General features: G+C 61.1%; 3 protein-coding genes across 14 annotated transcripts; 2 read left to right on the plus strand and 1 right to left on the minus strand.

Moving 5' to 3' along the window:
* Positions 1-14,708: 14,708 nt before the first annotated feature.
* Positions 14,709-27,042, minus strand: TACC3 (transforming acidic coiled-coil containing protein 3). 4 transcript variants are annotated; one of them, XM_042937117.1, is made up of 16 exons: positions 26,938-27,042; positions 24,890-25,052; positions 24,591-24,733; positions 22,941-23,870; positions 21,875-21,950; positions 21,621-21,726; positions 19,908-19,960; positions 19,540-19,643; positions 19,138-19,225; positions 18,817-18,933; positions 18,146-18,222; positions 18,025-18,068; positions 17,328-17,488; positions 15,501-15,607; positions 15,245-15,365; positions 14,709-14,931 (listed from the first exon to the last, which is right to left on the minus strand). In XM_042937117.1, the coding sequence occupies exons 1-16, from the start codon at positions 26,949-26,951 to the stop codon at positions 14,866-14,868; spliced, it is 2,370 nt and encodes a 789-aa protein (XP_042793051.1). In that variant the 5' UTR covers positions 26,952-27,042; the 3' UTR covers positions 14,709-14,865. The 4 variants fall into 4 exon arrangements, with proteins under 4 accessions (XP_042793051.1, XP_042793050.1, XP_042793053.1 ...); XM_042937116.1 differs by having other exon boundaries at positions 21,621-21,774; XM_042937119.1 differs by lacking the exon at positions 22,941-23,870.
* TMEM129 (transmembrane protein 129, E3 ubiquitin ligase) lies at positions 25,059-32,890 on the plus strand. 3 transcript variants are annotated; one of them, XM_042937121.1, is made up of 4 exons: positions 25,059-25,156; positions 29,874-30,348; positions 31,033-31,192; positions 31,323-32,890. In XM_042937121.1, exons 1-4 carry the CDS (start codon positions 25,138-25,140, stop codon positions 31,569-31,571), a joined length of 903 nt encoding a protein of 300 aa, XP_042793055.1. In that variant the 5' UTR covers positions 25,059-25,137; the 3' UTR covers positions 31,572-32,890. The 3 variants fall into 3 exon arrangements, with proteins under 3 accessions (XP_042793055.1, XP_042793054.1, XP_042793056.1); XM_042937120.1 differs by lacking the exon at positions 25,059-25,156 and adding an exon at positions 27,605-27,901; XM_042937122.1 differs by lacking the exons at positions 25,059-25,156; positions 31,323-32,890 and adding an exon at positions 27,605-27,901 and having other exon boundaries at positions 30,963-31,157.
* A 974-nt stretch (positions 32,891-33,864) lies between these two features.
* On the plus strand, positions 33,865-107,501 carry LOC122218696 (stem-loop binding protein). 7 transcript variants are annotated; one of them, XM_042937124.1, is made up of 9 exons: positions 33,866-34,027; positions 34,161-34,277; positions 38,385-38,489; positions 41,175-41,234; positions 41,527-41,664; positions 42,305-42,454; positions 43,774-43,855; positions 84,077-84,201; positions 107,383-107,484. In XM_042937124.1, exons 1-9 carry the CDS (start codon positions 33,969-33,971, stop codon positions 107,432-107,434), a joined length of 888 nt encoding a protein of 295 aa, XP_042793058.1. In that variant the 5' UTR covers positions 33,866-33,968; the 3' UTR covers positions 107,435-107,484. The 7 variants fall into 7 exon arrangements, with proteins under 7 accessions (XP_042793057.1, XP_042793058.1, XP_042793059.1 ...); XM_042937125.1 differs by lacking the exon at positions 107,383-107,484 and adding an exon at positions 100,016-100,070; XM_042937126.1 differs by lacking the exon at positions 107,383-107,484 and adding an exon at positions 95,768-95,839.
* Positions 107,502-137,627: the final 30,126 nt, after the last annotated feature.

Raw genomic sequence — 137,627 nt, forward strand, 5'->3', positions numbered from 1 at the left:
GGGTGGGGGTGCTCTGCCCGGTGCCGGACCGGGTCCCCGCCGTGACCCTGCCAGCCTCGGTTCACTCGGGGTCATCCCAGGGTCGTGGAGTGGGCGGGGCACGAGGAGGAAAATCCTAGTACCGGGCAGGCTTCTGCAGCCTCAGCGCTGACCACCTACTGACCTTTCTCTTCCGTCGCCCGCCCTGGGCGTACCCTCGCCCTCGCCCTCTGGGGCTGGGTCTCCCTGAGCGGGCAGAACCAGGGCCCCCAGCTCCCACTCTGGTCCCGGCCCGGCCCCCAGGTGTCTCTCGAAGCTGGGAACGATGCTGGCCTCTGGGCGCTTCCCTGCGTGGAGGGGCACGGGGAGGCCCGTTCGGCCGGGGAGGGGGCCCAGGCAGCAGCCGGGACACAAGCCGTGGGACGGCACTGTGCTCACTTGGAGACAGGACGGAGCTGCATTCGGCGGTCAGCAAGGCGGTGCCGTCCAGGCCCTCTGCGGACCTGGGGCCCGGGCCAGTGACGGACGTCCCTGACACACTGGTCTCCTGCTGGCTCCTGCTCTGGGGTCTGGGCCTGCCCACTCCAGGGAGGCCGCTGCTCGGAAAGGCCCCCCGGGCCAGGGTACCAGCCGCTCTGCTTCGGGCTGCGCAGCCTAGCAGGTCCGGACCTCAGTTTCCCCATCTATAAGATGGCAATCATGAGCGATAAGAACTACTGCCATCTGGGCAGCGGGCCCCGTGCCCCGGCAGCCACTGTCACCCTGGAGGGAGCCTGGCCCGTCCTCCCTTCTTCCCCTCACCCCAGGGCTGCACAAAGCAGCCATCGCTGGGGTCCCCATCTGGAAACGATTGTGCTCGTGGCCCTCAAAGATATAATTAAAATATATTGGCTTTTTATGCTCTTTCCTTGGCCGGGTGGAATCCAGCCTGGTTATGAAACAGGATCGCGCTGACGGTAGGCACGGGGAGTATCTGACCCCAGCCCCGGCTGCCTGTCTTCATGGCCTCGGGCGAAACTGGGACGGGAGGGGGTGGGGGGTGGTGGTGGTGTCTCTGAGTCCTGCCTGCCCCCCCCCACCTCCCATCTCCGGGTGACCCTGTTCTGGGGGGCGTCCCCGGCCGGCCCTCTGGTCAGGGCTGCTGTCTGTGCGGCAGTGAGTCTGCCCAGCTTCGTCCTGCTCCTCTCCCCGGGAGCTGCCTTCCCTCTCCTGACTCTTCATCCTCCAGGCCTTGCCTCCCCCAGGAAGCCTCCCTAGCTGGCAGCCCCATGGTGGAATGGGGGCCCCCCTTCCCCACACAGCCCCGTCTCTGAGATTCCAGGGTCATCCTGCCCGGGGCGGGGAAGGGTTTGGGGCCTGAGGGGGCCTCAGAGGGGTGCCTGCCGGGTTGAGGCCGGCCCCTCCCCCAGCCCAGGCGCGCACGCCAAACCGCTGGCTCCAGGGGCTGATGAGAACCGCCCCGCGGAAGCCTCGGGAGCTGGCAGCCCAAGGGGCAGGGCCCTGGGCCGGCCGCCTCCTCCTTCAGGGAGCCTTCAGCCTGCAGTGCTGGGCCACTCACCCCACCCTGGACTCTAGTTCCCCTGAGGCCCTGTCCCCCTCCCAACCCCTGGCCCCAGGCTGCTGGCCTCTCCCCTAGTCCAGAGCTGGCATTGGTGGGGGGGGGGGGCGGCAGGGCAGGGGCCACCTGAGAATGTTGGGACAGTTTTACTGGAAGCAGCTGCTGTGTCTTGTCACAGCCCCTCGGGGACTCAGGGAGGGGAGGGGACGTAGAGGGCCCTGTTGAGACGTGGCTCCCACCGGGGCCTTCTGTGCGCCCGGCCCGAGCCCGAGCAGAGAGCTTCAGTGCAGGCCCAGGACAGTCGCTCACTGCCACCCCACCCAGCCTCCCGCGTCAGCTGGGGGACGGGCCCTGGCCTGGCCGCGCACCCTGCTGGCCCCTGGCGGTGGGACTCGAGGGTCTCCCTGGGAGGAGGAAGCCCCGGGGGCTGGCGGAGTGACGTTCACAACCCAGGGCGAGTGCCTGGACAGGGCCCCGAACGACACGCTCCAGCGGTTTCGGGCTGCGGGCCGCCTGCCCGGCCCTGGTGTGGCCCTAGGAGGGGCTCAGGGAGCCACAGTCACTCTGAGGATCCCTCCCCCGGGGCACAGGCGGCTGCCTCCCCTTGGGCCCCTACCATGTCCCCCCCCCCCCGCCCCCGGGGCTGTTGGTGCCCACAACCCACACCCAAGTGGGGGCCAGTTCCCAAAGGTCACAGCCCCGGCCATCCACCCTCTGAGAACCCTCTCGGCCCACACCGTCCCTCCCTGAGGCCAGCTCCTCCTGTGGACTTGGGTCCTGAGGCCAGGGCGCCGCCTCTGCACACCCCCACCCCCAACTCTGCGTCCAAGCCCCTCACCTGCCGGACTCTCCCTGAGCCTCTGGGCTGCTTCGGGGAGCCCGGGGTCTGTAAGCAGAAGTTCTCGGAAGGGCACATTATGTCGGGGTGTTTTTTGGGGAGGGACTTCAAGCAGCCCCCTCCCCCAGACCCCCGTGGGCAAGGCCCTGGCCAAGCTCGCCAAGCAGGGCTTGGTGGGAGAGTGGGCACAGTGCTGTGCGGACAGGCTGGAGACAGGAGCAAGGTGGGAGCTGGCCTGACCGGCAGGAGGATGTGGCCCCATTGCCTATTGTCCCTGTCCGTGCAGGTGGTGGTCAGGAGCCCAAGTTTTAGGGCCCGGGGACTTTAGTGTGAAGACGGCTTCCGGAGCCTGGTGAGAAGACAGCTAGAGGGAGACGCCTCATCACGCGGTCTCTGTCTCCTGCCTCTTCCTTGGCCTGAGCTAACTCTCCGTCCAGAGTCCCTGCCTGCCAGCCTCCCCTCGGGCACCTCCTCCACGGAGGCAGCCTTGCACAGCTGTCCCTGACAGGAGGGAGGGGCATGTCAGCCTGGGCCCCGTGGGGCTCCTGATGCCAGACAAGCCTGGGCTCAGGGCGAAGGCACATTCCTGCTTTCTGAGCATATGGGGAGGGGGTTCCCAGAATCATCGAGAAGGCCTGGCCAGTGGCCCACGGGAGAGCCCGGCTCATCCTGCTGCCGAGAGGAGGGTTGGCCGCCAAAGCCCCGGAGCCTGCCCTCTGCCCAAGACCCGGAAGGCCTGCCCTCCCAGGCGTCCTGACAGGACAAGGCCCAGCCTCTCGTGTCCCGCGCCCCTGGCGCAGCCAGGGTCCTGTCACTGCATTCTCTGGTGCTACGGCGCCCGCCTGTGCTTCTGTCCACCGTGCCCACCGGCCACCTGGCCGTCCTTGGCCCCGGCAGGGCCCCGCTCCGGGTTGTCCCTGTCCAAGTGAAGACACGTCGGCTCAGGAGCCCTGGGGTATTCCAGGGCGGGGCGGGGCGGGTGTGGCCGAGATGGCTGTGGGACCTCAGGCAAGTCACGTCGCCTGTGGGGTACGGTACTGCCCCGGCCCGCCTCACCGAGGGGGAGCGCAGTGAGATCACGCAGCTGGCAGGCCAGCCAGCACCTGGCGAGTAGGGCGCACCCCCAGAGGGAAGCAGCCGCGCGGTGGGCACGTCAGGGCGGGCACAGATCCGGCCCATGCCTGCCCGGCCCAGGTGGCCCTGGGGCTGGGCGGGGCCTCCCCAGGGGACACAGCGACCCCTAGGCGGCCGGGCGCGTGAGGCACTGACCCGCGTTCTAAGCGTCTTCTGGGAGAGAGGCCCTCTGCTGGCAATGCCCACTCCCCCCTGCAGAGCCCAGCTCAGGAGCCCCCTCCTCCAGGAAGCCCTGCAGCGCTGGGCTGGTCCGTAGTGCTGTACCCACAAAGAGCGTGACAGGGTCCCAAGGCCTGGTCGCTGAGCCCACTGCTCCCGAGGCAGCAGCAGGGTCAGTCTGCTGGGGTGGGGGGGTGTCCTCCAGTGCAGGGAGCCCCGTGGTTGCCAGGAAGGCCAGGACTGGTGCTCAGAAGGACTCTCTGAAGCCCAGAGGCCCGGGTCCTGCAGGGGCCAGGCTGCGGGGGCAGGAGGACTGCTCACCGGTGAGCACCCCTGACCTGCAGCTCTGAGGGCCCACCTCAAGCTGACAAGGCCGGGCGTGGAGGCCCCGAGTGTCAGAGCAGGGCACAGAGACTGGATGGCGCGTCCCAGGCGGGGACAGGCGGGTGGGGGCAGGGAGGCTGGCAGAGGCCTGCCTTTAGGTCCCGCCCCGGCTCTGCTCTGTGGGTGAGATGCCCTCAGGCTTGATGCAGAGACGGGGACACCGAGCTGGCTTGGCCGTGTGTTTCTGATTCCTTGGGGCCTCCCGGCGTGGCGCTTGTGCAAGATGCACTCCCCAACTAGGGGCAGGCCCGTGAGCGGCCTGCTCTGGCCACTTGGCCTGGTGCCCGGGGTGGGGGTGGGGGGACACAACCGGCGGCCCCAGCCCGTCTGAGGGGTGTGGGTCTGGATCCCAGCGGGAGGCTGCCTGAGGGCCATTGGCCCAGGACTTCTGTGTCGCACAGAGAGGGTGAAGTGTCCCCCTCCCCCCCCTGCGCTCCCAGAGCAGGGGACCTAGCCGGCCCGCCTCATCTCTGCCCCACCCACCTGCTCATTGGCTGAGCCGCTGGGGGAGGGGGCTGCCGGAGGCTCTTCGTGGGAATGTTCCACCGGCCAGCCACCGGCCAGGGTGCCGGACCAGCCCCTCCGAGACCACCCTGGCCCCTCCCCCGGGCTCCCTGCTGCTCTGCTCCTGAACTCATTGGGTGGGGGCGGGGGGGGGGGGGGGGGGGGGGCGGCGTGGGAGGGGGGCGAGCACCCCAGCCCAGGAAGCTTAACACAAGTGGGTTAGCGTCCGCGGTGTGCGGGAGGGAGGGGTGCTGGGAAGCAGCCGCTGGACCTCGCTGGCCGGAGGGGCACCTGGAGATCCCCCAAGATGCACCTGTACCCCCTCCGCCCCAGTCTGTGCCCCTCACCCCCAGCACGCTCACCTCGGGGACCCTACTCCTTCCCGTCTGTCCCCGGTCCCCACCCTCAGCCTGAAGGCCGGCTCCTCAGGGCGGAGACTCTCCCCCAAGGCCCGGAACAGCGCTGGGAACGGAGAAGGCGCTCTGCGCGCGTCCGTCGTGGGAGCGAACGGGTGACAAAGCCTGTGAAGCCATCTTAGAGTCTGGGGACCCACCTCCTCTCAGGGGCTGCTAGGGGTCAGGGTGGGGGTCTCCCCAGAGCTGCCGGCCCCGCCCCGCCCCCCTAGCGCCAGCCGCTGCCCGCTGGTCATCCGTGCCCACCGGAGAGAGGGTCCCGCGGGGCCCCAGCGGCTGGCTATGCGCCAGGGCCCCATGGCGTCGTGAGACCGGCCCGGCTGCAGCCCTGGGGCGCCTCGGGTCCCCCTCAGCCCCGCCGCCGCCGCCGCCGTCGGTTCGGCACCCCACCTCCCCTCCCCCCTCCCTCCCCGCCCCCCCCCCCCCCCGCGCTCCACGGGGGGGGGGGGGTGGCCCCCTGCAGGCCCGACACACCGGGGAAACACCGCCCCCTGCTGGGGCCCCCGGGGGGGGGGGGGGGGGGGGCGGCCACCGTGTGCGACACCCCCCCCCACCCCTGGCCCCTGCCCCCTGCCCCCGCCCCCGCCCAGCGGGTCCTGCCGGAACAGCCCCTCCGCCAGGCAGGGCCGGGCCTGTCCCGCTAGCGCCGGGCACAGTGCCTTTGGACAGCCGCGGGTGCGGGGAGAGGGCAGCAGCGTCAGTCACTCGCCGGCTGTCGGCCTCTCGGCAGCCCAGCTCGGGAGCCCCCTCCTCCGGGAAGCGGGGCGCCCGCCACACCTCCCCCTGCCTCTCCCGCCCCGCCCCTCCGCACCCTCCCCCCACGCCCCGCGCGCCCCGCGCTGGGTGCGCCGCCAGTCCAGTCTGCATCCGAGGGGGATGGGGGGACAGCGCAGGGCCACCGGGAGGGGGACTCAGGACACGGACGGCCCTGGGGGGGGGGGGCAGGGGTGCAGAGGATGCCGCCTAAGGGAGCCTGGCACCCCTGTGTGAGCGCAGCCCTGGAACTCGCTCACTGCCTCACACACTCGCCCGCACACTCGCCCACACTCCCTCCCTCACACTCGCCCACGCACTCGCTCCCTCACACTCACCCACACTCCCTCCCTCACACTGGCCCCCACACTCCCTCCCTCACACTCGCCCACACACTCCCTCCCTCACACTCGCCCACGCACTCCCTCCCTCACACTCACCCACACTCCCTCTCTCACACTGGCCCCCACACTCCCTCCATCACACTCGCCCACACACTCCCTCCCTCACACTCGCCCACACTCCCTCTCTCACACTGGCCCCCACACTCCCTCCATCACACTCGCCCACACACTCCCTCCCTCACACTCGCCCACACACTCCCTCCCTCACGCTCGCCCACACACTCCCTCCCTCACGCTCGCCCACACACTCCGTCCCTCACACTCGCCCACGCACTCCCTCCCTCACACTCGCCCACACACTCGCTCCCTCACGCTCGCCCACACACTCCGTCCCTCACACTCGCCCACACTCCCTCTCTCACACTGGCCCCCACACTCCCTCCATCACACTCGCCCACACACTCCCTCCCTCACGCTAGCCCACACACTCCCTCCCTCACGCTCGCCCACATACTCCCTCCCTCACGCTCGCCCACACACTCCCTCCCTCACACTCGCCCACACACTCCCTCCCTCACACTCGCCCACGCGCTCCCTCCCTCACACTCGCCCACACTCCCTCCCTCACACTCGCCCACACTCCCTCCCTCACACTCGCCCACGCACTCCCTCTCTCACACTGGCCCACACACTCCCTCCCTCACACTCACCCACACGCTCCCTCCCTCACACTCACCCACACACTCCGTCCATTACACTCACCCACACACTCCCTTCCTCACACTCGCCCACACACTCCCTCCCTCACACTCACCCACACACTCCCTCCCTCACACTCGCCCACGCACTCGCTCCCTCACACTCACCCACACACTCCCTCCCTCACACTCGCCCACACGCTCCCTCCCTCACGCTCGCCCACACACTCCCTCCCTCACGCTCGCCCACACGCTCCCTCCCTCACACTCACCCACACGCTCCCTCCCTCACACTTGCCCACGCACTCCCTCACACTCGCCCACGCACTCGCTCCCTCACACTCGCCCACACGCTCCCTCCCTCACACTCGCCCACACGCTCCCTCCCTCACACTCACCCACACGCTCCCTCCCTCACGCTCACCCACACGCTCCCTCCCTCACGCTCACCCACACGCTCCCTCCCTCACGCTCACCCACACGCTCCCTCCCTCACGCTCACCCACACACTCCCTCCCTCACACTCGCCCACGCACTCCCTCACACTCGCCCACACACTCCCTCACACTGGCCCACACTCCCTCCCACACACTCACCCACACATTCGCTCCCTCCCTCACTCGCCCACACTCCCTCCCTCACACTCGCCCACACACTCCCTCCCTCACGCTCGCCCACGCACTCCCTCACACTCGCCCACACGCTCCCTCCCTCACACTCGCCCACACGCTCCCTCCCTCACACTCGCCCACACACTCCCTCACACTCGCCCACACACTCCCTCCCACACACTCGCCCACACACTCCCTCACACTCGCCCACACACTCCCTCACACTGGCCCACACTCCCTCCCACACACTCACCCACACATTGGCTCCCTCCCTCACTCGCCCACACGCTCCCTCCCACACACTCGCCCACACACTCCCTCAAACTCGCCCACACGCTCCCTCCCTCACACTCGCCCACACACTCCCTCCCTCACGCTCACCCACACGCTCCCTCCCTCACACTCGCCCACGCACTCCCTCACACTCGCCCACACACTCCCTCACACTGGCCCACACTCCCTCCCACACACTCACCCACACATTGGCTCCCTCCCTCACTCGCCCACACGCTCCCTCCCACACACTCGCCCACACACTCCCTCACACTCGCCCACACACTCCCTCCCTCACACTCGCCCACACGCTCCCTCCCTCACACTCGCCCACACGCTCCCTCCCTCACACTCACCCACACACTCCCTCCCTCACGCTCGCCCACACACTCCCTCACACTCGCCCACACACTCCCTCCCACACACTCGCCCACACACTCCCTCACACTCGCCCACACACTCCCTCACACTCGCCCACACACTCCCTCTCTCACTCACCCACACGCCCTCCCTCACACTCACCGACACTCACCCACACACTCCCTCCCTCACACTCACCCACACGCTCCCTCCCTCACGCTCGCCCACACGCTCCCTCCCTCACACTCGCCCACACACTCCCTCCCTCACACTCGCCCACACACTCCCTCCCTCACACTCGCCCACACACTCCCTCCCTCACGCTCGCCCACACACTCCCTCCCTCACGCTCGCCCACACACTCCCTCACACTCGCCCACACTCCCTCCCTCACACTCGCCCACACGCTCCCTCCCTCACACTCGCCCACACGCTCCCTCCCTCACACTCGCCCACACGCTCCCTCCCTCACACTCGCCCACGCACTCCCTCACACTCGCCCACACACTCCCTCACACTGGCCCACACTCCCTCCCACACACTCACCCACACATTGGCTCCCTCCCTCACTCGCCCACACGCTCCCTCCCACACACTCGCCCACACACTCCCTCACACTCGCCCACACACTCCCTCCCTCACACTCGCCCACACGCTCCCTCCCTCACACTCGCCCACACGCTCCCTCCCTCACACTCACCCACACACTCCCTCCCTCACGCTCGCCCACACACTCCCTCACACTCGCCCACACACTCCCTCCCACACACTCGCCCACACACTCCCTCACACTCGCCCACACACTCCCTCCCTCACGCTCGCCCACACACTCCTTCACACTCGCCCACACACTCCCTCCCACACACTCGCCCACACACTCCCTCACACTCGCCCACACACTCCCTCACACTCGCCCACACACTCCCTCTCTCACTCACCCACACGCCCTCCCTCACACTCACCGACACTCACCCACACAGTCCCTCCCTCACACTCACCCACACGCTCCCTCCCTCACGCTCGCCCACACGCTCCCTCCCTCACACTCGCCCACACACTCCCTCCCTCACGCTCGCCCACACACTCCCTCCCTCACGCTCGCCCACACACTCCCTCACACTCGCCCACACACTCCCTCCCACACACTCGCCCACACACTCCCTCACACTCGCCCACACACTCCCTCACACTCGCCCACACACTCCCTCTCTCACTCACCCACACGCCCTCCCTCACACTCACCGACACTCACCCACACACTCCCTCCCTCACACTCACCCACACGCTCCCTCCCTCACACTCACCCACACGCTCCCTCCCTCACACTCGCCCACACACTCCCTCCCTCACACTCGCCCACACACTCCCTCCCTCACGCTCGCCCACACACTCCCTCCCTCACGCTCGCCCACACACTCCCTCACACTCGCCCACACTCCCTCCCTCACAGTCGCCCACGCACTCCCTCACACTCGCCCACACACTCCCTCCCTCACACTCGCCCACACTCCCTCCCTCACACTCGCCCACGCACTCCCTCCCTCACACTCGCCCACGCACTCCCTCCCTCACACTCGCCCACACTCCCTCCCTCACACTCGCCCACGCACTCGCTCCCTCACACTCACCCACACACTCCCTCCCTCACACTCGCCCACACTCCCTCCCTCACACTCGCCCACACACTCCGTCCATTACACTCACCCACACACTCCCCCCCTCACACTCGCCCACACACTCCCTCCCTCACGCTCGCCCACGCACTCCCTCACACTCGCCCACACACTACCTCACACTCGCCCACACGCTCCCTCCCTCACACTCGCCCACACGCTCCCTCCCTCACACTCGCCCACACGCTCCCTCCCTCACACTCGCCCACGCACTACCTCACACTCGCCCACACTCCCTCCCTCACACTCGCCCACGCACTCCCTCTCTCACACTGGCCCACACACTCCCTCCCTCACACTCACCCACACACCCCTTGCACACTCCAACACTCCCCTCACATGCTCACACTCACCACCACACTCACCCACATACCCCCCCACACCCCCATCACCCCCACACTCCCTCACACTCACATTCACTCACCTGCACACATGCTCCCTCACATACCGTCTCCCACACTGACCCTCTTACACACTCACTCACACAGCCCCTCCCTCATTCACACTCCCGTTGCCCCAGGCCTGTGCCCCGGGGGCAGGGCGTCCCCACCTCACCCCTGTGCTAGAGCGAGGGGGGCTGGGTGGCCTCTTAGCGCCCCTCTGTCTACCCTTGTTCACTCTACAGACGCCTGCGAACCGTCTGGCTTGGGGCCCGGGGCCAGGCGGGGGACAGGGGTGTCCCTCTGGGGAGTCCGGCCCGCTCCCAAAGTAGCGCTGAGGTGGCGGGGCGTGAGCCCCCCCCCCCGCCAGGGTGGTGGTTCAAGGGGCCGCCGCGCAAGGCCCACCCTCCCCCCACCCGGAACTGGGGGTGGAGGTGGGGGGTGGAGGGAAGGGGCTGGGCCCCCCCGCGGGTGACAGGCTCCGCCCCCAGGGACCTCTCTGGGCGGCCCTCGCCCGGCACCCCTGCGGCGGCTGGAGTTGCGGGGGCCTAGCCAGGTGGCGCACGGGGGTCCACAGGACAGAGGGGGGACAGGGGACAGGCGGCCCCTGACAGCTGGGCGGGCGGCCCGGGCAGGTGGCGGCCGGATGCCCCCGCCCCCTGCCTGGAGGTGGGGCCGGACCGCTCGGACCGGGTCGCTGCCGAGGCTGGAGGAGGCTCGGGCCGGCCCAATGGCTCCCCCTGCAGGCCGCCTGGCCCCGCGGCGCTCTCGCAGCCTTCACGGCCCCGGGCAGAGAGCGTGAGGGCCCCGTCGTGAGCCGGGGACGGGGCGGCGCAGGGGTCCCGGGAATGGGGCCCTGCAGACGCTGGGGCCAGGGTGCGTGGGGCCGTCCGCACACGTGCAGCCCCCTCCTGGCATGCTCTCCACCGCGCGGACGGTGCCCCCCCGTCTTAAGCACACCCCAGCAGGGTCCCCCAAAGACGGCCTCGGCTGAGTCAGGACCCCCCCCCCCCTCCCTGGTCCCATGCAGCCCCCTCGGCCCCGCTCCCGGTTCCCAAGTGGTGTGGTGGCTTGCTGGCCCCCGCCCGCCAGGACCTCCCAACAGGACACAAGTGACACGAGCCCAGGCCCCCCCACCCCTCGCCCCCGGGCGGCCCGAGGGGCCGGTGAGGGGGCTCGGAGCCTGGGTTTGCACGCCGGTCACACAGGCGCACGTGGCACGTGACCTGGTCTTTCCCAGAGGGCAGGGTGGCACAGGTGGGCGGCCAGCTCAAAGAAGGACCTTTGGGGCCCCCGCTCGGCCACGTGGAAGTCCTCATTCCCTTCGAGGGGCCAAGGAGAGTTTGGGGCTCAGCCTGGGCGGGGGGTGGGGGGGGTGGGGGGGGCAGCCGTGAGGGGAGGCGGCGCTCGACTCCAGGGGGCGGCGGGGACAGTGCCTCCGCTCCTCCCCCTCCCCCTCCCCCATGGGAACCGAGCCACGTGGCGGCCCCTGGCCAGGGCGCCCACATCTGCCTGGCCCGAACGGACCCTCCCGGAGGGGTGTGGACGCGGCAGCTGCGGGGTCACAGGCGGGGCGGTGGGCGGGCCTCGGGCTGGGCAGCCGGTCGGCCGGAGTCTCGCTCGCTCGCTCGCTCGCTCTCTCGGGCCGCCCTCAGTAGAGCCCACGGGCTGCGGCTTACACGACGGACACTTCGTTCTCGCGGTCCTGGAGGCTGGAGCCAAGAAGGTGGCCTGCAGACGGCCGCCTTCTCGCCGCGTCCTCACACGGAGGACAGAGACACCTGTCCCCTCTCCCCCTCTTCCGTGAGGACACTGGCGCCACCCCGGGGCCCCACCCTCATGACCTCATCTAACCTCATCCGCCCCAGAGGGCCCCCTCCTCCACATAGGGGCTTGGGGGACGCAAACAGTTCAAAGGAGTGGGATTCTAGTGCAGGCTGGGGGGTCCGGGCCACCACAGCAGGGGCTCTCACCTCCGTGCCCCGGGAAGCCGGGGCGGCCCTGCGCCCGGGAGGCGGCCCCGGCGGTGCCCGGTCCACGAGACCTCTGTGGCTGCCGCCGCTGCCTTGCTGACACGACTTCCCTCCTGCTCGGCACCGGGGACTTGGAGGCAGCGCCCCAGGACGGCTCCCCATCTGCCCACGTCCCCGTCCCGGCAGGAGGCCCCCGGGGCGCCGTGGGTATCACGCGCGGGGAGCACAGGGGTGCGGAAGCTCAGCCCCGCCGCTGCGTGCCTGGCCCGGCCGCGTTTCCCCGGGCGAGCCCGGTGCCAGGCCTGCCTGGCCTCGCAGCCCAGAGCGAACTCCGGCTCCAGCATAAACACCCATTCAGCCGCACAAGGCCCCTTTGTCCCGAAGAGAGCTTCCTGGCCCAGGATGCTGCCTGGCGGTCCGTGTCCTCAGCACGGCCAGCTGCCCCAAGTGGCCTTCTCTGGGCAGACTCCCGGCCCGGCTCAGAGAGGCCCCGGCAGGGGTCAGGGCCCCCGTGGCGGCGCGCAGAGCGGCCAGAGAGGCCGGGCGGGCTGCGCCGGCCGAGGCCCTGCCACCACAGACCCCTCAGCGGCCCTGAGCCTGCAGAGAGCGACGGGAGCCTCGCGGCCACGTGGCCACCCTGCCCCCTCGGCCGCACGCGCCCGTGGGTGGGTGATGACACTGAGGAGAAGCAGCTGGTGAGCCTAAAGGCGCTCGCCCCCTGCCATCCCTGTCCCCCGCAGAAGAGTGGCGTCTGCCGCCCGTGCCCCGCCTGGCCTCTTCCCTGCCAACGGCCCTTGGTCCCCGTGGCTCTCAGTAGGCTCTTGAAACTCCTCCTGGGAGGGAGAGAAGAGTGGAGTCCTCGTGCAGGGGAGGGGTGGGATGGGGCAGGATCTCGTGCAGGGGCAGGTGGAGGGGGTGGACAGGGTTAGGGCTGACGGGGGTGGGGGACTGTACTCCGAGAGCAGAAGCCTGGGTCATTCGGGGGAAGGGGCCGGTATGACAAGGGGGGCCCAGAGAGCGGCTTCGGGGCTCAGGCGGGCCCCTGATCCTCGCCCACACCTCCTGCAACACCCACGTCTGCTCTTAAGGAGACGCCTTCCAGGGGCCGAGTCCCCCTAAACTGAGCACTGGGCAGGGCCAGCGAGAGGCTCCCAGACGGACCTGGTCGGGGCCAGAGAAGGTGGCTTTGAGGCAGGCGGTGACGGCCACGGGCAGCCTCCTGCCGGCCAGAGCCCGGAGCAGGTTCTGGAGCACAGGAGACTGCGGAAGGAACCCCCGGCGGCCACAGCCAGGTGAGAGCCCTGGAGCCTGGGGCAGAGTGGCCCCTCGGTCCCTGCCCCCAGCCCGGCCTTCGTCCCAGAGCCGGGCACTTTCCTGCACACGCTCTGAGAACAAACGGGTCCTCCGCGTAAGGAGTCCTGGCCCCTCAGTCACCTCCTACCCCAGGCCTCGGGCCCTGGCCCGGGCAGCAACCTCTGGTGGTGGCCGGCAGGTCACTGCTGCCCGCCCTCAGGTCCGTTCCGGGGAGGGTCCTCGCCAGCCTGAGTCGCAGCTGGGTGCGGGGCACAGAGACGCTCAGAGGCCTTCCGGCCGGGCAGGCCTCGGGCTGGGTCTCTGTGTCGGGACGCCCGCTCGCTGTTCACGAGAGAAAATGCCCCTTCGTGGGCAGTTCCTCCAGGCCTGGGCATGAGCGTCTCCTTGCCCGTGTCCGGCTGCGGGTCTCCTCGCCTGGGCCCTGTGCCCGCTTGAGGACGGGGCGTTCTGGGCCTGGCAGCACCGGCGCCAGCTGGGACCAGGTCACGACTGTGGGTCCTCAGCCTGCCCAGACCTACCAAGTCAGGCGCCAAGGAGGCGTTGTGCCGCCGGCTGGTTGTGGGGATCGTGGTGTTAGGGACACGGCTCCGGGGCACTCAAGTCACGTATCAGCGGCCCTGGAGACCGGTGTCCGGCCAGTTCTCCGCCCGTCGACGTCCAGGGACCGGGGTCCCCTGATGCCCCTGCAGGCCCGGCTGCCGCCCGGTTCAGAAAGGCTCCTGGGGGCTGCTTTGAGCCCCACTCTGTGTCCCACCCCGAGAACCCCCCTCTCGGGCCCATCCCCTTGCCATGTGGTCAGCGAGCAGGTAGGGGAAGGACGCGGGGAAGGTCCGTGCTCAGGCCAACGTCCGAGGGTTCAGAGGGCCCTCCCCTGGGACAGCCTGGGGGCCGGAGGGGTGAGGGACTCGGACACCGTGGCTTCGCCAGTTACAAAGGTCTGCTCCGGGGGCGGGGGGGTGGGGGGGGGGTGTCCAGGAGGCGGCGCTCGCAGAACCGGCCCGGGGGGGGCCATGGGCTCCAGCCCAGGAAACCTGCCTTCTAGCAGATGTCTGTCAACTGCACTAGAGTGCCCGTGACCCCCGGCCAGAGTTCCATCGGCAGGGACGGCGGTCTCGCAAGGGACACGGGCTGACCGTCACCCAGGCCGTTGACAGTTTGCTTTTCCACACGAGAACCTTCGTCGTTTGGGCTCTGACCCGTGGTCGTGAGGTGGACACTCAGTCCCCCGTGGGGACCATGGGAACCGAGGGGCCACGTGGAAGAGAAGGCAGGGTCGCGGGGGCAGCAGCGCGGGGTGGGGTCAGCCTCCGGCCGAAGCCAGGAACCTGCAATGTCATCAAAACCAGAGCAACTCCAACACTTGAACTGAAGGGAAACTTTATTAGTCTTCTTGTTAAAGCAATCTAGTTGAAAAACGAGCTGAAGTTAAGAAAAAAGAAAGAACACGACACCTCCCACAGACAGACAGACAGACAGACAGACAAACGGGGCAGGGGTGCTGGGAGGGGGCCTCCTGGTCAGATCTTCTCCATCTTGGAGATGAGGTCATCACAGATTCGGGTCAGTTCCTCGTTTTCCTTAGTCTGAGGGAGAAAAACAAATAAACAGGGGTTTGACTTTTTTAATATAGAGATTTTAGCGTCCACATCTACCGTAGAGCCTGAGCTCGCGGCCCAAGATCAAGAGTCACGCGCTCCACTGCCACTGCCCAAGCTGGCCGGCCGGCCCGGACCCCTGGCTTCTACACGATTCCCGGGAGTAGACCACGGGGCCTAGAACTAGAAGGCCCGGTGCTAGAAGGGACTGGCGACCAGCCCCTGCTACGGGGCAGGTCCCCAAGCCGGGAGGGTCCCTCCCTTCACGTCCCACCCGGGGGCCGGGGCCCCACGTGCTCGCCTTCTGCTCAACCGTCTTCTCCAGTGACTGGACGCGCGTCTGCTCCTTCCTCAGGCTGGCCTGGAAGGCCAAGGCCTCCGCCTGGGCCTTGCTGCGCACCTGGGCGATCTCCTCGTTGGCGCTGGAGACGCAGAGGGCGGGGCTGAGACGGTCAAGGACCGGGGTCCGGGGGAGCTGGAGGGTCTCCCTCCCCAGGCTGGCCGGACTTTTCTCCACCCCTTCCCAGCCCCGCCGGGCCCCTCGCGCCACCACTCACCGCTGGAGTTTGTCCTCCGCGTGGGCCTTCAGGGCCTGGTACCGCCGGGCCTCCTTTTCAATCCTCGCTACGTAATCCTCCACACATCTCTTCAGCGACTCTTCGTTCTTGAAAGAACGAGCAGACGTGAACCGCTAACTCTGTTGGAGCCCGTCAGGCCCGGCTTTTGGGGGATCCCGGGTCAGGCGTGGACGCGCCCACGACCAAGGGGCTCTGGGGTGTTAACACAACAGCTCTGACAAGGCAGGCTGCGTGGACGCAGCAGCGGGCCTCCCCTCCCGGCTTCCGTGGCCGCCCGCAGCCCCCCTACCCACCCCCCTCAGCCTGCCCGGCACGCAGAGCCCACGGGTAGGGCCCCGTCTCTCCGCTGACCACGGGCGGACACCAGGACACGTGGACAGGGCCGTCTACCTAAGGGCCACGTGGGGACAGCCGTGCGGCCAGTCTTCCGCCTGGTTTCGGGCAACGACAGAACCCACAGATGAGGAGCAGGGGTGTGGCCAGGGGGAAGGCTAGAGGCTGAGGCCCCACGCCCCTGGGGTCCCACGCCGTCCCCTGGCCCCATGTTTAAGAACAGCGCTGGCTCCTAAACCGTCTCCCGGTTGTAGAAGGTTCTCTGCCGGCTCCCTCCACGCAAGGAGTATGGCCCGACGGCTCTCGGGTCCCCCCCTGCGTCAGGCCGCCTTCCCCCCCCCCCGCCGGCCCCCCGCCCTGGGGGCTGCAGTCAGGCCCCCACACCCCCTGTGCTGGGGCTTCACGGCAGCCGGGCTCGGCCGTGTCCCCCGAGTCATGCTCTGCCTTAGTCCTGGGCCCGAACCTCCACCCGGTCCTTTCCTGAGGGCTCTGCTGCAAGGACACTCGTCACTACGGGGATCAGGCGCCGTCGGCCTGTGGCAGTGCCTACCTGAGGGCAGTGCGGGGGTGGATGGGCCTGGAGGGGAGGAGGCAGCCGGGGGGGTGGGGGTGGGGGTGGGGGTGGGGGTGGGGGTGGGGGTGGGGGTCGGGGTCCTCCAGCAACGACAGACTGGCCCGGGCGGCTTCCCCCACCACAGCTGAGAGGTGCAGGCACACCCCACCCGGGTCCCTCACCTGCCACCTTGTGGGTCTGTTTCTATGGACTGTGACCCTGGCTCAGGTGTTTCCAGTCTCCTGTGCTAACTAGTCAGCCATCTTTCAAGGAGTTTCAAGCTTTAGGGACTTTCTTCCGCACAGCAGGAACACCACCAGCTGCCCCAGAGTCATGGTGAGACAGCGCGAGCTCGGCCTGGTCCCCGTCCTCCAGGGCCCTTCAAGTCCCCACTCCTCACGGCAACAGGCCCTACCTTTCAGCTCTCTGTGTGGCTGGCTCCCTCCTGCCTGGCAGGTGGCACCTTCCAGGCCCCGTCCGGCCCTCCTCAGGGGCCTCAGGCTACCGCTCCCACCCCCGGCACAGGCCGGTCCCAGCATCTCGCAGTCACCGGGCCGTCCCTCTACCACGCGTGAGACTCCCTCTGCCCTCCTGCAGGCCCACCGTGCCCAACGGGCCAGGACCTCCTCCAGAAGGCAGCCGCTTACTCCTTGGGGCCCGCGGGGCTCTGCCTCCAGTCTGGGCCCCTCGGCGCCCCTGCTCACGTGCCCGCACGTCCCTAGGCACCCGGTGGACTCCCCACACCTGGGCCCACCGGCGAGGAAAGACATAGCCCGGCGCCCAGCTGAGTTATCTTCGTGGAGAGACTGCAGCTTCCTGGACAAGGTCAGGACACAGGACGGGCCTGGTCTGGGGCTGACCACAGCCCCCCAGGGACCCTCTGGGGGAGGACGGGCACATGCCTGCTCGCCGCCACCTACCGTGCGGTACCCCTCGATCACCTCCTTCTGTTTCTCAAACCGCTTGAACAGGTCAGAGAAAGACTTTTCCATGGAGCTCAGGTCTGCAGTCAGCTGCTCTTTCTCCTTTAGAATCTTCTGGATCTCAGCTTTTGCGAGTTCCTTCTGTTTCTGAGCCTCCTCTTGAGAAAAGAGGAAGGGGCACTGGGGATCAGAGGAGCACAGGCGAGGGCAAGCAGGGGTGGAGGGGTGGAGGGGTGGAGGGGTGGAGAGGCGGGCGACCCCACCCATGGTCCTGCTAGTGACTGGGCGACGGGGCCCCTCTCTGGGGTGACCTTGCAAAGCAGGGCCTGGGGGGGGCACAAGTGCCCGGGAACAGCCGTTGCCTCCACAGCAGCCGCGGGTCAGGCGACAGGAACCTAGGGCCCCACGGAGCCTGCAGCCACCGGTCTGTCCCCACTGTCCGTACTGCCGGGGAGTGGGGGGCTCCACGGGGCTCAAGACTCTGCCCCGGGTGAAGACTGGTGCCCCCTCCGAGCCCCGCCTGACACACAGCCCCCTGGGGGTGCAGGGGCAGACCGCAGAGACAGCGCCCAGGGCGGCGTGCTGCCCTGATGCCTGCAGGGGCCCCAGGTACCCGCCCAGGGTCTGGCCCGTTTTGGGGCTGACCAGCACCAGGCCCCTGGCACCGCCGGGGCTGCAAGGTGCCAGCACTCACCCATCGCCTGGTACACGATCCCCTCGAACCCGTCCATTATCTTCCTGCGGGGAGAACAGACGTGGCTGTGGCGGCCCGCGGCGGGTACCCCGAGCTGCGCGGAGCCGGCCACGGGCCTTACCCCATTTCCAGGTTTTTCGCGTGGAGCGTCTCACACCTGCTCCTGAGCAGCACGTTCTCCTGTCGTGTGGCTTCCACCTGCACAGACCACACGGCAGGTGGTGAGGGGTGAGGGGTGAGGGGTGAGGGGGGATGGGTGGTGGAGAGCCCTGCAGGGGCGAGGCCAGCTGGTACCCAGAGAGAGCACAAGTCCCCTGGGGGCATCGTCTGTCAGAGACGGGCGGGTCCCCCTTGGTGGGCAGGCATGTAGCAGGGGTCCTTGCAGCCCCCGGGAAGCATGCCTGTTTGTGGGGGATGCCTCCCGCTATAGGCGAGACTGAGAGAGCAGCCAGCAGAAGGGACGGGGCCAGCGGGCCAGGGGACTGGACAGGACGCTGCTGCTGGCAGAGGATGTCCCCATCTGGGCCCCTCCCAGCAGAGGCCTGGCTAAATACTGCCCAGGGGATGGTGGGGGCAGCGAGGGGACTCGGGGGCTCAAGGTCCAGCGGTCCTGCTTTACGACCCCCGGGGTGGCTCAAAGCAGTGACATCGGAGGACACCCGAGACCCTCCGTGTGCAAACAGGTGTTCCATGAGATGCCGGGTGGGAACACGGGAGCCCCAGCAAGCCGACACCCACGACCCTCCCTGCAGCCGCACGAGGGGAGCCGGCCGCCCCACGCCTCGTCCTCACCGCGGCGTCCATGTCCTTCTGGCTATACTGTGGCACCTCCACGATGGAGCCCACGATGGGGCCCGTGGGCAGCAGGGGACCCCCAGGCCCGAAGATGCACGGAGGGGCGTCCGGCACCTGCGGGGGTGGGGAGAGGGGACACAGCAGCTGGGCCACATGCTCTGACACGCACCTCCAGCTCTACCCTGCCATCGGGGGAGAGGCCCGCAGAGGCCGGGGGCCTCTGGTGCCGCATGGCGATCAAGGGGCCCTCACCGCCCCCCCCCCCGCCCCCCAGCATGAAGTCAGGCCCTTGACAAGACGCATTCGTGCGTCACTTACGGCAGCGCCCGGGGCTCCTAGGAAGTCGAGGTCTAGCAGCTTCGCCGCGGGCAGGCTTCCCGAGGACGGCGCGGCCACGTCCTGTGTGCTGAGACCCCACGAGGGAAGGTAATCGCACCCGTTTCCCCCAAAGCCCAGAGAAGAACCGTCCTCGGGTTGGTGGGTCGCACGGCCTGTTGCAAGTGCTCGGGCTCGGCCTCTTGACGGGCACGGGGACGCGGGCACTGCACAGACACGGGACCGAGAGGGCACCCGAGCGCCCACGGAGCCTCAGGAGCGAGGCCGCCCGGCCGTCCCGCCCGCACCTGGCGGCTCCCGAGGCCGAGCCACGGTGTCCCCACTTGGTCCGGAGACCTCCCCTGCTGCACGGAGCCCACGGCCACGGTGGGGGGCGGGGGCTACCTGCTGGCGTCCGGGGCCGCGGGCACCGGTCTCTGAGGGCTGTCCTTCAGGAGCGGGTCAAACTTGAGGTACAGGGACTGTTTCCTCAGGGCTGACTCCTTAAACTGAAGGGACGGGCACGTCAGCGGGGTCGCAGAGGTCCCCGACAGGGGGACCACAGCACACCAGGAGCCGCCACCCCCCGGGCGGCGTTCACGTCCACGCCGGGGCCCGAGACGGGGCCCCGAGGGGCCCCCGGGAGACCCGCGCGGCCGTCCCCACGCCGGCCCCGCATCCCGGGAAGGTGCGGAGGCCGCCGGTGCCCGAGCACAGGGACCCGCGTGACCTCGGGGGCGCGACAGCGGCACGGGGCGGCGCCGGGGACTCACCGAGGACCTCCCGAACTGCTCCAGGTAGTCCACGTCGGCCCCCGTGCCTAGAACTGAGAGGCGGCGTGTCGGCGCGGCGGGCCGGCCCGGGCCGGGATCCTCCCCCCCCACCCCCGCGGCCGGGAGCGACCACCCTTCACGTCGAAGCGGGGTTCCCGGCCTCTCACGACGCTCGGGGCCACGTCACGCCGTGGGGCTGTCCCGTGCGCCGCAGGGAGCAGAGCGGCGGCTCTCGGGGCGGGACCACCCGGGGTCCCCCGGGGACCGGACCGCCCAGGCCGGGAACCGCTCTCCTGGAGTTCCCGACGACATCCCCCCGTCCTCACCAGGCCTCAGGGCGCCTCACACCACACGGATCGACCCACGTGCATCGAAAAGCCAAACAGAACAACGCGAAAGCCTTAGGAAGCCGGTGGGCAAATCCTCACAGTGCTGGATTTGACCATGGTTTCCTAGACCTCAGGCCCAAAGCACCAGCAACGAAGGAAAAAACAGGTAAATCGGACTTCCAGGTGGACTTCCAGGTCGACGTTTGTGCTTCAAAGGAGCGAGAAAGAAAAGACAACCCCCAGAGAGAACGTTCTCCAGGCCCTAGATCTCACAGGAAACCCTCAGCGGGGACAGGTTTGAAACCCTGACCGGGTAACAAAGAGGAACACTCCAGGAAGACAACGGAGTACCCAGCAGGCCTTCCACAAAACCTGTGGGGGGACGTGAAGAGATGCCGGTCCCCAGGGAGGCGCCGAGGTGGCGCCTCACCGCCGCCAGGACGGTGGGAATCGAAGTCCGAGACGCGCGGGCGCTGACGGGGACCCCCAAACACCGCGGCTGTACGGTCGCCAAGTGGCGCCGCCCCTCCGGGAAGCCACCCGGCGGTGGCCCCGGCACTTTCACACACCGCGACCCCGGACCCGGACCCCTTCCAGGCGTACGCCCAGGAGAGGCGGGAAGCTGACGTCCACGCGAATCCGTGTGCACGGATGTTCGCGGCAGCCTTCTACCAGCCGTCCAGAGCAAACAGCCCCCGCGTCCACCGGCCGTTGAGTGCTTTGCAAGCGTGGTCCGTCCACACAGTGGAACGATCTCGGCCGTGACAAGGGCGCGCTGACACCCACTACGACGTGGACGAACCTTGAGAACGTCACGTTCGGTGAAAGGAACCAGACACGAGACCCCGCGTCACGGGACTCCAGGGTCCCTGTGGGGACGCGGGCCTGCCCCAGCCGAGCCTGTCCGCGGTTTCGGGACCCCCGTACGGTGAGGACCCTCGATCATCCTGCCACAGACGGGCCCTACGTGCCACTGCCAGTCTTCCCTCTGCCCGGACGTTAAGCAACCGAAATGGAGACCCCGGCAGGTTGTGTCACGTCTACTAGGGCAACTCGATCCCACCCGTGTTGAAGCTTCAGAGCTTCCGGTCCGTCAGCCTGGGTGCTCTGTCCTAACAGCAACTCTGCAACCCTGTGAATCTGCACAGAACCTCCTGCGTGACTCCCGCCTACTCCCCTGAGCCTCCGACCTCCGTTCCTAAAAGTCCTTTCGGTTTGCGGCTGTGCCCCGAGAACGGCCACCTTCTGCTCAACCCGAAGCCCCTGCGTGGATCACTTAAAGCCCAGGAAGAGAGCTGCCGGGAAGCCGCCGCCAGGCACAGGCACGGACGGAACGGCAGGCCTCCAGCAGGGACAGACCGGTGACTGGGGACAACGTACGTACCCTCAGCGGGGTCTCGGAAGTGCTCCTCATCCAGGTCCGAGGGGGGCTCTGGCCCGTGCAGAGGAGGGGGTGGCGCTGACGCACTGGCACGGCCCGCGGCTCCCTCCTGGAAGGAGGATGGCTCCGTGGGGGCACCCTGGGGCAGCCGAAGGTCCTGCACGGGACCCCTCCGTCACCCAGTCTTGTCTGGGCACTGTGTCCCACCCGGCCCCCGTATGAACGTGAGGACAGCACACACGTGCACGCGGCCCTACCTCGCCCCCTGCACCTGGGGTCCCTGCCGCGGTCTGCATCATGGGTATGTCATCTGCTGAGGCCGAAGGCACCTGCCTGAAGAGATGGGGTCAGCCGGGCCTGCACCCCTGTGCCCCCACCAGCCAGGTGCAGGGGTGAGGCCTGCAGCCCGGCCCACCTCAACTGCACAAGAACCACAAACCTCAAAGGACACCCGGGCCAGGAGCTCCGGGGCTGTTTCAACTCAAAAAGCAAACCCCAAGCCTTCATTTTTCACTAGGAAACTGGCAAAACACACTGGAGGGAGGGGAAGTGAGTGCTGGGGCCGGGAGGCCCTCCCGGTGTGGTTCCAGTACCGGGCAGGTAGGGTGCACGTGCCAGAGGGGCAGTCCCCGGATGCCCACCAAGGCCGTGTGTACCAGTGTGGGGGCCGGGCACCAGCTAAGCTTCTCTCGGGGACCCAGCACTTGGTGGCCACTCAGCAGCCATCTCCAGAGAGTGCGAGAGAGCATGAAACACCACCCCAAGCGTGGATGGCCACTCCACCGGCTTTGGAAGTAGACAGAACTTGCTAGAAACCTTTCTAGGTTTCCAGGTTCATTACAGATAATGCTCTTAAGAAAGCACAAAGACTTGGGGGGAGAAAAAAGTGCCTGGTTGGCTTTGTCAGTTGAACATCTGACTCTTGACTTCCATTGGGCTCTGCCCTGAGTGTGATGCCTACTTAAGAGTTTCTCTCTGCCCCTCTCCTCCTCTGCTTGTGCACACGCTCTAAAATTAAAAAAAAAATTGAAAAAACAAAATTGAAGAAACAAAAAAAATAGCACAAGAGTTGCCCACACCCCCGTGGAGTGGACGGAACGGGGCACCGCTGTGCACTCCCCTCTGTGATCTTTCACCAGCCATCTAAGGTGGCCGCGAGCCCCCTCCTCAGTCTCAAGACCCACGACCGGCAGCTGCCTTGTGCAGCCTATGTATGCTCCGAGGCCCCTCCTCGGGGGCACGTGTAAGTGGCATCTCTGGCCTGGGGTCCTCTGGTGTGCTGAGTGACCAGCCACCCCACCGCCACCACCACCAAGTACTCACTGGCTCAGGGGGCAGTGCCCTGTGGCCTCCGGGCCGGCCTGCGGCTGCTTGGTCACAGTCCCTGCGGGCCTGCTCTGGGGGCACTCTGGGGATAGGGTCTCTCCTCCACTTTCAAATGGGTTAAAGTTCGGGTCATCCAGCTTGCTCCAATCCAGGTCGTAAGACCCCCGGGGGAGGGGAACGGGCCCCTCACCTGCCTCCTCGGGTGCCTTTTCCTGCCTCGGCTCTGGTATCCTAGAGGGAGGTTTAAGGCTGGGTCCGTTCCCCGCTTTCCCTCTGCTGACGGCATTGGCAGACAAATCAAATTCTAGCCCTGTGGGCCCGCGCCTCCAAGAGGCAGCCTGCTGGCCGTCGGCTTCTTCCTTCTGAGGACTTGGGGATGTGACCCCTCCAGCGTTCAGGGGGCTGTCCAGGATGGTGTTCCCAGGACCAGAAGTGTCTTCAGGGCCAGCGGGGGCCTCGCCAGGCAGGTCTTCGGGGGGCCCTTCTCCACCTGCTCCTTTGAGGACAGTAGCAGGGGGCAAAGTAGCCCCGGCTGAGGAAGCAGGGACCTGGCTGGAGCTTTCTCTGGCAGCCCCACGGGGACCTTCCGTTCTGTCCTGGAGAGCCATCTGGGAAGGGTCTTCTAGGATTTCCGAGGTGGATATACCTTTCTCGAAGAAACAAGAACAAGCATTTTCCTCCAAGGCTTGCTCAGGGCTCCTAGACGTTTGTCCTAGAGATGCCACTTGATTTTCAAGACTTTCTGGCATCTGGGGAGAGCTTGAGGGACCCAGGCTGGCCAGGGGAGCAGAGGTGGGTCCACTGGAAAACGGCCCATCTTCAGAGGCTGGTCTCACATCCCCTGGAGGCAGGTTGGCATTGCCCATCAATGGTTTCTGGACAATTCCATTGGTCATTTTGGTGTCAACTTCCTTGGTGAACTGTTGGCTTTTTAGAAACAAACTTAGTTAACGCTAAGGAACCTGTTAGCTTTTTCACTAGACTTTAGTAACAAAACATGAGCTAAAGACAGAAGAAAAGAATGTTTAGTCGATCTTCTTCCTGGGATTAACTTTCTCAAGCGTTTCCTCATAAGTCAACACTGCTGGGCCAACTAGGTCACGTGGGTTTCCGAGAGACGTAGACAAACGAATAGTCACAGTTAAGGTTTTCTGTACTAGCCTATCTTCCCTGTTCAGCCGGGACCACTAGCTACATAGTCAGGGACAGGGCACAGGTGGATCAAGGTTTTTCACTGCAGAGAAAGGCAAGATCGAGAACTCTGCCCGCAGACACAGCAGGCTTTGACACCGAGAGTGTCCAAGCTGACGTGCAAGGAGAGAGGTGACCAGGGGGGTGTGAAACCAGGAAGAAGCCAGAGTGTCCTTCCTTAAAGATGCGATCAGACCTTTCATGAAAGGTCTGAAACGCCCAGGCCGATTTGCTGGCGAAGGCATAGGAAGGGAGCAGACACGAAACTTAACCTTATTCTAAGCGTTTCATTGTCTGCTTTTCTACTAACAAATGACTCCCGACGCGAGCGCGCTGGGCACCGCACTGCACACCATTAGAGAGGAAACCAGGAGGAACTCGACCAGACAGAATTTTCCTGCCGCGTCTGCTGGAGTGGTTGCGAACGGCAGCACACCAAGCAGCACCGACACTTACTTCTCTTTCTGGGCCCAGTTTTGGTGAGAATTTTCCAGCCCAACAGTGTCCTCCAGAGCAAAAGGAGCCTCGGGCTTGCTGCTCGTGCCAGGACTCAAGATGCGGTGCGTCTGTGGGTCTCGCAGAGGAGTCTGAAAAGTCACCTGTTGGGGAAGGAGGAGACCCGTTCAACAGCTGGCGTCTTCACCACTCTGCTGGCAGTGCCCCCCCCGCCCACCCTGACGTCCCCAGGAGAACGAGTCCCAGGGTGACCTAACATGTGACACACGGTAGATGTGACACAGGCAAAACGTGCTTACTTTCATAGCTTTGACTACGCTCTTGGGTGGCACATTTTCTTTCTGGGACAGACGAAGCACAGATAATCTTCCGGTAGGTTCTGGTGGCGAAAACAGGAACTCACAGTTTTCTGCACTTTTGTCACCAGTGACGTTTTCATCGTTGCAGATCTGCAGACTCATCCTGGAAAAGCAAACAGTGCGTGTCAGCGTGAGGGCTGTGTAGTCCGGATGAACAGACACGACGACGAGCTAGCCCTGCAAGGCAGATGTCCCCTTCCTGCGCAGGTGGGTCACATCTCAGGCAGCACATCTTCTGCCAGGCAGTCCTTGTACTGCATCAGGGGACCTGCCGCCTCCCAAGACAAAGAGCTAGAAGGGCCTTCGGCCTGCAGCGCAAAGAGGAAGAATCGGGTTTTCAAAACAACTTGGGTTTTGTGGGTAAAAGTCAGAAGATGGGTGTGCTGGCCTCTCAGAAACCTGGGTCTCCCCTCAGGCCTCTGCTGAAGGCACCGAGGCCGCAGCACAGCTGGAGCAGGCTGCCAAGCTAGCAGAAGACAGGAAAGCAGAGGGGTGCTGTGACTTCTCTCCCACCACAGGCTGGGAATTGGGGGTACACCAGGGCCAAGGCCCAGAGGAAGAGCGGGACGAGGCAGCGACCAGCAAGGTGAGGAATTACTTGGTAGGGGTTGAGGAGCTTCTACATTGAGACTTGGGAGTCTAGAGACACGCACCAGGGACCTCCACTGAGGCCCAGGGGGCTCTAGAACAGTCCCCCTCCGCCCTCCCAGGGTCCTCATGATGGTTACCAGCATCACACTCCCAACCCAGGAGTCACAGGAGGACCTAGCCAAGGGAACATCACAGGTGTTTTGCTGGAGGCTGCAGCTTGAAGAGCAAGGCCAGGGTGGCTGGAACAGAGGGGGCAAAGGGGGCCTGGAAAGAGGCGAGGTCAGGGCAACAAGATGCCCTGGAAGATGTGGGGATGGGGCCGTGTGTGTGGAGGTTGGGGAATGGGCAGGAGGGAAGCGAGGGGTCAGAAGCTCCTGCAGACGGTCAGGGGTGGAATGACAGGCTCTGGCTTGGCCGGCAGGCCCACGAGGCACTGGGGAGAGGGAGAGAAACAGGAGGCAAGGACCACTCAGGTTTTTGGGGAACAACTGGGGAAAGCAAGAAGGGGGCAGGATGGCTGTGGGGTGGATGAGGGAAGGGTCTAGAGGACACCTTTCTGGCATTCTCTCCCCTGAGGAAGCTGGCGAGACCTTGGCGGGGTCTGTCGGGTTTGGCTTCGGCTGACGATGGCGGCCGGGAGCAGAGGCGGCCAGCCCAGGCGGCCTTGTGAGCTGAAGTGTGGGGCAGGAAACGGGGGGGCGGAGCTGCGTTGAGCAGGTGGGGAGAATCGGCAACACCGGGAGGGCTGGAGCCTAGGTTTCTGCGGCAGGTGTAGCTGCAGTCAGCCGTGGCTCCCAGGTGGGGTGTGGAGAAAGCAGCATGAAGCTGCCCCGCAGAGCCGGGAAGGGCTGGAGATTAGGAGCCCAGTCTCGGACACCACGCAGCGAGCCGGTGGTGTAAGGGTGGGAGGTGCACATTTGCAAGGCACGCCTACCGGTGGTATTTGAGGCTGGACGAGGTCAGGGGGTGATGGGAGGGGAGGCCAGCGGCCCAGGCCGCGAAGGACCCTGACGCATGGACCTCCCAGAGGGCGACGAAGGAAAAGGGAGGCGCCAGTAGGCAGGAGCCCACCAGGCGTCGGGAAGCGGGGAAGAAGTCAGCCAGCTCCACTCCCGGGCTGTGACCGGAGACCGACAGGACACGCGGGCTGCTAGGGGCCCCGGCAGGAAGGTGCCCCTGCAACGGCGGCCGTAAAAGCCGGCGGGCTGGGCTCAAGGGTGAAGGGGTGCCGTGTGGACAGGGGACACGGGAGCCTCCGGAGAAGCCGGAGAGGGAGGAGGTCCTGTCAAGGGCGGGCGTAGCCCTGCTGTCGCGGAGTCGGGAGCCGGGGCGCGGGACCGGGGGAAGAGGCGGGGATGGAGCCCCAAGCCCAGGACCCCGCCGCCGCCGCCGCCTACCTGCCGGCGGCCATACAAAGCCGAAGGAGCGGGAGGCGCCGCCGAGTCCGGAACACCGTCCGCCCGCCGCCGATTCAAATACCGACGGTTGGCGCCCGCGGCCAATCAGCGCGCGGCCGGGGGCGGGACGCACGGGGCGCCGGCGGCTCCACTTCCGGGGGCGGGGCACGCTGGGCGCCGGAAGCCGCCGGAATCGCGGCTCGTCTAGCTTGCGGAGGGGAAGGGAAGGGCTGCTGGCGGGCGGGGAGGTGACCTGGGCTCGCCGTCGCCCGGGGATCTCGGGTTCGGCTACGGACGCGATTGGGTTCCGCGGAGAGGCCAGGGCATGACAGCCATTGGCCCAAGCCGCAGTTTCCCCAGTTGTAAAATGGGGCTAGCTGAAACACCGCCCCCAAGGCGGGTCGTGGGATAGAGCCAAACCCTCGCGAGGACTGTCGCGGACTCGCGACTTCGGGCTGTGCTGTGCAGGGCGCTGCAACTCCACTTCCCAGAGTGCCCCGCGGTAGACCTGGTGGCGGGACTCCATTCCCCAGGGGGCCCCGCGTCGACGTGACGTCTTCTAGAGCGTCCCACGCCGATCTGTGGGTGGGGACCCATGGTCCAGAATGCCCCGCGGGCGGGGACACCATCTCCCAGAGCGCCCCGCGCCGGCCGGCGCCCACCTGCCGGCGCCCATCGGCTCGGAGCTGTCGGGTCTGTTTCCCGTCGGGTGCTGCGGGCCTCTCTCCCTGCCGGCTTCTTGGCGGCCGCGACAGCGCGATGGACAGCCCGGAGGTCACCTTCACGCTGGCCTACCTGGTGTTCGCCGTGTGCTTCGTGTTCACGCCCACTGAGTTCCACTCAGCCGGGCTCACGGTGCAGAACCTGCTGTCGGGCTGGCTGGGCAGCGAGGACGCCGCCTTTGTATCCTACCACTTGCGCCGCACGTCCGCCACGCTGCTGTGCCACTCGCTGCTGCCGCTCGGTGAGCAGGCCGGACCCTCCCCCAGAGAGTCCCCGGGGCGGGGCGCCGACCCGTGTCCCCCTTGGTGGACAGAAGTGGCCCCTCGGGCTCGCGGCCGAGTTCCGGGATCCCAGAGGTGGCTGGGCCGCGGGATTACCTCCGTGTGGAGAAGAGTCGGGGGAGAGTGAGCGGATTCCCGGTCGCCCCGAGCTGGGGAGAAACGACTGACCCCGAGAGCCGAGGCTGTGGGCCGGCCGCCCCGTGCGCTCTGAGCCGGGCCTCTCGCGTCCGCTGCTCCCAGGAGTGGAGAGGAAGGTGCTGGCGGCAGCTGGTCGCTTGCAGGTGGCGGAAGTGTAGGCTTAGAATACTAGCGGGGAGCCTAGTGACGCTTCGCCCAGCCAGGGCAGGTCGTGAGCTATTACGTGAGGCGGTGAGATTCCAACGGAAGGTGGAAGTGAGAAGGAGGCAGAGATGGGTAACCCCATGGGGGTGTCACAGGTGCAAAGGGCTGGGGCAAGACGCTTACACGTTGCCCAGGGGTTGGGCTGGGCGGTGATCCAGGGGCTATCGGGCCTCTCCGAGGCTTGTTTGCCAACTGGGCGGACACGGGAATTGGCTGGAAAGCCGGTTGCTGCCTGTGTGGGGGGGAGTTCTCTGGAGGATACAGAGCAGAAGCAGGTCTGGAAGGGCTGGTGGCTGGCTGGTAGGGGGCTCCGTCTATGGCTCTGTGGACTCGGGAGTTTCTAGCTGCCGGCAGGGCGCAGCAGCCTGGGCTAGGTGTGGAGAGCCACCTGGAAGGGGCTGGGCTGAGGCCAGGCGTGAACAGGAGGGCTGCCTGCCTGATGGGGAAGGTGAGCAGAGGGGAGCCCATGGCAGGATGGAGACTGGGTCTTCGTGGTGAGCTGGTGGTCTCCATGACCAGCTTGGTCTCTCCACCTGTCAGGGTAACCGTATGGCTTTCCCAGCCTGAGACCCCAGTACCCCTTAGTACCCCTTAGTGCCCCTCAGATGAGGAAAGTGCAGTTCAGAACTTGGGCTCCTGGGAGGGTCGTGGGTTGGATTTCTGCCCCAGGAACTAAGGACCCCCCCAGTTTTCTGGAGTCCCTTTATCTACACCTTTCCTATAACCTGTGAGGAGCTGAGCCGTCACCATGCTGCAGACGGACAGAAACCAGAACTTGGGGAGCTGAGTGACTCATGCAAGTGGAGGAGATGATGCAGCCTGACTTGTGGCCAGTCCTGGAGTCTGTCTTTTAGGAACTTGTTTTGAAAAGCTTTGAAACGTTATTGTGTATTACCTGCTGCTACCTAGTAAGTTACCTTAAATGTAGCAACCTGAGCAACAGCAAACAGGTTACCATTATTTCTGGAACCTTAAGCGTGCCCACACAGGCCTTCACTATTTACTTTGTTTTGACATGCACATTGGCCCGGATCTGGCCTGCAGGGGCCCTGGAGCGTCCCCACGACTTTGTGCTGTGCGCCATTATTCTTTGCTTACTGTTTGGCACAGGACATCTGTGCTCCGGGATGGGCCACGCTCTGATTTGCCTCCTCAGAAGGGGTGGGGTTGAGAGGCCAAGGTCCCACCCCTGGGAGGGCCAGTGTGTAGCTCTGCCTTGGGGGGACACAAAATTCTCGTATTCATTTTGGCATTTTTAGTTTTTCCTATTTCAGTAATTGTCTACTACTTATGTAAAACTGAAGATGTAAATTAAAAATGTTTTTTCCTCGTTTATTTTCCCGTTGTCATGGGCAAGGGTTGAACTGGGCCAGCCGTGGAGGCAGGTGAGGCTCGCCTGCCCTGGGGTACCATGGCCTGGCTGTGGGAGCCGACAGGGCAGAGGGCCAGGCCCGGGGCTGGGGATGAGGGGAAGCACCCCTCCCCCCTGGAGGTACAGGGACAGCACTGTGGCCCTTGGTGGGCACTATGAGGGGAGAACAATGGCTTGGCAGTCCCGATTTCTACTGAGACCCTCCCCATCCTTCGTAGGGTACTACGTGGGCATGTGCTTTGCAGCTTCAGAAAAGCAACTCTACTCCCCCAGCCAGGCCCCGGACACCTGGCGGCTCTTCCTCCTGCTGGCAGTGACCCTGCCCACCGTTGCCTGCACCCTGATCTACTACTGGTCCTGGGATCGGTGGGCCTGCCACCCACTGGCCCGCACCCTGGCCCTCTATGCCCTCCCGCAGTCAGGCTGGTGGGCCGTCGCCTCCTCCGTCAACACCGAGTTCCGGCGGATCGACAAGTTTGCCACAGGGGCACCTGGTGCTCGCGTGATTGTGACGGACACGTGGGTGATGAAGGTGACCACATACCGTGTGCACGTGGCTCAGCAGCAGGATGTGCACCTGACCGTGACAGAATCGCAGCAGCACGAGCTCTCACCAGACTCCAACCTGCCTGTGCAGCTCCTTACCATCCACGTGGCCAGCACCAGCCCTGCTGTGCAGGCCTTCGACATCCGGTAGGTGTGCCTGTGGCTGGGGTGAAAGTGAGGCTGGTGCAGCCAGAGGCGGCCGGTGCCCGGGTTCCAGTCTGGCGCCTCTCTGGGAGGCCATGACGGATAGAGCGGGCTCTTCTGGCCACCGCTCCAGCGGGACCCTCCCTCCAGGCGCCTCGCCCCCTCACGCTCCTGGGTGTTCTCTGCTGCTTTTTCCATGTACTCTGAGCCGCCTTCCACAGCTCTTTTCGGGGCAGCACACTGGGGACATTTGGGGGTGGTACAGGACCAAGGCTTGGTGGCTGCCTTAGCTCTGGGGCCCAAGCTGGGGTCTTCCCATCCCATTCAGGCTGCAGCCCTCTGCAGTCTGCTGTCCCTCTCCCGGGACCCACTTTGGGCCTGACCCCGTTGAAGGTCAGGTGTTCTGTGTTTCGGCTGCAACCCCCCCCCTCGGTCCCTCTTTGCCCTTGGCTGCATCCCTTTGGGGCAGGTGGGTGGTGCTGGTTTTGTGGGCTCTGGCTTCAGGGCTGTCTTTGCTGGCTGGTCTTCATCAGGCAGCTGGGCTGTGTCTGAGCCCCCTGGCGTTCTGGGAGGTCGTGGGTGCCGTCACCCTAGAGGCGCCTTGGCATCCTCATTAGGGACGAAGCCCCACCCTGCAGAAGGGCCTTGGTCCGACGGCCCCAGCCCAGCAGTCCCCACCTTGTGCAGGCTGAACTCCACGGAGTATGGTGAGCTGTGTGAGAAACTCCGCGCACCCATCCGCAGTGCGGCCAACGTGGTCATCCGTCAGAGCCTGGGCGACCTGTTCCTGGAGACATTTGCTTCTCTGGTGGAGGTCAATCCGACCTACTCGGTTCCCAGCAGCCAGGTGAGGGCCGGGCGGGGTGGGTGGATTCCCACAGGTCAGGCTCCCTCGGGGGCGGGGGGTCGGGGGGGTGGGGGTGGCCCCACAAGGCTGCGCGGCCACACTGCTGGTGACCCTCTGGGCCCGCCCACAGGAGCTGGAGGCCTGCATTGGTTGCATGCAGACGCGTGCCAGTGTGAAGCTGGTGAAGACCTGCCAGGAGGCGGACGAGGGCGAGTGCCAGCAGTGTTACTGTCGCCCCATGTGGTGTCTCACCTGCATGGGCAAGTGGTTCGCCAGCCGCCAGGACCCGCAGCGCCCTGACACCTGGCTCGCTAGCCGCGTGCCCTGCCCCACCTGCCGTGCTCGCTTCTGCATCCTGGACGTGTGTGCCGTGCGCTGAGCCGGCCGGCTGGGCGAGGGAGTGGCCTTGGGGACCCCACAGCCACCGTGAGGAGCAGCCAGGCCTGCAGGCCCGTTTGTGTTGTCAGCCAAGGGTTCTTTTTCCGGCATGACGTAGGAGGAGGGGAGGTTTTCTGCTGCAGCTCTGGCAGTGACCGTGGGATGGGGCTTCTGTGCCTCTGCTTCCTTTGCTTTCTGTTTCACCAGGTAGGACAGGTGCTGGACACAAAATCCGGTGCGGTGTGGGGCCTGCTTCTGGAGCATTCTGAGGCCACCTGAGCTATCTTCTGGGAGACCGGGAGTCCGCCCCTGTGGCTCTACCCTGAACCACTTGCCTTAATTTTATGCAGCACACTTGCCTCTTAGTTACGTACCGGACCCAGGTTTATCTAAACTGGTTGCAGTCTGTCCTCCAGGCTCCCATCTCCAAGCTGGCTGCTGGCCTTGTGGTGTTGTGTCTCCTCCGCACCCCACCAGGCTGCTCTGATGATCTGGGGGAGAGTCTGACGGTGCAGAGAGAGGCCTGGGGTGCAAGTCCAGGGCGGGAGCACTGTCTGGGGCTTCCTGGTGGCTGTTCCTGGATGGGGTGGCCCCTACCTGCTCCCTGCCTGGGGGAGATCCTGGGCTTCCTGTTAGAGGCTGGGTGAGGGGCTGGCTTCTCTCAACTCCCGCTCTTTAGTTGCATGCTTGTGGGGTTGCCTATCTCTTGGAGAGGCATGCACCTCCCTGCCTACTGCTGCCCCCATGAGTCCAGGGAAAGGCTAAGCTTCAGACTCCTGGTTAGAGGGGGCACTGAGCTGAAGACACACACAGCGACGTCCTACGTCCAGGCAACAAGCTTGTTGGGACACAGCACAGGGCCGGCCAGTAGGGTCCTCCTGTGTCAGAAAGGGATGTGTGCCTCTTCCCAATTTCTGGTGGCACAGTTGAGAGGGCAGTCCCGGGCCCAGCTCTGACAGATGTGGTTGCTGGAGGGGGTCCTCGCTTGGAGCCCTCACATTCGTAGTCCTAAGCCCCCTAAGCCTGGCTGTTTTAAGCAGGGGTGATGGACCCAGCCGTTGGACTTGCCCAAGGCCACACCGGAACCCCAGGGATTTGGCAGTGGAGGTGGCTCAGTTTTGTGGACCCCCAGGGTACTCTGCAAATGAAGGCCAGCCATCAGAGGGGAGGACAAGCCTAGCCTCAGCCCAGTTTCCGGTGCTGCCAAAGGAGGGCTAGGTCAGGTTATTTTTATTACAAAAGAAAGTTACTTAGTTTTATAAAGATAAACGTATTGTAGCTAAGCGATACCGTATTTAATAAAATGATAGTCTGAAAACATACCGACTTAAATGGAATATTTTGTTTTTCTTGATGTTCGAACTGGTAACGGGGAGAAGCCAGCTGAGAAGGAGCAGCACTGTGCCCACTTCAACGTACCCATTTTTGCTTAAAATGAGAAGGGAGGCAGGCGCTGTAGGAACCTTACCCTCCGTTTTAACCGTTGCAGGCCAGGGTCTCAAGAAGTCCGTTTCCAGGGCTCCCAAGGGGGTGGGCCCAGCAGTTCTGGGCCTGCGGTTCTGGGGAGGGGGTTGTGGCCAGGGCCCTTGGGGTCAGCATGCAGGCACTCTAGATGTAGGGGCCCCCGTGGGAACACTGTGGTGGCCCAAGGGCGTGGGTCCTGGGTGAGGCCTCCAAGCGCAGGGGTCGGGGGTCATGGAGGGCCCGTGGAGCACGGACGGGGGGGAGGGGGAGGGTCGGAGAGCCGGCGGCGGCGCTGAAAGCGGCGGAAGTAAACTGCGCAGCGGGGAGGACTGACGGAGGCCAGCGGCGCCCGGCCGGTGCGGCGGCCGTGGGCCGAGACCGCAGCGTCAGCGCAGCCTCCCTTTCCGGGTTCCCGTTTCCCGCCAGCGCAGAGACCGCCCCCGCGGGGCCGACCAATCAGAGACCCGCCGCCTGCCCGCACCCCCTCCCCCCAGGAGCGCCCGCGTCGCGCGCGCGCCCCAATCTCCCGCCAAGACCCCCTTCCCCCGCCCGCGGAGGCGCGGCCGCCCCAATGCTAGGAGGGGGGCGACTTTTCTTCGGGCCTCTCCTCGTCCACTCGGACGGCGTCGGTCCGCCGCCTCCCCGAAGGCAACGTCGGGGCTGCGGGCCGGCGGCGCCCCGCCCAGGGTCGGGCAGCCCGCGGAGCGGGTTCTGCCGTCTGGACTCCCCCGCCCGCCCGGGCCCGATGGTCTCGCCCGACGCGGCGCGCGCGGGAGCTCGGAGGGGCGGGGCCGCCGGCGCATAAAGGCGGTTGGGGGCGGGGCGCGCGCGCAGAGCTTGTCAGCGCCGGCGCGGGAACGGTCGCGGCTGCCGGCCCCCGACCCCCGCCCGAGGACGCAGCCCGGCGCCACAGCACCCCGCCGCTGCGCTCGATATGGCCTGCCGGCCGCGAAGCCCCTCCGGCTGCGGGAGCCGCCGCGACGGCGACGCCAGGTGAGGCGGGCCGCGCGTCCCGGGGCGTTCCGGGCGGGCCGGGGCGGGGGGCGGCGGGCGGCGGGCGGGCGGCGGGGGGGCTCGAGGCCGCTCCCCCCCCCCCCCCCCCACCGACGCGGCCTCTCGTCCGCAGCCCGCCGGCCCCCGCGAGGTGGAGCCTCGGACGGAAGCGCAGAGCCGACGGGAGGCGCAGGAAGCCCGAGGACGCCGAGGGCCCCGCGAAGCCGCCGGGCGACTGCAGACCCGACAGGTGGGCCCGGGCCCCAGCGGGCTGCTTGAGGCTCCTGGGGTCCCCGTCCTGATTGGTTAAGGCGCCTGGGGGGACTCTGTCCTGACTGCCTAAGGTGCCCGGGGTCCCCCCGTCCCGACTGGTTAAGGCTCCTGGGTTCCCCGTCCTGGCTGCTTAGGGCCCCTCGGGGTTACCGCCCTGATCCGCCCGTGGCGTCTGTGCCTCGCATTAGCTGATTATTTAAGGGGCTTGCGGTTTTGGACTCTGATCAATTAGGGTGCCCGGGGGGGTCACAACTTTTTGAGTGGTGGCGCTGCCAAGTCCTACGACACTTGGGTAGCCACGGCGAGTGAGGGTCACTGCACCTGGCTAGTCACGTCACCTCTGGCGTAGCGCCTGACTAGTTCCAGTGAAGGCAGCTGTTTCCCCAAACGTTTGGTTGAGGTGCCCGTATTTTCATTATCTGAGTGTGAAGCACCCTGTGTCACGTGACTGAGGTAGGTGACGTTCCCACAGGACCTCCGGTGATGAGTGTCAACAAAAACGGGTCTCAGCCTCAGCCGGCGAGGCTTCCTCTGTTTCAGGGACACTGGGAAGCTTTTAGCACGTTTCAGTGCAGCTGGTTAGGTGGGGTCTCAGAAGACTCAGCTTAGCGAAGTTGGGCGTCGCACCGCAGTGAAAACGGCGTAGGTGCCAGGCCGCAGACAGAGATTTGAGTTCCAGATCCTTCTTGCTTTTTAAGTTTTACTTATTTGGAAAGTTTTTTTTTCTTTTAGTGTTTGTTTATTTTTGAGACAGAGAGAGACAGAGCATGAATGGGGGAGGGTCAGAGAGAGGGAGACACAGAATCCGAAGCAGGCTCCAGGCTCTGAGCTGTCAGCACAGAACCCGAGGCGGGGCTAGAACTCACGGACCGTGAGATCATGACCTGAGCTAAAGTCGGCCGCTCAACCGACTGAGCCACCCAGGCGCCCCAAGTTTTATTTATTTTTGAGAGAGAGAGAGAGTGCATGTGAGTGCAGGTGGGGGAGGGGCAGAGACAGGGGAGGGGGACAGAGGATCTCTGCACTGACAGCAGAGAGCTCAACTCGGGGCTTGAACTCAAGACCTGCGAGATCATGACCTGAACCAGAGTCTGCACCTCTAGATTCCTCCTCCTCCTCTTCCTCCTCCTCCTCTTTTTCTCGGGCACGTTTTTTATTCTCTGGAACATCAAATTCCTCCCTTCCTTCCTAGACCCTTCTTTTCATTCTGATGACTCCAGGTATTTTCTCTCTGAATGAGCCTTTGCTACAGCGTTCACGTGAGTTGTTTCTAGAGCGCGTTGTGTGCTGGGGAGGTTAGGACACCTCGGAAACCACGCTTTCATTTTCCTTGTGCTTGTACTCTGATGCGGGTGGCTCAGCTGGTCAGGGTATTTCAGAGGGACGGGGTGTGGGTGGAGACAGGGCAGGGACGAGGGCTAGGGTGCTCTTGAGAGGCCACGGGGAAGGAAGGCTTTTGTTGGGTTACCTCTGTGTGGTGACGGGAGAAACCGGCCCACAAGGATCCGTGTGCCAAGCCCCCCCCCCCCCCCCCCCTGGGTGGGGATGCGTTTGGCCTGTTTGAAGCCTGAATGGAGGGGGACAAGGTGGGCGGGCTGTTAGGTTGAGGTGGAAGGGGATGGTGAAAAATAAAGATGGGGAGAAATATGTGGTTGACATTCTACTTTTTAAAATCAAAATTTATTAAAAAAATTTTTTTGATGTTCGTTTTTGAGAGAGAGAGAGACCATGTAAGCAGGGGAGGAGCAGAGAGAGAGGGAGGGAGACATGGAATCCAAAGCAGGCTCCAGGCTCGGAGCTGTCAGCACAGAGCCCGACGTGGGGCTCGAACTCGTGAACTGTGAGATCATGACCTGAGCTGATGTCGGACACTTAACCGACTGAGCCACCCAGGCGCCCCTCACGTTTGACTCTTTAAGGCAGGATTCCTGATGTTTGCTGGTGGGTTGGGTGCAGAGAGGGGTCTAGGATGACTCCAACGTTAGCTGTGAACACCTTTGTTTCTTGTGGAACCATGTGCTGAGGTGAGGAGGTTGTGGGTAGAGCAGAGCTGGCATGGGGGGGAGTCCATAGTCAGGCCGAAGCTTCTCCCGTGAGCAAGAGAAGGTGTCGGGAAGGTATTGAGACCTGAGGGTGTGGATGGGGAGGCCACGCACGTTTTGCATAAGTGTGAGTTCTATGCCTTTTAGAGACTTAGGACTAGAAGAGATACTTGGGAAGTGGTCTTGAGTGTGGGAGAGGCCCTGGACAGGGCCGGAGTGGATGTGAACAGAAGCTGTCAGACATCATTGAGGTCAGGGTCTGAGTCCTCCAGTGGTCTCCCATTTAGCTGAGGACGAAATGTTAAATCCTTGCATTGCCTTAAAAGTCTTTGGTGTCCCTGTGGGTTCCCCTGTAGCTCATTAGCCACGTGGGCCTCCTTATTCATCTAACGTGGCAGAAATGCCCTTGTGTCTGCCGTTGGCAGTGCTTTTCTCCCCAGTCCGCCATGGTGAGGAGTGGGGAGTGCATACAGGTGCCTGCAGTAGATCTGTCGCGGGATGTGAGAAGTTCCTGTGGAGGGAGGTTAGCTTATCGTGTAAAATAGGCTTTGTTTTCTGTTCCAGCACCTTCCCAAAAAACGTTTTTGTTCTGAGATAGGATAGGTTGGTGACTATGATGTACTTAATCTGAAAAATAGGCTTGGGGTGCCTGGGTGGCTGAGTCGGTTAAGCATCCGACTTCGGCTCAGGTCATGATCTTGCCATTCGTGGGTTCGAGCCCCGCGTCGGGCTCTATGCTGACAGCTGGGAGCCTGGAGCCTGCTTTGGAGTCTATGTCTCCTTCTCTGCGCCTCCCCCACTTGTGTTCTGTGTCTCTATCTCAAAAATAAATAAACGTCAAAAAAAATAAAAATAAAAAGAGGCTTCAGTTCTGCAAGAGGCATTTTCTTTTCTACAAAAATATGTGATGTAGCAAAAGGTCATTTGTAAGCACCCTTTAAAAGTTCAGGAAACTGCCGTGGTGGAGACCTGAACCCCTTGATAGACTAGTGAGAAGTCCATGTCCAGCTCTGGACAATCCCCCCATTTGATTCTTCTCTGTGTCTGGTATACGGTTACTGAGTCACATTAACTTTTGGTTCATTAATTTGACTTCAGACACTGCCACCCATTTTTAGATTCTGGAAATTTTCTTTTAGAAATCTAATTTTAGTTTTTCTAGGTGAGGAAACCGTAAGAGAATAAACGATAATTGCGCAAAGAGATTATTCATTTGTTTCCGCAGTTGCGCTTCCAAAGCACGCCGTTTGGTTTGCAGCTCAGGTACTGAAGGCTGCTTAGAGCTGCAGCTGCAGTTCGTGTCCAGCTTGGCTTCGCCCGTGGTGGCCAGTAGAAAAAAATCAGTTTATGTCTAATCTACAGATAATGGACATACCAGCAATTCTGACTGCCAGATTTCAAATTCCCTAATTTGACCAAAGATTTAACTTGGCCGAAGGTTTCCTTGATCTCCAGATAGAACTGAACCCTTAGTTTACGCTTAACCCAACTCTAGGGGGGGCACTGTTATCAGTGCGTTAAGTTCTTGTAGCGGGGACTCAGTTGTAAATTCTTACCCTCTTGTTTTAATTATGTGGTATATTCCGAATCATTACGCGCATCTGAAACTAACTAGTATGCGCTGTGTATTAAGTACCTTTCACGTGCTGGGCACTTTGCTTAGTATGAAGTATTACCTAAGGGTTTTTTAAAATGCTGAAAAGTAGCTTCTCATTTTACAAATAAAGGAAATTGTATTAGGTGCCGTTCTCAGGGCTGAACATGCCTTGTTGACTTTGCCTTCCCCCCAGTAGACTTTTTCCTCCTGATTTAGCCAACACTGGCACATGGTAGGTGCCCAGAAGTTCGATAAATGAAGCCCAGAGAGGCTTTCAGTAAATTGCCTAAACTCAGTGATCTAGTAAGTTATGGAGCAGAGATTGGCCCAGAGCCCTTTCCCTTGGCACCCTCCAAACAGCATGTGAACATTTCCTGACGTACTGTTTGAAAGGAGACGGAAAGTGTGTGCCATGGTTCACATGTACGTCTTTATCTTATTGCAGTTTTACCACTCCCGAGGGCCCCAAACCCCGTTCTAGATGTTCAGACTGGGCAAGTGCAGTCGAAGAGGATGAGATGAGAACCAGAGTTAACAAGGAAATTGCAAGGTATACGTTGCAGACCGTTTGGAATGTTATTTATTGTGCTTTCAATTATGTGTTAAATCTGAGATGTGTCTTAAAATGATGATTTTTAAGAGTTTGGTCCCCATACCACAATGTTAGCAGTACCTGGGAACTTCTTAGGAATGCACATTCTCAGGCCCCACCCCAGGCCTGCTGAATGGCAAACTCTGGGTGGGGTCCGGCCATGTCTTGAAGAAGCCCTCCAGATGAGGCTGCTCGCCAAAGTTTGAGGACCCCTGCCTTAGCGGCCATCCTTCCACCGTGATGTGCCCTGACCCACCACGTTGTGCTCTGCCACCCCAGCAAAGTGTGTTGTCTGACACCTGGCTCAGATACCGGCTTGGAAGTGGGAGAGCGCGGTGAGGGGTCCCCAACTGGGGGCCTCTAAACCCCTTGCAGTTGTACCCAAAATTCTTGTGTGTGTCCCAAGTTCTCACAAAGACCAAGCCACTTCCTGTACTCATATGCACTCTTAAACACCGTTTATCTCTCTTGATTACAAATTCTGTCCCCCCCCCCCCCCCCCCCCATATATGCCATCCACCCCAGCTGAATGAATTTTGAGTTAAAATACTGTGGCTCATAATTAGCTGGGGAATGTTAAACTGAGTCCATTGGTTCTTAATTCTTATGAAAATGTGTTCTCTCTGCAGAGAAGCAGGGCCACATTGCCTGTTGCACGTCTGCAACAGAGAGGGAAACACAGAATCTGCAGCTTGATGGTATTTCTAGCTGCCTCCTTAAGAAAGGCACAGGCAGTGTGGGAGCTGGTTATGACCACACGTGTTGTGTGTGTTGGGGGGGCAATATACCTCTTGGAAAGGTGAGCCGGAAGTTAACAGGTATGGCTCCAGTGTTTTGTTTCAGAAAAAAAAAAAAAAATTTAATGTTTATTTATTTTAGACAGAGAGACAGAGATAGAGCATGAGTGGGGGAGGGGCAGAGAGAGAGGGAGACACAGAATCCGAAGCAGGCTCCAGGCTCCGAGCTGTCAGCCCAGAGCCTGACTTGGGACTCGAACCCATGAACTGAGCCAAAGTCGGACGCTTAATGGATTGAGCCATCCAGGTGCCCCTGCAGTGTTTTGAATTAGTTGTTTTATTGACGTAGATCTCGATTTTCCCAACTGTAGAGCTGGGATGTTTGATTTGGTCTGTGTAGTTTCTGTGCGATGCTCCTGAGGTTTATAACAGCTGTCATGGCCTCACCTGTGTGTCCTGACCCCCCCTTCTCCCCTTGCCAGGGACTGTCCGCGGCTCTTGTGCTATGTGTGGAGATCCTGGTCTGTCTGGACACTCCTTTGGTGGCTCCTTCTCCTCAGTTGTCTCACAGGCCTGCCTCTGAAAGTTGTTCTGCTTTGCAGAACAGGCCTGCTCAGTTTTGGGCCACTCTGTTCCTGGATCACACCTTTCCTGATGGAAGGCTGCTGCTTTAGTAAGGCCTGGGTGGTCTGAGTTGCCGATGGTGGTGGCCCGCTGTACGTTTTACCAGAATTTAACTCACTGTGCTCTCAAGAGGGTAACACATACCACACACCAGCTCTCTGAAAATTGGAAAGTGAGTTTTAGTCCTACCTGAAGCCAGTCTTTTTCAACTAGAGTCACAGAGAGTGAAGCCCTGGGGAAAGTGATCCGAGGGCCTCCTCTCTGTGTTGTCACAGGCTGGCATAGAATTGATGTTTCCTGGGTTCACAGGAAGTCAACTCATTCATTCCTGCCAGTGCCCAAACTGCTGGATGCCTCAGCAAACTTGGGGGTGGGGATTTTGGAAGGAGATGCAGTGATGACCTACTTCAGACAAATGAGCTTCTGGTTTGAGGTGGTTCGTGGTTTCAGTGGCAGATTGTGTACAGTCCTTGGGCCGACATACCTGGGCAGAGCTGGGGTTTGGTAGTTGTTGTGATGATAGAAGTCAAATGCCTGGTGAAGTTTGCAGGGGACACAACGGGGGTGGTGGTGCCATTCTCCTTCCAGGTATAGGAGGAGGTTCGCGGGACTCAGGCACACGCGTCTTGTTAGTAACTAACTAGTTGTGGTATTAGAAGTTAACTTTTTATTTCAACTTTTGTTTATTTTCTTTGAAACTGGGCTTTTACGACTTAACCTGAAACTGTTAGGGACTTTATTTGGTTCAGAGAACCTCTGCCTTATTATATGTGGTGGTGCCCAAGGGCATTGAGGCAGCTGCTCATAGAGCCTGGTTGCCCTAAGCACTTGGTGCGATCTTGGTGTATAACTTATCTTCTTATGAGAGAAGATGACTGAGGCAGATTGAAAATAAGCCACCCAGGGGCTCCTGGGGGGCTCAGTCGGTTGAGCGTCCGACTTCAGCTCAGGTCACCATCTCGCGGTCTGTGAGTTTGAGCCCCGTGTCGGGCTCGTCGGGCTCTGTGCTGACAGCTTGGAGCCTGGAACCTGCTTCGGATTCTGTGTCTCCCCCTCTCTCTGCCCCTCCCCCATTCATGCTCTGTCTCTGTCTCAAAAATAAATAAAACTTCAAAAAAAAAAAAAATAAGCCACCCAACTGTGCTGTTACCTGTACTCATTAATCCAGACTACACTGCTCGGGAAGAAGACCTTATTCTTGGGGGCTGTTTCAGTTCTAAAAGCATTGTATTCAGTTAATTCAGTTATGCCTTAAAATCAGTGATGTTTATTTTGCTTTCAGATATAAAAGAAAACTCCTCATAAATGACTTTGGGAGAGAGAGAAAGTCCTCGTCGGGAAGGTAAATGCCACGTAAAGGTTTCTTTTTTAATTTGATGGGCCTGCAGTCTGTTAGTAGAAACAACTGTGCATGAGGTGCTGGTTGTCTCAGTGGCATGTACTGGGTTAGTCCTTTCCTCACTGCGTTGGAAGCTGTACCGATTGTGTAGTAAATTCCCACACACACAAAGATTTCTAGACTGTTTAAGATTAACATGGTTTGGAATCCAGAGGACAGATGTTCTTTCATGGTTGTGTTTCGCCGTTTTCTTACGTAGTGATCTTAAGGTGTGTTCTGTTCCTTGCCTCTTCAGTTCTGATTCGAAGGAGTCGGGGTCCGCAGCACCAGCTGACTTAGAGACCGATGAAAGCGTGCTCATGAGAAGGCAGAAACAGATCAACTACGGAAAGAATACCATCGCCTATGACCGCTATATTAAAGAAGTCCCAAGGTAGTCCTGTCTCACCGGCACATCCTGAGGGAGCACGGGGCTTTGCAGCCTGGATGGTTACTTCAGGGGTGAATCTGAGTCTGGGCGTAGCTCACGTCTGCTGAGGACCATTGAACAACTGAGGCACTTCACATGAGCGAAGAGGCACGGATGGGATCCCCGGGGACTTGAAGATAAGAAAATACACCGTATAGTTCAGGGTGTTGGCAGACATTTCAGGTCTTACTTCACGTCAGACTTCTAGTGGTCTTATAAACGTAAAGCTATTAACATGCACGATGGGGGAGAAAGTAAAGTTCGGGTTGCAGGTTGTGGAGATGTTACTGGGGGAAAACATGAGCGTTGCCTCGTTTTGTCCAAGCAGCACGCCCTTCCTACCCTGCTCCCTCACACGCAGGTTGCAAAGCTTAGAGCGTCGATTTCTCAGTGGGACTAGGCTTCAGATGTACTTTTTTGGAGCACACGTCGCAGAAGAATAGTAGAATCGAAGGGGCGGTGCTGTCGTATACGTTAGTTTTGCTCATTTTATAGAGTCTCCGTTGATCTGTATTTTTTTGGTAACTCTGAACTCACAGTTGGGCTAATGTTGAAGCTGATGTGGGCAGAGTGTGTGTCGGAATAACCGCCCTGTTTCCTGCAGACACCTTCGCCAACCTGGCATCCATCCCAAGACCCCCAACAAGTTCAAGAAGTATAGTCGGCGATCGTGGGACCAGCAGATCAAACTCTGGAAGGTGGCGCTGCATTTTTGGGATCCTCCACCTGAAGAAGGATGTGGTCTGCAAGAAATGTGTGTCTTTATTGCACTCTTGGCCTCTGTTTCTGCGACGTGTGCGGTGACCGATACCGCTTGATCGCCTGTGTGGCACGCTGGCCTCGTACTAAGTGCCCCTGGAAGTTTTCTGAGAGCAGAGTAGCCCGCTGCCCCGGCCTCGTGTCTGTTTTCCCCACGCACACGTGTGTGCCGTTGCGTGGCTGCACAGGTGGTGGAGGGAAGAGTACGCTTCCTGGATTTACTTTTTGTAGCTAGAGAAAGTAGAGCTTGGTGATAAACCTAGTAATATGTGGGCTGTGGTCTATTAAGTTTTAAACTCAACGTTCTGAAAGGTATTTGAGTAACTTATGTTGAACTATGAAAATAAAAGGTCTCTTTTAGTCCAGGAAACCTTTTATCTTTTTCCTGTTGATTTTCTTTCTTTTTTTCTTTTTAAATGTTTATTTCTGAGACAGACAGAGCACGAGTGGGGAAGGGGCAGAGAGAGAGAGACACACACACAGAATCCGAAGCAGGCTCCAGGCTCTGAGCTGTCAGTACAGAGCCCGATGTGGGGCTCGAACTCAAAAACCGTCACCTGAGCCGAAGTCTGTCGCTCAAGCGACTGAGCCCTGCCCCAGGTGCCCTGTCCCTGTGGATTTTTAAACTGGAGCCTAGTTGGAGAGGCCTGAGGCCTGGGGTTTTGCCCTAGGGTTGTGTCTAGGGTTAGGGTTTTTAAGGTTTTGTTTGTTTAAGTGCTCTCTGGACTCCATGTGGGGCTCAAACTCAGAAGTCTTCCGCTGCTCCGGCTGAGCCAGCCAGGAGTCCCCGAGATAATTTCTAACATGGCTTTACAGAGTTAGTCTCACAGATGTCATCCTGTCATACAATTTTTCCCACTGTGTCGCTGTTGTTCTGTGCTCTTTATGAGTGGAAAATTGGAAACATTAGTGATGGTCAGCTGTATGGTTTGTTCTGGTGTGCACCCGCCCCCACTGCCTCCCCACATTGGGCGTATTATTGCTGCTTCTGCCTGGTAGGATGCCCTTGGGGGTGTAAACAGTTGCACCGTAGTTGAGAGCGGGCAGGTTGTGTGCTCTGAGCCAGGTGGATGTCTCCGCTTGCAGTAACTGTAGCCAGCTCTCCCTGTGCTGGTTGGGCAGTACTGGGGCAGGGAGGGTTCATTGAAAACCGTCTCGATGCTTTCAGGAGCAGAGGAGACAGGAGTGACCATTGTCAGAGGGCAGCATGGTGTTGATTGTGCTTGTGTTTAGTGAGCAGCCTTGGAGCACCTTCCTGCATCATGTGTCTCCTGGCTTTGGTGACTGACTTACCTGTTTGATTTCACTTCGCAGACATCCTGTGGACCTCGGGGAAATGGAGACTGAATCCGCAGAAAGCAGCTCTGAATCCCAGACAAGCTCTCAGGATAACTTTGTAAGTACCTTTTCTTGGTTTCCAGTTAATTGTTGACAATGTGTGCCACTTTGTAAACTGACATTGAGACCAGAGTTTGATTTTGCTGCTTATGAGTAAGGGGCTCCTTATCCCTTTCTCCTGTTGTCATTAGAGTATCAGATTGAGTGGAGTCCCTCTGTATTGGCCTTAATCTAGGTTTTTGGTTTGATCCACCTAGTTAGTCCTACCATTTTCATTTTACTTATTCAATTAATTAATTAATTTGAGGTTTATTGCTTCTCGGCCTTTTGGCTAAGATAAGTGTAAAGTTTATTTTGAGAGAGAGCACACGCATGTGTGGAGAAGCGGCAGAGAGAGAGGGAGACAGAATCCCAAGCAGGCTCCGTGCTGTCATCACAGAGCCCGACACAGGGCTCGATCCCAGGAACTGTGAGATCATGACTTAAACCAAAGCCAAGAGTTGGGTGTTCAACCGACAGAGCCACTCAGGTGCCCCCACCATTTTCAGTTTAAAAGTAAAAAGCCTTGGCCACCCGGGTGGCTTCATTCTCGGTTAAGTGGTTAAGCATCCGGCTCTTGATTTCGGTTCGGGTCATGATCTCACAGTTCCTGGGATCGAGTGCCGCCTTGGGCTCTGTGCTGACAGTGCTGTGCCCGCTTGGGATTCTCTCTGTCTCTTTCTCTCTCAAAATGAAAATAAGCTTTAAGAAGAAAAATGTAAGGCTTTTTTCCCTTTGGTTCCAGTGCTTACGTAGGTCTCATCACAGGCATTAATTTTAAGCTGTATACAGTTTGTGCTGGTGATTTGTTAGTACAAGAACCGTTTGCTAATTGTTATAAAATAAAGGTGTGTTTTGGGCCTAGGGTTTCCCCCATATTTGCCAATTTTTAAAAACGATGTGTTTTTGGAGAAAAAAACTACAAAGATTAAAAGCAATATATAAAATTATCTCAGCTGTCAGTTGGGTAGTATTGATTGGGTAGCTGTTGGTTGGGTACATGTTCTTCCAGACTTTTCTGCGTGTGTACAAGCAGATATATACATGAGCAGTTATGCTTTACGTGAGGTCATCCTGTGTGAGGTCGTCCTGCACTGTGTTTGAACAGTTCAGAAGCCTATAAAATAAACGTGCATAGTACTCTTTTTCCCCTTCATCTGTGTCACCTCCTTGGTAAGCCCAGCATAGGTCCATCCCGTCTTGTGGACCCTCTGTTGACCCACTCTTTGTGACCGTGAGGTGAGCAATAAGACAAATGTCAAACAATAGAAGACTAGCAAAGTTATGTTTCTGTCATAAGGTTTTTGAAGACTAATGATGCGGGAAATTGTTGAGATAAGTAAAAACAGGTTTTTTAATGGTAGAATGATCCCAGTTTTATGGATATTTATTCACACGTATGCAGGACTAAAAAGGAACCCATGAAAATGTCAGCTGGTGGTATCCTTAGTTTGGATGAAGAGGAACCCTTGTCCCAGCTCAAGAAACAGATTCTGAACATGCCACCTGCCAAATCAGAAGTTAGAGGGAGATGGCTCAGGCCCAGGGGACAAGGGGAGGGGGGGCCAGACCACAAAGATCAGAGGCAGGGGTCCTCCTGGTGGGAGGTCCTGGGGGGTCCAGGAGGAGGTGGTTCAGAGATGGCTGGGTTTGCTAAAGGAAGAGAAGCCTGGCTGAGTACCTTATTTCATGCTGTGAACACCCAGAACTGTGTGTATCCCTTACCCGCTCTACCAAGTCTGGACACAGCCACGGTGTCACTGTGCTCAGGAAATGCCATGTTGACAGAACACTGTTTCATCAGCATCCACAGTTGGGTTTTCTGGTTGCCCTGATGATGTCCTTATTGTAAGTTGTTTGTTTTTGTTTTTTTTAAATCCACAGTTGAATCAAGGGCTACTTGTCTGAATTGCCATGTCTTACATGTTCTTTAACTTAGAATAGTCTTCCTGCCTTTTCCCCCATGACCTTGGCTTTTTGGGGTGATTCAGGCTAGTTTTTATAATGCGGAATTCCTCATTGGGGAGTTCTGTTTCTTTAAGAACTAGATTCATATCGAACCCTTTAGGCAAGAATATGACCATGGTGGGGGGTGTACCCAGGCTCCCCCCCAAAATAACTTTTTTTTGTTTTAACTTTCATTTATAACTTTGGTTTAAGTTGGATGAAACATTGGACTTCAGTGGGTTTAAATGCCCTAAACTGTAAACTCTAAGGTTTGATTGTATGACCTTGTAATTAAACTTTTTTAACGAAAAAAGCAACGCCTGTTTATTGAAGCAGTTCAGAAATGCATTACACACCATTACCAAATCCTGCCTTGAGAGCCACTGTTTGCATTTTGTCTAGCTTTTCAGCATCTGTTCTGTGCTTGTAAAAGATGCACGTGGGTGTTCACATCTGGACTTTTTGTTTTACACAGTGCCTCGCGTATGGTACGTAACGGTCCCTTTGGCAGCGCAGTTATTAGAGTGAGCAAAGGCAAAGAGCCTGACGTGCGTTTTCTCGCACTTGATTCCCAAATGTGGGTGTAGGAAGTCGCCCCCGTGTTGGGGGTGAGGTGGGCTGGAGAAGGAGCAGCCAGGACAGATCCTCCTTGGCCGGTGAGCACGTGCCCTGCGGTTTGGTGCGACGGCGTCACAAGGCACGGTGCGTGGGTGATGGTAGGCTGAGTCCACTCTGCGGCCCCCTAGGGGTCAAAGGGCCGGGGCTCGGACGCCTTAAAGGTGTCAGCTTTTAGTCAGCCTCTGGTGGGGGTTGCTTAGCGGGTAGGGATTTGACAAATCCACCTCCAAGAAAGTGTGCTGTTGCCCGTGAATTTGAAGTAGGTGATGGTTCGAATTCTCTCTCCCAAGCATCCTAGCGCGCATGGACTTTCGGCCTCCGGGGCCGTGCGCTCAGGAGGAGGCAGGCACCCCCTGCCTCGGGGCGCACAGCTTTGGGTTTGGGGCCAGCGGCAGCGAGTCCCACGTGTCTTGGGGGCTAGCCGTGACCGTGCTCCTGTTTTCTAGGATGTGTACTCTGGCACACCCACTAAAGTCAGGCACGTGGACTGCGGAGTGGAGGACGAATTTGACTTGGAAGCTTGTTTAACGGAGCCCTTGAAAGATTTCTCAGCCATGAGCTAACTGGTGCCACCTAGAGGCCACTGGGAGCGAGAGTTGCCTCTGCCCGGCAGGTTGGGGACCGGCCAAGCATGTGTCCTGCATTTGTAACCGGATGGCTTCTGTTCATAGTTCATTATCACGTTAGCTCATGGTGAACTGTTATTCTTGCCTTATTTTCTTAAGAAGCGTTAATTTTATGTATAGCGAGTGTATTTTGCATGTTTTAAATTGTAAATGGAACTAAATCCAAGGAAAGTGGAACTTGAAAACTTAATTGCTTAATCTCTGCCATTCTCCAAGTTAACCTGACAAACATACTTTTAACTGGTTCTCCACCAGTAAGTTAGACACCCGGTCTCCACTCGTCAGGTGGCTGGTTTGGGTTTAACCACACGCTCACAGGACCAGTCTCATGGCGGCTCTCTTTTCCGGTAGCTGACTGAGTGTTCTCATAATTCGTTACGGAAACTTAAATTTTGGGTCTTTTGTCAGTATGTCAAGGTGTGTTTTTTTTGCCTCATCCACAGCACTGAATAGTCAAAGTTAGTAAATTGAGCCGTTAAGTTAATGGATTTTATGTAAGTTATATAGTCTTAATTTGGTACTTGTAAATAGCACTAGGGAGGCCTTCCACGCATAACACTCCAAGAGTAAGGCTGCCAGCAGAGGGGCTTAGAATGGATGTTTTTTTACAATCAGTTAATTCACCATGTAAAGTTGCTGTAAATGATAATGTGTACAGATTTTCTGTTCAAATACTCAATTGTAAACTTCTTGTTAAGACTGTTATGTTTCTATTGCTTTTGTATGGAACGATATTGCAAAAATAAAAAGAAAAGAACCTTCTTTAGCTGATTTATTGCCAGCTCGGCGCCTGCTGAGGTAATTCCCACGTTTGGAGGATCTAAGTATCTCCTTGTCACGTGACGCTGGGGGGCGGCACATGGGGGTGAAGGAAGCCTGACCCAGGATCAGGAAACTACCCGGTGAGGAGGGGACCTCATGGGTTTGGAGCTCTTGGGGCATCTCTGTCAGGCTGGAACCATCCAGACCTGACGCGGCAGGGCCCGGCCGCGTTTGGCGTGTGACCGGTGGATGTGCAGAGAAGCTGGGGGACGGACCCAGGTTGGACGCTTACGGGGCATCTGGGGTGTCGCGGCCTTTCCCTCTTTCCGAGACAGACCCAGGCTGCACGTTCTACCCTGGAGCGGAGCGGGCCATGGACCTGGGTTTCGAGGGGTGCCCCCCCACCCCACCGCACGTACTTGGTACCCGTACACTTGAAACCCTGGAAACTCTGTCTACGGACCTTGCTGTTCGGCCACGGCCACGTGCCCTAAGGATGGCCCCTCAGAAGTGATGCTGAACTTGCCTCAGGCCAAGGGGGGGTTTTGGCAACTTTGTTCACGGTCTTTCAAAAGGGCAGGAGGCCCTCTTCGTGCCCTTTGTTGAGCCCGTGCCGTGTGTCAGTCCTGGTAGACACTGGAGATGTGCAGGAGACGGGGTGCTCCACAGTCTGCGCTCACGCTCCCGTGGGGACAGAAGATAGCCAATACGGAGTCGGGTTAAGGGGTGAGTGGAGACGGGCAGGGGGCAGGGGGACGCCCGGGAGGCGGGAGGTTGCCATTTTTTTCAGGCTGGGTGAGAGATGCCCGACAAGGTGGCGTGTGAACAGATATGCTCTCCGGGAAGAACGTCCACCCCAGGAGGCAGCAGACGCAAAGGCCCTGAGGTAGGAGTTTGGTGTACAGACCGTTAGCAAAATCCTCACGTGTGGGACAGAGTTTGTAGCCGGTCAGGAGCTGGCGGGACTTTGGGGAGGAAAGTTCTGGGGGCCGCCTCGGGCTGTGGGGAGACCCAGTGGGGGTGGGTGGGAACATGTGAGAATGTTAGGAACCGGAGCCGAGTGGGTCCTGGCCATGTGGCGGCAGTTCAGCGTGGGGGTGGAAGATGACGGACCGGCTGGTCCGGACAGGATTTCGAGGCGGTGCCGAGGGCACCTCTGCGTCCTGCCACCGAGGCTGGAAGGCAGGGGTGGAGCGGGAAGCCGGTGACGGGGCTCGCGTGCACGGGAGCGGCACCCCTTGGCCGCCTCGCCCTCCGCCTTCCCGGTGGCACGCGGGGCTGACGTTCAGAAGTGGCTTTCGAGCAGACGTCGGCGCGGGGCAGCCGGGAAGGTCGGGTCTGTGACGAAGCCGTGGGCGTGCGGCGTGAGACCGCCGAACGGTAGGACCGAGGCGCTCCGGAGCTGTCCCTCTGCAGACCCCCGAGACCCGGGGGGCTTGTTTTGGGGAGGCCTGCGCTTGTGGCTCTTGTGTGAGGAATCGTACCCCAAGAGGTTTCCCCGGGGACCCGGAGAGCTTTTGGGAGAATTGGGTTGTTAGAAAGCCGTGAGTTTGGACTGAGAGGCACGGGCAGCAGGAAACGGAAAGGGGCCTTTGGAGCCTCCCGAGTCACCTGGCAGGAAGCGGGCGGAGGAAGGCTCACGGCTGCAAAGAACACACGCTGCCTTCTGTGGAAGAGCGAGAATTCACAGGGTGGACCCGGCAGCCCAGACGCAGAGCCGGGACGCGCGGAGACCCCCTGACGGAGCGGGAGCCGCGTGGCCGGTGGCGCCCGTGTCTCCACCCGCTCCGGACGGGTCCAGCCCGGCCCGCTGCTGTGCGGCGTGTGTGGTGGGGGCCGGGGACGGACGGCAGATCCGACGTCTCTCTAGCTCGGAGGCCCTCAGACTGAGAGCCCCTCTCGGGGAGGAGATTCGGGCCTTTGTTTGGGCTGGCGTGGGAGGAGGCGACTTGGAGGCCTTGAGGGGACTGTCCCTAACCTGTGGCCACAGGGTGACGGAAGTGGCCTTAAACGAGGGCGAGGAGGCCGGTTGGCTGGAGCCGGGGTGTGGCACACGTAGACTTGGGCTTTACTCTTGAGTGAGGGGGGCAGCAGGGGACGTGCCCTCTGATTTAGGTTCTAGAAGAATCATTTTGACTGCTAGCTTTTGCTTTGCATTTGAATTCTTGGAGTGCCCTTAAGCGGCAGGGAAGTCACCTTTCAGGCTTTAGTTCTTGCCTTTTAATGCCGTTAACATAATCTAGTATTTTCTGTACGAGGTTACAAATAACCACCGGCTAGAATTGAGTCGTCTTTATTCTTGACTCTTGTACATCGAACCTAGAAGTGTCAGAACTAAATTAAGTTTGTCTGCCATGATTAATTCCAGGCTGATGGCTATCTCGTTCCCATTGGTGACTCATTTCCCTATCTCCCCACGCAGAGATGGGGTCCGCTTATCAGGGCTGTCATCCTCTGTCCCCAACTTACTTTTTTCCTGCATTGTGAACCATTCTTGTTTCTTGCTGGTCTATCTGGATCCTTTCCCTTTGGTAGGAAGACCTCGCCGGAGCCCCTCGGGTGAGTCCGCAGTCTGCCTGAACCAAAAGCCTGCGCTTCTGGCTTTCTGGACCCATGCGGGTGGATCCTCTGGTCAATGGAGTGGTTACAGGGTCTTTTTATTCCAGGTTAGCAAATCTGAAAAGTCTGCCAGGCAAAGTCCTGTCACAGTACTTGGCAAACTGAAAATGCCTTGGCAAGTTAATAGTTGAGCTGCCCTCTTTGAACCTGGATTGGCTGGGTGGGAGGAAGTGCGCCTTTTTAAAAAAGTTGTTTTAATGTTTATGTTTGAGAGAGAGAGTGTGGGTGGGGGAGGGTCAGGGAGAGGGAGACACAGACTCTGAAGAGGGCTCCGGGCTCTGAGCTGTCGCCACAGATCCCGACACGGGGCTCGAACCCACGAACCGCTAGATCGTGACCCGAGTTGAGAGCAAGAGTTGGGTGCTTCACCGACTGGAGCCACCCAGGCGCCCCACCTTTTTGATCCTGAAGCCTGCAGATTTTATTCAAGGGTGGTTTTTGTACGTGTGCCTGCATGCGTGTGTAGGTGGTTTCGTGCTGCGTTGTGGCCGTCTTGTTTGCTTTCTAACGTGTAGGCCTCGCTTGGACCTCCGCCACCTCCTAAAACTCCCATTTCAAAGACGCGTACGAAATTTTCCGGGAAAATAATCCCCTCAGTGTAGTGCAGGGAGCCAGCTCCCCAGATAGCGGCACCAAGGGCTTTGGTGGCTGGAGCTGCAACAGAGGCACCCACTGTGTACGTGTCCTCAGCTCTCCGCCTGGCCTGGCCCGTTGGGGGCCGTTCGGTGTGTGCAGTGGGGGCGGGGCGCACACCTGCCGCCCAGTGCCAGCTCTGGCTTTTCCAGCTGTGGGGCGGGGCCTTCCTGCCCCCATCTATAGACCTGGGGTGACGGCGCCTACCTCGTAGGATGTCTCTAAGGATTAGAGGAGCCAGCGGGTGCCGCATGTTTAAGAACCCGCTGTGGTTGCCGAGGGACCCGTTCAGCGCATGCCCGTAGCCCCGCACGTTGGCTCATTCCTTCACTACCAGTCAGAGCGAGGATGGTCATCAGGCAGGCACTCAGGAAGAGGGGTGTCGATTACAGAGACGTGCTAGCCCTTTCTTGGAGGCCGAGAGGTGGTCGGATGTGCCCAGGGAGGGGTCCTGGAGCTACTCCCTCAAGAACGCCAGGCCACGTGAGCAGCGAGTGGCATTTCGCCCGGTGGCCCTGAATGTGATTTTGAGAGTGGTTTTCAGTGTGCTGGCCATCAGTGCACTTGCCGTGCTCCGTAGGGAAAAGGCAGAATTTGAGTTTCCTGAGGAACTTCCTCCCCCTCCTTGGGCAGAACTGCCGGGGTGGGGGCCTGCCGTCGACGCAGGCAGGCCCCTTGCTGCACAGCGGATTTCCCCGGGACTTGGTGGATCACGAGAACAGTATCTCAGTTTCTGTGGCTTAGTTGATCCTCTCGTCCGGTCTCTTGCGGGACTGCAGTCAAGATGTTGGCTCGGGCTGGGGTCTCTTCTGAAGGCTTGACCGGGGAGGGATCTGTTCCAGCCTCACTCTCGTGGCCGTTGGTCAGAGATTGCCCTCTGTTCCTCGGCATGCGGGCTTCTCCACGTGGCAGCTTGCTTAGAGCAGGGCGAGCGAGCAGGTTGCAGCCCAGATGGGAGTCACAGGCTTGTATCGCCTTCTTTTGGAAGTGACAGCCTGTCACTTAGTTTGATTAAGAAGCAAGTCACTGGCCAGCGGGCACTCTGGGAGAGGGGATCGCACGAGAGTGGGTCGTTGGAGCCGTTTTAGAAGTCTGCGCATCTCAGGGGGGCTTGCCGGGCAGGTGGACAGCCACGAGCCACAACCTAGATCTCACATTTGTACAAAGGTTCACTTAAAATGAGCCACAGACCTCCGTGTAAAGTATATAACTTGTAGGAGGTCATTGGGACCTGGGGCTGGGCAGAGTTCTTAAGTCATGACCCCGAAAGCGTGATCCATGAAAGGAAACATTCTTCAGATATATCTCATCAAAACTAAAAGCTTTTGCTCTGTGAAAGACCCGGCTGCAGGATGGAAAGAAAGACTGCAGACACACATCTGGCCACACATCTGCCCAGGGACTTGCGTATGGAGTATATAAACAGTCCACGCAAAAGTGAAAGAAGTCTAATTAGAAAGTGGGTGAAGGGCACCAGGGTGGCTCAGTTGGTTAAGCGTCTGACTTCGGCTCAGGTCACGAGCTCGCAGTCCGTGGGTTCGAGCCCCGCGTCGGGCTCTGTGCCGACAGCTCAGAGCCTGGAGCTGCTTCGGATTCTGTGTCTCCCTCTCTCTCTGCCCCTCCCCTGCTCGCACTCTCTCTTTCTCTCCCCTTCTCTCTCTCTCTCAAAAATAAAAGTGGGCTAAAGGGCGTAGAGGGAGGTCTCCCCGAAGGGGCGCACGGGGGAGAGTATGCTGTGTTCCTGGCGTTTTTCCCAGAAGTGAGAACACACATCACACAAAAATCTGGACACAAGCGTTCACATCCCCAAACTGGAGATGACCCAGATGCCCTTCAGCGGGTGAATGGGCAAACCCGGGAGTGCCACCCGGGCGTGCGTGGGTCCCCACAGGGACCGACTGTCCGTGCCGGTGTCCCCGTTGTGAGAGAGTGCTGTAATTTTGCAAGATGCTATCCTAGGGGGACATGACCGTTCACGAAGACCTTCCTGAAACACAGGATTTGAAAGCATGCCACGTTCCTGAATGGCCAGAATGGCCAACCCCAAGACATGCTTGTAAAATTACTGGACTTGAAAGAAAGAAAGAAAGAAAAAAAAAAAAAAACAAACCTTTGGACATCTTGGAAAAAAAGCACATTACTTACAAGGGAAAGCATTAGATGATCAGACTTCTTGACAAACATGCTTTATGCCAGGAGAAAATGGAGTAGTAGCATGTTTAAGAGATTTGAAGAAAGAAATATGTCCCAAGGATTTTATATCCAGAAAACTTTCTGGCGTAAAGGGTGCAGAAGGTCACCCACGTGGGAGAAGGCCGAATTCTGAGAACATGCTCCTGGGAGCCCTTCCCGAGGAATGTGCTGGAAGATGGGCTCCGACGGCTAACACGATCAGGGACGTGGTTATCTTGGCGATCAGCGTGCTACCCGTGCGGTCGGCTGGCGCGCCAACACAAGGTGAGGAGCCTCAGCTCAGGTGCAGAGGGTGAACGCGTGGAGGGTCCTTGCTCTGGCAGCCGCTTGACCAGATGGAGCGGGGAAGGCGGACCACACAGAAAAACGTTTCACGTTCGTAGTGATCCTATCGCGGGTGTCGGCGCTCCTCGCACCACTGGGAAGACCCAGGGAGACGTTACGGGGTCTTCCGGCCCCCACGTCTGCTGTGCCCTCCGTGTGGGAGGGGAGACACAGGTACCCGGAGGAGAAGGGCTTCCAGAAGAGCTCTGTGGTGTCCGTGTGCACGGAAAGCGTCAGGAAGTACCGTGGTGTTTGTCGCGGCCAGCTGGGAATGACCCAGATGTCCTCCCGCGGGTTCTGGACACGCTGTGCGTCAAGGCGTCGTGCAGCCTGTGTCCAGCCCATACCTCCCTCCGCTCCGTATCTTATCTGCAACCGGCCACCAGTCTGTTGGGCTTACGTAGCCACATGTCCGTAGTCTGTATCTCCTCCGTATCGTCTTTGTCTCCCCTCCACCTCTTTCTGCCGAAAAGCTCTAGAGACAGTGACCAACCCGGCGCAGTGACCATCCTTTGCCCCCGTACCGTGGTCTTGAAATACCATCGCTCACTCTGAGGGCCTCTTGGAAAAATGGCTGATCCCAGGTGCGGGGCGGGGTGTCCGTGATGAGCCCGGGCCTGCGTCCCGCCGACCGCCCCACGGTTTGAGACTCCAGGAGGGTCACACCCACAGGACTCGGCAGTGACCTGAAGCGATCCCCCAGTGCCCCAAACTGGGACAGTTTGATCTCCAGTGGGGACAAGAGACGCAACGAATTAAAACCCATCGAAATGTTTTAAGTTAAAGAGCTCATAACGATATTTTGGGAAAAGCCAGAAACGGGTCCCTTTTGGAAGACGATGAGGGCCCCGGGGGTGGGGGGGGGCGGGGACCACCTGTCTCTGGCCCGACCTAATTGAGCTGTGCCACGGGGTCTGCCCGACTGCTGACCCTCCTGACCGGTCTGGCCCTCCGTTGTGCACGTGTCCGCTGGATGACCTCTCTCGGGGCCCCTTGGAGACTGACACACCCTCAAAACGTGCCCGCCAAGACCAGGATGCAGGGACACTTGCTTTTGCCTCTGTGGATCTTACAGATGACAGTCGTCCCCCTCCTGAGGCACCGGTGGCCCCACCAGATCTCATACGAGGTTAGCTCTCGGGGTGCGTGCGAGCCCTTGGGTCTCACTCCCTGCCCCTCTGCGTGTCCCCTCGCTCTGTACCATCTGGGACTCGGGTCCGGGTTTTCAGGGAGTGACCACAGCTGTACGCATCGTCCGTCCGACGCCCCGTCAGGAAGTTACCCTGAATGAGACCAGGCGGCACGGAGTGGCCTGCTTCCTTTGTGGTCTTGAAGTGACTTCTCAGTTTGGGGGACGCTCTAGTGGCCCTCCCCCACCTTCTGACGGGGTCGGCGCACGGGTTGGAAAGGGACCTGGAGGGTCAGCACGTGTGACTCTCACAGGCACCGGCGTCGCTGGCTGCTCGGACCCTGCGGCGGGTGCCGGCCTGCCGTTCGAGCCGCCCCTGGTTTGAGCGGAGGCCGACCCAGGCCCCGGACCTGGCTGCCAGCAGGCAGGAAGTCACGGGGAAGGAGGTCGTGCCGGCCTTTGCCCAGAGGACACAGCAGCCACGTGCTGACCGTGGGCCTCTCCAGGGACAGGCCCTGTGGTCCCGGTCCGTCGCGGTACAAGAGAAGGGACGGATCGCACCTCTGCGGGCCCGAGACCCCAGGGCGACATCAGGTGCAGGCACAGGCAGTGTCTGGGCTGTCACCTCCGGGCCCTCCAACTGTTTGTAAAGGAAGTGAGGATCCTGGAGCCAGGCTGATGGCGACTTGGGGAGGAGGAGGGTGTGCGCCTCTTACACAGCCTTGAGATCGAGTCCGCGCTCCGTGCACTTTGCTTGTTTCAAATGCACGCACGGTTCAGCGGCTCTTAGCACACACAGGACTGGGGGTGCAGCAGCGCGGCCTGGCCCCCGCCTCGCCTCCGTGTGGCCTGGGTCCCCCGTCCCCGCTGCTCAGGGCGCTGCAGCCCCCGGCTTCCCCCTCGGGTCTGGGCGCCGGCGGCCCCTGCGCAGGCCCGCGCTGCTCGCTCACCAGGCACGCGGTGACCCGTGAAGGCTGTCGGGTGCAAGTAAGGAAAGCCGAGGTGATCGTGCGGGGGGTGCGGGGGCAGGGCTGGCTCACTCACGCCCGGGGAGCAGCCCAAGGAGGCCTCAGACGTCTACGGATTTCAGTGTAGAACAGGTGCTAGGAGGTGGTTTCGGGGAAAGTTCGCATGACCTCTGGGATGGGGAAGGGAGACGCGCCGGGCAGGAGTGAACGTAAAAGGAGTTTCTGAGGACGGCCTTGGGCCGGGCAAGGGCGGTGGGGGGTGGCTTGGGCAGGAGGGGCCACCACCCTGGGCGGAGGGAGTGGGGTGAACCCTGAGCCCCAAGGCGGGGCGACAGGAACGGGCAGGGACCAAGCTGTGGGAACTGGAGCCCAACGGAAGCTGCACAGCTCGGGTCCAAGACCCAGCCCTTCTTCCCAGGGCTCCAATGCACATCTGTCTCTGAGGGTGATACCCCCGCACCTCCTGTTTATGATTCGGTAATCGTAAAGCGAGAGAAACGGAAGCCAAGGAAAAAGAAGAAGAAGCCACATCATTTCTTTACTACGTAAGTATCAAAAATGAGCGGGCGTCCAGCTGTGGGACCTTCTGGAGAAGGCGGAACCACGGGGGCTACGGGGGGAGGGGAGGGGGGAGGAGGGTGAACAGCCGGAGCCCGGGGCAGCTTTAGGGCAGCGAGGCAGCTCCGTGTGGCGCCAGGGTGGTGGGCGCCTGCCATCACGCGCTCGTCCAGACCCACGGGACGTGCACCACCGAGGGTGACCCTGCTGTGGACTCGGGGTGATGGCGACGCCTCGGCTCCGGCAGGCGCACCACCCGGTGGGGATATGGATCGCGGGGGAGGCTGGGGGGGGGGGGCAGGGGGCGTGGGACACCCCCGTGCCTCCCTCACGTTGGCTGTGAGCCTAGATCTGCTCTCAGAATACTCTTGAGAAAAAAGATGAGTGAATGTTAGACACAAGAGAAAAGCCGGAGTCGATAGGTCAGGGGCACCCACAGCATATAAGCTGTTTTTTCCCGTCGTCCTCATCCTCCAAGAGCATCTCCAGGCTGCTTTCTAAAAAGCCGTGAGAGAGAAACCCGGCCAGTGAGGCGCCCGGGGGAGGGGACCCCAGGGGCACGCGAGGCCCACGTGGCACACCCGCAAGGTCCTCTCACCCATCCAGGTGGCCACCATCTACACCTGAACCGGGCCCTCTGGGCGTTGCCGCGGGGCTCGGGGCGCTTGCCTTGGCCAAGCCGGCCGCCCAGCAGTCAGCCGGGGCGCCCGCTCCAAACTTGCTCTCTTCCTCCCGACAGGGGCAGGGGTCTTTGGGGCGGTACTTTGAAATCGTAAATATCCTGCCCATCCATTGTTTTTAGCGTCTATGTTAGGGTTCTCAAGACAAAGAGGACCGATAGGACATGGGGAGACACGTACATATATTCCAATATTTGCCCCTTTTTCATACGAGAAGATATATATGTGTTTATGTCAGACAGAATCTGCCCTTCTGTGACTGGCTTATCTCACTGAGCACAGTGTCCCCAGGTTTATCCGTGTCGTGACAGGTCTCAGAACGTCCTTCCTTTTTCAGGCTAATATTCTGATGTATGTATGGATGGGCCACATTTTGTCCGTCCATCCATCCATCCATCGACCCATCAGTGGGCATTTGGGTTCTTTCCACCTTTCGGCTGTTGTGAATAAGGCCAAGAATAGGGTACAAATTTCTCTTCGAGACCCAATTTTAAGTTCTTCTGTGTTTCTGCACCCAGAGGTGGGCTTGCTGGGTCGTGTGCTAATTCTGTTTTTTGGGTTTGGAAGACCCACCCTGCTGCTCCTTGCAGCTGCCTTTTCTTCTTTTATTTTTTAATACTAGGCAATTTTACTTACTTATTTTAATGCTTGCTCATTTTTTAAGAGACAGAAACAGAGTGTGAGCGGGGGAGGGACAGAGAGAGAGGGAGACACGGAATCCGAAGCGGGCTCCAGGCTCCGAGCTGTCAGCACAGAGCCCGACGTGGGATTCAGACTCACGGATGGTGAGATCATGACCTCAGCTGATGTCGGACGCTTAACCAACTGGGCCACTCAGGTGCCCCTCTAATTTCTTTTAAGTTTATTTATTTTGAGAGAGAGAGAGAGAGAGAGAGCGCGCAAGCGAGCACTGGAGGGGCAGAGAGACAGGGAGACAGAATTCCAGGCAGGCTCCGCAGGCACGGGGCTCGGACACACGCACCGCGAGATCGCGACCCGAGCTAACGTCGGACACTTAACCGAGCCACCCAGGCTCCCCTAGATTTGTTTTTTTTTTTTTTTAAATAGCATTCCTGAACAAGCCTGTGGGAAAATCAAAGGAAACTAATTATAGCGAGCATCTTTAATGAGATGAGCAAAACCACACAGATTGGGTCTGAAGGACACTGACGTTCAAACAGATGAATCTGCTCACCCCCCCCTCCCCCCGCCCCGTGCCTTCCACCACCTGGGTCCACCGGGTGTGACGGTGTGTGCAGGTCACTTGGGAGTCGTCTCGCTGGCGCTGCCCCAGGTGCCTCGGCTCCCCTCACCTCCATACCTGCGCCCGGCTCCCTCCCCACTCGCCCGGGCTTCTCCACGTCTGTCTCTGCAGGAGCGCTAGTGTTGACAAGTTGTATCTCGGCCTTTTACTTGGTGCACGCGGTTTGTGTGTGTTCCCGCACGGCTCCTGCACGCGGGCCGGCTGAGGGTGCGTCCCGTGGCGCTGTGTGAGGCGGGGGTCACCGGCTGGCACTTGCCGGGGACCCTGCGGTGGCGGGTGCGATGTGGAGGACCTCCCCCTTTCTAGGCCCGGCTGGGGCAAAGCCCCCCCATTCGCTCGCCAGCAGCCCGCGTGGGGTGCAGGTGTCTGGACGGTTGTCTGTCCAGCCGTCTCTTACTGCAAGAGGTGGAAACTGTCACGGAAAGCTTCCCCTTGAGCCCTGGGCCCCAAGCTTCACCTGCCTGAGGGCCTTGGCGGAGCTCCTGCCCTGCGGGCTCGCAGACGGGGACCCTTGCTGCTCCTGGGTGTCCCTGTCCCCACGAAGGTCCTCCTGTCACCCAGCCCGTGCGCACTTCCCCGGAGGAGGGCCTTCCCCACACTCTCTGCCAGAGCACAGGACGCATTCTGCAAACCAACGACGCACAAAAGGCTCAGAGCCCAAAGCTCTACGGGCAGCGGGCCGGGAGGGGAGGCCCCAGCGTCTCACACGGCGCAGGTGCAGGCATGGTGCCCCGGCCCCACCCGAGCCCCCTCGCGGTCCGGACGACGGCCCGCTTCCCTGGCCACCCTGGTGTCCGTCGAGGCTGCTGCAGGGCCTGAGGGGGACCCAGACCCAGGCTCTGAGTGGCTGGTTTCCGGGCCTGTCTCGGGCACACACGTTGCAACCTCTCCGTGAGCCTCAGTTTTCTCATCTGTAAAATGGGAAGAGGGCATGCCCAGGATTGACGTGAGCCTGAGGGGAAAGACTGGACGCAAGGACACTTGACGGGCCACCAGCTTGCATCAGCATGGTAGGCTGCTCCCATGAGCACCTGGTGGGTAGGCCAGGGCATTCCCCGGGTAAGCCTCTCCCTTCTGGAGCTTTGCTTCTGGCTCAAATGAGGAGTCCTGTTTCTGCCCTCCAGTCAGAAAACCGTTTAGGTCCCCTGTGGCATTTTTTTTTTTTTAATTTTTTTTTTTAACGTTTATTTATTTTTGAGACAGAGACAGAGCATGAACGGGGGAGGGTCAGAGAGAGGGAGACACAGAATCTGAAACAGGCTCCAGGCTCTGAGCTGTCAGCACAGAGCCCGACGTGGGGCTCGAACTCACGGACCGCGAGATCATGACCTGAGCCGAAGTCGGCCGCTTAACCGACTGAGCCACCCAGGCGCCCCCCTGTGGCATTTCTAACAAGCTTCCCTCAAAGTCTGGTCTGACAGGCGCTCTGGCATCACAAGTTCAAAGGACTCTGGCAAAGCTGTGTTCCACGTCTCCTTAGAGCTGCCCGGTGACATTAGCACATTGAAGGCTCTGATAAGTCCTGTAATAAGGAAGTCGGTATAAAGTGGAGTTGCCAAGTGTTCCCCGCACTTATTGGACGGCAGGACCTCTTTTGTGAACATCTGTGGACAGTACGTGGAATGAATGCCTGAAAATACTGTGCGTCTTCACTCTGGGAGAAGAGGGGGCAAGTCACTTGAAAGGCTACTGGGCCTCACATCCCCATCTGCACCTCCCGCTGAGTCCCTCACAGACTTGTCTGTTAGAAGTAGGCTGCACAGAGGAAAGTGACCCGACTCCTGCTTCCGGGTGAGTCGTGGCCTTGGCAGTCTGAGCGTGCGGTGGAGCCCGGCGAGAGCCGTCGGCAGGCTGGGACATCTCCTCGCCTGGCGAGGCCTCAGTGGCCTGTCTGTGGGGTCTCCCAGTGAGGGCTGCTGAGTGGTGGGCGAGCTGGCAGCTGAATGCCAGGAAGGCTGAGGGCTGCGCAGAGGGGGCACGGGAGGGGGATTGTGGGAGCCGTCCTGGCGGCGGCTGCAGCGGCAGCGGGGTGCGGGGGCTCAGCTGAAAACGGGGGCTCGGCCCCACTTGGCTCCTCTCGGACCCCGGCCTGCAGGGTCCTGGCTTCCTCTTCAAATGGGGCTTTTAATTCCTGTGTCAAAGGTCAAGTGAGAGGCCATCCCCTTAAGCATGGAGAGAATTACGAAACCGTGTCAACCTGCGAGGACATTTATCTTCTCGGAGAAAGTCGACGGCCTAAAAAGTCACTTTAAATGTGGCTGAGGCTGGCTGCCTCCCCTCGGAGTTTCCATCAGTGACAACTCCCCGGTGGGACAGGAGGCAGGCAGCAGGGCCAGCAGGCTAACTCCGCCCACCAAACCTGGAGCGCCCTGGCCTAGCCTGCGGTCCAGATTCCGTCCAGTCTGCAGAACTCTACACGCTGTTGTGTCTCCCCTGGGTGATGCTGTGGCCACAGAGCATGGCACGTGTGTCACGAGAAGCCTGCAGCCCTCCCCCTATCTTGGGGAAGCCAGGCCCCAAGGCCCAGCCCCACGGGGGTGAAGGGAGGGGAGCCCCTCCTCTGGCTTCACCCCAGCAGGGCCACATTATTCAAAGGCCCTTCCTCCATAAAGCAAAACAAAATAAATATCACATTTTATGGCGGCGTTGGTCTAAAGACAAATAGATTAATACTATATATCACAATTTATTTTTTATTTTTTTAAATTTACACCCAAATTAGCATATAGTGCAACAATGATTTCAGGAGTAGATTCCTTAGTGCCCCTTCCCCATTTAGCCCATCCCCCCTCCCACAACCCCTCCAGTAACCCTCAGTTTGTTCTCCATATTTAGGAGTCTCTTCTGTTTTGTCCCCCTCCCTGTTTTTTATTAGTTTTGTTTCCCTTCCCTTATGTTCATCTGTTTTGTCTCTTAAAGTCCTCATGAGTGAAGTCATATGATTTTTGTCTTTCTCTGACTAATTTCACTAGCATAATACCCTCCAGTTCCATCCACGTAGTTGCAAATGGCAAGATTTCATTCTTTTTGATCATTCTTATGATCTTTTTGATCATTCTTTTTGATCGAGTAATACTTTGTTGTATATATATATATATATATATATATATACACCACATTTTCTTTATCCATTCATCCATCGATGGACAGTTGGGCTCTTTCCATAATTTGGCTATTGTTGATAGTGCTGCTATAAACGTGGGGGTGCATGTGTCCCTTCAAAACGGCACACCTGTATCCCTTGGATAAATGCCTAGTAGTGCAATTGCTGGGTCGTCGGGTAGTTCTATTTTTAGTTTTTTGAGGACCCTCCATACTGTTTTCCAGAGGGGCTGCACCAGCTTGCATTCCTACCAACAATGCACACAATTTTTTCTTTGACCTAAAGTTTCAGTTTTCTTGGGACTTCCCTTTGCTCCCAGCTCAGCCTACTCATCTGTAACACGGGGACGATCTAATACCGTCCCGTGGCTAATGCCTAGTGGGAGCCTGACAGGTGGCACTGCCATGACACAAAACCCACGGCCCATGGGAACATGCATCCCATCGCGTTGGGCTCCCACACGTGGGCACCAAGACCCAGTGGTGACCTCCAGGCTGCCACTCCGTCCCCACAACTTTGTCCCTGGCTGCAGGAGTTTTACGTGAGATCACCAAGCCGGTGAGAGACATTAATGTGGCACAGACTGTCTTGTTCCACTGGAAGCCTTTAGGATTTATCCAAATAAGGGCTGAGAGGGGCAGCCTTTTCGATAAACACAAAGGTGCCCTCGGTGACTCGAGGTGGTCGTCAGGGGTCAGGGCGAGCTAAGACTTCTCCAGGCACAGGTGCCCTCAGGTATCTGAGCCCTGCTCTGGCCTGGGTCACTCAGCCACTGGCCCTTGGCCACCCTGGCTGGTGCTGACTGAGTCTCGGAGGGCCGAGAAGGACAGCAGTGAAGACCTGTGGCTTTGCAGGCCTGCCAGTGGAGATGGCCTGGGCACCTGCGTGCCAGCACCTACCCCCATGGCCCTCAGGTGTCGCCGGTGCTGCCCCTGCACCAGCCACACGGGCACTCCTGCTCTTCCAGACGGCCACAGGCTGCATCTTTCCCAGCCTGGCAGCAGCCGGCTTGGCCCCAGAGCCTGTACAGGCCAGGCCCTGCCTCGCCAGGCCCAGAACCTGCCTCGCCAGGCCCAGAACCCGCACCTCCCCTTGCCCAATCCCACGCTGCTGGGAGGTTCACGCTTCCACCTCCTTTGGGGACTTCCTAAATGCTGCTCCCTCTTCTGCCCTGTTGATGCCTTCTACCAGGGGCCTCCTGCATCTGTCTGGCCTCAGGGCCTGCACAGGGCCCGGCCAGTGGAGCCCCCTCCTCAATTCCGCCCCTGCCCCCAGGCCGGGGTGAGCACACGAGTGGCAGGCGGGCAGCTTCCTCTCCTCTCCTCCTCACCAGCCCCAGGTTAAGCTCTGGACCACTTGGTCCCAAAGGCCTCTCCCAGACCTAGTGACTCCTCCTGGCTGAGGAGTGTCCTCCCGCCTGTGCCCTTTGAATGAAACCCACAGAGGCATTGCCTATGCAGAAGGGCAGGAGCTCTTGGCCGCCCCTGAAGCTTGATACAGCGCCTGCTATGGGGGCCTGGGGCAGTCAGGGGCCGCCTCCGACCAGGCAGGGACCCCTTCTGGGAGGGTAGGCGTTTGCTGGCCGCCCAGCCTCACACCCTAGAGACGCCCAGGGGTCCAGACACAGCGGGCCATTGTGCTCAGGCTGGCGGGAGCCCCGCTTCTCTCTGCCGCTCACACGGGGCAAATCTGGACGAGACCCGAGAGGGCCAGCGCCTTGCCCAAGGTCACACCGCGGGTCGCAGGCAGGGCAGGGATGGGTACTCAGGCTGCGGCCTCGGCGGCGTACGGTCCGGGAGTGGGGACCCTAAATGGCCAGATTGACGGCGGGGTCAGACCCTTGTCGCTGGCCCTGATCGAGCGCCCCCTCCTCCGCCGCAGGTCGCCACCGCCGCCAGGCTTCGCGGCCGCGTCCGGCGACCTCACCTCCAGCGCAAGCTGGCGAGCGCGCGGCGGGCGGGGCTCCGATCTGAGGGCGGGGCCAGGGTGGTGTCCTCGCCGGCGGCGGGCGGAGCTGAGGGCGGGGCTCCGAGAGGCCGCTCCCGCCCTCCGCGCAGGTCCGCCCTGACATTGCGTGCAGGCCCCGCCCCCCGGGCGCGCGGCGGAGGCAGCGGCAGCGGCGGCCAATGAGCTGGGCAGGAGGGGCGGGGCGCCGGTCGCGCGGGTGTTCCGTTGGGGCTGAGGCGCTGGGTTCCCTGCGGGAGGAGCGCGGCGGGCGAGGCTCCTACCGGGTGTGCGCGCCCGCGCGTGAACTTGCGCCCCGCGGTCCCCGCCGCTGTCAGCGCGCAGATCCCGGCCGGCGCGGCCCCGTGCTTTCCCAGATCCGCGTCAGCGTCGAGCGCTTTCGCGGCTGGACTCGGAGAGCGAGGCGGGCGGTCTGCGAGAGCGCGGGGCCTCCGGGACTCGCGACCCGGCGTGGGGTCTCCTGCCTCGCGCACGGGCCCTCAGGCCAACCCGGGTCCCCCGCGCCCCTCCCCCACCCCGCCCTCCGGCTGTCAGCGGCCGCGCTGCCTCTTGCGGACCGGACACGCGCGGCTCCGGAGGGTCCTGCGCTCCGGGGCTGGTCGTCTCGTAGCGAGAGGGAGCAGGAAGGTGGACGTGCCAACCCGTGAAGGGAGGGGACCCCGGGGGCCTGGACGGCCACCCGAGCGGATTCCAAAGCCGCCTGCCCTGCATAGACTGGCCAGGCGTGAGTCCGGAGGCTGCGCGGTGAGAGCAAGGCGCCTGGGCGGGTCACTGTGCTGCCGGGCCCTACCTGTGTCCGCCCGATCACGTCTCCAGCGGGGCTTCGGGAGCTTTTGCATTTTATCATGGGGTGCCTCTGCTTGGTCCCAAAGCCGCCCCCTCGTTACATACTTCTGGATTTTCTTTCTGAAACTCAAACTCGACCCCTCCCTTACGTTTAGAGAGGTCTCTGAGCACCAAGAGCTTTTGAAGATGGGTTAGTTTGGGTTCATTCCACCACGTTAAGGGATCTGAGCTCATACATTCTGCTTCTTCAGACAGTCCGCTGTCACCTCACGGCCTCTTGAGTGTGTCCCTGATCAAAGCAGGTCCAGGAAGGGAAGTGAAATTGCCCTGAAAGAGAAATAAAAGTAGAAATTGTTTAGAAACAGTGGCTTGAAAGAAAATCGAGGCAGTTTGTGCAGGAATTCTAGACAGTGATTCTTTCAGACAATTCTCCTACTTCCAGTCTTCATATTATTTCCCAGGTCTGGTGCCATCGTCCACCTCCTAAGTCCCCTTTGTGCTGTGAGCAGTGGTGGGGTCAGTTGTGGCGCCCTCCCGTGGCTTGAATGATTCCCCTGGCTTTCCTCGCTGCCCATGAGCTTAGAACTTGGTTCAGAAGTTCTGTCCCTCTGTTGTGCCCTGGGATGGCACTCTGAGGGTCATACTGCTAGGGGGGCAGCGTGTGGTGGGAATGGGAGCCATCAAAACGGTTCTGCCCTTTGGATGGATCATTATATTTTCTTGGCTTGCATTGGATTTGGGCACCATGGAAAAGAGAACAGTTCTCACTGTTACTGGAAACATGTAATGGAGAAAACACCAAAGTTACTGTCATATATTTTTTTAAGTGGATCTATTGGGACCTTTCTTAGTTACATAAGGAGATTGTCATCCTTTTACTGGTAGATAAAGGGACCAGGAGAACACTTAGAGATAGTTTTCACAGGTGCCTTGCAAACATTCTAAAACAACTTTTTTTTTTTTTTTTTTTTTTTTTTTTTTTTTAAGTAGGCTTCATGCCCAGGGCAGAGCCCAATGCAGGGCTTGAACTCATGACCCTGAGATCAAGACCTGAGTTGAGATCAAGAGACGGACACTTAATTGATTGAGCCACACAGGTGCCCCGAAAACAACTTTTTTAAAAAACAGCCAATTGAAAATTTTACATACACCCTTTTGGCTTTTTCTGAAGTGATATTTCCTGAAGGAAAGTTGAGTTTCACAGTCTTTTGAGCATTTGTTTTAAGTGGCCATATTTAAGTGTGTCCCAGGGACCTGGGCATTTTCACATGTGTTATGTCATTTAATTCCTTGTGGCCTCATCAAGCGGGTGATTCTTTACTGTTTTCAGCGCAGAAAAGTAGACCCCGAGAGGTGGAGTCACCTGCTTAGGAGATCCCAGCGAGTCTGAACATGGTCTTTCTTCTAGCCAACTGGAGCCCTCCTTATGGCCTAGCTGTCAGAATGCAGTTACTTGCTGTGGCTTTTCTTCTTCAACGTGGGACAGTTCCCACCTATTGGTAGACAGGGGACAACGGTAATCTCTATTTTAAGATGTGAGTTTTCTTTCCTTTGTTGATTTGCAAAGGTATCACTTCAAAGACGGTTTCGTGCACCTTTCAGTTATGCGTTCGGCTGTCCAGACCCTCTTGTGGGTGTTAATGTTAGCAAGATGTCGCTTCATTAGGACGGATGACTTTTTTCTCTCTTTGCTTTGAAGTCTTTACAAAAAGATTTCAATGGTCTTGCACAGTTTATCAACACCACCAGCTTTGTGGCACCAACACAGAGCTTAAGCCGAGGCTTTTCTAGGAGCCGCTGATATGACATCCAGATGTGTCCGTTCAGGAAGGCGCTCAGCCCCTGGGACGGAGCCGTGCCCCTCTGCTCCACCGATGGCGACAGCTGTGATTTCGCGGTCCGCAGTAACCGCCTGCATGGCTTATCCCCCCGCAGCGTGAGTGTGAGCACACTCCTCTCCCCTTCCTGCCCAGCATCCGTGTGACGCAGGAGTGAGGCTTAGGTCTGGCTCCAAACTTTGGCTCCATTCGCTTTGTTAAGTGTCACCGCTTTACTTATTTTCGCAGCGTTACCAAAGCCTCCAGAGTTGGTGGCTTCAAACAACAGTAATCGTTCATTATTGCTCATGCTGTCAGGGGCCCAGAATTCCCAGGCAACTTGTCTGGCAGCCTCTGCTCGGGTTGGTCGATGGGGGGCTGGGGCTGGAGCATCCCTTGAGGGCGTCCCCGCTCCCGTGGGTACCTGGGGACCCGCGCTGGGAGCAGCGGCGGCCCCGGGCTCTCTATCTCCCCAGAGTGGTGGCTTTGGGGCGCGTCCTGTAAGAGAGCCTGGCGGTCGTAGCGCCTTTCCCACTTTGGCCTTGGAAGTCGCCTCACCTCTGTCCATGTTCAAGGGGCCATGTTCAAGGTGAACTGCCTCATGTGGGAGCCGGGCGGAAGGCTCTGCGGCTGCATGGGCTCAGACCACACACGGCTGCTTTCCCGCCAGACCGCGAGGTTGCTCGTGTGCTCTCTGAGAGAAAACTCGAGACCTGGGCCTGGATCTGCTGTGTGAGCGGTGAGCTCATGAGTCTGCAGGGTGCTCCTTTAGGAATGCATGCCGCCGAACAGTATCGGTGGGTTTGACTGTTGTCTTTTTCTGTGAAAACCCACCCTGGGCACCTGGTGATTTGGGGCTGTAGAATGGGCCCGGCCCTAGCCTTTCGTTACTGGGGATGGTTGCTGACCGTGAACTCTGGGGCAGGCTCCGGGCACAACAGGCTAGGCAGGTACTTCAGCGGTTCTCTGATTTTGTGCTTTGGAAACCATCCTGGAGGAGCTGGGGTGGGCCGTCCAGAGCCCGGACTTGAGCTCAGGTGTCTGACTTGCAGCCAGTGAGGGGGTCCAGGTGGGGTGCCAGCTAGGCCTCTGCCTGGGACTCAGGAGGCAGAGAGGGGGTTGGTCCGTCCGCCAGGCTCCCGCTGCTGGGGGCCACCTGGAGGGGACTGTGGCCGTGTGAAGCCCTCTGCGGGGAGGCAGTCCCCTCTCCCTCTCCGCGTGAGTGGAGAGCCAAGGTGACAGGCACGGAGGAAGCCTCCACCCTGATCTCAGAGACCAGAACAAGCAGAGAGGACAGGGGAGCTGAGCCGGTGCAGCAGTAGCTGCTGAGGGACGGGGTGTGGGCGTCCCCTGCGCCCAGGTGCCCTGCTCAGGAAGCTGCCACACCTGAGCGGGGCTGGAGGTCCAGAAGGGCTGAAGGGTGGCCCCAGGCCTCTGACCAAACGAAGCGTGTTGGTCGAGTTTCATCGTTCTTTGGGGGGGTTTGGGCAGGGGTTTGCACTGGGCAAAGACTGTAAGGAAAGCAGGGTTATTAACTTTGGGGAACTGAGCTGGGAGTGACGGCCTAGTCAAGGGGTCATGTAGCCATTTGTGGCGGTTCGGACGTGTGGGACCTGGTATAGGGACGTGTTGCCAAGATCTGCAACCTCTTCTTCCTCACCGTCTGGAGAATGTCCTGGAACGTGCAGGGTACCATCGTACACGGGTTATTAGATGTCGACAGAAGTAAGTGCGGCGCTGAGGGGTGAACGCGGCCACGGAGCGGAGCTGGTGGCGCGGACCCTCCGTGGGTGAAAGAAACGGCGGGATTGGTGTTTAGACCGCGCGTTGCCATGGTAAAACATCTGTGGCTTATTAGCAGCTGAACTGTGTCACCTAAGGGTCCAGATGTTGACGCCCTCACTCCAGTGTCTCAGAGCGTGACCTTGCTGGGAAACGGGGCGCCGCACCAAACGTGGGATGAGAAGGAGGAGGCGGTACTGGACGGGGCGGGGCCTTAGAGGAAGGGGTGTGGCCACAGACACAGGGTCCTGCCCCCACTGGCCCTGGAGCCGCCAGAAACCCCCGGAGGGCCGGGGTCACGGCCTCCCAGCGCCTTCGCAGGGAGCGTGATCCTGCCCACGCCTCGACCCCCACGCTTGTGGCCTCCGCGCCGCGACATCGAAGCTCTCCGCTGTGCTGAGCCGCCTCCTCCGTGGCCCTCCGATACGACGTCCCCAGGGCACTCGTGTACCTTTGCAAGTGCTGCCTCTGACTCTGTTAATCAACTGAAACGGACAAACAGAAATAGAGCCCGCTCGGGTGCCCTTTTCGGACGTAGCTTCCCAGAGAATGAGAGGGCCACAGAAGCCAGCTAAGGAGTCCCAGTGCACGCGGGGGGCTGGCGTCTGCACCCGGGCCGAGTCCGCGGAGAGGGCGCGTCCCACAGCACCTCGCGTGCAGCGACGGGAGGGAGGAGCCGGGTGTGTAGATGACACGCCGCGGGCCAGCCTGAGGATCGTGGCCTCTGTCTTCCGGCCACGGAGGGGGTTTCTGGGGCTTGGGGCTCCGGCTTGCTTCCTTTTGGGCTGGTTGGGGGGCGCCAAGTGCCGGGAAGGGACAGCCCGGCCCCCGGAGGTGGGGTGCAGTGGGCGCGGTGGGGGACCCCAATCAGTGGTCTGCTTGCACAGAAGGACCAGCGCCTGTAAGGCGGGTGCTGTGTGGCTGCAGGGGTGAGACAGTTAAGGGAGGACGTGGGGTCACAAAGGACGGCTCCCAGCACGCGGAGCCACAGCGGGTGTCCGAGCTCAGGTGTGCTTCCAGAAGTGCCCAGGAGCCCAGACACGCGTCCTGCGTCGGTCCTCGTAGCTCTCGGGCTGGAGCCCCATGCCCGTGCTTCACCCCTGTCTGTCCGTGAGCCGTCTGGTTCTCTCACCGGCACCCGTTGTGTAGGCCCCGAGCCGAGTCTGGGCTTTGCCTCCCTCTTCCTGGCACCTCCCCATCAGCGTGGGTCTCGGCTTCCTTGTCTGAGCCTCTCTGAGCCCCCGAAACTGGCTGCCCTGCTGCTTGCTTCCTTCTCCACACCTGCCTCCAGCGGTCATTGTTTGTCTCGTGCCTTTCCCGAGGGCAGCACACGTGTCCGCAAGGCCAGGTCGCCGTCCTGAGCTGCGCTGTCCCTGGCTTTTCCCGCGGACCGTGACTGTATCACGCGTTGTGACCATGACATCCCCTCCTGATGGTTTGATTTATTTTTCTTTTAATTTTTTTAAATGTCTATTTATTCGTGAGAGAGACAGAGCACAAGTGGGGGAGGGGCAGAGAGGGAGACACAGAATCTGAAACAAGCTCCAGGCCCCGAGCTGTCAGCACAGAGCCCGACGCGGGGCTCGAAATCACAAACCGCGAGATCATGACCTGAGCGGGAGTTGGACGTTTAACTGACTGAGCCACCCGGGCGCCCTGAGGGTTTCCTTTTTCTTTCTGTGTGGACGTGTGGTGGGCCTGGTGGCCTTCCTGGAAATGGCTGTCCTTTGTCCACCATCGGTCAGCAGGTTTCCCACTCTCACTTCAGCCCCAGGTGGGGAGGCCAAGGCTTACACGGAGGAGCTGGCCTGCCCAAGTCCCTGGGGAGCACTGTGGGGACACCGTGGGGGACTGTGGGGGGCCCGAAGGTCCGTGGGAGTGCCGTGGGGGGGCTGTGGGTCTGTGGGGTGCCATGAGGGGCAGTGGTGGGGGCTGCAGTTCCGTGGGGGTACTGTGGGGGATGGTGGGGGCCGTGGGGGGACTACGGGGGGGGTGTGAGCCGTGAGGGGACTGTCGGGAGAACACGGGAGGACTGTCGGGCTGTGGGAGGACTGTGGGAGGGCCGTGGGGGGGCCGTGGGGGGACCGTGGGGGATGGTGGGGGCTGTGGGTAGACCGGGGGTGACCATGGGGGCCCCTGGGGGGACTGTGGGGGTGCTGCCGGTCTGTGGGGAGGATTTGCAGCTGCTGAGAGACAAGTACGGATCCCTGATGGTGTGAGTGGCTTGTGTGTTGACGGAGTTTCCTGGTCGTTTCGGGGCTGCTTCCTCATCGTGGGTCTGACCGCGTCTCAGGCTTGGAGAACTCCGGTCACCTGGTCCGCTCGCCTGGGCCAGGTCCCACCAGCTTCACGCAGCCCTGCTGGGGGGCCGAGGCCCCGGGGCGGCCGCCTGTCTCTGCCCAGCCGGACTGCTGACGAGTGTCTTCTTTCTGAGTCACGAGGTAACTTTGTCCCTTGTGGGAAGCAACCGGAGATTTCCTTCTGATTGTATCTCTGTTTGGAAGTCACAGGACATGACCCCTTAGGAAGCTGGGCGTAATCGAGGTTACGTGCTGGTGCAGGTTGAAAGGCAACCAAAGCAGAAAGTCAGAAAAAATCGAGCAGCGCCGCTCCCGGACCCCCGCAAGATGGTTCTGTGTCCCCACAGCATCGGGGGCTTGCCCGGGGGCCCAGCCAGATGGCGGTGGCCCGTGTGCAGCCCCCAGGTTGCGGGCGCGGCACCCCTGGGGGTGGGCTGGGAGAGTCGGCGGAGGCAGAGCGGTAGAGGCTCGCCAGGGGGCCCCTCACACTCCACGGGGCGGATCGCAGCCAGGACACGGAGCTTGGTGGCCCTGAGCCAGAGGGTGGGGCCAGCCCGCCTCGCTGGCACCGGCACCTCCCAGGCCCAGCGCCCTCCGGGAACCTGGCCGTGGGCCCGTGCGTGTGGCGCTGTCCACGTCTTCCCGGAAGACGTGGCCCGTGGGCTCCGCTGCCGACCTGAGTGGGGAGCGCGGGCGCGGCCGGTGCTGACCAGGGTGCCGCCACGTCCCCGCAAGGCGTGAGGCTTTGTGTCAGGGCGCGTCCCGTCCCCCCTCAGTGGTCAGGGGCCTCGGCAGGGCAGAGGACCTGCCTTGTGTCCTGCTCCCCTGTCTCTGTCGCTTCTGTGGAGGTCTTGAGTGGAGGACGGGCTGCTGGAAGTCAGGCGGCCGTGGGCACACGTGGCCCTGACAGAGGCCTGGGTGCAGTCGGCGCCTTAGGTCCCAGGACGGCGCAGGGCCATCCTCGGCACCGCTGCCAGGCGACACCGCCGCTCCTGTTGGGGCCGGACGAGCAGACGCGCCCGCCGTGCACCGTGGTGCCCTGCGGCTCCAGCGTCTGGGCTCTGGGGTCCAAGAGGTGACGCCACGGTGGTGGGAGCGCCCGCCGCGGGAAAGCCCGGTGCCAGCCTGCCCGGGGAGCGCCACATTGCCAGGCCATGCCCTCCCCGGGGCCGCCCTACCTCGCCCACGGTGCCCCAGCTATCTTCTGCCGGCGGCGGCTTCGTGGCTGGCGGTGAGGGCACCTCGGTCCCCCTTGGCGACCCGTAGGGCCCTGCGCTCCGACCCCGTCACGGCACCCGGCGGAAGCGGGCACGTCCCTGCTCTTGACCCGCAGCACCCCCTCATCCACCCCGCAGCCGGGCCGGTGGCCGGGCTCATCCGGGCGAGGGGCAGGTGACAGGAGGGCGCTCGCTGGACTTTCTGCAGTGACAGGGGTGAGGCTCGTCTCCGGTGCGGTGTGCTCGCCCCACTGGCACCGCCCGCAGCTTGGGGTGAGATCCGACCGCTCGGGGCAGTTCTGTGGCCTGGGGCGCCCCCGCGGCGAGAGCTGGTGGCTCGGGGAGGTTCTGCCGTGCGATCTGGCAGCCAGCCGCAGGCTGTGCTGTGACGCTGGTTTCCTCTGGCGTGGTGATCTCTGCCCCTCGGCAGGAGGTGGGCAGCCCGGGAGGGCGCTTTGGGCTTCGCTGGGTTGAGGTGGCTGCGTCCCCAGCACTAGCACCTGTGGCCACGCCACCTGCCGGGCCTGGCAGGTGTGAGTCGCCCTCAGCCCCTTGTGCGTGTGCGTGCGTGCGTGTGCGTGCGTGTGTGCCTGAGCACACACCTGCACACACACCTGCTGCGCGGGCAGGTGCGCGTGTGGGGATCCTGGTCCCACGTGTCCCTGTGGTTCTCGCGTTCCCCTGCCCTCCTGGGGGTGGGACAACCGTGGCAACCCATCTGTACAGGGGGCCGGCGTGCAGGACAGGGCGGAATGGGGCTCAGCGGTCGGGTGGGCCGGCCCAGCTACACGCAGAGGGCGGGCTGCAGGGTCGGGCCAGGCGCGGCACGGCGTCGCCGAGGAACGAAGCCCAGGACGTGGGAAGCCTGTGTATCTCTCCAAAATGCTTCCCTTGGTCGGTGCGTTGCCATGGCCCGCGCCCCGGTCCTAGAGCTCCGCCCGGCCCGCCCCAGGCTTCCGCCAGCCCCTGTGCCTGAAGCGAGGTGCTTTCCCGAGTCCCGCGAGCCACGCTGGCCGACCACGGGGCCCGGGGAGGGGGTAACGGGAACCCGATTCGCAGCTGGTCGGTAGGAGGCGCAGGAGGCATCTGAGGAGGGGGGGTCTCGTGAGGCGGAGCCCTCAGCCTCCGGCATCGGCACTAAGCGCAGCGGGTGTCAGAACGGCGCCCGCGTCTGCAGAGAGCGGGACAGCTGGCCCTGGTCCACGTGGAGGCACTGCTGCTCCCGAGTCCTCACTCTTGGTGAGCGATTGCTTCCACGGGAAACGTGTAGGATTTTCTATTTTTATTGGCAAACCTGTGTTTCAAAGTTGAAATTAAGATGTCGTTACTGGAAGTGAGCAAGTTAGCCACGGTGCTGGCGGAGTCTGGCAACAGGTACCGGTTTTTGTGAACCGTGTTTTCACGGCTTTCGGAAGCTTTTGTGGCCGAGAGAAGATCTTCGGCCGCCTGCGGTGTGATGACAGTCCGCGTCGCGTGGCTCCCTGCCGCGGGATCCGTGCAGACTCCCTGCCGGACTCAGCTGCGGGCCCAGCCCCTGGCGTCCCGTCGGAGGCGGAGGGTGATGGCGGTGGGGGGCGCTCCCCCGTCGCCCGCCGGTGTTCGGGGTGAGGGGGCCGCGCCTCGCCAGGGAGCCCTCCACTGCCGCGGGCCTCCCGGGCTGACCTTCCGTCTTGTCGGGCCTGTTCTCGTCCACACGCGTCAGGGTCACGGACGGAGCGGCTGGTACCCGCTCTTTTATCGTTTCTGCTGTCGCCTTCCCCGAAGTCGGACCGACTGTTTTATAGGAGGTTCGTCTCATCGACTCTGCGTTAACATTTCGCAACTCGGTCGTTCTCCTGTTTTGTTACTTACCCGTAGGTGGAAGGTGATGCACGTGGAAGCCGTGGGCAGAGGTGGTGGCAGTGCCGTGTGGCGATAGCCGGGGGGCCGCTAAGCCTCGGGGGTCACACTCTGCTCCCCATTTCTGAGAGAGTCAGTGCCGGGGTCAGGTGTGGGCCCTGGGGTCAGGGGTCAGTTGTGGGTGCTGGGGTCAGGTGTGGGCACCAGGGTCAGAGGTCAGGTGTGGGCATTGGGGTCAGAGGTCAGGTGTGGGCATTGGTCAGGGGTTAGGTGTGGCCACTGGGGTCAGGTGTGGATGCCAGAGTGAGAGGTCAGATGTGGGCACTGGGGTCAGGAGTGGATCCTAGGGTCAGAAGTGGGCACCAGGGTCAGGGGTCAGGTGTGGGCACCAGGTGAGGCTCGGGGTGGGACCTGTAGGGCCCGGGTGGCTGAGGCACCGGGAGTGTGGCAGCCCCGGGCGTGAGGTAGGGGAAGGTTGTGGGAGCGGGCACCCATCAGGCCCACCATGGCCTTCTCCTGCGGGGTCAGCACGGATATTTGAGTGGTGACAAGGGCATCCCCACAGGCTGCCCCCCCCGCCCCTCCCCCAGCAGCCCAGCAGGTGCTCTGTGAACGGTGGGATGCTGGGGGTGGGAGGCGCCCCGTGGTCCGACCTCTGCTTCTTGAGAGGGGCTGCCAGGAGGGTGTGGTTCGGGACCTTGTGAATCCGAAAGGGTCTTCTGTCTTGTCTCCGTGGCGCTGAATCCGTGGGAACAGCTTCTTTCAGACTCTGGATGCCTTCAGGGCCGAGCGCTGGGCCCCCTGCTTCCTCTCTGGGGTTTCTGGGTGACAGACCGGTGCCGGGGCTCCGGGCTCTGCCGGGGGCTGTGTGGGGGTCTTCCTGGATTATCCGGGGCTGATTGGTGGCGCAGAGGTCCCTGGCGTCCCCGGTGTCCCCCACTCTGAGATTGGGCCCCTGCTGACCCTCGCATTTCCTGTTTCTCTGTTTACCTTCTGTCTTATTTTGGGGGCGGAGCCTTGGGTCTGGGGGTGATTCTTCCTCCTGCACTGCCTTCCCTCCGGACCGCCGGCCTGTCTCCGTGTTCACGTGCGCCTGGGCACCTGGGACATTTGCTGGGACATTTGCACGTCTCCTGGTTTCCCACCAGAGGCTCTGTCTTGTGGCCCTTTGGCCTGAGCTTTTGGGGGGTGAGCTGGGTTTCCCGCCTGCTGGGAGCCCCATGTCTGCATCTCTCCGGGTTTCCTTTGGGGTCGGGCTCCACAGGGAACGCGTCCAGCCCCCTCCTGGCCAGGCTGCGAGCACAGTCAGGGCCCCCGGGCTCAGTGTCCCACTCTTGTGCAAGCCTGGGAGAGGCGCTGGCCCAGACGTGGGGGGTGGGGGGGGGTCTAGGGATCCAATTGTGTCTCCAGTGAGGCCTCCTTATTACAGCTCCCTCACCAACACACACAGACACACTCCTGCACACGCGTGGGCTGGCCTGTGCACACGCACACCCTCACCTCCGACCATCTCTGCCCCGACCTGTGGCGGGGACATTATGAACCCCACAGGCCTCGGTGGCCTCGGCTAGGCCGGCCTTCTCCCTTTGCCGTCTGAGGGAGGCACTGGAGTTCGTCACATTGGCCCCACGGCCAAGTGCGCGTGAGTGCTGGGCTCCAGACCCCCGCCCCGCCCCGGGGCTCCTGCTCAGCTCCGGCCTTCTGGGAGGGCTGGGACCCCGTGGACAGGGCCTGCTTTGGTCCAGCACAGACGCCGTGAGCTTCGCACACGTAGCTGGGGCCTTGCTTTGCAGGAGCGCAGATCTGTGTGCTGTGGTTCGGATTATGGCCTGTTGCCTCAGCCGGTGCACCGGGGGTGGGCCGGGCCCTGGATCCTTGCTGAAGGAATTTGGGATGGCTCACAGGGGCGTTTCTGTTTTCCCTGCAGAGTCTCACCAGCTCAGCTGTAGCTGGTGACCTCGGCTTGGGGTGGTGGAGACATGATGGGGGGGGGGGGGTGCTCTTGCCGGGCAGGAAGTCGGGGCCTGTCTCTGGGTGCGTCCCCACAGATGGCACACTAGTTGAAGGACTTATAACTCAAAATCTGACTTACAACTCCGAGTCTTGACCTTTGGGTTTGGAAAAAAAAATTAATGTTTGTTTATTTATTTACTTATTTATTTTTTAATGTTTATTTTTGAGAGAGAGACAGAGAGAGAAAGAGAGAGACAGAGCGTGAGTGGAGGAGGGGCAGAGAGAGGGGGAGACACAGAATCCGAAGCAGCTGCAGCACAGAGCCCGACGCGGGGCTCGAACTCACGAACCGTGAGATCACGACCTGAGCCGAAGCCAGACACTTAACCGACTGAGCCACCCAGGCACCCCTTGAAAAAATATTTTATGTTCGTCTGCTTAGATGCAGGTAATAGGAAACCGAGTGATGGTCCAGAAGCAGGCCTGTCCAGTGATAAGGGTCGCACATGTCAGTGTGGCCCCGGGCCAGGTCCGAGTTGGCCTCAGACCCTGGTTTCCTCTCTGCCGTCTTCAGCCACATGCCAAGGCCCGCCTCCGGGAGAGGTGGTGGTGACGCCCCTTCTCGGGCCACGTGGCTGATGCCGAGTGTAGATTCACTGCTCTGCTCGTGCTCTTTTGTGTGGCGGCCACCACGTTTCTTTCACAGATGGCGTGTAGATGGGCTCGTGCCCCGGCGACAGAGGACCTCTCCACAGCGGCTCTCCTGCCCCCGTCTCGTCACTGCCCCGGGGACGCTCCTGAGAGCTTGCGTGTGTGCTGTGGGGCCAGCGCCGTCCACGCGTGGACCAAGGCAGGGGCGGGAGCCAGCACGGCAGCGGAGGTGAGGGGCCGCCGCCCCGTCTGTGGCCCTGTCCCGCCGGCCTGCAGAGACCAGCCGTGGCCTCGAGGTGGGCCACGTGGCTTGCAGAGAGGCGTGAAATCAAGTCCCCCTTGATTTGAATAAAGAAATTACTTCATGAATCCATGTTTTGTGACCAAGATGTGTGGCCAGTTGTATCTTTAAAGGTTTGGATCAATCGTTTCTCAGTGGCTTACTATTAGAACAACCGGAAGAGTGAGGCCGACTGTCTTATAGAGCCACATAATTTCCTTAAAAGGGCTGCTTTCAAGGAGGGACTCTGGGGACGCTGGGTGCCTCAGTCGGTTAAGTGTCCACCTCCTGATTGGCTCAGGGCGTGGTCTCACGGTTTGTGAGTTCGAGCCCCACGTCGGGCTCTGAGCTGACAGCGTGGAGCCAGGAGCCTGCTTCCGATTCTGTGTCTCCCTCTGTCTCTGCCCCTCCCCGCTCGTTCTCTCTCTCTGTCTCTCTGTCTCTCTCAAAAATAAATACTGAAAAAAAAATATTGAAAAAAATAAACAAGACAAAACTGAAAAAAACAAAACAAAACAAAAACCAAGAGGGAGTCTGTTCTAAGGGGGAAGTGCTCATGTACTCGGGTTCCCCGTGGAACTCTTTCTAAGAAGTCCTCCCGCCAAAGAGGGAGACAGCCTGTTTGGGGCCAGGCGGTCGCTCGGGAAGGTTTGTGGTGCTGGCCCGGCTGGCGTGGGTTCTGGGCCCTGTAGGTGCCCGTGTGCGGGGGGCCTGTAGAAGCCCCGAACCACGTGGTGACACCTGTCCGGGACAGTGTGTCTGTGGCCCCGGAGGGGAGGCTGACCGCCCGGTCACCGAGGTCACGCCTAGCAGGTGGGGCCGGGCGGGGGGCTGCTCCGGCAGAGGGGTGAGCACGTGGCAGGCGACGCACAGGTTCAGGACCAGGAGTTCAGGGTCAGGGCCGGGGCTCAGTATCAAGGGGGACAGGGCGGTGGTCGTGCCACGAGTGGTCAGGAGGTAGAGTGGGGGAGCCAGCACACTCCCTCTGCCCAGCCCTGGATCAGGAGCCCTACGCACGGTTGGGGTGGGTCTGCTGGGTCTTAGACTCTGTGGGACGGCCGAGGACAGGTGCCACCGAGTGGACGGGGCTCAGTTTGCAGTTGAGGGGAGATTGCCCTGGGAGCCTCTGTCTTGAATGGCTTGGGGAAGAATCGACGTCCCCCCCTCGCCCCCCCCCCCCCCAGCAGGGAGTCGGGTCTCAGCGGGACAGCACCCTGGCTCAGCCACTGGGGGCCTGCAGAGTGGGGCAGGCTTGAGTGTGGTGTGTGACTGGCGCACAGGGGACCACGGATACTTTATGTGAACTTGGACGCCCATTTCCGGGCCAGTGGGATGCTGCCTCCTGCGTAACCCCCTGGAAATGCTTTACGCCTGTATCTTTTCTCTTTTCTTTTCTTTAAACATTTTTTCAACGTTTATTCATCCTTGAGAGAGAGGGGCAAGGACGAGTGGGGGAGGGGCAGAGAGAAAGGGAGACACAATCCGGAGCAGGCTCCAGGCTCCGAGCGGTCAGCACAGAGCCCGACACGGGGCTCGAACTCACAGACCGCGAGATCATGGCCTGAGGTGAAGTCGGACACTTAACCGACTGGGCCACCCAGGCACCCCAGCCCGTATCTTTAATGTTGCAGACTTTAAAAAATTCCAAACACCTTTGCTCCCTTGATTTTGAAGAAGATGACACCCTAGGGGAGAGGCCGTGTCCTCCCCGTACGACCCATGCGGCCTCATGGGCAACGTTATGCCCGCCGGCCCACGCAGCATGTGCCCAGGCCCCGCCACGTCAGCCCCTGCCCGTGGGCCCCTCGGGAGCCGATGGCCGCTGAGGGTGAGGGCAGGAGCGACAGAGACCCCACGACTGGGACAGCGCGGGGGAGGAGGGCGTCTTCTCTCCCGACTGCTGAGAGCTAGACCTGGGGCACATCCAGAGCCACTGACCCCGGGTGGGCGGGTTGGGTGTCGGGGGGCCGCCTCTTCGTGTCTTCCCGGCGTGTGGAACGTGACGTGTGATTCGGGTCCAGCCTTTCCTAAAGAAGTATTTTGGAGTTTTATGGCTTTTACAGTTCTGGAGAAAGCGGCTGTACTTTGAATTCTCATCAAGCGGGAGCCCGCGTGCGGACCCCGGTGCGGGTGTGTGTCCTTCGGTAAAAGGCCTGCCGTGAAGGCGCCGGAGGCCCGGCCCCGCTGCTGGGCGCTGTCGTCCGTGGGTGCCGAACGGCCAGCCTGCCGCCTCCAGCGTCCCGCCTGCCCTTCCGAGAGGCCGTCGGCGGTCTCTGCGCTGAGGAGCTTCTGGCCGGGCCGGGAGGACCGTGGTCCTGGCAGCGCCTGCTCTGTGACTTTAGTAAAAGGCCTTGCGTTACACGCGTTTATTTCCTGGTTTAAAGCAGTCAGGCGTCAGGCCCGTGGGTCTGGGGTAGCACAGGACGGAGGGGTGTCTCTTAGTTTTCATTCCTAATTTAATAAGATCAGGGATTCCTACCGAAGTCCCTGAGCTCAGGAACTCTGGGTAAGAGGAAGGAGTTTGTGATAGAGAAAACGTTAACGATCATCGGAGACATTTTCTTGATTTTTGTCCCCCTGAGAAAACGTTCCCAGGTCACAGTCATTCGCGGAAGCCACCCTAACTGCCGCGGACTGCACATCGAAGGTGTGTGAAGCTGGGAAGTGTGTTTCCCGGGTTGGCCTTCCTGAGGCCGAGCGCCAGAGCCCGGAGCAGGACGAGGGTTGGGGGAACTGCTCGCCAGCCCCTTCCCTGCACGATGGGGGGCAGGGCCCCACGGCCAGTCCTTCAGGCCCGCCCTGCGCTGACCTCTGGCCACGTGGGCAGATCGGCAGCACCAGGTCTGACATGTTGATTTGCAGAAGTCTGCAGTGGCCATGATGGCTTCTCTGAGGGTGTCAGAGAACTTTCTCTTCCTAGAATCTAGGCTGTAGTCTGAGGGGCCCTGAGACTTCCAGAGGGGCACCGCTCTGTCCTGGAGCTCACGGGCTGGACTCCTGCGGGAGCGGCGACCGCGTCCCTGCAGAGGGCAGCATTCAGCACGTGCCCTGTGGCCCGCGTCAGGCGGGTGTGGAGAGCCTGTCCCGTGAGTGGCTCTCAGCCACTGCGAAGCTTAAAAAGAAATGGCGCCTGGGCCCACGCGGGGTGTCGCCTGCACGGCGGGGCTTTCTGGAGCGTTCCGGGTTTAACCTGAAGAGGAAGAATGAAAGATCCGGGTGCACAGAGCCCTTTGCTCTGCGGTGCGGGGCGCCTTTGGTCAGCAGCAGGCGGGGCCGCAGCGGCGTCTGGGTGGGGCCGAAGCTGCTCCCCTCCCAGAGCTCACGGGCTGAGCGTGGGTCTGGAGTCGGACCATAGCCAGCAGGCCACCTGAAGTGCAAAGGAGCCTTTGGGGTCCTGCTGGTGCCTAAAAGTGTCACCAGCATCCCCGGAGCCTCCGCCTGGCCACTGATGGGGTGGAGGGGCCCAAAGAGCCTCCGGGATCTGCAGGCAGGCCCCTGGGGGGCACACGATTCGGGTCCTGGGACCCCCGCATTGGATTTCCAGCACATCTGCCAGATTCTACGCTGCGAGGCTGTGCTTTGGGGTGAATTTCAGGAGTTAGGCTCCATGCGCTTACCTGCATAAAGCTGATGGTTCCCGCTCGGCACTCTGCTCTGGGGTTGACCTGTGGATCCCGTGGCGGGGGTGGGGTGGGGGTGGGTGACGCTACCAGATGGCTGGGTGTGGGGCAAGGTCCCTGTGCTGACAGAGCCCGGGTCACGGTGCTGTGGGGCCTACAGGTCACTGATGGCCTCTGGGATGGGGCAGCCTGGGCAGAAACAGGGGTGGGGGGAGATGGGCAGGGGCCTTGGGGGACATCCTGGAGGTGGTGTCAGGTGCCTGGAGAGCCCTCCCAGGATGACTCCTTGGCCGCAGCTGGATGGGGATCCTGGCCTGGTGGGAAAGAGCAGGAGAGGATCAGAGAGGGCAGGCACTGTGGGTGGGAGCAGGCCCAGCTGGCCTCCCAGACCTGAGGACTCTGGGCAGGTGGCGGGTTGGTGGGGGGCGGGCTCCTCACATCCAGGTGGCCGGGAGAGGGCCTACACCATGTCAGTGGCTGGTTTTGCAGTGGGGGCAGTGGGGAGCGGGTGGGGGGCAGTGGGGAGCTGGGGGGGGAAGTGGGGAGCTGGTGGGGGGCAGTAGGGAGCTGGTGGGAGGCAGTGGGGAGCTGGTGGGGGGGCGGTGGGGAGCTGATGGGGGGTGGTGGGAAGGGCCAGCACAGTGGGGGCCTGTGTCACAGGGGTCAGGCCAGGCCAAGTAAGTCCTGGCTGTGTGGTGGCAGGAGTGTGGACTCCTGTGAACCCTACTGGTAGATGAGGGGCCCAGAGGACACAGCTCCCTCTGAGGACCCCTCACCCCTGTGCCCTGTGCCCTGCCTTGCCGTCCCTGGCGGTGACCGTCCTGTGTCCTCTCCTGCCGGACGGTGAGCAGGCTTAGGGAGGCGTCCCCAGCTCAGTCCCCTGGGAGCAGCCCCTCGTCTGGGGCTGGAGCACGTCCCACCTGTTCTCATGATCAGACAGCTTGCTCTGCGCCCCCACTGAGCAGAGGGCCTGCTCTCCTGGGTAGGTGGGGGCAAGGGACTGGGCACCGACTGTGAACTTGACCCGCCCCTCCCGACCTTTAGATGGTGCCCTCAGCCCCTCCTGGATATGGAGCAGCCCTGAGGCTGCCCTGGGCCCTGCACCCTCCCTCTCCCTCCCTCCCCCTCTGCCTTCCCCCGTCCTGTCCCAGCCTGTCCTGGCTGCTCCCTCTGGGGCGGGGTGGCCTCCTCTCTGAGACCTCACCTGCTTCTCTTGGGCTTCCCGTCCCCTCCCCCTCTACTGGAGCTTGCTTCTGGCTGCCTTCTCCACCCATTCCCCACCCCCATTCTGCACATCCTGCCCCCCCCCCCACTCAGGTGTCCCACACCCCGCTTAGGGGGCGGGATTAAGAGCCCGCCTGTCTCTGTCGGGGTCTCACTTCCACCAGCTGTGGGTGTGGGAGGGCCGGTGGCTGCCTGGGGCCCTTACCCTGCCCTGGGACCCTGGGCGCAGGACCTGCACACACAGGGGGGAGCTCCTGCAGTTTTGTTTTTTACTGAAGCCACTTTCTCACCCACGGGCGGGCCTGACGTTGCTGACGGCCTTTCCTGGGGACTCGGGACGGGGCGAGGCGGGAGGCCTGGGAGGAGGCCTGCAGCGCAGCCCAGCCTTTGGGGCCCATCCTCAGCATCTGCTTCAACACTCTGTCCTCGGCAGGGTCCTCTGGGTTGGGGCAGCCCCTACCCGGGCAGCGGTGGCTAGAGGGCTGGACACCGTGGCTCTGGGGAGTGGGCAGGGGTCCGGGTCTCAGGTGACAGGGCTTGGGCTGCGGATCTCCAAAGCTACCTCTTCCACCTGGAGGCTGGGCTGCTCCAGACAGTCCCCTGCCCCCACCCGGGGCTCCTGCTCTCCCCCCAGACCCCGTCCCCTCTCCTGGGCCACCCCCACCCCGGGCCTCCCAGGGCAGGGGGCACTGGTGGGCTCCGGACAGGGAGGGGGCTGAGGCTGGGGTGGGAATGGGACAGACCCCTCCACTTGCCCTCACAGCCCAGGCTCCCCATAGCCCTATCCTGCCTTCAGCCATCACTCTCCCGGAGACCCCCACAGGGGGGGTTGGCCCCACCCTTGGGCTGCCCCCTCCCTGCTGTGGCCCCAATGTCCCTGCTGAGGGACCTCTGCAGACCAGGTCCAGGGAAGGCAGCCCCTTGGGGATGGGGTGGCCCTAGGACCCCCGCCCACGTCACCAGCCCCCCTCTCTCTGCTGGCCTGGGCCTGGGCCTTCCGTGGCCGCCGTCCCCGCTGACTGTGCGCCTGCCTGCGGTTCCCTCCACCGGGCGGCTGGGGTGGCTCTGAGGGAGGGGGGCGCAGACTGGGGCCTCAGCCGTGGTGGGCGATGCTGGGGTCTGCAGGGACAGCCTGCCTTCCTCGCCCCTTGTCCCCGACATGGGTTTTCTCTGGCCTCCTGTGCCTGAGTGCCAGTGCCCAGGCTGAGACCACTGGCCTCCCTCCAGGCTGTAGCCAAATGGTAAAGGGCAGTGGTGGCCTGGGGTGGGGTGTCTGCAGTCTTCGCCCTTCCCCCAGCGTGTCCCCCAGCGTGTCCCCCAGCATGTCCCTCTGCCCAGTGGGCCAGTCAAAGGTCTCACCTGCTGTGAGAGCACTGGATTTAGCTCCCGGCCTGTTTGGCCTCTGGGTGTAAGGGGCGTCCCTGGAGGGTCCCGAACCCCACGCTGGCCCCAGTGGCCTCCTGACACCTGCCCTGGCGGGCAGAGGCAGACCCCTCTGTAGAAATATCAGAGACCCAGGTCTCGGGAGCCCACACGCTCGCTCACTTGGCGGATGAATGGTCCCTGGCCGAGGGTGCGGGCGCAGGTCAGGGAGTGGAGTGGGGAGGGGAGGGGAGGGTGCCTGGGGTGTATGTTCGGCCCTGCAGAAGCCCCCAGGCCAGAGCACTCCTGGGTGCTCGAGGGCAGCCGGGAGGCCAGGGGCTGGAGCGCACAGAGCGAGGGGCAGGTGGGACGGGGTCCTCGTAAGCTCTGAATGGAAATAGACTAAAATTTGCAATGAGCGCGAGGGACGCCTACACGTTTAGCTATTTCCAGAAGTTACACGCTACAGCCAAAGCTCACACAATTACAAGCAGAAACTCACAAATCCGACATTCTGCTGTGAGTTGATGCCCCTCTCTCTGGTTAAGTAGACCCAGAAGGAAACCAGACACAAATGTGGTCACCCTGGCCAGTGAGCTCTGGCTGTCAGTGGACGTCTGTGGGATGTACCTCTAACAAGGGGGATTGCATCGATGCCAGGCACACACGGCAGCTGCAGGAAATCGACCACTAATAGGCCAGAAGAGAATGTCAATATATTTCAAGGACTTGGTGGCACACAGACCATGTTTTCTTGCCACACCTCAATAACAACGAGAGAGCCAACAAAACCTCATGCGTTCAGGAAATTAAAAATGCACTCTATGTAACTCACAGGCCAAGGAAAAAGCCATAGTTCAAGTTACAAAATACTTAGACGCATGCTCATGAAAATGGCCCATATTGAAACCTGTCGAATATATCTCAAGTTCTAAAAAGAAGGGCATTCGTAACCTCCATGATTATGGCGGAAAAAATAAACGTGGAAAATCAGCCAAGCTTCCAGTTTAACCGTGAGGCAGAGGTCAGCAAACGTCCTGGAAAGGGCCGGATTGTAAATATTTCGGATTTTGAGAACCGCAGGTGGTGTCTGTCCTTCCCTCTTCCTCCTCTGATTTCGTCCGCACACTTGTTTGCTGATCCCTGGATTTGGGCAATGAAAGAATGAACCCAAAGGGGAAAGAAGGAAGGAGATAATAAGAGCAGCCATGCGTGAGCTGGACAACAGACCTGAGCGAAAGACCCTCTGACCCACCTGGTGAGTCTGGGAGCCGCGCGGAGAAGGGGGGGTGGAGGGGGGGAGGGGAGGGGAGGGGGAGGGGGCCAGACCCGAGGAGCGGCAGAGGCCATAGGACAGGGGGGATAGTAGGAACAGCTTGGAAAAAGTGGACAAGTTCCTGGAAAAACATTGCCAAAAACTGACTCAAGAAGAAAGAGAAGCCGGGGCTCTGGCAACCGCGATATAAAACGAAACGGTGACTTCACGTCTTCCTGTAAAGAAAACACCAGCGCCAGCTGACGTTTAAGGCAAGTCCTGCAAACTAGATGCGTGTCATCCTGACCTGAGATCCGGACACGGACAGCGAGGCTGCTGAAGGCCGTCCGCTGACCGCCGTGGCCAAGGTGGCGCAGAGGCCCCCTGGGGCTGGCCTTCCAGATGGCGTGGAGGGGACTGGGCGGCCAGGGACCGAGCCCGGAGGGTAAGCGGGAGCCTCAGCTGGGCCCGCCTGGGCAGTACGCCCCGAAGCCACCCCCAGGACACAGGGGGTCCTGTTTGTACGAAGACTCAGGGCCCTCCCGCGGCACCCCCAGGTCAAGGTCCTGGGCAAGCAGGGTCTGGCTCCTCCAGCCCTCATCCCTGCCCTCCAGGGTCACCAGCCCTGTGTCCCCGCAGCTCCACCCCTCCTGACTTCCGCCCGGCTGTCACCCGACGCCCAGCGCCTTTTCGATTTTCCCGCAGTTATGGATAGAACTTCTTTAGGCCTCGTTGAGTTAATTTCGTTAATTTCTATTGTCTTAGAAAACCGTCCATTTCATCGAGAACATCAGACGTACGCTTGCTACTTTGCGTCTTGGCTGCCCCGTCTCCCTGTGCGCGGCCCTCGCGGTGCGGGTCCTGCTCTCCGTTGATCGCACTGGTCAGAGGTTGGTTTATTTAATGTATTTATTTGAGGACTGGCTCCTGGATTTACTGATGAGCCCTTCCATTTTTCTTGTTTCCAATTCATTAATTCGCCTTTATCTTTACCCCTCCTGCTTGTGGATTTACTTTATTGTTCTGTTTTCCCTCCTCGTGTCGAATGTTTAGTCCATTTATTTTCAGTCTCTCTTGCTCAGTAATAAAAGCATTTAAGGTTGTGAATTCCCCGCCGGCCCCTCCCCGAGCCGGCTCGGCGGACGTGCGTCTCTGCTTTCGGCACGGCTGTAAATCGCCTGTCCCGGTGACTTTTATTAACTCCCTGACCCGGGAGTTATTTAGGCAAGCGTCTTCAAATTTCCAAATCATCTGGCTTCTTTTTTAGATCCTTTTATTAATTCTTAGGTTCGTTGCATTGGTTTACATAATGAGGCCCCCAAGCGTTTTTCTCTTTGGAATGCGGTGAGGTATGTGTACACGCGAGCACACGTGGGTCCGTGTGTCCGTGTGTCCGTGTGCGTGTGCATGTACATGCACGTAGCATGTTCTGTGGTCTCTGACAGGCGAGTGTCACCCAGTCAAGGATGTCCATGAGAGGCCTCAAGGCCCTTGTCCTCACTCCAGTGTCATCCCCGAACCTGGGTCTCCGGGTGAGGGCGGGGCCATCCGGCGCTCCGACAGGCCCGCCTCCTCGCTCACAACAAATACTCCCGATCTCACACCCCTCGTTTAGAGCCCAACGGCCAGGTCTGCTGTTCACAGGGCACAGAGACGTCTCAGGGGCCCCTCGGTGGGTGACTGGGGAGAGGCCGCGGGGCAACTCCAGAGTATTGGTGTTGAGGGGGACGGCTGTCTCTGGCCCAGGCCTGTCCTGTGGCTCAGATCGTACTGCCCCCTGCCCCCCCCCCCGACCTCGGAGGGCAGCCTGGACAGATGATCTGAGTGCTGGGGTGGGGTGGGGGTGGGGGGGCCCGGGCGGTTCTCAAACAGAAAGTCCAGTTTAATTCCTAGTCTGCTAATTATAAAAAGTTATGAATAGATGTTAATTTTATGTATTTATTTTTTAAGTTTTGACGTTATTTATTTGTTTTTAAATGTTCATTAATTTTTGAGAGAGAGAGTGAGAAGAGCCAGAGCACGAGCGGAGGTGGGGGAGGCAGAGAGAGAGGGAGACGCAGAACCCGAAGCAGGCTCCAGGCTCTGAACCGTCAGCACAGAGCCCGATGTGGGGCTCGAACTCACGGACGGTGAGATCGTGACCTGAGCCGAAGTCGGACACTTAACCGACTAGCCACCAGGCGCCCCTGATTTTACTATTTTTATTCATCTATTGAGATGATTATATGACATTTCTTTTTTAATCTGCACATGAGTTTTCTAGGGCAGCTGTAGCAACTACCACAGCCCGAGGGGCTCAAACAGCACATTTATTCTCTCAGTCCTGGAGGCTGGGGTCTGAGATCCAGGGTGAGTTCCCTCTGATGCCCCTCTCCGTGCTGTGTAGACGGCCGTCCTCTCCCAGTATCCCTACGTCGTCGTCCCTCCGTACATGGCTGTGTCCTAATCTTTTCTTCTAAGGACACCAGTCGGACTGGATTAGGGCCTGCAACAGTGACGTCATTTTACCCTAATAACTGCTTTAAAGACCCTATCGCCAGTTTGTTTATTGTGGTAAAATATGCATAACATAAAATATATCACTGTAACCGCTTTCACGTGGGCAGCTCCGTGGCATTGGGCACATTCGCAGCGGTGAACATCCCCAGCCTCCACCTCCAGAACTCTCTCATCTTCCCAGGGGACACTCTGCTCCATGAAACACTAGCTCCCCGTCTCCCCCGCCCCCAGCCTCTGACCCCCACCATCCACTGTCTGTCTCTACGATCTGCGTCCCCCACGGGCCTCCCGTAAGTGGAATCATCCGGTGCTCGTCCCCTCGCGACCGGCTTATTTCACGGAGCACAACGTCCTCCAGGTCCATCCGTGTGGCGGCCGGCGGCGGGACGTCCTTCCCGTTCGAGGCCGAGGAACATTCCGCCGCGCGGATGGACCACGTTTTCTCACCCGCGCGTCTGTCGGCGGACTCTGGGTTCTTGCTCGTCTTAGCTGATGTGAACAGTGCTGCTGTGAACGTGGGGTGCACGCACCTCTTGGAGACCCTGCTCTCAGTTCTTCTGGGTGCACACCCGGGCCGGGCGTGGGCTTGCTGGATGGCAGGGGGAGGCGGGCGTGGGCTTGCTGGATGGCAGGGGGAGGCGGGCGTGGGCTTGCTGGATGGCAGGGGGAGGCGGGCGTGGGCTTACTGGATGGCAGGGGGAGGCGGGTGCGGGCTTGCTGGATCACAGGGGACTCTCTGTTTGATTTTGGGGGGACCTGCCACATTGTTTTCCATGGCGGCTGCACCAGTTTACGTCCCCACCGACAGAGCATGGGCTCCCAGTTTCCCCACACCCTCGACAAGGCCCGTGGACCTGCTTTTCTTAGGGCCATCTTTCCCCGGGGTGTGACGTCGGGTCTGTGGAGTTTTTTGCTGTTGAAACCTGACTTACCTGCATTATAATAGGAAATTTATTGAGACTTTGTGGCCTCACATCGCCAATTTGTATAGATATCCTACCTGTTCTTGAAAAGGAAATACATTCCAAAAACGTCTGCGGCCTTCTGCATATGTCTGTAAGGTCCACGTTTATTGTACAGATTTCCTCCATCCTTACTGAGTTTTTGGTCGATCTGGTGCACCAAGAACTTAGACTCTGGTGCTGATTTGTCTGTTTTCTCCTCTGGTTTCTAGTTACACTCACGTTTGGAATCGTTATGTATTTCTGTTGCTTTGAACTTTTGTAATTGCAAACTGGCCCTGTTTGTCTCCGGTGGTCTGTGTTTACCCCATTTGCTTTGGTATAGACGCGGTCTTTCTTCCGGTCACCGTGTTGGCCAGTTTGCATGCTTTTCTCCCTTCCGGTGGATCCGAGGTTCCATTGGGTGTCATTTGTCTGCAGCCTGAACGTTTTTCTTTAACATCTGCCATAGTCAAGTACGGTGTCTCAGCTTCCATTGATCTGAACATACATTCCTCTTACCTGAATTTTTGCAGGATGGTTTTGCCGGATACAGAATTCCAGTCTGTCTCTTCCTTCCTAAGGTTTAAAGAAACAATTCCATTGCCTTCTGGCTCGTATAGCTGCTGATGAGAAGTCCGAAGTGATTTTGTTGTTTTCCCTGTATGTCACGTGTCTTGTTTTGTTTCGTGTTTCCTGTGTGTTTCCTGGAGGCTTTTCCAAAAATTTCTAAAAGTTTTTTAATGTTTGTTTACTCTTGAGAGAGAGAGAGAGAGAGAGAGAACAAGTGGGGGAGGGGCAGAGAGACAGGGAGACACAGACTCCGAAGCAGGCTCCAGGCTCTGAGCCGTCAGCACAGATCTTTCTTGTCATGGCTCAGGGTGGTTTTCCGTAGCGCCCTGTCTGCTTCCGTCTGGGACTCTGGCTTCACGTACGTCACACCACTTGGTGGCTCCTGCCGTGGCCCCATCCCTGTCCGCGGACGTGTTTTCTGCAGACCCACAGAGCCAGCGAGGTGCCCACCCTGGTCTGGGGCTGCTCCGAGGCTCTGCCCACCGGAATGGCTTCCCTCACTGGCCCTGTGACAAAGCAGGACGTGAAGTGTGATGCCTCTTGTTGCCGTGGGACCCAGGGCTAAGCAGAAGTGGAAGCCAGCGGGTGTATATTTTACATCCTTTTACGCCGAGTCTCTCTGGAGCCTTCCACGTCAGGTCTTTGGAAGACCAAAGCAGTTTTCTTAACCCGACCTTCAGCTTTTACCTGGAATCTTTCGTGTGTTTTTGTTTATCATTTCTGTCACCCAAAACTGTGCCTTTTGTCCCTTATTTGTGATGCTCTGAATTCTATTTCTGACCCATAAGTGGACACCCCAGACTGTAACAAGCACCCTTACGGGATAAAGCTGAAGCTTGTCCGGTCTACACCCTCCCCCTGGACAGGACCAGAGCCTCGGTCTACACCCTCCCCCTTGGACAGAACCAAAGACTCCGTCTACACCCTCCCCCTTGGACAGAACCAGAACCTCAGATCCCTTGAACCCCATCCGCTCCCCTCTTGCTCGCGCCGTCCTGCTGTTGTGTTCTGGACAGTTTTGTTTTCGACCCCACGAGAGAGACGCTGTTACTCCCGTGGTGCCCAGCCGCTGACCATCTGGTCTCCGCGTGTGCTTTCCTCTCGGGTGGCCCTTTCTGGGCAAATGCTTCTTCCAGGGTCGTCCTCGGCTCCTGCCACGCGGGCCTCTCCACAGGAGGGGCGAGACAGCCGGCAGGTTGGGGATGGTGCCCCCACCGCGGGGGCCGTGGTCTGTGGGGCCTGGTCCTGGCGGCGACGTCTGCGCCCGGCCACGCTGTTCACCGGACGTGCGCCCCAGTGCGCGGCCGTGCCTGGCGGGAGCCCCAGGAGGTGGAGGTCGTGGGACATCTCAGCGGCCACCTGAAAGGCCGCGGGTACAGAGCCCTCCCTTTCTGCGGTGAGGGGTCCTTTAGTCCGGAGGACCTTCCTCGCTGGCCTCAGTGTGCCGCGTGCTCCCCCAGGGCTGTCTGTCTGTCTGGGATGCGCTTGGGGGACAGGAAGCCACGCCGCCAAGTGACAAGTGACACGCACGACACCGTCCCCAGACCCGCGGGGGTGAGAGCTCATCGTGGCACCTGGGCCGAGCCCGAGGCCCCGGGTCGGACCTGCGCCTGTGTGGCGGGGGCGATGGGGACCCCGGTGGACTGCAGGCCGGGGGCGACAGCGCTGGTCTCTGTCTGTTGTGTTACTGTTATTTTATGGTGTTCTAGTCATTTACTGGAAACATCCTTTTTACTGTTAGTATGTGCGACATTTGTCATTTGGGTGTTAATTTTATATATTATTGCACCTCTGAACCAATCATCCTGTGTCTTAATCTGTTTCTGAGGTGAAATTCACGTGCCATATCGTTCAGTGCACTCACGTGGCTGTGCCGCAGCCACCAGCTCCCTCCGGTTCGAGAAGCTGGGTCCCAGGGCCCAAAGGAAAGTCCCTGCCCTTGTCCGTGTCCCCCCCCCCCACTCCTCCCTCCCCACCCCCCAGCCCGGCGGTTACCGGGCCGCCCTGTTTCTGTGGACTGGCCTGTGCTCCCCACAGGAAGGGACCGACAGAGGGGCTGCTCGGGTGTGGAGCGTGTGGGCCTGGGGGCATCAGGCCGGGAACGTCGGGCTCCGTCCACTTGGGGCTCAGGGAGCGAAGGCCGGGCCTCGCCCCGCCTGCTGGGCTCCAGCCGCCACCTCGTGCTCCTCTGTCCCCGCGACCCGCCGAAGCCCAGCGTGGGAGGGGCTTGCCAGCGTCCCAGGCTGTGACCACGTGAGGCCCCCTCACGTGGGGGGGGGGGGCTCTGCAGTGAGTAGCCCCCCCACCCAGAAATGCTCACCCGGCGCCCGTGGACGTCCTGGGCCCTCAGGCCGGGGTGTGGGGGAGGCCTGAGCGGCCGGGGTCACGATGGGGACGCCCCCTTGCCCTCCTCGGCCTGGGGATGCAGTGGGCAGGCACGGGCTGGCGCTGTCTGGCGGCGTGGGGGCCCCCAGTTCCGACGGCCTGCTGCCGTCTGCGAGCCCAGAGGAACCGCCCGTCACGTCTGAGCACGGGTGACACTCCAGCGATGGGGAGTCCTGCGCTCCCGGGGTGGCCACACACACCTGTAGGAGCCGGAGGGGGACTCCGAGGGCGGCGGACGGCTCGCCTTCTCTTCCCCGGAACTGGGGCAGCCAGGATGGCCACAGGCCGAGGCAGTGACCGCTGCGCCCCCCGGGGAGGGTGGTGTCCTGCTCTGCCCAGAACTGGCCTGAGATCCCCCTCTCAGCCCCCAGTTGCCCTCCGGCATGGGCTCTAGCCCAGGGTGGGCTCTGCTTCCCCCGGCTGGTCCCTGGAGGCCCTGCTCTCTCCCACCCTGCGGCTGGGTGGGTGGTCCTGCAGGGCCCTGCAGCCCCAGCCGCACCGCCCCTGGCGGCCGCGGGGTGGCAGCAAAGATCGCCCCTGGCAGTGGCTTCTTCGGCAGCCTGCCTGGGGTGGGCAGGGCTGTGGGGGGCCTGGAGCCCGGGGGCTGGGGGTGCAGACCCTCTGGGGCCCTCGTCAGTCCCTCCGACCCCGGTGCTCCAGGCCCTCTGGTGGCTCCTTCTACTGCCAGGCCGGGGCTGGTCTGAGGACGGGATTGTGCTGCTGTCCCCAGAAGAGAGTGTTTGGCCTCCTGGGGGACGTGGATGGGGAAGAGACGGCCCCACCCTCGTGAAGCCCAGCCGTCCAAGGGTGTCGTTGAGTGTGCCAGCCCTGGGTGGGGTGGGGCAGGGTGAGCTGCAGCTGTGTGGCCCCATGTGACTCTGTGTGGTCCTAGGTGAGTGTGGGTATGGCCCCAGGCGGCTGTAGGTGTGAGCTCAGGTGGGCTGTGGCCCAAGATGGCTGTGGGTGTGGTCCCAGGTGTCTTTATGTGTGTCCCAAGTGGCTGTGGGTGTGGTCCAGCTGACTTTATATGAGGTCCCAGGTGGCCATGTGTAACTTATGGAGGGGACCTTGAGCCCAGGGAGTTGCGGTGACTTTCCTGAGGCCACAGAGCTCACAGCAGAGCTGGAATCTTCCAGGGGTCACTCCGTGGTTTTGGGGGAGCCATGTGGGTTCTGAGGAAATGGAGTTTTAAGCCCCAGGCCCCCACTGACTTGCTGCATGACCCTGGGGGGGGGGGCCACCCCACTGAACAGAGAGCCTGAGAGGGGCTGCTGCTGGGACCACAGGGGAGGCGTGAGGGGCTTGGGGCCCCTGGAGGGGAGCTCCAGAGGGAGGGTGCTAGTGAGGGCCTTCGCCTGGGCTCCCTCCCCCATTGTACACTGGCCTTGGCTGCAGCTCTTGGCCACTTGGTCTGGTGTGGCCACTGGCTCTTGTCACAGGTTGGGGAGTACAAGTAGGGTCAGACCCAGGCCCTGTGGGGGGTGGGCTCAGAAGGTGGCGGGCTGGGCACCCTCGGACTCCCTCAGTCTGGGGCCCCTGGTGCCACTGATCCTGAGACTATCGGAGAAGTGACCGTGACGCAGAAGGGTCCTGGGAAGTGTGCCATCCAGAGGCAGTCCATGGCAGATCCCAGCTGTCACTCGAGGGTGTGGCTGGTCAGGGACAGGGCCACCGGCTGATCGGCTGCCTGTGGCTTTGGCAGGGTCGGGCCCGGCCAGACCAGACGCGCCCTTTGGGGCGGAGGGCGGGGGTTGAGTCCCCTCCCTGCTGGACCAGGAAGGGTCCCGCATCCCCCGTGCTCGGCCTGTGGGAAACTGGCTGGTTCCCACGGAAGCCGTGGGGGGGACTCGGGCCAGGCTGGGGTGGGCACCGGGCGAGGGGGCCACAGCCTCTGCAGACCCGGCAGGGGCCAGAGGCAGCGCCTAGATTGGGGCCTAATGGTTCACGGGCAGATGTGGCCCCCCGCACCCTCCTGGCCCGGCACCAGACACGAAGGCCTCCGTGTGCCCTTCTCTGACCCTCTCTGGACCCCCGCAGGATCTCCCTCAGGCACTGGGCCCGGCAGAAGCAGCGGGCCGTGTCGGGGGAGGAGGGACTGCCTAGAGCCCACCCGGGACCCTGACCCAACCACCGCAGCAGCCCCGGGGTTGACCCCAGATCCCACCTGAGCCTGGACCCAGCCACAACCGCCACCCATCCCAAATCCCGAGCCCACGCGGCTCGCCCCCGCCCTAGTGCCTCCCCCTAACCCCACCCCACCCGTCCTACCCTCCGGTTACCTCACTGAGACTCACTACTGCTGGGGGTCAGGGGTCCGGGACCCTCCTGCCCTCCCCACAGCCTCCCAAAGCCCAAGAGACCCCAAATGGGAGCTGCCCACTCCTGACTATGGCTGCAGCCCTTGGAGGTGGACAGGTGGGCGGGGGGGGGGGGGGATGGGCAGGAGCTGCCCCAAACCCGTTGTCTGTTACCTGTTATCTCAGCCCGGGGCCTCGCTCTGCTCTCTGGGGGCCACCCCATTCCAAGCCCCGGGTGTCCCACCCGCAGCCCTGTGCTGGGGCAGCCTGCCCACCTGGGGGCCTGGGGGAGGGGCCGGCCCCTCCTCCCCAGACAGGGGCACAGAGACCCCATCCCTGCCTCGGGACTCCTTTAGCCTTTGTTGGATGAACGACCCCTGTGCCCAGGATGTCGTCCTCGGGTTTCTGTCTGAGTCGCTCCAAGTCCTTGACAGACCCTTCCTGGGGACCCCCCTGGATCCTGTGGCAGGCAGGGCTTTCCTGTTGGGCCCGTGAGCCCAGGAGTTTCTGTTGTGATGCTGCTTCGCGACCGCCAGTCCCAACGCGGGTTGATGGCAAGGGTGTCGCTAATGTCCCATGAAGGGCAGGCCAGGCACAGCTCCTCCCGGGCCAGGGCAGGGGGCAGGCCCACCACGCAGCACATCACATCCCCCCACGTCCTGTTGGTCAGGTCAGGTCTCTGGCCTGAGTCAGGGGGTGGGGACACCCTGGCCAGCCTCCCAGACAACCGTGCAGACTCCTGCAGAGGAAGCGGCTGTAGGAGCCTACACTGGGAGCAGGGCAGGGGGCTCGGACCCCTCGATCGCCCCTGGCCACCTGGGCTCGGCCCTCCACCTGGGGCCCCTCTACCCAGGCTCCGCCAGCACTGACCACACGGGCCAGGCCCGGGTCTGTGCCACCTCTCACGCCGCGGGTGATGTCCTTGAGCGAGGCCTTCGGGAAAGGCTGTGAGAGAACGAGTGTGGAGGGGTGTTTCTGCCCCACCTGATTCCAAGGGCAGTGTCGCTGGGACAGAATTCTAGGCCGGCTTTCTTGGAAAGACCCAGCAGCCTGGCCTGTGCCCTGCAGCGGGGCCGGGCCAGCCTGCCTGCCGTCCTCTCTCCCCTTTGTTCACTGGTAGGATTCTGTTATGCTCCCGAGGGCCTAGAACGTCTCCTAGTGGGTCCGGGGTGGGAATCTGCTGGTGGGTTTTGCCGGGATCTGGTTCCCCCTCCACCCCGCTCCCTGGCAGCTGGCCCAGCGACCCCTGGGTCGCCACATCTGGGGCTCAGAGTGGCTAGTCGTGCCTCGTGAGCTCCGTTTCCCCCTTGAGGAGTGGGATGCCAGGACCCACTGGCACCCTGCTCTCCCATCTCCTGGGGCTTATGGAGCTTTCCCCCCAATGCCACATGGCCGAAAGGGACACGGAATACCTTGGGCTCCAGCCACCGTTGCCATACTGAGGTGAGCTCTGGGGACCTGCCCTCTCTCTTTGCATGTCGAAGACAATTTACTGACCCTCCCAAGGGATCTCGGGGGCGTCCAGCCTCAGAAGTCACTGCGCGAGTCCCGCTGCGGCCCTCCTGCCCCTAACCCGCAGTGCCCTGGTGGTGGGGACCGCCGTCCCCTTTCAGGGACAAGGGGCGAGGCCCAGTGGGGCGGGGAGGCCTCCTGGAGGGGACTTGAACTGGAGCCAGTCCAGCCGGGTCACTCCTCCAACCCCTCCCCAGTCCTGTGGGCGAAGTGGCTTTTTCCTCCTCGGCACGACCAGGGGGACCTCTCCGGAGGCAGCCGGCTCTCCCTGTGGACACCGAAGCCGGACAGTCAGACAGACCGCCAGGCGGGAAGGCCAGCCCTGGGCCCTCGGACATCCTGGGGTCTCTGGGGAGGGGACGCCCTGTCTCCCCGGGCCGGGGGCCGTGCCCATCCAGGCACCGGGCTTCTCGCTGCCCGCCGGAGACGGAGCCCGTCAACGCTGCCCCCTCGACTTTTTTCTCCTCCCCAATTAATTAATTTAAATTGACCATTAAGTCAGCCGAGTTTTTGATTGATATTTTCATTAGCAGCCCTGTCCGACGCCCCAGGAATGTATGGTAATGTCCAATCTGCGGGCGGGCCGCGTTCCTCCTGCCGCACGCTGAGTTATGGCTGGCACCCTCGCGCGTCTCCCAGGGTAATTTGAATTCAGATGAGCTGCCGCAGTGTTCCGGAGCCTGGCGGCCGGCCGCTGACGGATGGCACTCGGGTTATCACAAGGTCACTGGTGCAGCCGCCACCCTCCGCGGGAGGGGCCGGCCAGGCCTCCGACGCTGGGGAAGGTGGGCGGCCGAGTGGACTCCCGAAAATTGCCCGCCCGGGGGCTGACGGAGCGCAGCCGTGCCCGGTAAAACCCGGGCGAGTCAACCTTGGGGCCCGTGTTCCCCGAGGCCATGGCTGGGCCTCACGAGGAATTAGAAACCCGCCCCCCCCCCCCCGGGGGTCCACCTACGACAGCCCCTCCACAGCAGGGGCAGGGGCAGGAGCCCCCGGAAAGCGCTGACCAGCGCGGAGCAGCTGCCTGGTGTTCGGGAGACCCCGGTCCCCGGTGGCCCGGCCGGGATTGAGCCCGGGAGCTGACGGTAGCCAAGTGTCCCTCTCCTGGGAAGGGCCACTGTGGGGGCCTGTCCAGCTGCGTGACCACGGTCACCAGGTCACCTGAGCGCTGTGTGCCTTGGTTTCCCCACCTGTGCCACGGGGTAGCACCGCGCGTCCTGTTTGTAGTAAGGGGGGGGGGGGCAGAGGTGGCAGCACGGACGCAGCGTGAGGGTCTCCGGACGCTCCCGAGCCCGTACGTGGGACCTCCCCTCTCGGCTCGTGCTGTCCGGCCTCTTCCCGCCACGCGCTGCTCTGGAGGGGAAGGAGCAGCTCCGTCCTGCCCCCGCCCGGGGACCCCGCCTGCTGACCTCAGGCCTGATCCCCGGATGTCTGCAGTGTGGCGGCCGACCCCGAGGGCTGGGACCTGCGCTGGGCCGGAGAGAGAGGCCGAGGCGGATCTCGGTGGGGGGGCCCTGGGGGGCCCCGCGGGGAGGAGGGGCAGGGCTGCTTAGAGGGCAGGGTGGAGGGGCGGGGTGGAGGGGGTGGGGGGTGGGGAGGCCCCAGGGAAAAGGTAGGGGGTCCACCCCCGGAGGGCCCGGCGGGGGGGGGGGGGGGGGCGCTCAAGGGGCCGGTCCAACCACATCTGTCTCCAGCCCAGGTGTCCAGGCCTGAGCTTCGATCGTCACACGGGCCAGACAGTGTGACCCGAGGGTGGCCTGTGTCCGGACCCCATTGCAGGGGTGCTGAAAACCGTGGGGCCGACAGGCCATCGGCCGCGGGTGCCCCGACAGAGACCGTGCAAGACCTGACGTCTGCCCCAGCCGTTGGGCCCTGCTGCGGTCTCGGTGCCGGAGAGGGTGGGGCCGTGGGTCAGCGAGGGCGAGGGCTGGGGGGCCCGCCCAAGCCCCCCCGGGGAGCGGCTGCTGCTGGCTCTGTGGCGGGGACCCTGTGGGGCTCATCCCAGCCCCTGTCCTTGCCCTGTGCTGAGTGGGGAGCAGACGTGCGGCTGCTGGGGTCCTTGCTTGTCAGGGTCAAGCCGGATACCCTCCCAGAACCGCATTCCCGAATCTTCCTGGCAGCTGGGTGTGGCCATGTGACTGTTCTGGCCGACGTGAGTGCAAGTGTCAGGTGGAACTTTGGGGGAAGCTCCTTACAAGTGGAAAAGCACCCGTACCCTTTGCATTTCTTCTTTCCCGCTTCCTGAGCAGAGGTGTGATGGCCGGGGCTCTGGCAGCTGTTTGAACCAGGAGGCGAACTTGAGGCAGAAGGCCACGCACATGCAAGGAGGTGGGGCAGGAAGACAGAGGCGCCTGTGTCTCTGATGACTGTGGGGCCCAGAACGGCCCGGGTGTGGCCACCTCCAACTCTTGTCTCCTTGAGAAATGAACCTGTGTCCTACCGCAGCCACTTTCGTTGGTGGTGTTTTTGGTGGGCTATCGGCCGGCACCGTTCCCAACCGAGGCAGAAACCGAGGAGAAGTGCCCTGTGTGGAAACAGTGTGAGGCTCAGAGTGGACCCGGCTCGGGGCGGGGCCTGTGGGAGGCTCTGTGAAAGGAGGGGTCATTTCATTCCCCGGCCGCGGCCAAGAACACTGGGAACCACCTATCAAGAGAAAATGAAGCGACGCCTTACGAGGCGTCCCCGGGTTTTTAACATAATGTCGGGAAACGTGGAGACGCAGGACACAATGTGAACACGAGGTGGCTGAGGGAGACCACGGGGTGAGGCCGGCGTGGCTCCGAGGGACTCCCCACGCCAGCTGAGGCCGCCCTCCACGCCCTCCCTGCCCGTGGGAGGTCCCAGCAGGGGAGACGCTGGTGCCTGGTGGGGTGATGGCTGCGGGGGCCCGGGGCAGGCGGGACAGCGCCCCTCCCCAGCTTCGTGATTTGTTTAGTTAGAAGGGGCCGGAGCCCAGGGGTGGCCTCGAGGAGGGCGAGGGGCTCAGGCCCCCCCCCCCCCCCCCGTGCGGCTGCTTCGCGGCTCCCGGGCCATCTGCCGCCGAGGGTCCCCAGTTACCGCCCCCGCTGACCCCAGGGTCTTCCTTCCTTCTGGTGCCCCCACCCCAGACCCAGCAGCTCAGGTCGGGGTGTCTGAATGCAGGAACCCGCTTACGTATCGGACCCATTAGGGTCCACTTCCCAGCTGCCCCAGGGAATCCCTGAGCCCTCGGGGCCCCGCAGCCCGGGGGTGTCTCTGCTTAGCCCAGCGAGGCCGCTGCTGGTCAGGGACCCGGTTCCTTCCATTGTCAAGCCAGGGTCGGCCCACGGCGGGACACGGGGGGCGGGTGGGTTGTGCCCAGCCGGTTCCGGTCTGCCTAGCGGTTCTGGCGCGCTCTCCTGTCCACACCTGACAGCAAGGCCGCTCCGTGCCAGGGGCAAGGGAGGATTTGGTGACCGTTTAGCAGCTGGCCGGCCTGCCCCGAAGCCACCAAGCAGCCTTTCCTCCGTCTCACCACTGCCCCAACAGCCCCCGTCCTCTCCCCACACCCCAGCCCCTCTCCCCACACCCCAGCCCCTCTCCCCACACCCCAGTCCCTCTTCCCACCCCCCGCCCTTTCCCCACATCCCTGCCCTCTCCCCACACCCCAGCCCCTCTCCCCACACCCCAGTCCCTCTTCCCACCCCCCGCCCTTTCCCCACATCCCTGCCCTCTCCCCACAGCCCCCTGCCCTCTCCCCACACCCCAGCCCCTCTCCCCACACCCCAACCTTCTCCCCATACTCAAGCCTTCTCCCCACACCCCAGCCCCTCTCCCTACACCCCCACCCCCTGCCCTCTCCCCACACTCCCCCTGCCCTTTCCTTACACCCCAGCCCCTCTCCCCACACCCCAGCCCCTCTCCTCACACCCCAGCCTTCTCCCCACACCCCAGCCCCTCTCCCCACATCCCAGTCCCTTTTCCCACCCCCCCCGCCCTCTCCCCACACCCCCTGCCCTTTCCCCACACCCCAGCCCCTCTCCCCACACCCCAGACTTCTCTCCATACTCAAGCCTTCTCCCCACACCCCAGCCCCTCTCCCTACACCCCCACCCCCCTGCCCTCTCTCCACACCCCCCTGCCCTTCCCTCACACCCCAGCCCCTCTCCCCACACCCCAGCCCCTCTCCCCACACCCCAGACCCTCTCTCCACATATCCCAGCCCCTCTCCCCACACCCGTCCCCCTGCCCTCTCCCCACACCCCAACCCCTCTCCCCACATATCCCAGCCCCTGGATCCCCAGCCAGCAGGGCCTCTCTCCTGGGTCACCTGTCAGGGGCCCCCCTGAAGTGGGCACTGGGGGGCGGGCACGTTCTTTGGTCATGCAGGGTGTGGAGCTGGGGTGGGGCTCAAAAGGTCCGGGGTCTGTGCCCTGGGGCCCAGCCTCGGCCCAGGTGCTCCCTTGCCACCAGCCCAGTCCCCACGTGTACAGGACTCTGTGGGCCTGCGGCCTCCCTCCGCCGTGCACCGGAGCTCTGATGGCCGCAGGGAGCCTGAGTGTGAAGGACAAGTTGAGGACTGCATCGCCGCGGGCGAAGCTAAGGAGACCACCCGCTGACCTGGGGGGACGAGCCACCTCTAAGCAGAGCCTGAATGGTGCCGTGAAGGGACGTGCTCCAGAGCATTTAGATAAACGTGTAAATGACCCCCAAACTCATGGAGACAGTCTCCCGTGGCTTTTTCCCAGCAGATTGATAGTTTTGGCTTTTAGGTTTGGATCTGTGATTAATTTGGGGTCTGTCGTGGGTTACGTTACACACTCACCTGCTGCCCCGTGCCATTTTTGGAAAAAACCCCCCGTGAAGGAGCCCTGGTGTCCCATCAGAAGTGAATTGGTGGCGTGTGTACGGGGCCTGTCTCTGTTGCCCTGTCTCACCCCCGTCACGTGGCCTCGATGACTGTGGCTTCACAGGAAGACTTGGAATCAGGTGGTGAAAGCCTTCCGGCCTTTTCCTTTCTGCCAGAAATCTTAGGCCATTCTAGTCTTTCTGCAATCCCATTTGACTCAGCAAGTTTTACCAAAAAAGGCTGTTAGTATTTTGATTGGGACTGTGTTAAATCTACATACAGTTTGGGGGAGAGCTTCTGTCCCAGTGCGGTTGAGTTTTCCAACCCCTGGACACGGTTTGTGTCTCTGCTTAGCTGCCTTCTGTGATTTCTCAGGGTCTGTGTGAGGAGGTCTCGCTCATATTTCATTGGACTTCTCTCCATGCATTTTATTTTTGGTGCTCATTTAAACAGATTTTTAAAAATTCATCTTCTAATTGCTAACTACCAGCTTCTAGAAGTAGAATTGAATTCCGTGTATTGACCTTGTTTCTTGTGATGTCGCTAAAGCCATTTGTCAGTTCTAGTAGTTGTGTTGTGGGTTGCTTGCTATGTTAGTTATTTATTGCTGCTTCACAAATCACTCTCAGAAGTTACTCGCTTAGAACAATAGCTGTTGACGATCTCCGTTTCTAAGCGTCAGTGGCCCATGCGTGGCTTCACTGGGGGTCTCTGGCTCAAGGCTGTCCTCACGCTGTTGGCTGGGGCCACGGTCTCATCTGATGGCTCCACTGGGGTGGGTGGGGATCCACCTCCAAACTCACCCCCTGGAGACCCTCCCTACCCCCTGACGTGGCAGCTGTGGCCCCAGGCGAGTGGCCCGAGAGAGAGGGGAGCGAGGTGGGGATCTTTTCATGGCTGAATTCCCCGAGTGATGCCCATCACCCACGTGGTTCTGTCCATCCGACGTGAGTCACAACGTCCAGTGCACACCGAGAAGGGACGTAAGGTGTGAGTGCCAGGCCGTCCCACAGGCTTCCTGCCAGGCCAGGGTTTTCCACATGAACAATAATTTCATCAGTGAATAAGCGATAAGATTTTGAAACAAGATTATGATCTAATCATTCCCGTAACGTGTAAAGACATTGAAATACACTCTCAAGTATGAAAGGACTGAGAATAGCCCACCGTGTCCCCTTCCTTTAGAAATTACTTAAAGGTGTCCTCCTGGAAGATGGATCAAAATAAGGATAGCTGACAAAAGGAGAAATGGCGTTCAAGGTCATGTTTTTAATGCACATGTGACCACACATAAGTTTAAAACCCAGGATGCGTGTTCACTTCTAAAATCGCTAATGAGAGGGGCGCTTGGGTGGCTCGGTTGCTTAAGCGTCTGACTCTTGATTTCGGCTCGGGTCATGATCTCACTGTTCGTGAGTTTGAGCCCCACATCAGGGTCCATGCTGACGGTGTGGAGACTGCCTGGGATTCTGTCTCTCCTTCTCTCTCTCTACCCCTCTCCAGCTTGCTCTCTCTCTCTCTCTCTCTCTCAAAATAAAAATAAAAATAAAATAAACTAAAATAAAATTGCTAATGAGAAAAAGGCAAGGAAAATCTAACTCTTAGGCCAAAAGCAGAGGTGGGGAGAACAGGAAGCAGGAAGAACCTGGCTCCTGAGGTACAGAAGTGTGACAAGCACATGTCTCGACAGCGGGCGAGGACGAGTCCACACGGCACGGCAGCGGGCGTGATGAGTTGAACACCCGTGAAAACGTGACGGCGGTGTCTGTGTCCAGGTCTGTGTGGGACACAGCCTGGGTTGGTGCCCGCCCCCTCGTTCCAGCCTCCTCGTTGGGGCTGGGGTGGCCTCTGCCTCCTGCTGGGGACCTGACGTGTGTGCCGGAGACAGAATCGCACTCATGGGGTACGAACAAGCGGGTAAACACGGAGGCGAACGGAGAGGGGAGCTACTCATCCTTTGCCACGCGGCAAGTTAGCCCCAAACTCAGCAGCTCAGAAAGTAAACGTTGATTCTCTCACACTGTCCGGGGTCGCGAATTTGGGAACAGCTTAACTGGGGGCTCTGGCTGGGGTCTCGCGCCGGGTGGCAGGGAAGCTGTCCGCTGGGGCTACGTCATCTGAAGGCCCAGCCGGGGCCGGGGCCCGCAGCCAAGATGCCTGGCTCGTGTGGCTGTTCCTCCACACGTGGTCTCTCTGGGGTGGGGGTGGGGGTGGGGCTCAGCGCCTGCGTCCTGCACCATCACTTGTCCCACCCTCCGCGGGCCACCGTGTCCAGCCCACACTCAAGGGACAGGCGTTCAATGCCTCATGCTGGACGGAGGGGTGTGTGGGCATTTAAGAAGGTCCGCAGGCTGAGTGTAATTAAAGGTAGAAGCTTTAAATTGGAGAAAAAGTAAATTTCTATTGACAAGAGGTAAAATCCACAATGAAGAGATCAGAGGCATAAACTTGTAGGTGATGAACAATATGGCATCAAAGCATTTGAAGGGACGGCGCTTCCAACAGCAGAGGAGCCGTCGCAGGGATACACTTGCGGTGCCCTTGGCCTGAGCAGGCGTATGAGAACCCGTGTGTATGTAGGATCTGAGTAAAGTCGCTCAGAGCTAATTTAATGTGTGTTCATATGTACCAAGCTTCACGCTGCACATCCAGAACACCTTCATTTTCAGCATTTAAGGAACCTTCATTGAAAAGCAGTATCTGATGGCCCACAAAGAAAATCTCGATGAATTCCTCAAACAGAAGTGACACCATTTATATTCTCCGGCTACAATATAATAACGCTAAGAATCAATAACGAAAGCCAAACCAACTAAACAGCCTCACAGCCGGCTAAAAATTTAATCTCTTTCTTTATTCCTTAAATCCCCATTGATTCAAACAGGAAACAAAAGCCCAACCATTAAGGGCAATTCAGAAAATAATGATACCGAGAACATTACACATCAAAACTCACATGCTCTGGCCTTAAATTTGGGTATTAACTTAAACAAATGAGGACGATAACGAACCGCCTTTGAATAACGGAGCCAACTCCTGCAGGTGCCCCCCTCGCCCGGCGACAGGGGCGCGCACCTGTCGGGCGGGGCTCCCACACCCGCGCCGGCCCGTGAGGCCCCACCTGGCACATCTCCCGTTTGTCGTTTCACGCTTCGTTTTGATTCGCTGTGGCTCGTCGTCCTCCGGGAACCATCTCCTCCTTGCTTTTCATAACAGGGCTCCCCGAGCGAGCCTGTGGCCCGCTTCACAGCCACGTGACCAAGTTTGTTCGCGGGCTGGGGCTAGACGGGACCCGTGTGGCTGAGGTTGTCCCTGCCGCCCTGCGGAGTGGGTCGGGGCCTGGGGCCCAGCGCCCGGGGGAGGGTAGGCGGCGGTGAAGTCAAGGCCAGCTGGTGTCAGAACAACCGGCCCAGCGTCCCCCGAGCATCTCCACCGCTACCCCCCGTTCCCGCTCCTCCCCCCAGGCTGCAGATGTGGTCGGTGCCTCGCTACGCGCGCGGCTCCTGCTCCAGGGCCTGGCACTGTTTCCGTGCGTGCGACTGACACAGATTCACCTGCCCGCGGACGCTCATTGGTGACCGCACGACTAACCCTGCCGGCGCTTTCCCGGTCATCCGGGGACCGCACAGAGCAGCGAGGAATCAGTGTCGGGACAGGCACGTCCGGCCGGAGGCGGCAGGAGGCCACGCCCCGTCTCCTCACTTGGGCTCACGCTGTAAACACGGGTCATTTTTCCTGTCCGTCTAGCGCGACGTCTCCCGCAGTTTTGTGCTTTTTGTTGGTGACTCCACGGCTTGACACGGCCCCCCTCCCCGCCCCCCCGCCCCTGCCGCGTGCTGCTCAAGTCCCCCCAGAGGCCGAGATGTGCCCGCGGAGGAGACCCCGTGTCAGGTGGGCCCCGTCGGGGCGCGAGGTCCGCTGACGCCGGCGTGGGGACTCTGTGCGAACGGATCGACCACGTGTTAGGTAAAGTGTCTTTGGACGGAAGTACGCACCGAACACGGCTCCGTGCTGAGCCGCGGATGGAAACGTGACCCGACGCTCCCAGGGAGCCGACCCTGCGTTTCCCCGGGAGCCGGTGTTCCCGCGTTGACGGATCCCGGCGGCCGCGGACGCCACCAACGGACTGCACGTTCTGAGCTTACCCGCGGCATTGGGCCACCGTGCCTACCTTCCGCGTGGCCTTCCAGCTGCGACCCAGTGTGGCTCTGTCTCCTGTGCCGTTCTGGGTGCATCTTCTGTCCCCCTCTCATCCCTCCCGCGACGGCAGATACCTGGGCGGCCACCGACCCACACAGGACGAGCCTGCCCGTGGCACCTGGGAGCCCGGCCACGTGGGCCCTGGCACGAGGTCCGCCCACACCCCGGGTCCCCGGTCCCCGGCCCCGGGACCCTGCCAGCGCTGGCATCTGAGCAGTGAGTGTGTCTGATTTTGCATGAATCTGATTCCTGTCGGAGTCGGCCTCTTCATGGAGGGGTCAGCCTCCCTCTGCAAATCCCCTGCTCACTTATTCTGTTCTGTTTTCCAACTTTTTTTTCTTTTTTTTAAATGTTTTTATTTATTTTTGAGACAGAGAAAGACAGAGCCTGAGTAGGGGAGGGTCAGAGAGAGAGGGAGACACAGAACCCGAAGCAGGCTCCAGGCCCCAAGCTGTCAGCACAGAGCCCGACGCGGGGCTCGAACTCACGGACCGCGAGATCGTGACCTGAGCCGAAGTCGGCCGCTCAACCGACTGAGCCACCCAGGTGCCCCTCCAACTTTTTCTTACCAGTTTCCAAAACTTGCTGATGTGGCCTCAGCTTACGTGGGGTCCGAGCTAGGAACACGGCTCTGTCGTTCTCCATGCGATGATCCGATCACCCTTCATTCCTCGTGTTTGAGAGATTAAACAACAAAACACCAGAGATGGCTAGTTAGCACGTACACTCTGCATTTTTTGAGATGATCATGTGGTTTCTGTGCCTTAGGCTCTCGGTGGAGCTGAAGGCACGGACGTGTTTTCTGAGGCGCCTCCTGCTTGGCCACGGGGTCACTTAGAACACAGAAGCATTTCACTTAAAATGCGTGGATCTGTACTTGTGCACACGTGTACCTCTGTGCGCACACACCTGTACGTGTATACACACGTACCCGCATTTTCTCGTCCGGGTTCTGAATCTCTCTTCCGTGCTGTCTGCGTGTGCTTTGCTTTGGCATCAGCGTCATCCCCACCTCGTGAGCCAGGGTGCGGACTTCTCTCGTCTGTTTTCTGGAACGGCTTACAGCAGGCAGGGGAGTCGGAGCGGCTTGAGAAGCCTGGGGCTGGCTGGCTCTGGGGCCTTGCGTGGGGCATGCTGGACTTTTCAAGTCACCCACTTTGATGCATTTTCTGGATGGCGTTTTGAGTACTTGCTCTGGGTTACGTGGAGGGGATGTGGGAGGCCGGCTGGGGCGGGCGGCCGTGGGGAGCCGTGAGAAGCGTGAGCACAGGAGCGCGGGGAGGATGCCTGCCCTGGGGGCTCGGACAGGGCCGGGCTCGGCCTAGCCGGCTTGGGGTGGAGAATCAGCCTGGGCTGGGTGCACCGGTGGTGGGGGTGCTGGGGCCACTGAGCGCATTTGCCTGAATGTGAGCCCCCACCAGCGGGAGGCCTGGGTGTTGGGCAGGACACTGAGTCTGCAGAGGTGGCTGGCTGGAGAGGCCAAGGACGGAGAAAGAGAGATGTGCCCTGCTGGACTGGAGCCCCTCTCTGGCCCCCAAGCCAAGGGGGGGAGCCCTCTCATCCTCCAGGCTTGCTGCTGGCATCGCCTCCCCCAGGAAGCTTTCCTGGGTGCCCAGCTGGCTTCTCTAGTGACTTGGTGGTTCCTGGTGCCTGGCCGAGCTCTTGCCAGAGGACACGTTGGCTTGAGGGGGGGCATGGGAACCCGGGGGGCACCTGTGCATACGTCCTGCCCGCGTGGGCAGGGGGGTAGCTGGGTACCTCGATGGGGAGGCTTCTCTCAGCCCCCGGAAGCCCAGGTCCAGTGGGGGTGGAGCCCGCGGCCCCGGAAAGGGACCACGCACGACGTGGGGCTGGCCCTGCTCCTGCCACTGCTCAGACCCTCGGTCCCTGGGGAGGGAGAGCCACTGGCAGGGGAGTGTGCGTGTGCACTGTGTGTTAGTGAATTGGTGTAGCTGGGCAGGTACCCGTACCCTGCCATCTGCCGTGTGTGTGTGTGCCTGAGTGTGCGTTTGAGGGTGTGAACACACATGTGTGGGCGTGCTGGAGTGACCGAGTGTGTGCCCACATCTGTACAGAATGGTGCGGGCGTGTGTGTGTGAGTGTGTACTTGTGGGTCTACTCCGTGTGTGTGCACAGCGTGTTCATGCACATACTCGCCTGCACAAATGTGTGCACACACACACAGGTCACTGCAGCACACTCACACCCACTAGCATGTGTGTGCTTGGGTCCGTTCCCTTGTGTGCCCGCACGAGGGCTGCGTGTGTGTGCACATGTGGCCTGTGCGTGGCATGTATGAGCACGTGCGTGTGCCGGTTCACGGGTGTCGGAGGGGCCCCGGCTGTGGGCACAGGTGGACGCTGGGCGTGGCCTCACCTGGCCCCCCACGGGCTTCTCTGGAAGGTCCTCGGGCGGGGTCCCACAGGCACGGCCGCTGTCCCCTTCACCATCAGAGGCCCCCACGGGACTTGGTGTAAATACAGCAATCCCAACTTCAGGTAAATACAAGATGCATCAAAAGATTTAAGGCACCTGTTGTGTATTAAAAGAATTATATCTTGTTTATGGTTCGGTGTAAAACGCACAGCTGATTTATGTAGCGGCTGGCCCATCACAGAGGAAATCCTATTTCAATCATAAATGGCAGGGTTTGATTTAAGAATTCATTCTTTAATGGGTCTGCAATGTTCAAATTTAAACCCATTCAATTCATCAGCCAAATATTCAATATGGGGCACAGGGAACTCATTTAGGCAAACAGAGACTTTTAATATAAATTTTCCGGGAGATTTCTCCATCGATTCCGCAGTTTAGTGCAAAATGATTTGTGCGATACATTCTCGGGGATCAATGCTGCCGGTCAATGGCTCCTATAAAACCGGCCCCCCCGCCCGGCGCGGGTCAAGGGACTTTGGCTCTCGGGGCGCTGCCGGCCGGCGGATGCGGCGCTCGGACAGGGTCATCGGCCGCTGTGCTTGTGCTGAGGCCCGCCCGGCGGCAGGAGGCCCGCCGAGAATCTCAGGCTGACCTCGGGGCCGGCCTGTTGTCCGCTGAGCAGACGAGACCCTGGGACTCGGGAGCCGGGCTTCCACGGAGGCCCGGCCCTGCAGCTGACAGGTGCAGCCCGGCCCGGTGGGCGTCCGGCTGTGTCTCGCGGGGCCCAGCCCGGGGCAGAGACTGTCCGGCTGGCAAAGTTGCTTGTCCTCTCTTGAGCCTGCGGTGCCCAGGAGAGGCCCTGTCGGCTGCGCCCTGGGAGCTGGTTAAAGGGCATTTCGGGCCAGGCCAGAGCCGCCCTCCATGGCCGGGGCCTGGGTCCGAGGGCTGGTCTCTGGGACAGATGAAGAGGCAGACGAACTGCAGATATCAAGGCATCAGACTGGGGTCTGTCAGTGGGAGGGTCTCCAGGGGTCCAGGGGCTGGACCCCCGGCCCAGGCTGAGCAAGCGACGCGAGGGCGAGGAAGGAAACGACTGCCTACGTCGTGTGCTGCCTGTGTGCCTGGCCTGCACCGAGTGGGAAGCCCCAGGTGGCCCGGGGCTCTGTCCTGTGCCCTGTTTCCTAGGCAAGGTGGCTGGGGCCTCTAAGACCCACCCGAGGTCATCAGACAGGGATCAAAGCCACGAGGTCTGGTCTAGTGCCTTGCACCCGGCGTGGGCAGGAGAGGCCGGGCCATTCTCAGCAGCATCATTAGGGGGCAGGGGCAGTGCCCACGGCGACTGGGCATGTGACAGCCTGGTGGAGGCCCCTGCCCCCACATAACTGTCCCGGAGAGGGGCCACGCTGGACCCTCGGGGCCGCAGGAAGGATGGTCCCAGGGCACCAGCGTGTGGGACACGTTACAGGCAGGGGTGCTGGGCTTCCCTGCCCTTACTGCTGGGCACGACGGGGCCAGGTAGATGGCTTGGGGGGCAGCTGAGGGCCGCAACTCTGGGCCAGGCGCACTGGCCCCCAACGTACCAACCCTGGGGCAGGAGGGGCCCTCAGGATGCTTCTCTCTCCCCCATTCCATGACCTGCCCCACTGCATCTGGGCCTCCTCCCCACTCCCCCCTGCCAGCACTCCCTGTGCTCATCCAGGACCCGGCCTCAGTATGGCATTGGATGTATCTTGTTGGTTCATTCATTCATTCGTTCGTTCCATTGTTCATTCATTTGTTCACCCATCCCTCAGCTGTTTGCTTCCTCTGTGCCCTGAGATGAACCCTAACCCTACCCGACTAGGACCCCCAGTTGAGAGCTGGCAGGTGGATTGAGGCGTGGGGGGCTCTGGGGAGCAGCACCGTACGGCTGTGTGCCGGTGGGTGGGGTGCGGTGGCCCTGCAGGGGGGTCCCGGGCAGGGGAGGAGCAAGTCGGACGCAGGGCAGCCTGAGTGCTGCAGTGGGGATCGTGCGGGGAGGTCAGCAGCGACCCTCCGGGGTCACAGGTGAGCTCAGGCTCAGGGGAGCCCCAGGGGGCTGTGGCCGGAGCACCCACCTCAGTGGCCTCAGTGGAAACTCGGGCTTCTGGAGACGCCTGCGTGGGCGCGGTCGGGGCCTTCCCGAGAGCTGAGGGGACGGAGCCTGTGGGGGGAGGGGACAGAGCCCCTGCCAGGCCCTCAGGTGGGGGCTTCCTGTCGCCAAGGCTGGAGGGCCGCCCTTCTCCGAGGTGAAGAGGGCTCTGCCCTGAACTCGAGGCGAGTGTGAGTCCAGGGCCGTGCTGCCCCCACCCTGCCCGGTGGCCCTCGTCTGAGCAGGCCAGCTGCCTCGGCGGCGTCCCTGTGCACAGGGATACGCCAGGAATGAGAAGCAGGGCCCATATTGATTTCATTCCCAAATTATTAATCAACTTCACAGCTCAACAGAAATATTGTATTGTTCAGCTTGGGCAGGTCCAAATGGCTCTCCCTCAGGCGAGGAGCAGGGGGCCGGTGAAGGACAGCGGGTGATAAACGTCCCAGCCTCCGTAGAGGCCGACGGGCGCCCACGAGGAGCTCAGAGCGCTGGGCCCTGCCCACACTCAGCCCTCCTATCTGACCAGGCGAGTGCCGGGAGGAGGCTGGGCTCGGGGTGCCTCGTGGGTGGCACTGCCAGCTGGGCAGGGGCCCGAGGTTCTGGGGCCCCGGCCCCACCTCTTCTGGCCCCTGGAAAGCGGGAGGGCAGTGGAGAAGGAGGGGCAGCATCCCATCGAGGCTCCGTGAGGCGCCACCCTGCCCGCAGCTCCCTAACGGCCTCCTCACCCAGCTACACCCCCCTCCCCCCACACCAGGTTCAAGGGCCTCCCTGTGTCCCTGTCCACCTGTCCGGGGGCTATCCCAACTCCCCCTGGCAGACTGGCCACACCCAAGCCTATGGTGCTCAGAGGTTTGGAACCTTTCAAGGAACACTGGGCCTTTACTGAGGACCGACTGTGTGTCGCTCTGAGGCCAGGGCCCTGCTGGGGTATTGGTGGGTTCCGACCTTGCACTCTCCAGTGTCCCCTGACCCTGCCTTCCAGGCACTCTGCGGGGAGGGGGCCGGGACCCCGGATGCCGCAGCACCACACAATTCAGGGTAGGACGGGTCGGGGCACTGGGGATTCTGGGATTTTTTTCTCCGGGTGCAGGGAGGGTGTCAGGGGGGTGCTTGGTGGGACTCAGTCTCCCATGGCATGGGGAGTGGCGTCGGGCTCACTGAGGTCCTGCTGTGAGCAAACCAGGAGTCGGGAGAACACCAGGAGGCACCGGGAGACCACACTGGAGATTTAGAGGCGGTCAGTTTCAGCGGATGGCACACTGTGGTCACGGTAGAAGTCTCCTTAGTTCTTAGAACTGTTCCCCGAGGCACAGGCAGATGCAACCAGGTGTGTGTGGGGGAGGGCACTGCAGGTAGCCTGGGCCGGGGCCGGGCCCGACAGACCAGGTGCTGGCACTGATCCTGTCCCAGGGCGTGGGGACACGCAGGGACACTACTGCTGTCTAGCTATTAACATTTCCACAATAATGCAGAGCGGAACCAGGAGACCCCACGTCACAACCCGGGGGAGACGGCCCTCCGAAAAGTGGGTCCACGGGCCTTGGCGAGGGTGTGGGGAAACTGGGACCCTGTGCTCTGTCGGTGGGGACGTAAACTGGTGTAGCCGCCATGGAAAACAATGTGGCGGGTCCCCCCAAAATCAGAGAGTCTCCCTGCCATCCAGCAAGCCCACGCCCGCCTCCCCCTGCCATCCAGTAAGCCCACGCCCGCCTCCCCCTGCCATCCAGTAAGCCCACGCCCGCCTCCCCCTGTGACCCAGTAAGCCCACGCCCGCCTCCCCCTGTGACCCAGTAAGCCCACGCCCGCCTCCCCCGCCATCCAGTAAGCCCACGCCCGCCTCCCCCTGCCATCCAGTAAGCCCACGCCCGCCTCCCCCTGCGACCCAGTAAGCCCATGCCCGCCTCCCCCTGCGACCCAGTAAGCCCACGCCCGCCTCCCCCGCCATCCAGTAAGCCCACGTCTGGCCCGGGTGTGCACCCAGAAGAACTGAGAGCAGGGTCTCCAAGAGGTGCGTGCACCCCACGTTCACAGCAGCACTGTTCACATCAGCTAAGACGAGCAAGAACCCAGAGTCCGCCGACAGACGCGCGGGTGAGAAAACGTGGTCCATCCGCGCGGCGGAATGTTCCTCGGCCTCGAACGGGAAGGACGTCCCGCCGCCGGCCGCCACACGGATGGACCTGGAGGACGTTGTGCTCCGTGAAATAAGCCGGTCGCGAGGGGACGAGCACCGGATGATTCCACTTACGGGAGGCCCGTGGGGGACGCAGATCGTAGAGACAGACAGTGGATGGTGGGGGTCAGAGGCTGGGGGCGGGGGAGACGGGGAGCTAGTGTTTCATGGAGCAGAGTGTCCCCTGGGAAGATGAGAGAGTTCTGGAGGTGGAGGCTGGGGATGTTCACCGCTGCGAATGTGCCCAATGCCACGGAGCTGCCCACGTGAAAGCGGTTACAGTGGTGAAATATATATAATATATGAAACACAATTAAAAAATACTGAAATATATTTCAATATATTCAATATATATTTCAATATATATTCAATATATATCAATATATATTCAAAATAAATATTCTGAAATATACCAGAAACCAATGGATCGTATAGTCTAAGTGGGTGAATCGCATGGCGTGTGAATTTCATCTCAACAAAGCTGCGTTTTAGAGCATGAGCGCGTGACCGCGTGTGAACGCGTAGACCCAGCTTCTGTGCCAGCGGCCCGAGCAGGGTGGAGGCCCCCCCCTCCCTGGGAACCACTGGGCGGACCGAGGAGGCGGGAGGGAACAGGGCACTCGGGTCTCTGGCTGAGGACGCTGGCGGGGGGCAGTCACTTTGGGAGGAGGCTGGGAGGAGCGGTCTGGGAGGGGGAGCCAGGAGCCCAGGGTGTACCAGATACCCCAATAAAGCTGCTCAAAGAGGAGAAAGCTCTTCTAGTTTGGGGTAAAAAGGGCAGGGGTGGCACAAAACGAAGACTGTTCCTGGCCCCTGAACTCTTGACGGGCGGAAACAAGGTGAGAAACCCTTCAGTAGCTAACACAGGCGGAATTTCAAGAAACAGGAGTGCCCATGAGAGGGCTGACCAGGGTCCGGAGAGCCATGGAGACTGTTCGGAAGGAGCGGGTCCCATGTAAGCTGTGTGTCTGCCAGGTGCCTCCCCCGTCAGGTGCCCACCGTGTGCCCCGCTAGGCGCCCCGCCAGATGCTGGCTGTGGGTAGTGGGGTGAGGCCCTGGGGGTCTGGGGCGAGGGGAGTTTGCATGGTGTGTGGGAACCGTGACCAGAGGGCAAACCGGGTGCTTTGCGACGCGCTATCATTCCGTGGGTCTTGACCCCCCACCGCCCCGGAGGTGGGCCCATGTTCCCGACCCTGGAAGCAGAGTGACTTCCAAGGTCAGTGAGGGCCAGACTGCTCCCCTGTTTCTCTTGGCACAGCGCTCCTGGGACCTGGCCCCGGTCTGGGGGGAGGTTGGGATTCTGGCTGGCCCTGCCCTGAGGTCCCAGCCGCAGACGTGGGAGAAGACCCTGCAGGTGGTGTGGCCCCAGCCTTCCGGTCAGGCCCAGACTCTGACCCTTTCCGAGGCTCAGAGTCTGGAGAGAGGCCCGCCAGCCCTGCCGGGTCTTGTCCGAGGTCCTGACCGCGGCTCTGCGGGCACCGTAACTTGTGGCGTTGGCCGCTAGCCGTTGGAGTGGTTAGATTTGCTGCAGTAGGTAATGGAACGCCAAAGAGCGAGTGTAGACAGAGAAGAGGAGGTGCCAGGACGGCACCTGGGGCGTCAGTGTCTACACACGCGGGGAGCAGGAGAGATGGAATGGGGCGCCCTTGCAGCTGAGAGGGAGCCGAGGCCTGTGTGAGGGGCGGAGACTCAGCTGCAGACGTGGGGGGCAGAGGCTGGGGGCCGTGTAGACGGCTCCAATGCTGTCGGGAACAGGTGGGGTGGGGCGTGGTGTCCGGTGGGGATGTGCTGACCTTGGGGTGCTGCTTCTCCCCTGCAGGCTGTCACCGTCCCCCACAACCCGACCTCGCTCCCTCCTCCCACTCTGTCCTCAGCCCTGCAGTGACCATGTCCCCATCTGTGTGGATTCAGAGCCTCCTGCTCCCAGAAAGCTCATGACAATGCAGGCCCCCACTTCCAGGGGACCCTACCCTACCAGCAACCCCAGGCCCCCCAGGCCCTTTTCCCATTCCAAAAAACCCACCCAGGTGCCCTCTGCATGGAGCCTTGGGGTATAAGCAGAATGAAGCAGCTTGAAGTGGCCCGAGGAGGTGCTCAGGGGTTCTGGATCTCCCCAAGGCCTTCCCGAGGGCTCCTGCCCCCACCCCAATGTCTGGATAGGAAGGGTGCCGTGGCCACTCCGTGGGGTCGTCTGCTGGCCCCGGGCATTGGGGGGGGGGTCCCATGGGGGTCCTGACAGCAGCCGGGGGGTCATTCCTGGGTTCTGCTGGCCCTGGGCATGGGGGTGGGGCTCCCATGGGGGTCCTGACCGCAGCCGGGGGGCATTCCTGGCGGGAGGCAGAGGTGGTGGCACTACTGGATGCCGCTCAGAGCCAGGGCGTGTGCGCTGGATGGTGGGTGGGGCCTCCTGGCCCCGTCGCCCTGCCGCTGAAGTGAGCGTGGAGGCTGGGGTGTCGCTCACTGTCCACACTGCACAGCCAGCAACTTCTGCCCTGGGGGCCTCACTCCCTAGGAGGCCCAAGTTTGTGACATCTCTCCCTTTTCTCTCTTTTTATTATAGGCAGAGAGTGAGTGCAAGCAGGGGAGGGGCAGAGGGAAAGGGAGAGGATCCCGCACAGGCTCGGTGCAGATCTGGATGTGTCTCGATCCCGTGAACCGGGAGATCGTGACCTGAGCCAGAATCGAGAGTCGGATCCTTAACTGACTGAGCCACCCAGGGGCCCCATCTTCCTTCTCTTTAAATTCGCTTTAATCTTTTCTTCTGAGAGCCCCTCTTGGCCACATTTTGACGTGGCCACAGCGTCTGCCAAGCCCTTTGTGGACATGACCCCCAACCCATAGGGTGCCAGCCGTGTGGGCACTGCTGGTGGACAGCAGGGCAGGTGGGGCGCCTGCCTGGTGGTCTGGATGTCACGGCTCCACGAGCTGGCCCTGACGTGTTGGGCCGGGCCTACTGCAGTGGGGTGGGGGCCCCACCCTCAGGACTCCCAAAGCCAGGCCTGGGACCTGGGTGGGGGGCGGGGGGCGGGGAGCTGCTCTGTACTCAGGAAGCGCAGGGGCGGGCCGGCCGGCCTCGGCAGACCTCACGTGGGGGAGCTCCGAGGGTCTCCGGGGTGAAGGACGGAGAAGGGAGGTGCGCACCCCGTGGGCCCAGACACACGGTCAGTGGCCACGGAAACTGGCGCGGTGGGCGGTGGGCGGCCGCTCACCGAGGTCCAGGCACTTGGGGTCGCGGGGAGCCGGCCGGCCGCGGTCTCTGGTTTATACAGTCCCCGGAGGCGGCCGCGTGCGGAGGGGCTCCATGGTGGAGGCCCGTCCCTGCGGAGGCCCCCGAGTGAGGGCCGCCAGTGGGACCAGGCTGCAGGACAGGCTCCAGGACAGGGCGCGCCCGCACTCGGGCTGTCGCTTCGGCAGACCCCACAGGAAGGGTGTGGGATGACCTCTGGGCGTCCACAGGCTCTAGGGGACCGGTTCCCTCTACTGAGTCCCCAAGGGACCCCCCCAACGTCGAGTCCTGCATTCAGGCCTAGTTGGGAGTGGTGGCCCCCTCGACAGGGCCATCGGGTTCGGCAGTGGCACGTCAGAGCCAGTCCCCCGAGGGGAGAGGTCTCCTCTTGGGGAATTGGTGTGGGGTGGGGGCAGGGGAGGCGGTGCCAGGGTCAGGTGGGGGCTTCGGGGGCAATGTCAGAGGTCACGTGCAGGTGACACGGGCTGCCCAGAGTAGGGGGTCCTTCTATTGTGGGAGCCGTAGCCCCAAGATCAGGGACCCTTGGGAGGTGGTGGGCCTGCACCAGGAAAGCCGACCGGACTGCTCGGGGGCCAGATCTGGGGCTGATCCGGGGAACCGGGCCTCTCTCTGGGAAGGTGTGGGGCAGGGGAGCCACGGGGTCACCCAGTGCTGTGCTGTGCTCCTGCCGGGGCCCTCCCGGGGCCCGAGCGGCCTCAGGCTCCCGCCTGCCCGAGGGGGGGGAGGCCTGGCCGGCCCACGGTCTGGGCACCCAGCACAGCAGTGGCCTCGGCCGCTCTGATGATGGGCTTGGTTAGCCCAGCGCTGCCTGCCGCCCACGCGCCCAGGACACCTGACCTCTAGGAGGCCTTTGCTCACCTGCAGAGGGGGCGTCCTCAGCCCTCCGTGGCTGTTGCTGCCCGGAGGGTGCCGTTCCAGCGTGTGACGTAGACCTGTCACGAAGGGGCACCTTGGCCTCGAGCTTACTGCCCTGGGCAGCCCACACACTGTCACCTGTGTCTTAGTCAAGGAAAGTGAAGCCAGAGAGGTTCCTCGCGGTCCCGGGCCCCCTGCTAGTCCCCCAGCGCTGGGCTCCCAGTGGACCTCTGCCCTCAGAGCCCCCGCCTGTAATGGGGAGCCCTGGGAAGGTGGCTGGCGGTGGAACCAGCCGGGAGGATGGGCCGTCTCCTCGGGACCAGGGTGGCACGATGTCCCCTCCCTCCGACCCACCCTTCCCACGCGGGGCCGGCCACGAGCCCTGGGGACGGGGGCCGATGCCCTACACGGGGTCTCCTCCCAGGCTGGCCTTACTGCCGTCTGGGGGGAGGGCAGAGCTGAGGGCTCTGAGCGACGGCCTGAAATAATTCACTCTCTCCCCCCAGTGTTGAAGTGAGTCAATTTTTTCAAACCACATTTGCTCTCTTATTGTTTATTTTCGGGCAGCAGCAGCAATTTTCGATACCCACCTCAGATATGGCTCGGGTCACCTGTCATTCCAGAAAGGTCAGCGATTCATTTAAAGTTCCATCGCTGCACATAAGCAGGCAAACACAGTTTCATTTGCCGCAGCCTTTGTGCGGGCCAGAGCCCCGGCCTGTCGTCTCCTTCCAGGCCTGGGAACTGACAGCGAGGCCATCGCCCCCTGCGGGCGGGTCGCACCCCCGCCCAGCCCGACACCCTGCGCCGCCCCCCCAACCTGAACAGACTCTCATTTGGAGGCAATTCGGGGAGCCGGAGCCCCAGCTTGGCCCTGCCCGTGCCTGGTCTCTTAAGACGGAATTATCCAATTACGCACCCCGCCCTGGCCCCCCTCCCAGGCAGGCCGGCCCCGTGGGGCTGCAGACTGGCCTTGGACCAGCCCCGGACACGACGGGGGGCTGAGGGTGGGATCGGGGGCCTGGGGCTCCGAGGGACCGGGGACCTCCTCCCGCCACGTTTAGCTGAGGCCCAGTGGCAGTGGCGGCCGTAGGGCTGGGCTGAGAGCCCCACAGTGAAGCCTGGGGGGGGGGGGGGGGCGGGGAATGTCTCGGGTCCCAGAGGACAGGCGGCCCCGAGACCAGGTGACCCTTGCTTTGCTGCGCCCAAGTGTGGCAGTGTGGCACTGGGGGGTCTCTGGGGCCTTTGGGGTGCCCACCTGCTGGTGTGGGAGCTTCACGCCCCCTTTCCACCACCCTCCAGGCCATGGGTCCCCAAGGACAGGGCTGGGTCCTGGAGTCCCTGATGTCCAATGCCCTGCATGGCCTGAGCCTGAGGGATCCGTCCGTCTGTCCTCATAGGCCACCTACTCTGGAGACGGCTTAGGGCAACGTGTGCAGATGCCTAGAGGGCAGGAAGACGCCGCAGCCACGGTGGCCCCAGGGCAAGGGCAGTGGGGTGACACAGCAGGTGGGGCCGGGGGCGGGGCTGGCAGCGAGCGGTGGGGGCGCCAGGCACCTCAGTCCACAGCGCTCGGAGTGGAAGACGCAGCGGTCTGCTCCCCGTGCACACTTGTCCCCGAGGGGTGCCTGGGGCAGAGGGGCACCGGATGGTGTGCACAGGGCGGGGAGCCGCCTGGGACTCAATGCCGGGGTTGGGGCACGAGCGGAGGACACAGGTGTTGAGGGCTATTCCTCTCTTGGCCTATCTGCCCCCCCCCCCCCCCGTGTGGTGCTTTTGGCTCCTTCTGGCCTGGGGGGCTGCTGTGCCCACCTGTGCACATGACGGTCTGCCTCCGTGGGCACCTGAGTGCACACGCAGCTGGTGCAGAGACCCCCTCCCACCCCCCTGGCAGAGGGCAGGCTCCCCCAGCCCCAGGAGAGAGGCTCTCCCAGCATCAGGGGCCGGCCCGCCCCCTCACCTCGGGGGGTCACCCCCACCGTGCCAACCCTTAGCCCCAGGTTAGCAGGTGATCAGTGCAGCCCCAGCCACCACGCCCCGCCATCGACATCGGCCCTGAATGGCAGTGACTGAGCCTGGTCCCCAGAGTGAGGGAGAGTCACTCTCAGCCACCTGGGCTGCCTGGTGCCTGGTGGTCTGTGATCTGTCCCTGGGGGGTCAGCAGCGGGGAAGCCAACCTGAGATGTGAGTTCTGCCTACAGGTCCCGGGTGACCTGGGGGGTGCCCGTACCTCCCGGTCCTCGGCCTCACCCTCAGACTGCCCCCCGTCACCTGGGCCTCCCAGGACCCACACAGGGAGCCACTCACGAGACTCGCTCTCCTGGGCACCGCCTGCCAGGTGCGCGTGGGGCCAGCTCGGCTGCAGCCTCCTGCTCCTTTAAGCCTGGGGGGACCCTGCCCTTCTGCCCACCTGCCCGCCTGCCCCACAGTGGCAGCTTGAGGAAGCCCAGCATGGTACTGGCTGGCGTCCTCCGCGGGAGCGCACACACCCTGGCAGCCCCGGGTCTCATGTGTCCCCGGAGCAGGAGGGCTGCGACGGCGGGTCTCGTGGACGGTGTGGCCTCGTGGGCCCAATGGCCGGGGTTGAGGAGGCCGAGCGGGGGCCCCACACACGCCCGGCTGGTCTCCCTGCCGGCTGCCCTCCCCGCCCCCCCCCCCCCCCCCGCCGTCAACACCCCATCCCGCTCCTGCAGCTCCAGTGGCCTCGTGAAACTCATCTCCTTCTGGGAGAAACCGTTGGAGGCCGTGGGGCTCCACAAAGTTAGCTGAAAAGGGGGAAGTCAGGGACTTCCCAGCTGGGTGAGTGTGTGGGCGGGAGGCGGGGCCCCAGGCACGGGGTAGGGGTGGGGGTGGCCGTGCGCCCATGGGGGGTGGGGAGGCCTGGGTGACAGCAGCTGAGAGCAGCTGGGGGTGCGCGGTGGGGAGGAGCCAGGGCCCTGCACGGAGCGGGCAGGGCGGCGCGTGTGTGCGTGTCTGTCTGTCCGTCCGTCTGTGGTGTGTGGGGGCTGGGGTGGGGGGGACGGAGGGGGCGGGTGGGGGGAGTGTGGCCTCCGGGCAGGGCCGAGCTGCGGGCACCACTCCGGTCCCCGCAGAGGGGAAGCGGAATCATCCTTCAAAAATACCCTGCCATCTGCACGATGATTTTTCACATACAACACGCCCGGGCCTGGGCGAGCCTGGCAGCTCCACTGGCCTCCCCCTGCCCGGCCCTCACGAGGGAGTTCCTCGCTTGGCCCCGCCTCCTGGCCCGTGAAACGGGCCAAGCCACGTGCTTGTGCTCGTCCGTGGCCCAGGGAAGAGTCCGGGCAGTGGGCTCCCACGGGCTGGCCCATTCCTCAGGAGTACAGCTACCAGAAGATTCCCAGTACCTCAGTGGGGCCAGGGGCAAGCTGAGACCGCTGGGGTCTGGCTCTGCCGACCACTCCCACCCCCCTGGTCTCTACCGTGGGAGCCGCGGCCCCTCCTCTCCACCTGCTCCACTGGCCAGGGGGCCCCTTCCCCACAAAGCTGGCCTGGAGTCCCCGGTCTCCCCCTGGTGCCCCGTCGGTCCCTGCCAGCCCCCACCCCATTTTGGGGACTCACGTGTCTGCTTCCTCAGGGGTGGCGGGCAGGGGGTCGGCCAGGAGCAAGGAGGGGGTGAGCTATGAGCATTGGCCGCAGGGACCGGGAGAAACCGGGGCCCCTGCTCCGGAGTGTGGGGAGTCCCCTCCTGGTCTGAACAAGAGGTCCTCAACGCTCTGGCCTCTGCAAAGTAGCTCCCAACCTAGCCCACGGATCCGGGTCGACCCTAGGCGCTCTACAGCACTCCACGATAGACATCCACCGTCCTTTCCACCACCACCACCCACCCAGATGTGTCCATCCATCCCCCCTTCCTTCTTACCCCCTCCACTGTCCATCCTTCCATCCATCCATCCATCCATCCATCTGCCCATCTGCTTATTCATCTGCCCATCTGTCCACATGTCCATCCATCCATCCACCCACCCATCTGTCCATCCATCCATCCACCCACCCACCCATCTGTCCATCCATCCATCCATCCACCCACCCATCTGTCCATCCATCCATCCATCCACCCACCCATCTGTCCATCCATCCATCCACCCACCCACCCATCTGTCCATCCATCCATCCACCCACCCACCCATCTGTCCATCCATCCATCCACCCACCCACCCATCTGTCCATCCATCCATCCACCCACCCACCCATCTGTCCGTCCATCCATCCATCCACCCACCCACCCATCTGTCCATCCATCCATCCATCCACCCACCCATCTGTCCATCCATCCTTTCCTCCATCCTTCTATCTGTTCATCTGTCCATCCAGCCCCTTCTTCCCTCCCTCCACTATCCATCCATCGGGCTGTGTGTTCATCTGCCCATCTGTTCATCCATTCATCTATCCATCTATCAGTCCATCCACCCATCTATCCACCCATCTGCCCTTTCATCCGTCCATCCACCCGCCCATCCGATCGGTGAGTCCACAAACGTGCATAGGACACTGATGGGGCCAGGCCACGGTCTGGGCACTGGGAACTCAGAGGGCGAGTCCCTGGCTGTCGGCTGCTGTAGAGAACACAACGCTGTCTCGTGACTCACCTCTGCACACAGGAGCAGGCAACGAGGGAGGTGCAAGGACCGGGCTGGGCCTGGTAACCCTCCACGGGGGTCACTGGGGTCCCTTCTGGGGTCCCATCTGAGCCCCTCAGTTCAGCCTCAGTGTCTCCCTTCACCCTGCTCTGGGGCAGAGCCCAGGCCTCCCGGGCACACGGCCCTGCCCTCTCCTGGGCTGCCCCTCCCACCCCACCTCACCACCACCTTGCTGGTCGGCACCCGGGGCCTGTCTCTGGGACAGCCCAGAGTCGGGGCTGAGCGAGGGAGGCCCTCTCCCCGGACCCCACTGTGCACCCAGCTCTCCCGCCTGAGGACACCTGTCCCCTGCCACCCCGCTGGCTCCCACAGAGCGCCAGGCGGGGCTTGGGGCGGCCTCTGCCCTCCAGCGCCTCCTCTAGCGCCCCCAGATGATCCGGTCACGGACGTGGAGGGTCTGCCGGGCAGGGAAGGGGTGGAGGGAAGCAGGACGGGGGTGGGACGGAGAGGCAGCGCCGCACCCACACGCACCCCTGCGCACGCCGCAGAGAGGAGAGAGAAAGATAACTGATGGGCAGTATTTTAAGGCATATTAACTCAATTACAAGTATATTTTTACAATCGTGGCTCCAACATTTATCACGCGGCGTTTATTAGCCCCCGGAGCTGGGCTGTGTCATGAAGAGTACGAGGCGGGAGCATTTCATTACGCTCTGCCCGCGCCGGGCGCTCCGTCCCCAGCCTCTTAAACCGCACGATTTTATCAAAATCTTCGGAAATTGAAGCAATCACTAAAAGGTGTCGGGGAATTAAAATGTTCTGTCTCGGTGAAAGAGATACACTCCTTGTAACATATATCAGCGGCTCTTGTTTTTTTGAAGACACATTACTATGCAGAGAAAAGGCACCCGAGCAGGAAGGGGGCATTCCAGAAGGATCCGGCAGCAGGGACTCTTCACGCTTAAAAATTGTCTCGGAGAGACGTGCCGCTCGCGAGGGCGCCTTCCGCGCCTCCCTCCCTCCCCTCGCTCCGTGTGTTTTTCCAGGTTTCTGTTCTCGCCCTCCTGGTTTGGGGGTGCTTTGCTCCAGACCAGCCTCAGGTGTGAGGACGGGACATCTGAGCGGCAGGGCCAGAGCGGGGAGCGGGGGGGGGGGGGGGGTCCGGGCCCCCCGCCGCCCCCCGTGACCCTTCCAGCCGTCGTCCGTGGGTGCAGCGTGACAGTCACGGCACCGGTGTCCCAGAGCCCGTGGCCTGAGCACGGCGGGCGCAGTCCCAGGGCTCAGGGGACCCGGGCCGGGGGGCCGGCCACGACTGCCCCCGTTCCACCAACACCCTCACCTTTGTCGGGGACGGGCGGGCACACGCGGCCGCGTCACCTCTGAAGCTCGAGGACTGCATTCTGCAAGGAGCAGATGTCCCGGAGGGTTGACGGCCCCCAAGGACGTTCGGCCGTTTCTGCCTCTTCCCCTGACCTGCCCCCTCGGAGGGCACGGCACGGTTTGTGTGTGGCCAGTTCTGAGAAAGGGGCCGGGGGTCAGGTCGGTGGGCAGGTGGGAGTCTCGGGGGAGGGGGGGGGGGGCGGCGCCTGGTGGGTCCCCGCCACACGAGGGCCTCCAGGCCTCTGCCCGGCCATGGGGACAGAGCCGGTCCCGTCTGCTAGTGTTTGGGGTGGGGCCTGTGGAGGGGCCAGACGGGCTCTTGTGGGGCAGCGCTTGGGCGCTTGGCAGAGGGCCCCGGCCAGGTTTGATCGGTCGGCCTGTTTCAGCCGAGGCCGGAGTGACGTTTGGAAGCTGCTCTACCCCTGGGGCGGTGGTGGGGAGACCCTGCGGAGGGGCGGGGGGCAAGAGCCACACCCCCACAGGACCCAGACGGCCTGCCGGTGTCACCAGGGGGGCTGGACCTCCAGCGCCTGCGGGGTGTGCTGCCGGGCCCACCCAAGACTACGGGGGGGGGGTCTCCTGTCTGAGCCTCATTAAAGTGGGGTGGCGGCTGTGGGCATGGGTCCCAGCACAAGCCTTTCCCGGCCCCTGAGTGGCCGATCTCTGCGTCCGTCTCTCTCTGTCCTTTTTTTTTTTTTAATTTTTTTAACGTTTTTTATTTATTTTTGAGACAGAGAGAGACAGAGCATGAACGGGGGAGGGGCAGAGAGAGAGGGAGACACAGAATCGGAAACAGGCTCCAGGCTCGGAGCCATCGGCCCGGAGCCTGACGCGGGACTCGAACTCACAAACCGCGAGATTGTGACCTGAGCCGAAGTCGGACGCTTAACCGACTGAGCCACCCAGGCGCCCCTGTCTGTCCTTTTTAAAGAAGTATCATTTCGGAAGCTTCGGCTGCACAGCTGGACACTTCAGCGAGTGACGGGCATGCGGTGGCCGTCCACACCCGAGTGTCCCCCAGTGGGAAGCTGCCCCTCCCCTGCTCGCGCTGTCTCTGTGTCTCTCAAAACAAATAAATAAAATTTAAAGTAAAATAAAATAAAGGAAAAAAACCTCTTAAACTGACAGAAGCCCGAAAAAATTAGAATAAAAGAAAAATAGAGAAATTAAAAGCACAAAAGAAAGTTAATTAAAAACAAGTTTTAGAAAACAAGAAACAAGTTGTACAGCAGGTGTAATAAAAACTGAAGATGGAAAGACGCAGGGGGGCCCCGCCTGCCAGCACCCGGCCCCTGGAACCCGGCACCCAGCACCCCATGGAGGGAGATCTTCCTCCACTCGGCTTCTGTGTGAGACTCCGTGGCTGCAGCCCGCGCGTGGCCCGGTGGGAGCTCGGGCACTACCCACAGGGATCACAGCTGTGATCCACAGGGAAGGGACTTTGGGGCTCCCCTCCCCGCCCCCACTAGCGTCTGCTTCCTCCCGTGTGTCGGTGGGGGGGGGGTTCCCGGACCCTTTCCCAGGGCGGGAGGCCCGGCGAGGGTGATACAGACCAGCTGGGGGAGCGGCTGGCTGGGCGCGCGGCGTGGAGAGGGCTCAGCCCTGCAAGGCTGAGGGGGGACACGCCCCATGCCACACCTTCGTATGGGACAGGAAGGGCCTGCCACAGCCTGGATGACTGGAGGGAGGAGCTGGGCGGCGGGCGAGGGTCTGACTCCAGCCTGGGGGCGCTGCCGCACCCCTCACCGGGCAGCCCAAGGGTACGTCTGTCTGTGGTGTAGCCTGCGGTGGCCCTGAGCCATCGGCGTCTTCCCTCCCCTTGTGCCGCTGTCACTGTGTGGGTCCTTAGCCTGGCTCGGAGGCAGGGACCCCACACGCCCCCTCAGGCCCGACGGCCACCCTCTTCTGTCCCTCATCCGTCCTGTGCTCAGCCTGGCCTGACGATGACCCGAGGGCCCCACCCAGTCCTGAGGGGCCCCCGTCAGCATCTGGGTGGCCCAGAGGAGCAGCCCGGGTGCTGGTTTGGGGCTGTCCTTCGAGGGGTCAAGGGAGAGGAGGAGACAAAGGGCCTGAGCGGATCACAGCCGGGCCCCGCTGAGAGGCCTTTTGGCTCTTCCTGGTCTGGCTGGGTTGAGTGGGGACCACGTTCTCGGGTGGGCCCTGAGCAGCCTTGTGGGTTCGATGGCACGAGTTTACGCCGGTGGGCCGTTTCCCTTCCCTGCCCAACGGCCACTTAATACGTGCGTCGTTTCAAAGGCCCCAGGGAGGGGGCAGCTGTGTGGTGGTCTGGGCCGACCGACCAGAGGAAAGACAGACCCAGGGCCCCTGCACCTGGCCCAGGAGGGCTGGTGGCTGGGGCCTGCTGTCCCCGCACACCCTGTCCTCGGCCTTCGACAAGCAGAGGCGCCCTGTGTCCGTCTTCCCGTCTCTCTGTGGCCCCCGGGTCCCCACGTGTCCTATCCTGCCCTCTGACCCCAGCGGTTCTGGGTTCTGTGGCCCCACTGGCACTTCTGCCCTGGGGACAAGCCCCGTCTGTGCCCCGAGGGTGCTGCTGGGCAGGGCGTCCCTCACCCGGAGCTGGCGTGGGGAAGGAAGGAGGCCTCTCTGACAGCACAGTGCTTACGAAGCAGGTGTGAGCCTTCAGATCTGAAACCCCGGTCGGAACTGTGACGTCACAGGCCCGCATTTCGGGAAGTTTGAGAGGAGAAAGAGACAAAGCCCCGAAGTAGTAGCTGTTAGGATCATAGCGGTCTCCACTACCCGCCCCTCCCCCGCTCCCCATGTGCCCCTCCGTCTGGCAGGCGGTGTGATCAGCCTCTGACCCATGACGGGCCCCCCGGGGCCCCCCAAGGGCTGCTGAGCCCCTTCCTCCCTCCCCTCACCCTCCACAACATCCGTCTGCCCCTCTAGGCCGGCTGCCCACCTCTGCCTCCAGGAAGCCTTCCAGGCTGTGCCGTGAGCTGTGGCCCCTGCGTTTGTCTGCCTACCCAGCTCTGCAGCCTTGCGGCAGGGGTCCCCAGCTGCCGGCTCCTTAACCGGGGTGGGTGGGGCACGAGGGACTCCGCCCGGGAGGGGCTCAGGATGTGGCTCGGCTGGTCTTTGGGGGACAGGCGGGGGCCGTCCCACGGCCGCCCCGACCCGCGGCTGCAGCGTGACCGCGCGATCGCCGGCTGGGAGCTCTCTGTCCGTAAATTTTGAGTGGACGGCGGTCTGCCGAGACCGTATCTCCTGCTTGTTGGTGTCGAAGACTCTGCCACGCTGGGGTCAGGAGTTATCCGGACCCGTCGTTTGTGTTCTCAATTTAATTGTTGTGCTCCTTCCCTCCCTTAAAAAGATCAGTAAAAACTGTTAATTTGATCAATACTTAATTTTTTCACCCGGAGTGCGTTTCTTCTGCTGGCCCGTGATAAGCAGGCAGCGGGGCAGAGGGACGAGTAAATTGTCAGGGACTTCTCCACTCTCCCGCGGCCACTCCGCCACTTAGAGCCGTGTAATTTATACCCCGGCAGTCGCTCTGCAATTACCCTGTCTATTGCTGTCGACAGTATCGCACTATCTTTTAAATAGATCCGGCTCGGCTGGTCCAGACGAGCCAACAGGACAAATGACGCCATCCCTCATTCCGCGAGCCCTAAAGAGATAAGTCCCTTAAAGAGGGGCCCATTTATCAGCTGATACAAGCCGGGTACTTACAAGCCTACTTCTTTGTTTGGGCTCTCTTCAGATTTCCAAAGCTATTGATCTACCGAGAGGGAGCCAGGCCGGGGCGTGGGGTGTGGTGGCAAGGGGCAGCCCCGGGGCCCCAGCTCGCCCACGCCGTGGAGACTTGCACCGGGGGGGGGGGGGGGCGCGCTGTGTGGCCTCCCCAGCCGCCGTGCAGGCCCCCACCCCCGCCTGGCCCGGCTGCAGGTGCCAGCTCTTGGCCACGCGACCAGCTTCCGTCCCTGGGGCGGGCGAGGAGGCCGTGCTGACGGGCAGGTGGGGCGGGCGGGTGCCCCTGCTGAGCCCTGAAGTTGCGGGCTGCAAAGCGCCCGGCGACCCCTGAATGGCACGAGGCCTCAGTGGGAGCTGACCCAGGTGGGATGGGCCCAGCACCACTGGCCGCTGGCCCAGTACCTGCTTCTCTGCTCACGGCCACCTGTGCCGTGAGGAAGGCCACCTCTGTGCCCTCTTGTGGCAGACGCCTGAGACTCCACGGTGTCCCAGGGCAGGCGTGTGGCAGCCTTTGGGGTCTGCGCCCAGAATCCGTCAGGACTTCGCGTTAGGGCGATGGGCGCTTCAGAGGATGGGGTATCGAGCTGTTCTGAGTCTCTTCCCGGAAAGGCCGGGCCTGGTGCCGGCGGCCGGGCTCCACCCGTGAGGGCCGCCTGCCTGGGGGCACCCTTGGGGCAGAGGTGGGGCTGATGGGGCTCCGTGCCCAGGCACCAGGGGAGGGGATCCCATGGCCCCTGACCCCCTCCCTGCTCTGGCCGGTCCAGGTGGGGCCTCTCGCTGGCACAGGAACCCCTGTGAGATACAGAGGCGGCCACGGTGTTGTGACAGCCAGGATGGGACGGTGGTGTCCCCGCCCACCTTGCCCAGCTGTGAGAGCCCTCGGTGATGCCCCTCCGCCCCACGGGTGCCCGTGCCCATTCAGGTGCTCCCAGGACTTTGGGCTGTGAGCAGCGAGTGGACTGTCCTTGGTTCCCCAGAACCTTCCCCTCGTGCCAACCCAAGATGGCGCCTGTGGGACAACGAATGGTCCACCAGGCTCCCGTCGGGGGTGGAAGGAAGAAAGGGCCTCGATACCCAAACCTGCCCCAAGAGCCGCTTCCACGAGGCCAGAGGCCGGCCAGGGCCTGGGAGAGCAAGGGCAGTGGCCTGACCCCTGGGGCGAGAGGGGGGCTGGGCTTTGGGGCCTTCTCTTTGTGCGTCCCCTGACCCCAGCCGCCTAATATTTTACCCTTTGTGTGCACCGGAGGGGCACAAGTTGGGGGCCCTCCAAGCTGTGCCTCAGGCCACGACCTCGCCTTGAGGCCCCGGGCTGGGCGGGCAGGGCGCTCAGTGACACCCCAGCAGAGGCCCCGGGCTGGGTTCCCGCTTTGCCACCGCCACGCCGAAAGCCGGCAGGGGGAGTGTGCGCGGGCGCAGCGTCAGTCCCGCTGCGGCACCTGCTGGCTCTGAGCCGGGACAGTGCCTGGGAAGCCCGGGAAGCTGAAGAGGGGGGTGCCCTGGCTTTGGGGTTCGAAGCTCATGGAGCCTGAAAGAGGAGACGGCATCCATGGGGCGCCGTGAAGTCGGGGGCACAGACAGGCAGGTGTGTCGGGGCTCCGGGGCACCCCGAGAGGCAGACGGTGACACCGGCATACCCGTGGGCACCCCGGAGCAGAGACCGACCCAAAGGCCTGCCTGGCACAGGGGCACCGACCCCGAGCCTGGATTCTGCCCCGAGGCCCAGTGCCCCGGGCAGCAGCCTGACCTCAGCCAGGGACCCCCAGACCCCCAATGGAGCCCCCACCCCCGGGCACTCCTGACGACCTGTGGCTGTCACACACCCGCCAGCCAGCTCCATATGGCTTCCACACTGTCTGGGGCCTGCAGCCGGCCCGATCTCACTAGCGGAGCTGGGCCCAGGGGCGCGGGAACATGGCCTAGCACAGGGCCAGGGGAGCAGGTGCTGGGGTGGGGGGACCGCCACGGCCCCTGGCAGTTTCCAAGTGGCCTCGGAGCCTCCTGAGGACCAGCCCCGAGTGAGCATCACGACAGAGAGAACTGGCAGGCGGACGGGCCAGGGGCGGGGACTCCACGCGGGGACAGGCCTGCTCGGGACCCTCCCCTCCGGCAAATTCCCGGGGCGGGGAGGGGGTGGTGGGCAGGCCCCGCGCTCCAGCCGGACACGTCCTGGGCCACGTGGGGGCTGAGACGTGGGGCTGTCTCGTCTTCCCTCTGAGTCCGCGGAGACGGATGGGAGCAGCCTGCTGGACGTGGCTGATGCAGGCGATATGCCACGGGTCATCTGTTTGGTCTTAATTTAGAAAAGCTTCCCGAGATTATTAAGCGGCATTTTTTCCCTGCGGAGCTCGATGGTATCGTGTGGCTTCAGGGCTCAGCCTCCCGTTTATCTCCCTCAGAGAGCTGCGTTAATACGCACGCACACGGCGCGGACCGAACCCCACGCAAACAAATAGAAATGATCTCTGCAGCGTCTCCCGTTAAACACAGCAAACGCATTTGTCATCCAGGGGTGGTGCTGGGCCCGCGCCCGCGGCCGGGGCAACCGAGTGCTTCGGGCCTGAGCACGTGCTTTCCCGCCAAACCCTCTTCCTGCAGTCCTCTCTTCCGCTCTGTGCCCCGGGGGCAGGCTGCCGGGCAGAGGTGGGCCGAGCGTCCCCACTCGCCAACAAGCGGGGCCCCTGCACACCCTGCTGCGGTGCCGGTCCAGGGACGTGGGTTCCTTCTACTGTGGAGACCCCTCCCGACCGCGTCTGCAGGGGGAGGGGCTCACGCTGTTCCCACCAGGGATGGACCCCGGACCCGCAGCTGGCAGGTGCCGTCGGGAGGGCAGGGCCTTAGAGCCGCCCGTGTGCCCAGCGTGACTGCGGAACCACCCGCTCGCTCGCTCGCTCGGTCACCAGAATACGGACGGAGGCCCTCGGCTGCGCAGCTGCGGGGGACACGGACGGCGGCCGCCCTCCCCTGCAGCTCCCCCATCCCGGCTGGCGTTCCGAGCAGGAACCGTGTCGCGGGGTGTGGTCTCTCGCCTCCCCGTTCCTGGCGAGGGCGGGGAGGGCGGGCTTTTCCAGGCGGACGAAAGGCCCTGCGGGCCGAGGCCCGTGTGTCCAGAGAGGGGCTGGCCTGAGTGGAGAGCGGGCAGAGGCAGGGTCCTCGCGGCCCCGGGGAAGCCGGAAAGGAGAAAGGCAAACAAACCAAGTAGGGGAATTTGAAACCATGCTAGACGGCATAGATCAGCCTTAAAGGACCGAGTGCCATAAACGCAGCTGAGTGAGACCCAGGGATCCGAGGAGAGGCCCGGTGTAGCCGAGACCCAAGAGTTTGCTCATGGGACACGTTTTAAAGGGAAGGGCTCAGAGGGGACAGAGCAGGCACAAAGGTGGAAGGCAGCCCCGAGCAGCGGCAGTGACAGCGTCGAAAGCAACTTGTCCTTCAGAAAGCAGATCCCAGACGTCGGGGCCCCTCCGGAAAGACAGCCAGGGATGTCTTCTGGATGCGGGTCGAAGGGCCGTTACTGCAAACTTGTCCAGACCAGAGCAGCATCGCTAGGACGTGAAACGTGGCCCGCGGGTGGCCACGTGGCCGCCAGCAGCCATCCCGCCAGACACGGCGACGCGGGCCTGCTGCACTCCGAGGAGCCCCCGGGGGGCCCTGGGCCGGAGCAGGTGGGCAGGTGGGCGGTCCCCGTCGTTCCCCAGAGCCCACAGCTGCCGCCTGGGCATCCAGGTGCTGTGACTAAGCCACCCGTGGATGTGGGGCCCGTGTCAACTGAAGGTGGGCGGGGAAACATCTGTGCCGTGTGCTGACCTGGCGTCTTGAAAGGACCTGATGTCTGCCAAACTCCGGCTTTGAAAGTTTCTCAGTGTTGAGGTTTAGCAGGTAGATGCATTTCTGTCATCGGATGGCGCAGCTCCGTCAAGGCCGCCCCGGCCAGCTCTGAAGGCCGCGCCCTCACAACCAGGCCACACCCGGCGCACGACAGCGTCCGAGTCTCGCGAGACGAGACCGCGGTTTTCTTCAATAGCGGGGTTCCCTCCCGGGGTGCCCGTGTGAAAAAGCACGAACCACGCAGTGCTCTCGGGTTGTTTCTTTCCGTTTCTTATTTTCCAATTATTTATTTATTTATTTTAATGTTTGTTTATTTTGACACAGAGAGAGAGAGAGAGGCAGAAAGAGAGGGATGGAAAGAATCCCAGGCAGGCTTCCTGCTCCAAAGGTGAATCCAATGTGGGGCTCCACCCCAGGACCTTGAGATCATGACCTGAACTGAAATCAAAACTCAGATGCTTAACCAACTGAGCCACCCAGGCACCCCTAATTTTTAATTTTTTTTTTAAAAGGTTATTTATTTTAGAGAGAGAGAGCACGAGCAGGGGAGGGGCGGAGAGAGGCAGAAAGAGAGGATCCCGGGCAGGCTCTGCACTCCCAGCACAGAGCCTGACACTGGGCTTGATCTCACGAGACCCTGACCTGAGACGAAATCAAGAGTTGGATGTTCAACTAACTGACTGAGCCACCCAGGAGCCGCTCCATTTTTTTATTTGTCAAGCGGTAATAACTTAATTACAAAGTAATACATGCTGGTTATGAAATTTCAGAAAATACAGAGAGTTATAAAGTAGGAAGAAAGAAAGAAAAAGAAAGAAAGAGAAGAAGAAAGAAAAAGAAAGAAAAGAAAGAAAGAAAGAAAGAAAGAAAGAAAGAAAGAAAGAAGGAAAATTGACAGATGGAAAAAGGATACAGAAAGGAATTTGGAATAGCAATTCTAATGTCAGACAACATAGAATTAAGGCCAAAAATATCATAAGGAACAAAGAATATGAGACATTGATTCAAAGGAACGACAGGTCAAGAAGATATGATGATCATAAACATACATGCACTGAATGATATAATCTTTTTCTGTAATTTTTTTACTGTTTATTTTTGAGGAGAGAAGCACAGAGCGTGAGCAAGGAAGGGGCAGAGAGAGAGAGGGAGACGCAGAATCCGAAGCAGGCTCCAGGCTCCCAGCCGTCAGCACGGAGTCCGACGCGGGGCTCGAACCCAGGAACTGCAAGATCATGACCTGAGCTGAAGTTGAGCTGAAGTTGGACGCTCAACCGACTGAGCCACCCTGGCACCCCAAAACCAGTTCTTGTTTTTAAAAACTGTCAGCATCAAACATCAAAAACTGGAGTCAGACCGCTCATTACGGCCTCAAAAGAAAATGCAGTGAGTTTCAAAGAATCAGCATAATACTGAATGTATTCTCTGACAGTCATGTAAAGAAATAAATAACAAAAGCATAGTGAAAAATAATGACTCTAGCTATCTGAGAAGGAAAAAACCCAAGTACTAAATAACCTTTGGGTTAAGAGAAAAATCATAAAGTAATTATAAAATATTTAAAGCGGCACACGTCAAGAGTTGTGGAATATACTTAGAGCAGTACCTACGGAAAAATTATGGTTTTAAATATGTTTATCAGAAAATAAAATAAGATCGAAAGGAAGTGAGCTGAGCATCCAGCTTAGGAGGCTTTAAAAACAACTAAAGTGGGGCGCCTGGGTGGCGCAGTCGGTTAAGCGTCCGACTTCAGCCAGGTCACGATCTCACGGTCCGTGAGTTCGAGCCCCACGTCAGGCTCTGGGCTGACGGCTCGGAGCCTGGAGCCTGTTTCCGATTCTGTGTCTCCCTCTCTCTCTGCCCCTCCCCCGTTCATGCTCTGTCTCTCTCTGTCTCAAAAATAAAATTAAAAAAAAAAACAAAACAAAAAAACGTTGAAAAAAAAAAAAACAACTAAAGAATGTATGTAAATAAGAAGACAGAGCAGAAATCAGCGAGCTAGAGAACATCTTTAACATTAAAAAACTAGAAAAGATTTACAGCTAAAACTGGTCTCTGTAAATATAATAAAACTGACTCCTGGCAAGTCCAATGACAAAAAGAGAAGAAGCAAATCAAGTAAACGCAGAACGGAAAATGGAAAATAATTGCAACAATTTTAAAGGCAAATTATGAATGGCGATACACCTAGCTAAAACCAGGAAACCTAGGTAAAATGGGTAAATTTGTGGAAAAATAAAAAATACCAAAATTGACACCGAAATAAATAGAAAACTTCAATAGACCCAAATCCATTAAAGAACCTGAACTGGGAAATGAATAATTCCTCATTAACTTTCAAGAAAGATAAATTACTTCTTATGCAAACTCTTCCAGAGGACAGAAGATGGAAAAATCTCTCAGCTCATGTTATGGGTTAGCAATACCCTTATTCCAGAATCGGGGGGGGGGGGGGGGGGGGGAGGAAGACAATCACAGCCCTTTCAGTAAAAAAGATCATAAATAGAGTAATATCAACCACAAGTATGTATTTTAAAAAATATTTTTATTTGAAAAAGTATATCAAGTATATCAAATGGGCTTATTCCAGAAATGTGAAGATGGCTCAAAATCAGAAAATCTGTCAATGTGATTTACTTCTGAATGAAGTAAAGGATAAGAATCATGTGATAATCTGAATAGATTCTCCCCCACCGCCCCCCCAAAAAAGAGAAATTGATCATTGTGATGGTTAATTACACGTGTCAACCTGACTGGGCCATGGGGGACCCAGACATCTGACCGAACGTTATTGTGGGTGTGTCTCTGAGGGCTTTTCTGGAAGAGATTCACATTTGAATCTGTGGGCTGGGTAAAGCAGACTGTGTCCCCTCCCGCGCCCACCTCCTCCAGTGTGGGTGGGCCTCAGCCAATCAGTTGAAGGCCTGAGTAGAACAAGAAGGCTGAGTAAGCGGAAACCCCTCCTGCCTGACTGTCTGGGCTGGGACATCAGTCTTTTCTGGCCTTCAGACTCAAACTAGAAACCTGTCGTACCTTGGAGCTGTCCAGAGTTGGCCGTCCTGGTCCTCAGGCCTCGAGGCTTGGACCAGAGCGATACGCTGGTTCTCCTGGGTCTCCAGCTTGCCGACTGCAGGTCTCGGGACCTCTCAGTTTCCGTAATTACGTGAGACAATTCCCTATAATAAATCTCTTATAGGGCCGCCTGGGTGGCTCAGTGGGTTGAGCATCCGACTTCGGCTCAGGTCGTGATCGCGCGGTTTGTGGGTTTGAGCCCCGCGTCGGGCTCTGTGCTGACAGTTCAGAGCCTGGAGCCTGTTTTGGATGCTGTGTCTCCCTCTCCTGCTCACGCTGTCGCTCTCTCTCTCTAAAATAAATAAACTTTAAAAAAATGTTAATCTCTCATATATATACACATACATGTGATAAGGACTTAACATTTCTATGACTTGAACTAGTCACCAAGAAGAATGAAATAAGAAAAACAGGAGGCTATTTGCTTGGAAAGGGAGGGAAAAACCCTATTATGTGCAGGCGATATGATTACCACATAGAAAATCCAACAGAACCCACAGTAGGTCACTGGAACCGGTGAGAGCCTGTAGCCAAGCCAGCGGACGTGACACGTTGTCCACGGTGGTGCAACAAATTGCCACAAAACTCAGCAGCTGAAAACGATAAACATCAAAGTCTCATGACTTCTGGGGGTCAGGGACCTGGCGGCAGCCTAGTTGGGTGGTTCCGGTTCCGAGACCGTCACGAAGCGGAGACCAAACGTTGCTGCGGCCGCATCATCTGAAGGCCTGACTGGGGCTGGAGCACGCCTTTCCGGGATGGCTCACCCATTGGAAGTCCTTAGCTCTGCCGGCCTTGGCAGGAACTTTCGCTTCCTGACCGTGTTGACCTGTCCATATGGCTATGTGAGCATCTAAATGACATGGCAGCCAGCCTTCCCCAAAGTGGGTGACCTGAGGGTGGGTGCTACAGTGCCTCTGTGACCTGCTCTCAGAGGTCGTCGGCCACGTCCACCATATTCTAGTCTTAAGTGAATCGCTAAGTACCACTGACAATCAGACGCAGGGGGATCAGCCTCCGCTTCTTGAGGGGAAGAGTATCAAAGTATCTGGGGCCGTATTTGTAAAACCACCATGATTATCTTACAGAGCTCCTCTGAACCAGCTACATATGGGTGGAAAATATAAACAGCAAGGAACCACTACAACGACATGAAAACAATAAAGTACCTAGGCGTTAACCTCACAAAGAGTGCACAAGGTCCTTGTGCAGAAAATTGGAAGCCTCACATTCACCAAAAAGGCATGAGAGAAACAAAAGCTATATTGTGTTTGTGGACGGCTGGCTTCGCATCGTAAAGATGCCGGTGTTCCCCGAGTTAACCCATCCATTCAATATGATTTAAATCAAAGATTTTGAAAAATGTAATGGATTAGAGAACTTCTTAGACATTTTTGAAAAGCAAGAATTAACGGAGAGTAGACTTCCCTACGGTTATTAAAATATGCCCCCAAGACACAGGGAGAAAAACCCAATGGCAGCGGCACTGGAACAGATAAATAAAAACAAACAAACAAAATCCTAAATACAGATTTCCCCAAACAAATCCATGTATCTGTGCCCACTTGACATACCAGAGAGGTGATATAGGAAATCTTTGGAAAGAGGATTTTTTATTTCATTTTATCTTTTAGTGTTTATTTTTGAGAGAGAGAGAGACCATATGTGAGTAGGAAGGGGCAGAGAGGAGACTGAGGATCGAAAGCAGGCTCCACATTGACAGCAGAGAGCCCCATGTGGGGCTCGAGCTCACAGAACCGCGAGATCATGACCTGAGCCAAAGTCAGATGCTTAACCTACTCCACCCAGGTGCCCTAAAATGAATAGTATTTTTTCAAAGCAGGTCTGCAATACTTTGACATCCCCCCACTAAGAGGTGGTGTCTATGTCTCCTCCTCTTGAACCTGGACTGATCTTTGTCACTTGCTTGTAATCAACAGGATGAAATAAATGAGGTACAGACGTCCTGGGCTAGGTCAGAGGAGACCATGCGGCCCCTGCCTGGTTCTCTCGGGACACCCTCTCTGAGGCCAGCCAAGCATGAGGCAAGAAGTCTGTCTACCCTCAACAATGCACAGACAGCCACGTGAGTGGCCAGCCTGGCCTTGTGCCCCAGCTGAGTGACTGCGTGAGAGCCCCTAAGAGACACATCCTGCAGAGCCCTTCCCCAATTCCCAAAACTCAAAAACGTGGGCAAAAGAAGATGCTTGCCTTAAGCTGCTACATGATGGGACAGCTTGTAATGCATCCGCTGGAGGGGCCCCCAGTCAGCTCGGTCTGGAAGCATGTGATTCCTGATCTCGGGGTCGTCAGTTCAAGCCCCATGCTGGGCATAGAGCCTACTTAAAAAAATAGGAACTAGAACAAATAATATGGGGAAAACAGAAAGTAGGATTCCCTACCTCACACCATATACGAAGAGAAACCTAAATGTAGATAGTAAAACTGTAGGCTAATAGGACGCCTTGCATAGGACAGGACCTCCTAAGACTCCAAAATAAAAAATCATAAGGTGTGAAAGTGATGGAACGAAGGATCTGCCCCATAAAGGATTCAATAGACCGTGTTAGCACGTGGGCGCCAGGCTAACAGACGACATTTGCAACGTCTGAACGTAGCGAGGGCTTCATAGGCTGTACTACAGGAAACCGCTGAAGGTCAGCTTGAAAAGGACGAGGGCTCCTAACGAAAAGTGGATGGGAGGCATGAACCTGAGAGACGGCGAACAGCAGGTTCGCCTCCCGCAACCAGAGGACTCCAGCCAAAACAAGTCCGCGTGCCAGAAAAGCAAAAGTTTGATAACTGCGCTGTTCCAAGTCTGCGCCAGGATGTCGGGAGGGGAGGGCCCCGGCCCGGCCGTGGGGTCCTCCGACGGCAACCCGGCAGCAGGCTGTGGAAGCGAGCGGGGTCCGCCCCAGGGCCAGCAAAACAGTGCAGCCGACCTGGCCCGGGGGTCCACGCTCCCGGCTGCAAGCTGACGGCCCACCGCGTCATCTGATGTGATCCCACAGACCGCCAGCGCAGAGGTCATGGGGCAGCGTGGCACAAGGGTCACCAAATGGAATCCCGCCCCCGCGGCCACGAGCCTGCTCCCTGGGCCTCACTTCCTGGCCTGCGTCGCAGCAGGAGGTAGACACGGGTGTCCGGGGCGAGTGTGGATGAAATGAAAGAATCCGTCCAGAGAGCTTGCTGGGCGCTGTTCGGCTCGCCTCGGACCAAACACGGAGGGGTGAGTGTGGCGCCCATGGGGGGCACGCAGGACCCCCTGCACAGAACCCACGAAACTGTTCTGTCCGTCCTCCCCTTTCCCTCCCCCTGCCGGGGACACCCTGCCCTTCCCCCTTCTCCTGCTGTTGGTCCCCTCCCCCAATTCCCGACGACCCGGCCACGGTGACAGGCTGTGCCCCGGGCCTCCTGTGGGCAGGATCCTGGCGGTCTCTGGACCCACACGGTACGTCTTCACCCCTTCCTCAGCCATCGCCCAGGACACCCGGGCATTGCCACATTGCTGAGTTGACCATCGCTCGTCCGGGCTCCTGAGAGCCACTCTTGTGGCAAGTCTGTCCCATCCCCTGGGTCCTCGCCGGGATGTTAAGTCCCGCACCAAGAAAGAGCCCCAGGTCAACGCGTTTTTGCTCCCCCAGTCTGGTCCCTCGAGCGAAGGCCCTACTGATCTAGTCCCCAGGGCAGCCCTCCTCGAGGGCCTTCGGGCCCCTCCCGGGCCTGACCGCCCAGCTGGGACTTAGCACAGACTCTGGTCCTGGGTCCTGGGTCCTGGCCACTGGGAGACCCCGAGGCCTCCCAGGGGGGCGGGGGCGGCCTCTGCCTGGTATTCAACACCACGAGCGCCAGCTCCTGTGAGCACAGCTTCTGTGGGCTGGGTCTGCAAGCCCGGAGGCTCAGGGGGTCTGCAGAGCCACATCCACTGTCCCCTCCACGTTTGGGGGGTCCCGGGCCCTCCTACCAAGCCCTGCCTTCTGATTAACGGTCGTGCCTTGGCCGACCAGCCCAGCGTCTCTGGAGCCCTAGGCTCTAACGGTTAGGTCCTCCGGCTGCCTTCCCTGCAGGGGCCCGGCCTCCCTGTGGACCCCGCGGACCCCGCTCCCACCTCGGTCCTCGGGGCAGGCCGACTGCCTCCTCTCACGACCCCACGCCGGGCGGCGCTGGGAAGCTGCTGGGCCACAGCCCGGTCTGAGTCCCGTGAAGGCAGCTGCCGGGGTGGGAGCGTCTTGCACCCGGGTGTGGTCCCAAGGAAGCTCAGGAGGCCGCTGGGGGCCTGTGACCCCGAGACGCGCTCAGGGAAGTCCTACCTGTCCTGAACAGAAGCAGGGAGGGTGCAGGGACCGCCAGCGTGTGGGCCCGGGGCTACTGCGGCGCCCTCTCTGGTTTCAGTGGGGGTGATGGGACCCCAGGATGCGGAGGCCAGGCCGCCGACCGCACGTCAGGGGCAGGTGGGCACGTCGGCCACGGCCGGTGGCAGGGACTTCCTGCAGAGGAGCTCGGAACGAGGCGCGGGTGGCCTGCTGGAGCCGTGCTGGCTGGGGAGAGCGAGGAAACACTAGGCCAGCCAGTCGGAAGCCTGCTGTAGCCCACGGGCCGGAGCCCCGGGCCCGCGGGGAGGTGGCGTCGGCCCGAGGAGGAGGCCCCCACGGGGCCACGGGGGCGCCCTCCTTCCTCCGAGCTTTCCACCAGGGACATGGGGCCGCTCCCCGGCGACCGCGCCGAAGGAAGGAAGCATCCCCAGACCTCGGGCGGGGGGGGGGGGGGGTTGTGGGCGTAGATGACAGATGTCCACTCAGAGCTGCCGCTGGTCCCCAGCGACCACAGGTGCCACCTGGCCCACCCGCAAAGTTGTGGGCAGGCCGGGCCCCTCACAGGTGGTCTGTGGACCCAGTTCTCGGCGCACGACCGGAAAAGACGGTCACGACTGGCAGAACGCCCCCGGGGGCTGTGCCCATGGGGCAAGGGCAGTGGCGGGGCACTAAGCAGAGGCCCCTGCGGCCTCGCCTCCCCACCAAGGCAGTAAACCAAGGCAGGACCGCATCCCTGGGGAGCTGCAGAGACGTGCTCCTCCCCCAGGCACAAAGGACCAGGGTGGTGGTCCCCGTCAGGCCCCCCGTTTAACCGGCAGCGGGGCCTGTGCAGAAGCCGCCGTCCGGGGACTATCGTGACCCCGATCCGCGGGCGCCTGCCTGCTCTCCAGCCCCGTCTGCCGGGAAGCGGTTTGCTTTTACCTGAGCGGGCCGGAGGGACCCGTGCACGGGCCGTGTCGTCCTCGTCCTGCGCTTCGCGTCACGCTGACGGCGGCCGTCCCGCCGTCCCAGGAAGCAGCGCGTGGCCCCCTCTGCTGCCGACATCCTGCCAGCGAGTCGGACGGGGAGGAATCAGATGCCCGAGCGGGACGCACGCACACGGGGCGGGGGGTGGGGGGCAAGCCCTGCGGCCTGCGGGGACCAGTGTTCGTCCGGCCCCACGTGTCACCTGCTCCACAGGCACCGTGGTGACCGTACCACCTGCACTTTGTGTCTTCGTGCTGCCCGGTGTGTGGTTTCCCGAGGGGCTGTAGGAGGGATGGGGTTTAGGACACTTTAGCCGCAGTGTGGAGACCCTTCCTCCCGGGGACCGGCCTCCCCTTAGCCACTGGTCACACCCGAAGGATGTCTCAGGTCCAGACGCCGCGCAAGGGACCCTGGCCTTTACCGGAGGGGTCGCCGGCCTCCTGACCGCCCAGCCTTGATTCATCGTGATTGCACGCGCTGAACAACACCCTTGTGTCCCCAGGGGACCCCGTGTTCTGACAGCCTCTCCGGAGCCCTCTGCCAGCAGCTTCTGCCCCCAAACTCGCCCATCACTGTGACTCACTCCCGCCTCACTCCGAGGGCTCACGAGGGCCCCTCTGGCTCTGTTATTCGGGATCCTGGTGCCCGTTGCTGTCAGGGAGCCCGTTCCTGCTGTGGCCTCTCCCGTGACAGCCCGGAGCCTGGTGGGAGTCTGAGACGGGGTGAGCGTGTGGGATGCTCACCAGGGAGGCTCTGGGGCTCGACATCCGTGGTGGCGGTGATGGAGGTAGGGGCGGCGAGGCGAGAGCTGGGTGGTAACGGGGTCTCCGTAGAGGCTGCAGGTCCCCCCGCCCCGGAGACAAGGGCCCTTTGCAGCCCTCAGGGACTCGTAGCCGGGACTGGCTGCTCGGGCAGGGCGCGACCTTGGGGAAGCGACTCTCTGGGGCCAAGGTCAGGTGCCCAGGGTGGAAGCTAGCGTGAGCGGCGAACACAGCATCCGCCCTGCCCACTGGACTGGCAGCCAGGTGCCGCCACCCCGGGTGCCGCGGTGAGCTCCGGTCCCACCCGCAGGGCACCGTGCCTGCCAGACCGTGGCTGCCTCAGTGGGGCGTTTCCATGAACGAGGGTCTTCCAACAAACCCCAAACCCTCAGTGGCATTTTAACTACAGGAGCATCTCCTCACCGATCGTCACTCCTTTGGAGTGCAAACATCGGGCACCCGTTGTGTGCCAGCCTCGCTGGTCCTGGGGCAGGGGCAGGGCTGGGGAGGGGTCCTGATGGCGTGGGAGCAGCTGTGGGCCCTGAGGGGTCGCTCCAAGGCAGCAGGGAGGCTGGGGAGGGGGACAGCCCTCCTGGATGAGGGCCCCTGGAGGACGGGACAGGGACGCTGAGGCCCAATAACCAGCTGTCCGTTGCCTGAAAGGGAGGACTGGGGACACCTGCTGTGGCTGCACCCCCCCCCCCCGCCCACCGAGGGCATGGATCCGGGTGAGGACCCCCGGAGTGGACTGTGCAGCCGTGTGCAGCTCAGTGCACATCCTGTGCCCACGGCTCTGAGCAAGACTATGCTGCCTTCCTTAGTGCTCGTGTTAGTTTTGGCCTCTGCTGCCTCCTCCTCCTCCTCCAGGAAGCCCTCTGTGATTGCATTTTCCAACAGCCCTTCCCCCTTAATCTCTCTTCGCAGGGAGTCACTCCCTCAGGTGGTTTCACTTCGAAGGTATCACTCCGCTGGTCTAGTTGTTTCTCTCCTCACTGGACTCCTAGCTCCCCAAGCACAGAGCGCAATCCCAGGACCCAGAACTGCCCCTGGGCACGAGGGGTGCGCAGTCACTGTTGACCCTGGGCCCCAGAAAACATGTCTCCCTTTGTCAGGAAGCCCTCTGAATCTGCCACCTAACCAGCTCCGGTCTGCCTCCTCCAGGAAGCCCTCCCAATGCCTCCTGGCCCTGGGAACCCTGCCCACCCTCTTTGCTTCGTCTGGACGCTGACCGTCTTGAGTCTCCTCTCTGGCTGAGGGGTCTGGCGACTGGCCCAGCTTTTGCCTCTGGGTCAGAGTCAGGGTCAGGTACAGACGCTTCCTCCTACAGGGACGGCGCCCAGGGCTGCCTGGACCAGCCGGAGCTCTCCTAGGGGTGGCCAGCCAGAGAAGGATGGGCCTTCTGAGGCCTCTCTGGGACCCCGGGGCCCAGCTCGGGCCTGGCCCAGGACACGTGTTCGGCAAAGGTTTCCAGAAAGAAAGAAGACTGAGAGGGAGGGAGGGGCTCTTCCCCAAACCAGCAGCCTCCCTGACAGTGGTGGTGGTTTGTCTGCAAGACACAAATGCTCGGCCGTCTAGAAACAGCACGACGTCTCCGGAAGATCAACATGAACGTGGCCACCGGCTCTCAGCCTCAGTGTCCAGGTGTGGGGGGCAGCACAGAGACCCTCCGTGTCCCCTGCTCTGAAGAACCTGCCTCTGGGGCTTTT

The sequence above is a fragment of the Panthera leo genome, chromosome B1, assembly GCF_018350215.1.
Source record: "Panthera leo isolate Ple1 chromosome B1, P.leo_Ple1_pat1.1, whole genome shotgun sequence".
Lineage (NCBI taxonomy): Eukaryota > Metazoa > Chordata > Mammalia > Carnivora > Felidae > Panthera > Panthera leo.

Coding starts and splice junctions, on each gene's coding strand:
- TMEM129 (XM_042937120.1), top strand. CDS start 27,697: ATGGACAGCCCGGAGGTCACCTTCACGCTGGCCTACCTGGTGTTCGCC. Junction 27,902..29,873: donor CCACTCGCTGCTGCCGCTCG/GTGAGCAGGCCG, acceptor CATCCTTCGTAG/GGTACTACGTGGGCATGTGC. Junction 30,349..31,032: donor GTGCAGGCCTTCGACATCCG/GTAGGTGTGCCT, acceptor CACCTTGTGCAG/GCTGAACTCCACGGAGTATG.
- TACC3 (XM_042937116.1), bottom strand. Junction 21,775..21,874: donor CCCCAGGTGCAGGGGGCGAG/GTAGGGCCGCGT, acceptor GGTCCCGTGCAG/GACCTTCGGCTGCCCCAGGG. Junction 19,644..19,907: donor AGCAGTTCGGGAGGTCCTCG/GTGAGTCCCCGG, acceptor CCGTCCCTTCAG/TTTAAGGAGTCAGCCCTGAG.
- LOC122218696 (XM_042937123.1), top strand. CDS start 33,969: ATGGCCTGCCGGCCGCGAAGCCCCTCCGGCTGCGGGAGCCGCCGCGAC. Junction 34,028..34,160: donor CGCCGCGACGGCGACGCCAG/GTGAGGCGGGCC, acceptor TCTCGTCCGCAG/CCCGCCGGCCCCCGCGAGGT. Junction 41,235..41,526: donor AGAAAGTCCTCGTCGGGAAG/GTAAATGCCACG, acceptor TTGCCTCTTCAG/TTCTGATTCGAAGGAGTCGG.